We start from the raw sequence: 144,179 nt of genomic DNA, 5'->3' as shown, positions 1-144,179 counted from the left end.
TTCTTCATCATCGTATATTCATCATTCAGTGGCTATCACTGTGTTCTTGATCATACTCGATCTCATGCTTTCAGCACTCTCTACACGAGGACAATGAAGACCATGGATGCTTTTATGTCTTTTAATGGAAATGTAATGAAAATTTTCACAAGATATTGCATTAGACGAGGACAAAGAGGTAGGGAAATAACTAAGTTACACAGTTCAATATATGCAGTTCTCATTCATTATAGATGATTACATGGAGTTGTACAGCCAGTTTTAATTAACAGTCTACAATCAAGGCAAAACCGATCTGGGGATAATAATGTCTCCAATGTTGTTGTGCCATGGATCAGCCAAGTGGGTTGCCAGATTCTCCAATGGTCCCGTTCCTGGGTAAGCCGACTGTTGGACGCAGAAGCCCACAAAGGCCAATAAAGCAAGACGTCCTGAGATAAGCGAACAAATAGAATGGTTAATAAAAAGTAAGTGAAGATGTAGTACTCAATAAGGTAAGCTAAAGAGTCCAAGAACAGAACCATTTTTTATTTCCTTGATTTTGTATTCCTTGAATTTGACTGGGTCCTTGGAGTAGCCCAGTGGGTCAAAGGCACCACCAGGGTACTTCTTCTTCTCGGGGTCTTTCTCCATGCTGCGTTGGTGCTCCACAAAGGCGATCGCAAGGAACTCAATGACCAGGATGGTTGGGAGAGTGCCCCAAGGGACCGGGTTGCCCAGGTAAGTTGCTTGCCCACCAGGCACTGCAGCCCACTCCTGTGCCTTCACCCAGTTTCCTAATCCAAGTGCCTCTGGCACCAAGATCCCTGGCTGTAATCAGAACTCAGAAGGGCCAACAAATTAGTCTCTGGACTTCAATTTTTTTTTTTTTTTTCTAATGTTAAAAAAGAAAGAACAAACAGAGACATGCAGAGAGCAAATTAACATGCATTGATTGAGTTAACTAATCTGTTTTACGTATTTTCACTTACATTTGAAAATTTCATAATTTCTTTTATGCTGTGTTTGGTTTAAAGGAAAAAGTAGGAAAGGAAGGGAAATGTAGGGAAACCAAACATAACCTTGTGTTGTATGGGTTTCTTGTATAGGTTTCCTTACATTTCCCTTCCTTACATTTTCCTTCAAACCAAACATAACCTTGTGTTGTATTTTTTCCCTCTGACGAAGGAAGATCGGACCAGACCAGATCTTTCAGGAAGGGGGAAAAACGAAAGAAAGTCGGCAATTGAAGTAAATAAACATCCTTTCTTTCTTTCTCTTATCCCCCTTGTTAATTTCCTCGGTTGGCTAAATGTTTTGTCTGTTAACAACCAGAAAGTTGCTGGGGAAAAAGGAAAGGAGCACATCTAATCTAGTAGAGTTAAAATTGAGTTTCTAGTATAAATCAACTTACCACTGCAAGCATTGCCCATCTGCAGTGAATGAGTTCGGATTCCTTGAATCTCTCGAGGTTTTCAGGGACTGCACCAAGTCGAAGAGGATCGAACCCATAGTCACTGAAACATAAAACGTGCAAAACATATGGAGATACTCACGGTTAATGTTTTATTACAAACTGCTAGCTAATTGGTTCAAATCCATTATCTCAAGCCAAAAAGAAAAGATCAATAGGAACTTAATATAAAAGAATCACGCTTTACTGAGTTTGTCTATCCACATTACCCTGGTGCGGAGCCATCGAGGTAGGGCGGGCGAGGCTGACCGGGCATCCATTCGGCAGACATGGTGAACCGCGAGGAGGCACTGGAGCAGGCACCTGGGAGGGAAACTGCAGTAGCGAACTTCGATTTAGAAGAAGAGAGGACAGACGGGAAAATGGCTGCAACACCGCAGCTCCTCAACGCGGTTGACGCCATTGCCGGAATTGAAGCTGCTTGTGGAGGATGACTAGAGGAAGCGGATGAAAGAATAGACCGTGCGAGCCAAGGGCTAAGCCACCGGTGGTAGTGGTAGTAGAAGAAGAAGATATAGGCGAATCTGGATATTGATTCTCATTGGCCAATAGAATTTGGTTCCTCCTTTGTCATTGGGCCAACTATGAACTCTCAATCCGTTCGACGTTCCACGTGGAATATTTACTGGATTACGTTTCATTTATGCGGCCGAGGATGATTGCATGTCCTAAAAATCGGACAGGATTATATATCTGTCGGATAGATTGGTTGGTTCTTACCCAAGATGCCCCTGTATCGGATATTTTATTATTTCAGACGTTTTGGTAATTTAGTATTCTAAAACTCATCATGAGTTCTCATATTTTTCTTAAATTCACCATAATATTTCAAAATGTTTAAAACTTATTATGTCACTAATTTGAATTTAAAGAGATAATGGGTGTTAATTTATTACCATTTTAATCTTCATATAAAAATATAAAATATATACATATATTTTAATATTTAGATATGAGGAAAAAAGAAAAAAGTTAAAAAAAATATTTTCAAATATAAAATACATAAAAATACAGAAATTAAAAAAAATAAAAATATAGAAATTGCACACAAAATAAAAAATTATTTTCAAATTATAGAAACTATAGAAATTGAAAAATAAAATCAGAAAATAAAAATTATAGAAAAAACATCAAAAATTATAAAAAACACAGAAATTGCAAATAAATAACAAAAAATATAGAAAATTTTATAGATTGTAGAAAATAGAAAAATGTAAAAAAAAAACAAATTACAAAAAACATTGGATATTATAACAAAACACTAGAAATGAAAAAAAAATAAAAAAATTGAAAATTGAAAATTGAAAAATACCATTTTCCACTAACTCGTCATTCAATGGTTATTTGGTCATGAAAATTGTTATTTATGATGATGTGGACACATCTATTAAGAAGCATTAGGGTATACTAATGGAATGTAAGTTTTGGAAAATAAAAACTTACTGATATGGTGAATTTTTCATATTTTTCATATTTTGAAAATTTATGATGAGTTTAAGAGAAATGCTGAAAAATCACAATGAATTTTAGATAATTTTCCTTTGTTATTTATGTTTAGGATAAAATTTTTAACTACTTATATTGTTTTAAAGTATCCCACTGTTTATATATTATTTTAAATTATTATCCCACTGTTTTTTCCCTACCGGGTTCCGTCACAATATGACATAGTTCGCTCAAATGCCACATCATGTGACTGCTATATCTTATAAAATGACAATAATATCCTTCTCTTCACTCCTATGCCCAATGTTTGTCATCTGAAACGTGGGGGTGCCGGTGCCTACCGTCTGAACTTGCAGACTTCTCAATATCTTTGATTTAGGGAGAAAAATGGCGGTTTTCGTCCAAACTAAGCATGTAGCTGATCCCATCAACGACGAGGTGGGAGATTGTCAGAGATTGTACCGGCCGAAAATGCCACCGACGCCGAGACCTGATTTCTCTTGTACGGTCCTCAGACGCGGTCAAGGCTCGGTGGGTCAAGAGCTACTTCCATGAGCTCGCTTGGGAGTGAACGCCAGTCTTCCTCGCAAGCCATTAATCTAGGTCAAGTTCAGCCCAAGCGCCCACTCATCGCACGATCTACTGTAATGATCGAGAGAAGACAAGAAAGTCGTCGGAGGGTCGCCATGTCCTCTAACGCGGTCATCGCACGATCTCTTTCACTTTCGTCGTGTTGTGTCCATCTCTACCATGTCCTTAGACTCTCTCTCTCTCTCTCTCTCTCTCTCCAATCTGCAACTACTGAGTTCTCAACCAAAATGGTTAATTTCGCCCAACGATTTCCCTGTGCCGTGTCCTCAACATCGTCGTCATCATCCATTGACCGACAAATCAGAAGGCAAGGGTTTAAGGAGTTCTCGCACCTGCTGGTGTCAACCGTGGAAACCCGACTTGGGTTGCAACTCCTGCCGGATCCCCTACCCCCAAGACGCGTGCAGTATTACTAGAACGCCGCCGAAACTTCTCAAAGTGTGTTTCACATTAGAGTTTATCAACCAAATTCCGACATTACAACCCCAGCCATATCCTGGATTGAGGGAAAGAGAGGGAGAGGAAGAAGAAAAAACAAAAATCGGGAGAAGGAGCTACTGCTAAGTTTAAGGTGGTGATGAAACAGGGGAAGTAAAGGAACGAAGGAGAAGAAGGAGAGAGATCCTTCCAACCCACCAGCCATTGTTGTGGAAGGCGCAACTTCGTCAAAACAGAGAAATCAGACTTAACGTCAGGAGGGGCAGTGGTTTTATCTTGGAGAGAATGCCAAAAGGAAATCATCAAACTTTTGAACACGGCCACATTCTCACTATTCCTTAAATTTGCTGCTGTAGAGAGAGAGACTATTACTTAAATTTGCTGCTGTAGGTACCACCGTTGTTTTGGTTGGATAATTTTTATTGCGCAGATGAGTAGCGGAAGAGGATCCTGACGCGGTTGATTGAGAGAGAAACTCAAATGGGTTATAGGGGAGAGGTTGATTGAGAGGTTGGGGTCTAATACGGCTGAAGGTCAGTTTAAGATTCTTTCCAACCCATACCTATTTCAATGCAAAATCTTAACTGAAGCATTCTTCAAGATTCAATGGCTACCGATAACGACAGTGAAAGCGTAGTGATCGTCCTTTAGAGCCTCCTGCTTGACCTCCTCGGTAACTTGAGCAGCAGTTGAATCCTTTTTCTCTCGTTTCTTCCATTCCTTATCGGATACAGTGGACCCGAAAACAATCTATGGTCAAGTATTGGAGAACGGGTTGTAGGGGAATGTTAGTGATGAGGGCAGATTTTGCTCTCTGCTGAAATTGTGACACGTGACACCTCGTGCCAATTAAATATGGCCTCCGAGCAGCTCGTCATAGGCAGCTTGTCATAGGCAGCTCGCCACAGGCAGCCTGCCACAAGCAATTCGCCATAGGCAGCTTGCTGCAGCCAGCCTACCATAGGCAGCTTGCCACAAGCAGCAGCTCGCCACAGGCAGCCTGCCACAAGCAATTCGCCATAGGCAGCTTGCTGCAGCCAGCCTACCATAGGCAGCTCGCCACATGCAGCTTGCCACAAGCAGCAGCTCGCCATAGGCAGCTCGCCACAGGCAGCTCGCCATAGGCAACTTGCCATAGGCTTGCCACAGGCAGAAGCTCGCCATAGGCAGCTCGCCACAGGCAGCTGCTAGAGCTTGCCACAAGCAGTTCGCCATGGGTAGCTCACCATAAACAACTCGCCACAGGCAGCTTGTCACTTGTAGAGAAGCTCGGTACAGGAGGAGTTTGGCGTATCGCAGGAAAATCTCCTACTTGACGACTTGGCCCAAACACTGACCCGTCGACTGACACAGGCGCCGACCTGACAACTTGGCCCAAACACCGGCCCGCCGACTGACGCAGGCGCCGCCCTAACAACCTGGCCCAGGCACCGACTTAGTCGCCTGACACAAGCGCCAGCCTGACAACCTCGAGGAGTTCATCACAGTACCTCGGTTCTGATGGGATGTGATGAGTCTTACCGTTTGGAGGCTTTTCACCCACCTAACTCACGAGGACTCCGGTATATAAAGACCTCACACCCCAAAGGGGAAGGGGATGGAAAAAATGTGGAGGTAATCCCTGCTCTCTAGCTCTCTCGTTTCTCCAATATTATCTTCAAAGCTCTCTACAATCAGAGTGCTAACTTAAGCGTCGGAGAGCCCCACTAGGAAAATACCCCCGGGTCCTCTGATTAAGTTCTCGCTGGTCCCTCAGCTCCCGCCGCCTACAAAGAGGAGGGAAAGATGGATTTCCCGCAGGTCCCTCAACTCTCGCCGCCTACAAAGACGAGGAAAAGATGGAGTTCTCGCAGGTCCCTCAGCTTTCACTACCTACAAAGGAAAGAAGACCACCTCATGCAGAGGGCAGTCGGGTTGCGCTGCACCAGGGAGCTTCACCATTCTCTAAGTCACAGGCTGCCTAGTAGGGAGTTCGCCACCAGGTAGCTCTTCGCCAGGCAGTTCGCCACCAAGTAGCTCTTCGCCAGGCAGTTCGCCACCAGGGAGCTCGCCACCAGGGAGTTTGCCACCAGGGAGCTCACCACCAGGCAGTTCGCCACTAGGGAGCTCGCCACTAGGCAATTCGCCACCAGGCAGTTTGCCACCAAGTAGCTCATCACCAAGGCACAACACCATCAGGTCAAATAACGAGGTACTTAGCCAAAAAAAATTTACATCACAAAACATTGGTACGTGGCCAAAAAATGGCTACATCAATTTGCGTCGTCTATGGGAAAACGCTACAAAAAGCTAAGTTCTCATCCTACAAAATCTAAGTTCTCATCTTACCAAAGCTAAGTCCTCATTTTTTAGAAATCGAAGCTATCGCTTTATAGTTTACATTTTTTATGAACTCAAAGACTATGTAGGGAGCTAACGGACTAAGTAGCTCTACCAACCTTACTTTCAATTCAGATAATGCCTCATCAGTCCTCTTCGCAAGGTCCCCCCTACAAAGATTGGCTCTTCGTGGCTTCCGCGGGAGTTGGCGGCCAACAGACTACATAGGCGCCCTTACCTGTCGAGCCTTCCAAGGCTCCCGTGTGAGCTGGCAACCTAAAGTTAATAGTGCTTCCCCCGAAGGTCGAGCTCCTAGTAGCTTCTTGTTGGAGTGGGTGATCGGCATTATGAAGCTGATGCAGCACAATCATAGCTCGACACCTCACAGGCAAAGTCTACGGGCCACATTACTACTTAAGACCTGGTTGCCTCTCCAGCACGGGCAAAGTAAAAAAAGAGTAAATTACGAGTCACTCCCAAAGCCTATGGGCCACATTACTGCTTAAGACCCAGTCCCTCTCTGGCACGGGAGAGTCGACTGCGAGTCACTCCCAAAGCCTACGGGCCACATTACTGCTTAAGACCCGGTTGCCTCTCCGGCACGGGCAAAAGTCAAAGAAGAGTAGACTACGAGTCACTCCCAAAGCCTACGGGCTACACTAGGAATTGGATCAGCACTTACTAGCTCATCGACTTACGGGCCAAGAGAAATCTACTCCCTTCGCTAAGTTACTCTCAACTCGGTAGTGGGGGGCAATTGATGAGGGCAGATTTGGCCCTCCAGTGGAATTGTGACACGTGGCACCTCGTGCCAACTAAGTATGGTCTCCAGGCAGCTTGCCACAGGCAGCCTACCATAGGCAACTCGCCACAGGCAGCAGCTCGCCATAGGCAGCTCGCCACAGGCAGCTCGCCATGGGCAGCTCACCATAAGCAACTCGCCACAGGCAGCTTGTCACTTGTAGAGAAGCTCGGTACAGGAGGAGTTTGGCGTATCACATGAAGATCTCTTGCCTGACGACCTGGCCTAGACACTGACCCGCCGACTGACATGAGCACCGACTTGAGAACCTGGCCCAGACATTGGCCCGTTGACTGATGCAAGCGCCGCCCTGACAACCTGGCCCAGGTGCCGACCCAACCGCCTGACACAAGCGCTAGCCTGGCAACCTAGAGGAGTTCACCACCATACCCCGGTTCTGACGGGATGTGACGAGTCTTACCGTTTGGAGGCTTTTCACCCACCTAACCCGCGAGGGCTCCGATATATAAAGACCTCACCCCCCAAAGGGAAAAGGGATGGAAAAAATGTGGAGATAATTCCTGCTCTCTAGCTCTCTCGTTTCTCCAATATTATCTTCAAAGCTCTCTACAATCAGAGTGCTAACTTAAGTGTCGGAGAGCCCCCGCCGGGAAAATACCCCTGGGTCCTCTGATTCAGTTCTCGCAGGTCCCTCAGCTCCCACCGCCTACAAAGAGGAGGAAAAGATGGAGTTCTCACAGTTTTCGCAGGTCCCTCAGCTCTCTCTGCCTACAAAGGAAAGAAGACCACCTCATGCAGAGGGCAGTCGGGTTGCGCTGCACCAGGGAGCTCCACCATTCTCTAAGTCATTAGCCGCCTAGTAGGGAATTTGCCACCAAGTAGCTCTCCGCCAGGCAGTTCGCCACCAGGGAGCTCGCCACCAGGCAGTTCGCCACCAGGGAGCTCGCCATCAGGCAGTTCGCCACTAGGGAGCTCGCCACCAGGGAGCTGCCACTAGGCAGTTCGCCACCAGGCAGTTCACCACCAAGTAGCTCATCCATTTCGGCCATGTGTAACTCTTAGGACTGTCAATGGGTCGTATACCCATTAGTTTCGAACCAATTATGTCAGTTTTGGTTTAAAATTCTATCCCGTTGGATCGGTTTTGGTTCTTTATTGTGTATTCCGATTATTATTGGTTTGGGATTGATTTTGACTGTCCCAAATCGATTAAATATTCAATAATAAGACAAGTACTTGTTATTATCCTCATAGCTTTCATGGCATTCTTGAACTTGTATTATAGTAATGTCTATAATTGTAGCAGTTTTTATCAGTTTTTACAAAAAAAACTACAGATTTCAACAGTTTTTAAATATTCTTTATTTACAGGTCATTGAATAAATTGTTCTTTGTTTATAAAAAAAAAAAATTACAGATTTTAACAGTTTTTAAATTTAATCAGTAATAGGGTCTGGTTCGGTGCTGGGTCTATTGATTTAACAATCATTTCAGAACGGTTCTACCTTGTTCTAAACCAGACCCAAACTGTTGACAGCCCTAGTAACCCTTCAAACCCCTTCTAAGTAGATATCCGATATTAATCAAGTTATTAATGACCCTTGAAGTTTTTAGTTGTTGCTGAAACTTTAATGAAGTTTGGTAATTGTAATTATCTCCCCTGAACATAGTTGTATGTAAACGCCATCTGCTTCCTCTCAAAAGATGGATGAAAATATCTAAAATATTTCCAATTTTCTTCATATGAGTCCACGGCTCAAATCCTTTCAATATTTTTGTCTGAAATTGATTTTTTTTTTTAATTTGCCCTTCATATCAATTGCTCAACATAAAGCTGCAACTTTGAATTCTATACTTTTTTTGTTCTTTATCATGTTTGTTTTGCTTTTTATTAGAAGTCTGCCTCAATTGTAATTATCACATGGGTATTTTAGACATTTCCATTCCTCTTATTAGAGGATTTCTAACGAAGGGCTGAAGGGGTCTACTTGAAACCATGTCAGGAAGTTCAAGGGAGGTAATTGCAATTATCAAAATTCAAGGGAGGCTTTAGCAATAATTAGTAACTTCAGGGGGAGGTTTCAACAACAATCAAAAACTTTAGTGGAGGTTTTAGCAATTTACCCTTGGTTTTTAAATGTTAATACCGATTTATAACATACATGGAAATCACCTTGGAAATACCGAAATAAGGAGGGCAATTTTCCCCATCCCTAGCAAGTCCCAACTTCCCCGACCTGATGGATCAGGGATGGGGATAACTTTGGCGAGGGGGGGACGGGGACAAGGATTAATAGGGATCCCTGACTGGAGTGGGGGTTAGGGATGGGGAATGAGATCCCCACCTCGCCCCAACCCCAATTATATATTAAATATTATTCATAATAAGTATATTATTATTATTTATATTATTTATATATCAAAATATATTTAAAATATTATTTATATTTTAAAAAAATTATTTATTTTTAGTAAATTTAGAAATACTGTTAACTAAAAATTTGGGGATTTGGGAATTGGGGTCAGGAATGGGGAATATGATCCCCGCCCAGTTGCCATTCGTACTTGGAAATTGAAACCAACCTAAAGCAATGACATTGGACCCAATTTAGGGAAATAGGGCTGCAATTTGGGTGGGCTTAGATTGGCCATTTGGCAAATTTTGAATGTGTCTAGGTGTAAATTCATCCAATCAGATAGCCGATTTTCATCCCTAAAAACTACTTTTTTTTCCTCTGTTCTTGGGGATTGACAAGGAAGTTGAGACAAAAAGTTGTGATTGTAGCTTAGCTTTTCTACAATCCCAATTCCTATCCAAGGAGATTGTTTAGTTTAGCATTAGAGAGTAGCCTTAGTTCTTTTTAGGGTCATTTACTATAACACTCCTATGGTTTCTAACCAAATATTTACTTAAACCTTATTTATAGTTTTTATTTGGGCAAATTTCTTAAACTACCCTTATGGTTTAGCTAATTAACTAACTATTTACATATTTTCTTTAAAGTACCCTACTATTTTTGATAATTGTCTAAAATCTCCATTTTCGTTACCTTTCGGTCAGGCTTTGTTTACATGTGATATCACATGACTAATAATTTTTTTAAATTTCCCAAAATACCCTTCCTATCAACTGTTTATCATCCTCAACCTTGAGATGAAGAGCAGATGACAAGGTGTGGTGGACCCACTATTGCTCTCTGCTACGTACAATGGCCTAGATACTACTCCCCTGCAAACCCAAACCCGGTTCCTACAGTAGACATCGTCTTGACCGTCATTGGGCCTTTCATCATTGGTCCAATTCCATTTCCAGAAAAGGTGAGCATTTCTCCACCACCTCTTCCTCTTCTTCTTCTTACTCTTTTTGAGTCCTCATATGGGCTTTTATAGCTTGAAATGTAGAGCATCCACGAATCTGAAACTATCCCACTTGTTCTTCTGGCCTTCTTTCTTCTTCTTTTTTTAATGAAAATTTGGTCTTTACTATCAAAAATTTCAAGATGCAATTGCCTCCATCTCTACAAAATGTTCATATTTGATGAGGGCGGATTTGGCCCTCCAATGATATTGTGACACATGGCACCTCAAAACAACTAGGTGACACCTAAAACCACTTTGGCAACAACTTGCCTTAGCCAAGTTGATGGTGTCCCACCTGGCGGCCTGGCACAGGCGTGGCCTGGCCCTGGCACGAGCTGGCGCCCTGGCCATAGCACGAGTTGGCAGTCTGGCACTGGCGCGACTTGGCGGCCCAACCTTGGCGCGAGCTGTCAACTTGGCACAGGTGCGAGCTGGCGGCCTAGCCCTGGCACGAGCTGGCGGCCTAGCCCTGGCACGAGCTGGCGGCCTGGCCCTAGCACAAGCTGGCAGCCTGGCCCAGGTGTGACCTGGCGGCCTGGCCCAGACGCCGACCTGGCGACCTACAAGATGTGCTCATCGAAAAATTTGGTATGCATATCCTAACACTCCCACGATCCTTGGAAGTTGGCCCACATGCCGAACGATCTGGAGGGTGGTCAACATGCATGGCGGTTGCCTCCAAGAATCTCGAACCACTTAGACGACCTTGTAAAAATCTCGAATGTGATGCGTGAATGTTATGGACACACCACCCGGCAGCACACTACGTCGCAGTCATAGGCAACATCACGGATAGCAAGCCGCCCAGCAGCACGCACAACAGCATGCACCGCTCGACAACGTGCAGTGTGCACCGCCTGGCAGCACGCAGCACGCACCGCCCGGCAGCGCGCACCGTACCACACAGTAGCAGCAGAGGCAGCAGCGTGCACCGCACACACCGCGCACACGCCCGGCACCGCACGGTAGTGGCACCATGAGCCACGTGCTCGCACTGTGCGGCAGCGGCACCGCGCGCATGCACTGTGCGACGGAGGCACCCGACAACAGTAGCAAAGCAGGGCCCACATGACAGCTCATAGGGGTGGGTCCACCCTTATCTAGACACGTCAAGAGAACTCGCCGCCAGCCTACCTTATCCCTTATCCTCATCACTTATCTTATCTTATCCTTATCTTTATCTTCTTAAGTAAGAGTTGTGAGTTTTAGTCTGAGTAGGTAATTAGGAGTTTGAGTTCAAGTTGGAGTTTGAGTTTAATTAGGAATTTTCTTCTGTAATCTCCTATTTAAGGAGCCACGAATTGAAATCAAGCATTCAGTTTCCAATCAAGAAAAGAGTGAGGAGAGTTTGGGTGGTCTCTTGGACAAATCACCCCAAGGGAGAGTTCGGGTGGTCTCTTGGACAAATCACCCATTCAGTCTCCACAATAGGGTCTGCACGCAAGGCCAAGCGCAAGGGAAAGCAAGGCTTTCTCACCGTGGACCGACTGTAACGGGACCCTACGCACGAGACCATAACATTTGGTATCAGAGCCAAACGTCATGGGCGATATGGAGCAGCTATCAATCAAGGTCAATGAACTGGAACATAGGCTAGCAGAAACCAACATGGAGGTTCATGAAGTCAGGGAAGACGTCCGGGAGATGCGATGCCTGCTGAAAGCATTCCTCTCCAGCAAAGAAATGAGTTCTGAGGGAATTGCCAACACCAATAGACATCGTCCGGACTGGGCAGAGGCATCCAGTGAACAACAAATCGCTGCCCCTACAGCTGCAGTTATTTCCAAGGATCAGCGCACGGAGGATGAAACTGGAAAGTCTCCTCCTTTGGCCAGGGACAATGTCACGAACATTATAGTAGAACCTGCAGAATGCGCTCCTTTGACGAAGACAGGTGGGCTTGGCGATGTAACTATGCAGAAATCCAAGAAACAGGAGTGCGCAAGAGATGTAAGGTGGAGGGGCAGGATATAGATGTAACTTTCTTCCAAGCTTATATTGATGGCATGGATTTTGTGTTCATGGACAACCCTATGTTTCGCAATACTGAGGAAAATATATATGGGGAAGGCCGAGAGGATATTTCAAAATGCATGGTTCTCTTCAGTAAGGCCGCTCTTGAGGTTCTCTACTGTAAGCATACCTGATGCATTCTTGCGATCCACAACATAACACATTGGGGTAGTGGTCCAGTATGTGAATCTGTTATGTGGATCTTCCACAAAACTACTTCAAACTATATGACCTAGGAGGTGAGGAACACTTCAATGTCCTTGCGGCTGGCTTGAGTGCAGTAGAGTGTGTAGTCACTGTAAGCCATGTTTACGCCTGGGAGTTGGAAACTAAAGAAGGTGGCTGGGGTCTACATCAAATAATCCAGCTTTAAGCACTGAGCTACGGGGCAGTTCCAGTTGTTCATGTTGTTGGTGGACTGAGAGATAGTGTGCAACCGTTTGATCCATTGGCAGAGTTCCAAGCCATGTATCCGGAATTTGAGCTTGAGGACAAGCTCGTAGTCCGAGAGGGGTGTGATGTTATGGACACACCACCCGACAACACATTGCGGCGTAGTCATAGGCAGCAGTACGCACAGCAGGCCGCCCAGCAGCACACACAACGGGCCGCCTAGCAGCACGCACAACGGGCCACCCAGCAGCACGCACCGCCCGGCAATGCGCAGCGCGCACCGTGCACCGCCTGGCAGCATGCAACACGCACCGCCTGATAGCGCGCATCGCACCACACGGTAGCACGCACCGCGCACACACCCGGCACCGCACGGCAGCGGCACCATGAGCCGCGCGCACGCACCCGACAGCAGCAGCAAATCGGGGCCCACACGACAGCTCATAAGGTTGGGCCCACCCTTATCTTGACATCACAAGAGAACTCGCCGCCAGCCTACCTTATCCCTTATCCTCATCCCTTATCTTATCTTATCCTTATCTTTATCCTTTTAAGTAAGAGTTGTGAGTTTTAGTCTGAGTAGGTAATTAGGAGTATGAGTTCAAGTTGAAGTTTGAGTTTAATTAGGAATTTTCTTCTGTGATCTCTTATTTAAGGAGCCACGAATTGAAATCAAGCATTCAGTTTCCAATCAAGAAAAGAGTGATGAGAGTTTGGGTGGTCTCTTGGACAAATCACCCCAAGGGAGAGTTCGGGTGGTCTTTTGGACAAATCACCCATTCAGTCTCTGCAATAGGGTCTGCATGCAAGGCCAAGTGCAAGGGAAAGCAAGGCTTTCTCATCGTGGACCGACCGTGACGGGATCCTACGCGCGGGACCATAATAGTGAATCCCACGCCAAACAATGCCTATATAAAGGCACCAACCCCAATGGTAAGGGGCAAGCGAGCAAGTAAGCAAGTAGGTATACCCTAGCTTTCATACTTATGATTTTTTAGTTCAAAGTCTACTGTGAGAGTATTGACTTAAGCATCAGAGCGACCTCGCCGGGTTAGCCACCCGGGGTCCTCTGACATATGGTTTCTTGCAGGTCTCTAAAGAGCAAGGAAGCTCGTCACCAGGCAGCTCGGCACCTCCCAGGTAGCTCGGCACCTGGTCAGCCCGACACCTCATCAAGGTAGCTCGTCACTAGGCAGCTCGCCACTAGGTAGCTCGCCACCAGGCAGCTCGGCACTAGGTAGCTCGCCACCAGGCAGCTCGGCACTAGGCCGCTCGCCACCAGGCAGCTCACCACCAAGTATCTCATCAAGGTAGCTCACCACTAGGCAGTTCGCCACCAAATAGCTCACCACCAAGCAGCTCATCAATGTAGTTCACCACCATGGAGCTCACCACTAGGCAGTTCGCCACTAGGTAGCTCGCCACTAGACAACTTGCTACTAGGGAACTCCAATTCAGCCTCTGAGTCACAGGCCACTTGGAAGCATACATCACCAACGAGGTACTTAGCCAAAAACTTTGATACATCACGAAAAAATTGATACGTGACTAGAAACAGTTACATCATTATTGTTTGTCAATCCAACATATTAAACCCATGGATTCTAATCACAAGATTCACTTATTATGCGTTTTAAACCCACCATTCTTTGATCGTCTCCGTTTTTCTTTTTCGATGGATACAAAAACATATTCAATGGACACGGCACACATTCTCTTCTTATCCTAACCCAAATGATTTCTGCGCATTTGAGATGCCTTCAATATCAAAGAACTGGGTAAAAAGATGAGTGAAAAAGCTCAAGTTGCAGGAAACATTGTAAGCTAATGCAGGAGGAAGAGGTTTCACAATGGTGTAAATGCTGAACACCCTTTAAAGAAACTGAAAGTTCCTCTGGTAGCTGTATCTAAGCTGTGGATCAATTTCCGGAAGCAACTTGTCATCATCTTCGGTAGATTTCTTATGAGGGACGACATACATGGTAGGAGTCATCACCGGCTGGTTTGTGGCTCTAGATTAGCATCTTACAACTTTTCAGACTTTCTTTCCCTCCATGCCGCAGAGGTAGGGAGCTCTTTCTTCATCTTCAACAACAAGAGACCCATTTTTCAAGCATTTAAATTAGATAAGTTCTTTGGTCCCTGGTCTCTCTTAATTCATGGCTACTCCGCTGCTCAAATGTCAGCAGATTCTACTCCATTCACTTTTTAAAGAATAAACGAATAATTGGTGCTCAAATGTCAACAGACTCTCCTCCTTCACCTTTTAAAGAACAAAAGAATCATCGGCGCTCTCCATCTCTATTTTCAATACATCACTTGCTATCATCCTGCTGCATCTACGTCCGGCGATCCGGCGCGAGCAAGTAAACGAAGAGAGGGGTCTTCCGAGCTTTTTTCTAAGAAACCAGTACGGGATGAAATGGGCTGGTGACAGCTGCATTTTGCTCTCTCTCTCTCTCTCTCTCTCTCTTGTTCAGGAAAACTGGGAATTGCTTTTTGGTATTCCCAAACAAAAATGATTTAATAGAAGTCCATTTGATGGCAGGAGAAATCTCTTCAATTCCTGTCTCCTCACCTCTATTACTGCCCAAAATCGTCTCCTTCTGGTTATTCTTCCTGGACAAACTCGCCAAACTCTACATGTTTTTGCTTTCCTTAATCCCTTCCTCCACTCCACTTTTCCACTCAGCCACCGATTCCCATAACTCGAGCCAGTAACCGTCTGGGGTGAAAGGTGAAGGATGGATCAAACAGCAAGAAAGGAAGATGGAAGGGAAGAGGGGGGGGGGGGGGGGGGAATATTTTATCAATTGAGTTTTATTTTGAGAATTTAAAAAACAGTGGAAGATAAATTCGACATTTTGTTTCTTTCCGTTACTAATTGCTCATAATATTAATTGTCAGAAACAATAGGGGTGCTTTAAGATAACATGTAAGCAATAAGGGTAGAATTAGTCAATTTGCTAAACCACAAGGTAGTTTAAGAAATTTGCCCTTTTTATAATACTAAAACACTATAGTTTGCAACCTATTTACTTAATTGACCTTTCATTAATAACTATTTATTTTGCCATCTTAAAATAATAACATGATCACCTAAAATGAGTGGAAAATGTTCAAGGGCATGGGCCTATTGTATATTCCAAAAGTACCTCTAAAACATTTTCGTAAAGAAAATAAAATTTACCAAAACAAAGCAAAATAGAGTGATTGCCCATGTTTTTATTAGGGGCAAAATGATATTTTATTTTTATTTTTATTTTTATTGAATTTATTTGAATGTATGTTAGCACCAAAACTGTCATTTTCCGCTTTCATCTAATTGAAAGGAAATTGGCTGTAAACTATATGGGATGTTTTAGTAAAATGCAAAGTATAAGGCAGATTTTAATAAATCTATGAAACTATGAGAGGGTGTTTTAGTAAATGACCATTCTTTTTATATTACGGTATTCAGATTTCAACAGGATATTGTAATGTGTATTGTATGCATATTGACATTTTTTTTAAGAAAAAAAATAGAAGGTGCCAACTAGCATATTGGTGAAATCTTTGACTGGTTAGAATGAAGAGATGGGATCGGGTCCCACCTTCATCCTCGATAGGGGGTATAGGCCTATATGGGTTTGGGGAGGGCTGTCCAGGTTGTGATCTTTCAAAAATATATAACATACAAAAAATTTAGAGGAAACAATAACTCTGATTTCGAAAACACATCACTAAATAATTAGGAACTTGTAGGAGGCGTTCTACAATATGAACGTTTTTGTATTCATTTGTTTTTGGAATCGCTACATCAGCAAAAAAACAAAATATGTTCTTAAACTATGTTTTTGTTTTCAAAGAGAAAGACAAATTGATTTTGTTTCAAAAAACAATACATGTTTTTCAAATCAATCAAAAATTGGTTTTTAAAATAAAAACAAAATTTCTAATATATATATATATATATATATATATATATTTATGATTTATGGATCATGATGTTGAATAATCAAATGAAAACATGTTTTTGAAACCAGATTCAAAAACATGTTTTTGACTTCAGTTTTGAAAACAAAAAACATGTTTCTTGTGTTTTTGTTTTAAGTTTTCAAACAAGATGGTTTTGATTTGTCTTTGAAACTATTAACTAATGTTTTTGAACTACTGTTGATCCGGACAGTTTGACCATTCGGTTTACCCCAAACCCAATCCCTAGCCAAAAATTATTGAACTAATCAATGACTTGCTGATTCAGGCGATTGAACCATCAACCAATTCAATCCATTCAATGGCTTTTTGACTGTTTTTTATTTTTTTCATCAAAATGAATCATCTGTTTGAATCGAACGATCAAACCATCGATTTAGAAACTAATAATTAGAACGGAATCAGTTTTTAAAATTTAATTCTTTTTCAAACCGAAAGAAGGTTCATTCACCAATCCTCGATTGAAATGTACGTTAAAATAGAATTACAAAGGAAATCTATAATACAAGACCAAGTAAAAATAGAAGTCAGAGGTGGCCCATAAGAGCTATAATATGGGTAGTAGCGTTAGCTCATTTTAGCACATTTTTCATCGAGAATGACAAAGGCAAGCAAATAAACTTGTGCAGTCGGCTAAGTATGCCTGTGTGTGAAGCCTCCGCAATACATAGTTCCTCTATAACCATCAACGAAAAGTCAAAAAATTACAAAAGCATCAGCTTCAAGAATTACTTGGGAAAACTTCATGTAATGAGCAAAAGAAATCCCTCATAGAAAATTTTATTTGCATTATTGCTTATTCATAAATATATTATATACATATTTTATATAAAAAAGTATGTCAAAATTTTTACTTTAAGCCATTTAAAAATGGTTTTCAAAATCAGACCGGACCAGAAAAACCGGGAATCGGTTCCGTTTTATCCTAGAATCGTTATTTCCTCAAAAACCGTTGATTTGGTGAACAAACCACTGACTTGGGCATTCGAACCGTTCAATGGTTTGGCCATTTTTTTTAATTTTTTGTCAAAATGAGCCATCCATTTGATTCAAATGGTTGGACCGTTCAACCAGGGAGTTGGGAACCAGACCCCTGACCGGTTTATTGTCTGTTTCAGTTTTAAAAACCTTGATTTAAAAGAAATTGCATTAAACATAAATGTGTATTTGACGCCTATTTGGGAGGGTTTTTAGGATACGACTTCTAGCATTCTGAGTTGGGTCTCACATGAGGACACTACATTAGGGCTGTCAATGGATAAGGTCCAATCGGACGGATCCAATGAGCTCAAACCAATTGGGCCAGTTTTGGTTTCAGAAACCGAAACTGATGAATCGATTCTGGATCTTAATATAGTGTTCCGATTATTCGGAATCAGTTTCACCCAGTCCCAAACTAATTCAGATCCAACCTTAACCATATTAATATAATACATAATATATAATATGTATTATTTATAGTACATAATATAATACATAACTGGTGCATCAGCTTTCAGTTGCCATTAATGAATAAATGTAGGGGTGACAATTTTTCACCCAACCCGCCCAGTATCTAACCTGCTCATTTACTTGGCGGGTTGTGTGATCAACCCGTCACCCAACTTGCCCATTTAAATGGGTTGGGTTGTGAATAACCGTTGGGTTAACCATTAAAACATTAGTATTAATTCTTAGTTTTTTTCTTTTGAATTAAATAATTTATAATTAATGCATTAATTTTCTATTAATTATTGACTAAACTTAGTTTTGTCTTGAATCAACACACTTCACCCAACATAAATCCAAATCAATTTGACCCAAGCCCAGACTAGTTCAACGCGGTCTGACCCGATCCAACATATACCGATCTGGGTCGACCCAAATCCGAAATATATATTATTGCTTATTCATAAATATATTATATACATATTTTATGTAAAAAAGTACGTCAAAGTTTTTACTTTAAGCCATTTAAAAATGGTTTTCAAAATCAGACCAGATTGGAAAAATCGGGAACCGGTTCTATTTTACCCCAGAACCGTTATTTCCTCAAAAACCATTGATTTGGTCAACAAACCGCTGACTTAGGTGTTCAAACCATTCAATGGTTTGGCCATTTTTTTATTTTTTGTCAGAACAGGCCATCCTTTTGGTTCAAACGATTGGATTGTTCAACCTGGGAGGCAAGAACCGGACCCCTAACCGGTTCATTGTCTGGTTCGGTTTTAAAAACCTTGATTTAAAAGAAAATGCATTAAACATAAATGTGTATTTGACGCCTATATGGGAGGGTTTTTAGGATACAACTTCTGGCATTCTAAGTAGGGTCTCACACAGGGACACTACATTAGGGCTGTCAATGGATCAGGTCCAATCCGATAGATCCAATGAACTCAAACCAATTGGGCCAGTTCTGGTTTTAGAAACCAAAACCGATGAATCTATTCTAGATCTTGATATAGTGTTCGGATTATTATTAATTTGGAATCGGTTCCACCCAGTCCCGAACTAATTCAGATCCAACCTTAACTATCTTAATATAATACATAATATATAATATGTATTATATATAATACATAGTATAATATATATATATGGTGCATCAGCTTCCGGCTGCCATTAATGAATAAATGTAGGAGTGGCAAATTTTCACCCAATTCAGCCAGTATCTAACCCGCGTTGGGCTGGGTTGGGTTGTGAATAACGTTGAGTTATTTCAGACTTGGTGAAATTTGATTTATTTCAGACTTTGATTTGAAGATTTGTGATATGTACACGTGGAGATCAAAGGATGAGAAGAGGGTAACCTGGAGCATATCATAGCATGATATGGTAGTAGTCATTTGGAGAATAAGAGTTAGTAGTAAGTTATGTGGCTGCTAGTTAGTTTGTTATACGTGTTAGGAGTTTGTGGTAAATGCTTGTAATTAGTAGGAATTGTTATTTAAATTAAGTTGTTACGTGTCCAGTTTTAAAGGAAATAAAGGAAAATAACTCTTTTGTGCAGGGTTGCAGCATGCTAAAGTAGAAAGAGATTCAAATGGGCCGCCAGGACTACAGGGGTTCTTTTTCTTTCGTTTTTTTTTTTTTTTTGAGATTTGATGCCTGTGCTTTATACTGTTCTCTTTGAGTTTTAGGCATTTTAGAACTTGATAGATGTTTTTGATTTTGGGTTGTTTGATAGTAGGTCTGCTGTAGTTAGTTTTGATAGTGGGTCTGATGTTTGTGCTTTGTTGTTCTCTTTGAGTTTTATGCATTTTAGAGCTTAGGTAGATGTTTTTGAGTCTACTGGGTTGTTTGCGGTAGTTAGTTTTGACAGTGGTTTCTCTTTCTATTTCAGTCTTTTGATTTTCTCACAAGGCTTTGTGTACAGGATCCGTCATGGGAGTCAAAGGATGCAAGAAAAAAGAAGAAAAACAAATTAAGAAGGTTGGTGGAAGACCGAATTTATTCAACCCTTGAAGAGCAGTAGATGAAACATCCAACATCTCTTGAGTAAAGGAAAGGCAGCAGGACCTCTGTGATCAACAATAACAGTGAGAAGAAGGTGGAAAACAGCCACCAAAATGTGATGATAAGCAAAAAGGACAAGAAAAACTTTGGCTTTAAAAACAATATTGGGGAGGCGGAACCCCTTGAGGCAATTCTTGAAAAGGCGAGAGAATGGGAGGTTGAGAGCAAATCTTCCTAATTTCCTTCTCAACCACGATGCAGTTAAGTTATCCAGAACCCTATATCCAACGGTTTGCGTGAGGGTGAACCTGACAAGGCCTTATTCCTAACTTCAGGAAGAGTTTAAAATAACATCAGAGTTTTCTATGATAATTGTTAGGATTAAACTTTGAGTTATTGATTAATTAGTATGACAAACAAGAAAAATAATTGAGGAATATATGAATTATAAAACAAATAATAAAAGCAAAAAAAAGGTAAAGATGACACCAGATTTACGTGGTTCGGTCAAAGAGACCTACATCCACGGGAGAAGAAAAAAAACATGTTTATTCATGTCCTTGATGAGAGAACTATAAACTGACCACCTTACTAGTGCCGAAATGCCTTTAACAAAGCCTTGAAGTACTCAAAAAAATGGCATAGATGACTGCTTTGAGCTGATGTAAGAGAAACCCTTAATGGCAGCAGTGAAGAAGAAGAACGATCCAAACAGAGTAGGAGCAGATCTTGTCAGAAGATGGTGATGGAGTTCTCCCAATCTTTTTAGCCTTTTAATGCTCTCTCCGTACACATACTACCCCCAGGAGGGCACAACTTTTATAGAAGAAAAATAGGGAAGTGGAAGAATCACAATAAGTGCAGTAGTTTTGGTAGTGTAATTGTGACTGTTACAACATTCATACCAAAAGATAAATGTAACAATTTTTTGTGATGTAATTGTGACTGTTACAACATTCATACCAAAAGATAAATGTAACAGTTTTGGTGATGTAATTGGGGTTGTTGAATTACTTAGCCACCCAAACGTCAACAATAACATATTTGATTTATGTATAAATTATGGGTGGAGAAGGAACAAGGCTCAAGAGTGCAGATAAAGATCACGGTGGGGTTGGACCGTTGGAAGATTGTTACTAGACGTAAGAAGCACGACCCATATAAGAAGCAAAGTGGAAGTGTGTCGACGGAGAGACTAAATGATCGGTTCAGGCACAAACCGTGGTTCAACAAATATGATTCTCGATCCCAAAACAAAAGCTACCATTTTGAGTCTCGTCGAAACCAGGCTATTGAAGCTTCGAGAGCGAAATTTATCAATATTGGACATGCAACGATTGAACCTGCAAGAAGCAACATCTCTAAAGGAAAATGGATCCGAAGCGAGGAGGTAAAATCAATAATTAAGAGGAAAAACAATACCTTGCCAAATCTATCTGATACGAATTGTAATTTTCTTGTAATTCATTTGTAAATCATTGTGATCTCTTTTCCTCTTCTAACTTGCATGATTTGCAGAAAAACAATATGGAAACAAAGAAGGGCAATATATATGGTAATAATGAAAACGAGGATGACTTGGGTGAAGGGAACTATGAAGATGGTGAACAGGACGGGGATGGCATGGAAGAGGACTGGGCGGACCACCACCAAAAATGAGAGGAACGGAACAGAAGTGGAAGGAAGTCGTTCAAGCAAGGGACACAAAGAGGATAATGAAGTGATGACTAAGGACAACATGGGTGCAAACAACTCCAATGGTTACAATAAATTTCTTTAGTTGGGACATAGTTTCCCACAATGTCCCACAGTACATTGTTACCGTGTATTGAGAATATCTCCCAATGATGTCTCATCATTTTTCGTACTTATCATGGGAGGATATTCTCAATACACAACGGAAATGTACAATGGACGTTGTGGGAAACTATTTTGGGGGGGCTGATTTCAACTCGAGTAGGCATCACTTGCAACACTAAATGGTAGACCTTATTCGGCTTCATAGAATTGGTATTGTTCTTTTGGTGGAAATAAGGGTCAAAAAAGATAGTTATTTCTTTGCGTTTTGATGATCCAGTTGGCTTTGGGGGGGGGGGTATGGCTATTTTGGAACAAAAATATTTGTAATCTTCAGATTATCTTTTCAAATGATCGTTTAATTCATGCTAGGATTAATGAATTCTCTTCAAACATAGTTTGGCTCTTTACCTTTGTGTATAATTCATACAGATCTAGTGAAAATAAAATGGGTGGTAGGGAAGTTATGCCAAGCCAAACAAGGGATCTTAATAACCTCATTAATGAAGGTGGGGTGATGGATTTAAATATGATCGGCAACCAATTTACTTGGAAAAATATGACTACATGGAAAAGTCTTGATTGGGTTTTATCATTCTTGGTCTCTGTTACAAACTGATCTGCCTCATCCGAATGGCCCCAAGCCATTCAAATGTGAACAATGCGGTGTCTTGACCCCACGATAAACGATATTGTCGCACAAGCCTAGAATATTGAAGTTGATGATACCAAGGTGATGCAGTTCATTAAGAAAAGAAATAAAGTGGTTAACAACATGAGAAATGGGAATAAGAATCGTTTTAGCAAAATTTTTAAGAAATAACTTGACATCCTTAATTCCCTTGAGGATGTTCAAAACAAGCTAATGGAGGATAATAACAGCAGGTCTCTCTTTAATCTAGAAAGGGCCTATCAAAATGAACTTAACAAAATCTTAGAGAGGGAGGAAGCTTATTGGGCGCAAGAAGCCAAAATTGATTGGATTAACTTAGTAGATAGGAATAATAGTTTTTTCCACACTACAAAAAGGCAAGAAATCGAATTATCTTAGTTAAGAAGGATCGGGAAGTTAGGATTGAGGATCAAGAAGAGATTTCGGCTTTTATTAGAGAAAAATTATGTCATAGATTCCAAACATAAGGAGCTAAAGGAATTGAGAAATTTCTAGGAGATATTAGACCTTGCATCACTAAAGATCAAATAAAGAAATTGTGAGAGAGGTTACTAAAAACGAAATTTATGACTCTCCAAACCATTAAGGACTTAAAAGCTCTAGGCTTGGATGGTTTAAATGCTCTTTTCTTTAAAAAAAATTGGAGCACTATCAAAGATTCGGTCAACCAAGTAGTTAAAGATTTCTTTCACTGTGGGAAAATGAATCATATTCTTAATAAAACCATTCTGACTCTTATCCCAAAAAATGAAAATCCAGAAACAGTTAATAATTATAGATCAGTAAGTTTGTACAATGTCATTTATAAAATTATCTCAAAAATTCTGGTTAATAGAGTAAAATCCTACCTTGGTAAAATCATCTCTCCATATTAAAGTGCTTTTGTCCCTAATAGACAAATTAATGACAATATTCTTGTTACTCGTGAGATGATTCATACTATGAGAAGGAACAAAAGGAAAATCAGGTATATTGGCATGCAAAACTGATATGGAGAAGACTTATGATAGAATTGAATGGACTTTTATAGAAAAGATTCTAATAAAGTTTGGATTTCACGGGTAAATGGGTGGAATGGATCATGGAATGCATTAGATTAGTGTCTTACCAAGTCCTAATTAACCCAACAAGAGAATTTTCCCCTACTAGGGGGATTAGCCAAGGGGATCCACTATCCCCTTACATTTTTGTCCTTTGTGCTGAACCTCTTGCTAGGAAACTCGAGAAAGAATCAATAATTGGTAATAGCAACATTTGGTGTAAAGCAGCCAAAGGAAGCCCCAAAGTGTCAATCCTACTATTTGCAAATGATTGTCTTATCTTTCCTTAAACAACTATTCCGGCATGTCTGTATATTAAAGAAGTTCTTTCTAATTATGCTCTTGCTTTAGGTCAATGCCCAAATTATACTAAGTTAACAATTCAATTCTCAAAAAATACCCCAAAAAGGTTCCAAAAGATTCAGGCAAAAATTTTAAAGATTCCTATCTAAATGAGCTCTGATACTTATTTGAGTGCTCCGATGATAAATGGTCGTGTGACAAAGAAAACTTTTGCAAAATTAAAAGAAAAAGTTTGTAGCTAACTTGCAGGGTGGAAAAGAAATTCCTTTACTATGGCAAGCAAGATGACTCTTCTCAATGTTACCACCAGTATGATGCCATAGTTTCTCATGAGATCCTTTAAACTGCCTTAGAACACTATTGAGGATATTGAAAAACACCAAAGAAAATTCTTATGGGCAAACTTAAATGATAAGAGACCCCTCCACCTGATTGATTGGAAGAAGGCCTGCACCCCAAAATACTCGGGGGGTTTAGGGTTAAAAATCTCCATTGGGTTAATGAAGCAAATTTAGCAAAACTAGGATGGAAAATCCTCAAAGCGGAAGACAATCTTTGGGTTAGAGTTGTCAAAGGCAAATATCTACAAAAAGATAATTTTTGTGATGTGAAAGAAAAAAGAATATCTCATGGGCGCAGAGAGGTATCTTCAAATCTAGAGATCTCCTAAAAAAAGGCATAGGATGGGAACTTGGAAATAGAAGGTCAATAAAACTCTAGAAAGATAGGTGGGCTGAAGATAGTGTTTGAGGAGAATGTCCCTTAATAAACGATTAATGATAATGAGCTTTTAGTAAGTGAGGATATGGATGAAGAAAGGAATGTTTGGAGGGAGAGTAAAATTAGGAGTATGGTCCCCGCAAATTTGTGGGATAAAATTAGAACTATTTTCATTCTTGCGAATTCAAAAATGATAAATTAATCTATAGACTAAATATAGATGGAAAATTCACTATCAAATCGGCCTACAAGATAAAATGTAGTTCGATTAGTAATGGAAATAATAATCTGAATTTGAATGCTTTGATTTGGAATCTAAGCTGTCCCCCAAAGCTGAAAACATTCATGTACCTATTTCTCAATAGGAGACTTCCCACAAAATTGATGGAGCATGCAGCTCTTGCGGTGAAGATGAAGATATGGATCACATTTTTAAAAGATGTGAAATGACCACAAAAATATGGAGTATGATGCCCTCTACCTTTGCTAATCCAAATGATGTTGATTCATATCTTGTAGAGTGGTGGGTTAAAGTGAGGGATAATGATTTAAGTGGGGTTCTTAATTACAAAGAGAAATGTGTATTTATTTTATGGATCATTTGGAAGAATCGAAACCGAAAAAATTTCAATAACATGGGTATTCTCCCTTAGGTGACTATGGAAAAAGCATTAAATGTTCATAAGGAATATGATAGCTCTCGAAAAGGGTCGCATTCTGTGCATCATAAATCATGGAAGTTGATGAGAGCGGATTTGGCCCTCCAATGACATTATGACATTTGGCATCTCATGACAAAGAGGTGTAGCTCGGCACTTCACAGGCAGCTCGCCATCATGTAGCCTGGCACCTTATAGACAGATCGGCACTTCACAGGCAGCTTGCCATCATATAGCCTGGCACCTTACAGACAACTCAGCACTTCACAGGCAGCTCGCCATCATGTAGCCTGACACCTTACAGACAGCCCGACATTTCACAGGCAGCTCGCCACTAGACAGCTCGACATCATGTAGCCTGGCACCTTACAGACAGCTCGACACTTTACAAGCAGCTCGACACTAGGCAGCTCGCCATCATGTAGCCTAGCACTTTACAGACAGATCGACACTTCACAGGCAGCTCGCCACTAGACAGCTTGCCATCATGTGGCTTGGCACCTTACAGACAGCTCGGCACTTCACAGGCAGCTCGCCATCATGTAGCTTGGCACCTTACAGACAGCTCAGCACTTCATAGGCAGCTCCCTACCAAGCAGCCTGGCACTTACAAATAGCTCGCCACCATGCAGCCTAGCACCTTACGGGCAGCTCGCTTCCAAGTTAGACTGACCATTGCATGACAACGCCGAGGAGCTCACCACCGTACCCCGCATTTTATATGATTATGACTTGTAACGGCTATATTAGCTCACCCACTCCCCGATTCAGGCGGAAATGGGCAACCTTACTGGTTGGTGACTTTATCCCCACCTAACACGAAAACAGGTCCCATCACGGCGGGAATCTAGGAACTGCTACACCGAACCCACGAGAATTCCAGTATATAAAGGTCTCACCCCACCCCCCAGGGGTGAAGAGAGATGCGTAATCTTTGCTCTAGCTCTCTCACAATCTATTATCATCTTCAAGCTTTCTACTAAGTGTTAACTTAGCCATCGGAGTGACCTCGCAGGGTAAACACCCCCGAGTTCTCTATTTCATCTCTTGCAGGCTCCTCAGCTCCCGCCGTTGCTGGTAGACAGATCATCTCCAGTAGAGAGCAGCCGGATTGCGCTACATCAGAAGCTCATTGCTTGAAAGGCTCCAAAATTTGACTATATCAAAATGAATTTTGATGCCTCTTGCTCTAGTAATAGGAGATGATCCATTGCAGCTATTGCAAGGAATCACAAAGGAGAGATCACAGATTTCAAAGCATGCACTTTAGGGGATACTACCATCAATATGGTAGAGGCGTGGGCAGCTTGAGAGGCTCGTAACTTGTCGGCAAATTTCTCCAACAACTCCATCATCATTGAGGGTGACTCAAAGTTAATTATTCCTGCCTCAATTTTATCTACAATCCATCATGGTTCCAGAGGAACATTATTCGGGAATGCTCAAATTTGAGGAAGCCATTCAATGAGGACTTTCACTATAATCATGTTTATAGGGAGGCAAATCATTTTACGGATTGGTTAGCAAATGCGGCTTTATCATCGACTCATGGGTGGGTGGACTTTAGTCTTGGTAATATTCCCCATGATTCAATTTGTATTTGCTCTAGTGACATTAAGGGGAGTGCTACCCCTCGGCTTGTGTAGCACAACAAGGTTTTATAAAAAAAAAAAACGTTGTTACGTGTCCTTTAAATAGGGATGAATGAAAGAGTAGAGGATGTATGATTTTCACTTGAAACCCAGTTTACAAAACTATCCGGTATACTCTCTTGCCAAATTCTCTTATTTCTTATTGTTTTTTCTGTGAGATCACATTTTCACCCCATAGTACATCCCGTCGTGTATTGTGAACATCTCCCGATAATGGTACTAATCCCGATGATATCATCATCAAGAGATGTTTATAATACACGGCAGGATGTGCTGTGGGGTGGCTCCCTGTAAGGCAGAGATGTGAACTTTTTCTCTCTTGGTTTGATACAAAATTCTCAAGGCAATTATAAAAATTTATCCCTTGCTTCAAAAAGGATTTATAGATTCACGACATTGTACTTGGATTTTACATGAAATAGGGCAGTTTTGGGAGGGCTATGGAAAACGAAAAACATAAACACGCTACCTTAGTCTCACATCACATGGAAGATGAAAATGAGCCACACAATGGAAATCAACCTGATTAGGAGACTCCAGATGATAAATGGTTAATGTTAGCAAGAGATAATCATTCACTAGGCTAAATAATGTACACACTACAAAGTACAAATAGAGACGAAGAGCAAGGAGACAAATCAATACATATATGATGTGAAAGTGTCGTTGAAAAATAACAAAGCAGATTGTTAATCACCTCCTCATATAAGATGCAGATACTGTGGGGTAGCATCCATTAATGGTGATTGTTGGAAAAATGGAGTCACTATAACTTTGGAGGAGAAGCTCTAAGGCGCGTTTGAAGACACTATCTTTAGAACGTTATTTGCCCCCACTTAGTTTTACTGAGTTTGCTGTTGGGTTACAGGAAAATCCATTCCCAGGATACAATAGAGCCTTGGGCGAGAATCTGCAACCAACAAAGTTGAAGAATCTCCGGAGATACCTTCTGTGAGATTGTAGCAGACCAGACTGAGAGAAAGAAAACGTGGATTTCGAAAATATGTGTTTTTGAAGTCTGATTCATGCTCCTTAAATAGTTTATGAAGAGATATGAAGAAAAGGTAGGTGTTGATTCAAAGAAGGCACCTTGAACAATCACAATTTCAAATATTGTGACTGTTTAAAAAGTAGTTAATAGTTAATGACTGTTAACTTTGAATTGTGCCTCTTGATCACACCTGACCGAATCGTGACTGTTGATCTCATCAACGGTGATCAACAGTCAACATCGCACCAAAAGCAAAGTGCGAGCAAAGTGCGCCTCTAAAGCGCTTCATTGTGCCGCACACACGTGCGTGTGCGCACGTTACGTGGTATCAAACCCCCATACTCTCCTCTACTATTTCTAAGGAGTGTAAATCAGCTCCTATTAAAATACTAAAAACAAAGCTTATAATTTTCCAATGTGGGACAAGTTCAAAACTGGGTTTTTGTAAGAGAAGCTAATTTTTCAATCAAGTGTGCAAGTGCAATGTAATTGACCAATCAAACCCATTGGATTTAATCTCTTATGATATTAAAACCCAACAATGACGACAAAGTACAAAGGCCAAGAAGGAAGGAAGACAAAGAAACGAAATAGAGAAGAGAAGTTTACACAAAAGAAAATAGAGAGTCATTATAGTTAAGAGCTTGAGACCTGAGAACAGAGGATCAATGATCCTTCTACATTGCCGAATCTCGACATTGGAAGACTCTTAAACCTCTCCACTTCGACCTTCTTATCGCGACCTATCCAATTTGAAGGAACCCCTGATATAGAGTTGAGAGACAAGAGAGATAGAGAGAGAAGGAACTATGATGACCTACCATTACCAACCGCTATCACCTCAAGACATTAGCGTTGTCAATGAAACAAGTTTGAAGTTCATGAGACTAAAACATCTCATTTGTTTCGAAACCCTAACACCAGTAATTTTTCGTGACTTTTTTTCTCATTCTTTTCCCTTCTTCATTTCTTCTCGCCTTTTCATTATCGGTCCATTGTCAATGTTGCCGCTAAGATTCTCCTCTTGGAGGTGGAGATCCTCCCTATTGTCGCCGACATTGATGAAGGATAGTCCTGCTCATGGGGGATGATTGTTATCTTACTTACACAACAGGGATAGAGGGTAATACTGGCTTTTAAAAAAAATCTATATGCCATGCATTGTAATGGACGCTAATGGGAGGGGTAGACTTAGTCAATTGTTAGAAAACTTAAGGGTACTCTAAGACAATATATAAATAATAAGGATACAATTTGACAATTAACTACACAATAGGGATAGTTTAAGAAATTTGCCCTAATATTTAATATATTAAACATATTTATTTATTTATTTATTATAATCGAGTCCATTGGGTAAAACCCGATTATCCCAAGAACCAATCAATTTAGTTCTAGGTCTAAAAATTATAGACCTTATTGGGTCCGATTCGATTCTGGGTCCTCAATATTTCCTATTGGGTGAGTTTCAGTTCTAGCTGATCCCGACTGAGACATGATCCGTTGACAGCCCTAAGTTACATTTGGTGAAGAAAGTGTGCCACTGCATTTTGAATGCTAAAAATGCAACTATAATATGCAGCTACTCTAGGTAGCTTCTCCAAAAGGCAAGTACTCAACCGCCATGACTTTGGCATCACAACTCACCTTGAACGTAAGTCGTACCAAATGGGATCTTATCGTAAAACCCACACTGCAAAGCCAAAAGCTGCTACATAAAAAAAAGCTCTTCTTAACAAGCACTAAACCTCCATTTGGGAGTGCTGAGCCAATGGCTCCACTAAGCTAATCTAGTTGCTTTGGAGTGCTCTAGATAAATTATTCAAAAGATTGTGGTGGACAGCTCTTTAGTCTCATTTGGCACATCCATGTGGGTGATTGACTTTTTAGAAGCCCAACAGCCTGCTTTTTCGTCTTTTCCTGATTGGTTGGAAACAAAACTAATCACCAAAAGACATCATTTTGAAAAGACACATGAAATCTATTTTGAGCTATTTTCAATAAGCTCTTAATTGAATTTTTCATTTTTGCATGGCAAGACGTGTTCAAAGACACACCTTAATCAAACGATTTTCAAGCTGTCAAAACCTTAATGCAAAAAGCTCATTATATCTTTTGACTATAAGAGTTTCCAAAAGATCTTTCAAAAAAAGGCTTGCCACAGGACCCTTAATATTAGCTGATCTGGGCTCTCTAGATTTTTCACCAAAAATAGCTTATAGACTATCTTATGTGAGATTGACCTAAAAACAAGCGTCAAGTCCATTGGGAGAGTAGTCCTGACAGATGGATATGTTGGATGATATGTGGAAAGTGACAACTATGGTACTCTGATTTTAAGTAGATGAATCTGCAACTGCATTTTTTAAGGTGGGGTTTGGAAGCGTGGGTGTGTTTTGGGACCGATTTTCAAAAAAAAACATCTATGCTTCCAAGACCCGTTTTGTACAAAAAAATACTTTGGTTTTGTTTGGTAATGTTTTCTGCCCCATAGGCAGTGAGTAATACTATGTGGTGAGGTGATTTTTATCACCGTTTTTCATGTATATGCTGACAGATAAGCACCACATAAGATACACCTAATTGCCAATCAGTCAACCGTTTGGGGTCCCGAATCCGATTTACTAGGTATGCCCACGGTTCAAGCATTTTTCAAAAAACACGTGAACCAAACAATCATATATACGAGTACTTGTAGAAACGCCTATATGAATCCAACGTAGCACCGTTTTTCTGAAAAAAACGGCCATGGTTACAAACATCCCCTAAACGTTAAAGTTGAATCGCCATACTGATGTGGCAGCGTTTCAAACCTCAAACTATTACTTTTAAGAAACGGGTGGTAGACAACTCTTGACCGCAAGAAACGAGTCGTCTACTGCGAGTATAACATAGCATACGCTCCTGCAATGTCCGCCATTCGTCGCATTTTCAAATTGTCAGGCATTTTATATTGATAATTAACCATCCCCATCTCCCAACCACCCAGTATAAAACCGCAGCAAGAGCCATTTTCCATACACTGATCTCTCTCTCTCTCTCTCTCCGATGGCTGTCGCTGCAGCAGTAGCAGCGGGAGCGCCAAATCTGCGACTCTCTATTACCTGCTCGACTCGCACCACTTCAACGGTAAAGGAACATAAGCAACGGGGCTTCATCGGCAATTTCAGCCACTTGGCTCAGGTGGTACACAAGGACGTGGAGTTCTTGAAGAGAGGATTTAACCAGGGTGTCAGCTGGGCCAGTGATGCACTTCACCTCCCACAGCTCTCCAAGACCGTCGATGACTTTATATGGCTTCGTTATCTTGAAGTTCCCGACGCTTCCCCCGAACCTCCTCCGTCGTGGCCTCAACCTTCCTATCCAGGTTCCTCAGTCGTCTTGCTATACACTGAAATCTTATCCTCTTCGTTTTTGGTTTTGCTTTATTTGAGTAATTATGTGTTTAAGTTAGACGAAATTGGCAGTTTCGATTGAATTCTTATATGCTGCACTAAATTGGGAATGCTTGTTATAAAAAAAAATATTTCCTTGATATTTTGAATAAGGATAAGCAGAAAAACAATGATGCTCATCGAGTTCGTTTGGAGTGGAGAAAATAAAAAGTCATTTTGGTTAAATCTGTAATTGATATTTGATAATCGACATTTATGAAAATGAAAGGCTTGGAGAGATATTCGGTTCAACAAATAAATTATGGTAGGGAACATGGAAAAGTATGCAATGGTCAACATTAGAGGAACCACACAAGTAAGAGATGATATGTTCTGCCCAAGAAGGAAAAGGAGCAGAGAGGACAATTATTTCTTCCATTCCGTTCCAGCATGAGATCCCTGCATACGATTTAAGTATGACTTGGCAATTCAGTGATGTAAGGGAATCCTCCCACCATAAAAAAGGTCGTGTCATCACTACCGATGATAAGTGCTTCAACATGAATGGGACCGAACAGTTTATAATCTTATTCTTTTACCTAATGGCTGTTGTAGGCCACATACACATTTTAACCCTTATTTTTAGATATTCAAAAGGATCCAGCTATAACATATATGAAGATCTGTGCTCTATTCTAGTGTTTTTAACCCACAAGACATTATGTGGTGGACGTAAGGTAATCTAGTCTAATAATTTGCACATAAAGCATCAAATTCCAAGTTTTAAAATATCCACTATACCTTAATTTTCTGTCCAAAGTGAATGCAATTAATTCCATGTTCTAATTATTCCCAAAATTGTAGCTCCTGAAAATATAATCCAAGCAATAGGCTTTGAAAGATTGTTTGGAAATGACTAGTTTCCATGTATTTGAATGATATGTCCAAAACACTAACATGCAGTCATAAATTTGATACTTGGGTATAAAGGTTATATTAATATGTCAAAAGATAAAGGGGACATAGCCTTCAATACAAGGCTTATGGGAAGGAAGGATCAACGTTACCTGACTTATTTCCCTTTTCACCAGCCATATTTTGATTGAAACAAACCGGAAGATCTCGTCTGCTTAACTTCTAGATTTTCTATCAGAATCAACTATAGCTATATTACTGTAACGCAGTGGTGCAGGAAAAGAAGCTAATACTTAGTTTATGAATTATTTGGACCACAACCTGAATCCAAAGAGAGAACTATCCTAAGTTTTCCACACAGTTTGTGGCCTAAATTTGAAGAGTCAAAACCTGCCTGCTTTCTGCTGTTATTGGGCTTTATCTAAATCAAGCCTAAGATTGTACAATTTAGATATTAATTTAGCAAGTTATGACTGATTTACAGATAGTCAAGGAGTATTGGACATATCTCTTTATCTTGAGTTAGTTAAAAAATTAAAATGTTGAATTAGGGTTTTATTAGTTTAAAATTATTTGGTACGTTTTGATTTTAGAAGTTATTTCTTTTGATAAGTTCATGCCAAATTTGTAATGGGTCAAAAACCTATATTTAGAAGATGTACAGGAATTGATTTTTTGGGGGGTCAGTAAAGTCCCAAATTGAAGCTACAAATATAGGAGCACTTCATAATTAATTGTCATAATTCATTGTTGGGAATTGGATGAAGCCTTTTTTTTGTTTGGATATTATGATCAAGATTTTTCCTTTGGTCTGACTTTATTGAAGGCATTGTGTTGGGTTTAATGTGATTGCATATTTGATTCAGAAGGAGAGGTCTGACACTTATCTTTTATTTTTCCCCATTATTCTGTCCTTTTTGTTATTTGTCAGAGATCTGATCATCCTGAGATTATCTTACATCGTAGCTTATAAAATTTTCTTGCATACTGGTATTATTCTCAGATTTCTCTTGTCATTGATCAATGAAATCAAACTGTTTTGCTACAAGTTTATCCAAATACAATAATGACTTAAATTGGCATTTGTCTGTCACATGAACTCAGTTGTACAACTGCAATGTGCATATTTTAGAGGTGACGTGTAATCATCTCTCTTCCTTGTTCCTTTGGCCCCACCCTGATGTTTGACTTGTCCATCATTTGGTAATATGATCAGACCTTTTTCTCTGTCAAAGCTAATTCATTTTATTCTGACAGGACTGTCTGGCATGGATTTGGTCATGGCTGATCTCAAAGCTTTGGAGGCATATACTAATTACTTTTACCATTTTTCCAAGATTTGGTCCAGGCCGCTTCCTGAAATCTACGATCCACAGGAAGTTACAGATTATTTTAGTTGCAGGCCTCACTTGGTGGCCTTACGACTTGTTGAGGTATTTCAGATACTCCATTGCATTATTGTCTCTGTAGTGAACAATTGACTCTCTTTGGCGATTGGATTCTGAAAGGTTAATGGTGGAGGCAAAATTTTGAAGCACAGGGGTTATCCTTTATATTAGAAAAATAGATTGGAAACATTCCTCTTGTTAAATTTCCCAAAAAAAAAAGCTTTTTGGAGAGGGTGTGATTGGGTAGATCTCTTTTTAATAGAAGAGACACACCCATAATTATTAGTCAAAACATAAATGTTCTGAAATACAAGACTACCTTTATTTATGAATATTTATCACAATAAACAAGGATACCTTTTGATTTTGATTGGGGATGGTACCCCACTAAGATTTTAGATGTGTGCAATTCATTCCTATTATTTAAAAAAATAGCAACTTTTGTGTTCTCTTGGTTGAAAAGGATTGATTTCAACACTTCTTCATGCTTAGACCAGAGTCTTGATTATCACCCTCAAAGCTCTGGCTGGAAACAATTACAGTTTTGATGCATGTGGCAACACAGCCACTACTTTCCTTTATCTTTCTGTATATATATTTCTTTTTCTATCTTTTTGGCCCTTGGACTTAGCAAACTACCTTTAAGAGGATCTATTTTTCAATAGGAAATTGCTATTCTACCCTCTAGGTGGACTTTCCCTGTGAAAGAAATCTGGTGCAAGCCTATTCCCCCTAAGATCCAAGCTTTCTGTTGGGAAGTATTCCTTGGTAAGGTAAACACTTGTGATATGTTGCAGAAAAGAAGCCCATACATGTGCCCTTCTCCTCATGTGTGTTCACTGTGTAAGGAAAGTAGTGAGGTCCTTTTTCATTTAATGATATCTTGTTCTTTTGTACATCGAATTTGGGATTTCTTTTGTACTCTCTTTGGCTGTAGGTGGGCTCCCCCTCAAGATGTGGCAGGACTCTTCAACCATGATTTCTTGAGACAGAGAAAGAAAAGAGGGATGGTAATGTGGAAAGCAACAAAGTTAGCAATTTGTTGGGTAATATGGGAAGAGAGAAACAACAAAATTTTCTTGGAAAAAAGTAGAACAATAGAGGAAGTGATTGATAATATCAAGGTGAAAGTAACCCATTGGGTAAAACTCTTGGACTGCTTTCAAGTCTTCTCAGTCGCAGGTATTCTAAGAACATGGTCTGAAGTAGCACAATCTTCGAGAGTAAGAGATAAAGTAAGGTCGGAGTGGAGACTGAAAGCTGAAATGCTGTAGTCGAAGCAGTAGAAGAGAGGAGAAGACCAAGAGATGTTGAGAATGTCGAATTGAATGACCCAGTCGACAGTATTATTATTTATATTAGAGTACAGTACAATGTTACAGGAAATGACCGGAATGCCCCAGATTAGTGATGGGACACCCAGACAATTTAAAACACAAAACAAACTTAGGCCCATTAACGCAGGCCCAATACACAACAACTTAAGCTCAAATACAAGCTAATAAGAACTCTTATCAGCCAAACCATCAATACATGAAAACCTTTAACCTAACACTCCCCCTCAAGCTAAGCATGGATGTCAATCATGTTTAGCTTGCCAAGAAGGTCCATGAACTTTGCTGCAACCAACCCTTTAGTCAATACATCTGCAATTTGCATCTCAGATGGAGTATAAGGAATGTAGAGTTCTCTCGAGACTATTCTCTCTCTAACAAAATGTCGATCAATCTCAATATGTTTTGTCCTGTCATGTTGCACAGGGTTATTTGCAATGTTGATGGTAGCTTTGTTGTCACAATACAGTCTGAGAGGACCCTCAGCTTTAATGCCAAGCTCATTAAGAAGGGTCCTGAGCCATAGGAGTTCAACAACCCCGTGAGCCATAGCTCGATATTCTGCTTCCACACTTGATTTAGCAACTACATTTTGCTTCTTACTGCACCATGTGACCAGGTTCCCTCCCACAAATGTACAATATCTTGAAGTTGATTTTCTGTCTTCAACAGAACCAGCCCAATTTGCATCAGTATATGCTTCAATTTTAATTCTATTGTTTTTCTTGAATAGAATTCCCCTTCCTAGGCAAGTCTTCAAGTACCTGAGAATCCTTTCAACTACTTTCATATGAGGGATCTTTGGAGAGTGCATGAATTGACTGACAATATGCACAACATAAGCAATATCTGACCGAGTGAGAAATAAGTATATCAGCTTCCCTACCAATTTTTGGTATTTCTCTCTATCACAGTAGTCCTCCCCTACTGATTATTGTAGGCCATGATTCTGTTCTATTGGAGTATCTACTGGCCTACACCCTATCATGCCTATTTCCTCTAGGAGGTCAAGAACATACTTCCACTGACATATGTAGATTCCTTCTCTTGACCTAGCAACTTCAATCCCAAGAAAATATCTCAAATGGCCCACGTCTTTGATCTCAAATTCCAAAGCTAAAAACTCCTTCAGTCTTTTTATCTCTTCCAAGTCATTCCCAGTAATCACCATATCATCCACATAAACAATGAGTGCCGTAAGTTTGCTATCCTGTCTCCTTATGAACAAGGTATGATCTACACCGCTCTGAGTGTACCCCACTTTCTTCATGGCCCTACAAAGCCTCTCAAACCATGCACAAGGAGACTGCTTCAAACCATATAATGTTTTCCTCAGTTTACACACCTTTCTACCAAAATCATAGCCTGGTGGAGGTTCCATAAATACCTCTTCATGAAGGTCACAATTTAAGAAGGCATTTTTCACATCCAGCTGATGAAGTTCTCATGAAAAATTTGCTGCTAGTGACAATAGAACCCGAATTGTGTTGAGCTTTGCTATTGGGGCAAATGTTTCTTTGTAGTCAATTCCTTCATGAATAAGTTCAAGGATTTTTCAAAATATTCAGCAGCATTATCTGACTGGAATTGCTTAATCTTCTTATCAAACAGTGTTTCAATCATCTTGCAAAATGCCATAGTTATCTGTGGTACTTCATCCCGTCCTTTTAACGGGTAGATCCATGTGCATCGAGAATAGTGGTCAATAAAACTGATAAAGTAATGGAAGCCATCAATGGAAACAATGGGTGAAGGGCCCCAAATATTAGAATGAACCAAATCAAAAGGAACTTGAATTTCATTACTGAAAATTGGATAAACAGTTCTATATTGTTTTGACATTTGACATACTTCACAGATTAAACTCTGACTTGAAATGCCCTTAAACAATTCGGGAAACAACATTTCTAATGAAGAGAAAGACAAATGACCTAGCCTAGCATGCCACAGATGCAACCTAGCCATTGACTCCACACTCTCTAGACTACTAGCAGCAGATGCTTGTAAGGCTGAACCGATGTCTGCATCAAAATAGTACAGGCCTCCATACTCATGACCGCTCCCAATCATTTTCCTCGTCAATCTGTCCTGGAAGACACAATGAGTAGGAAAAAAGGTTATACTACAGTTCAAATTTTTGGTAAGTTTTGAAACAGACAAAAGATTTGAGGTAAGACTAGGAACATGTAGAACTGATTTAAGAGAGAGGTCCTTGCTTAGGTCAACCACCCCCTTTCTAGAGATGGTGGAGAAAGACCCGTCAGCAACTCTCATCTTATCCTGACCAGACAACAAATGATATGAAGAGAATGAGGAGGACATATGTGTCATGTGGTCAGTTGCATCGGAGTCAATAACCCAAGAAGTAGAGTCAATAGAGCTAGTTGCACTAAAGGCAGAGACTGTACCTGATCTGGCTAGAGAGGTGGAAGCAAAAGAATTATTTCTTAGACGGGCTAATGCCCGGCTAAGGACCTCTACCTCACTAGCAGTGAAGCCCAAAGCACCAGCTCCAGAGGAATCAACAACCTGCCCCATAGGAGAAGAAGACATTGTTGGTATATTCTGTAAGTTGTCACCATTGTTGCTGGTGACAAGATTCCCACTTGCCGCATGACCCTTCTGTTCCTTCATGTCCTTTCTCAATGCAACTGGCTTCAGGTGAGGATACAGGACCCAACACTTTTCTTTTACATGTCTCTCACCGCCACAATGAGTGCACTTAAGGTGCTTCTTGTTTGGATGTCTGTTTCCCTTAGTAGAGGCCAGGGCTGAATGTTCTCCAAATTGTTCAGTCGGTTGAGTCTGAGAGTCAACTTGCATCTCCTTTCTCCTGACTTCTTCATTCATCACTAGATAATAAACATGGTGTAACTCGAGCAATTCATCTCTCCCTAGAATTTGTGACCTTATACCCTCATACACTGGGTCCAGGCCAGTAAAGAACTTAAAGGTTCTGCTCTCTTCAATCTGCTTATCATGTCTCTCCTTGTCCCTGTCATTTTCCCAATCCAATATCAAGTGATGGTCAAGTTCTTCCCAAAGACCTTCCAGAGTTGCAAAGTATGTTGCAACTGTCGTATCCCCTTGCCTTAAGGCAGCAATGTCTTGATTCAATCTGTAGATTCTAGCATTGTTTTTCTTCCGTCCATAGGTCTTAGACACATTTTCCCAAATCTTGGCTGCTGTAGGAAAGTGATGAACAGTCCTGGCAACCCGAGGAGTCATAGAGGCAAGCAACCAAGACATAACTGTGGCATTCTCCTTGCGCCACATAGCATACTCTGCATTGCCAACCTTAGGTTCCTTCTTGTTCCCATCTAAGTAGCCTGTAAGATCACGGGAAGTAATAAAAAGCATTGCAGAAACGGACCACTCCTTGAAGTTGTATTCATCCAGCAACACACTTGTAATCTGTAAGCTGTGCAAATTAGGGTTTTCCAGATTTGAAGACCTTGCAGCAGGTCTGTTATCCCTAGAAGAAACCTCTCTAGATATTGAAGACATCTTGACTGCAGCTTCTGTGTAGACGACATTGTTTAAGACTAGCCGAAGAGATCACAATGCTGAAAAAGAGACTAGTTGCAGAATTGAAGAAGGTTTTGACAGCTCGCAACACTGTTTCAGACTTGCCGAGACTGTCACAGTTCTGAAGCAGTTCAGTTACAGTAGCAAATGAGGTGTTCTGGGCTGGTAACCGACCTGAAACTGAGGGTTCTCCACCACTGTGCTATGCAGACTTCACTTGAGCTTCGAGTACTGCAACTGTAAAGAGAGTTCTCCCCCTTACGGCCAATACTAGGACTGCTGAAATCAGTCCTCAACTAGGTCTGTCCTATACAGACCTCTCTTAGTAGCCGAATAGCTACTAACTACTAGAAACAGTCTAGTAGGACATCAGCTTCTAGGTCTTACTTCCCTTGCGCCCTACAACCAAGGGAAACCCTAGGTTCGAACCTTGTGTTGTTCTCCTACAACCCTAGGGTTTCACGGCAGCAAACCAGATAAAAAAAGAAAAGAAAGACAGCAAGAGAGAAGAGATGGCGTCGGCTGTAACCTGGAAGGTGCTTAATGCTCTGATACCATGAAAGCTGAAATGCTATAGCCGAAGCAGTAGAAGAGAGGAGAAGACCAAGAGATGCTGAGAATGTCGAACTGAATGACCCAGTCGACAGTACTATTATTTATATTAGAGTATAGTACAATGTTACAGGAAATGACTGGAATGCCACTGATTAGTGATGGGACACCCAGACAATTTAAAACACTAAACAAACTTAGGCCCATTAACACAGGCCCAGTACATAACAACTTAAGCTCAAATACAGGCTAATAAGAACTCTTATCAGTCGAACCATCAATACATGAAAACCTTCAACCTTACAGAGACCACCTGAAGGCAATTAAGTAAAGCTGAATTTTGACGGGTGCTCATATGGAAATCCAGGCATTTCAGGAATAGGAGTATTAAGAAACCCTGACAGGAGGATATTGGGTATGCTCTCAGGGCCGATTGGCAACGGTAACTCACTGAAGGCTGAACTATTGGCATTACTACAAGGGTTAAAGCTAGCCAAACAACTAGGATGCAGACATGCTGAAGTGGAAGGGGATTCAAAAGTAGTAATTTCATGGGCAACAAATAGCAACCACACCCCTTGGATGTTTAAACATGTGATTAGGGAAGTGGAGAAGATTGCCAAGGAGGTTGAGGCTGAATTTAAATGGGTGCGAAGAAGTGCAAATGGGCTAACTGATGGATTAGCAAAACAAGGGGCATTGAGACAGCAATTATTTTGGGCTACACTGTAATGAGGGATGAATAGAGTGAGGAAAAGGGATCAACAGTCCCATCATCAAATTATAAAATGTTTACAATCTGAATTTTAATAAAACACATATTTACTGATAAAAAAACAATAGGAAATTGCTATTCTGATAACATAATAAAGACGAGAAATTTTTTGCTTATTGGCATTTCCTGCATGATTTTCAGATAGGTAGGATTCACCTTAGATATTTCATCACCTATGATTGATTGGTTTGGCATGCTTCACATGGAAGGGGGTTTGTGCAACACCTTGAGAAGTTTTTACATAAATGAAAGAAATCAAAGAAGGAGAGATAGAGATAGAGATAGAGACAGATTAATTGTATTGCCATCATAAGTTTTAATGAAAATTTTCTATTTACTTATCAAAAATATTTGTATTGCCATCAGAAGAGAGAAATCGGATTCCTCTTCAAAGCATAAACTTCAAGAGTTACAGAAAAACAAACTTCATTTTTCACTGACTTTAGAAAAAGAAATGAAAGGAATCAAAGAAAGGAGAGAAAAGAATGAGAGATAGACAAGAGACAGATTAATTGTGTTTCCATCAAAAGAGAGAAACAGGATTCCTCTTCAATGCATAAACTTAAAGAGCTACAGAAAAATGAACTTCATTCTTCACTAATTTTGGAAAGAAAATACACACACAACTATCTTTGATCAGAGGCCTTAGAGACGTGAATCCCATGATGCCATTTTGTTATAGAAGTCTCTTGAGGAGTTTTCCCAAGCCCTACTTCATTGGATCAATGTATATGGACTGCTTTCCCTTCAGGTGTTTTCTCTTATGCCTATTTTTTCCGTGCTATGTCCTCTTCTCCGAGCCTGTCACAGTTGTTTTCAGTGAAAGAAATTTGGAGCTGACCAATACCTCCAAAGATTAGGGCTTTTTTTTGGGAGGCTTACCATTCAAAAAATAATACTTGTAAGAACCTCCACAAGAAGAGACCCAATTGGTGCCTCTTCTCTCATGTTTGTGTTTTATGCTTTTCTAGTGGAGAGTCAACTCACTATTTACTAATCTCCTGTGGTGTTATAGCTAGCATTTGGGAGTGGTTTTTTTCATCTTTTTGGTTGCAGATGGTCTCCCCAACTGACATTGCAAGATTGTTTGATGCTAATTTGATCACTTTGCCTACTAGAAGAGGAAGGGTGGTGTGGAGAACTACTAGGGCAACCATTCTATGGTTGTTGTAGATGGAAAGAAACGAAAGAATCTTCATTGAGATATCAAGGTCAAAGAGCTGACTGTAGAAAATATCAAAAGATAATTATAAAGGTAGCACATCAGGTAAAGACAATGGAATTGTTTGATGCTCTCTCCTTTGATGGCATCATAAGAGGGTGGACTGAGGTGGTTAATGCGTCTACAACCAAAAGAGGAATGATTGTGTGATGGAACCCATTGACTACAACTCAGCGAAAAAATGGATTTTGATGGATACGGTTTTGGGAATACTAGAAATACTAGATTATTAGGCATTGGTGGAGCTTTTTTAGAGATGCTAATGGAGGCATTGTAGTTATCTTCTCTAGACCAGTTGGTATTGGCAATTCTTTAAGGGCAGAACTATTATCTGTATTGCAAGGATTAAGATTGGGAAGAAACCTAGGGTTAAGGAAACAGTGGAAGGAGACTCTAAGGCGGTGGTATTGATGAGGAACAACAGTTAAGGGGTATAGCAGTGTAGGTTTGTACTGAGAAAAAGATTCTTGCTGCAAGAGCTTGTGGCTTCATTCATTGGGTTAGCAGGTTGGCGAACAGCTTGGAAGACTTTAGCCAAGCAAGGGGCAACAAGGAATAATTTATTTTGGGCCAAGTTGTAATATAAATTAGATGCAAGGTGTTAACATTGTACATATGTAAAACTAGAAAGGGGTGCTGGCACTATGCACATATCTTTTTCTGTTAATTAATAAAGTTTTAATGGTTTACCCATAAAAAAATACAACTATTTATAGAGAGAGGAAAACCCTAACCCTATTTCATAGTCAAACAACCAAATAAAATAAATAAAAAAATTAACATGAAATATCTTGGGGCACATTCTTGAATATTCTCTTCTAGCTTGTTTGTTTTGCTCAAACATGGGCCAGGTTGAGAGGCCCATAAGCCTTAAATGAGGGGATTGGCCCCAATAGTGAAGACCTAGGGCCTAAAAAGGATGGCTGGGTGATGTTAAGACTTGAAGGCCAAAGGATGAGGTTAGGAGGGGAGGGAGGGAGGGAGACCTATTAATGGGTCGGGCTCAAGCTTAGCTTTTATCAAAATTTGATTGGGCCTGGCCCAAAGCCCAAGCCTGAAGCAGTGTAAAGCCAAGCCCGAAGCTTGGTCCATGAATGGGTCTATTTGGGGGAATGAAAGGATGTAAGGACATATGGGTGGTGTAATGATTTCTGGAAAGATAAAGAAAGAAAAGAGAGAGAGAGAGAGAGAGAGAGAGAGAGAGAGAGAATCTGCTGGAATCACTCAACATGGCACCTATAATCACTCTAGGTCTAGGGCATGGAAATCACTCACCACAAATAGCATATTCTGTGAGATCTCAAATAAACTTCGTTCATTCTTGTTTAAAATGTCCATACATATTTGTAGACTGGTAGACCCATAAGAAATACTAGTAGGATTCAAAATAGAAATCTACTGAATTGCCATTTCAATTTGAAGATGACTTAACAACTCTTAAACTATTTATTCAATGATTCTGAAACTTTAAACATAAACCAACAATAACTAGACAAATCAGACCCTATCATTGGACCCCATAAAAAACTTGTAAAGTGACTTAAATACCCCTAGTGTCCAATTCGGCCCAATTCCCTAGTTCCATTAATGTGCCATATCAGGACCTGCTGTAGGGCCTTACTTCTAGAATAAGTCTTCGAGGGTGCTGAATAATCCCTACTACTGGGCCTGTCCAATTGGGCTAGGCTTGGGTTTTGGGATGGGCCTACATCAATAATGCTACCACCAAAACTTATTTAGTTTTTGGACTTTCAAATATTGCAACACAAAAGAAGCTAAAACACAGTAAACACTAGAATATTCAAAAATAAGGCTCAGCCAAAGTACTTTTGCTAGAAAGCATCATGATTAAAGTGGCTAATTGGTTAAATCCTTGAAAGCATTTCAATCCTCCATGGACAATATCATTCGGGACTAGAAGAAAGTTGCACTTTCAACTATAATTAGGGCATAATTTTGTTGTAGTTAGAATTTGTCAGCCCATTGTATCATCAAGCTAAGTTCTGGTGAATACTGTTTAGACAACCTCGATCGGTTGTGTGCAGGGGAGTACTTAGAAACATAAATGGGAGGATAATGGCCATATTCTCTGGGTCTATTGGCTGCCATGACAACTCAACAAGGGCTGAACTGTTGGCTGTTTTGCAAGGTCTGAAGCTGGTGAAAACACTTGACTACAAATACCTATTAGTAGAAGGGGACTCAAGTAGTTGTAAACTCGTTAAAAATAATGATAGTGGTTCTGGGCTTACCAGCATAAGTGAGAGAAATATGAGTGGACTCAAAGATCAACTAATAGTTAAGCTGATTATTAGCAAGGCAGGGGTTAATAGAAGAGTACTTTTTTGGGGAGTCCCCGGAGTCATATGTAAAACGGATGCTTGTAAAAGGGGGTGAGGTAGCAGTTTCTAGCCTAAATTCTTATAGCAGTGGTTGGCACATGTTTTCCTTACCATAAATTAATGAATTTTTCTGTTATCAATCATAAAAGAAAATTACTGCAACACAGAACATATCAATCTTTTGGATCTTCAACTGTTGCAACATGACATGCAAGTCCTTTAAGTTGCACAATGCTAAACATATAGATCCCGGTGCTTGGATCTTGTAGGTGAAACCTATGGTGGTGTGGCCCCAACAATATGATGTGCTTCAGTGGTTGTTAAGCTATCCTAGGTTCTAGTTGAAAATTTGAAATGTGCTAAGATTTACCCAACCTTTTTACTGTATTGGCCTGAAACTTCTTTTGAAATGTTTGCTTATCTGATCAACATGAATGAGCTATTAGGGACAACAATTTCTAGATTGACCTGAGCTTAAGTTTTCTTTCTCTCTTGCCTTGCATAGCCTTCAGGTCTTTTGCTTGTGATAAAATCTCTGCTTTAATTAGTAAAGTTGCCCGGATTGTGCTCTAATCGGATGTGATCATGTGGAATTGGAAGGTTTTTTCCTCCTTTGCTTCTGCTGCCATTAAATTGCGGATATCAGGAATTCTCAAGTTCAACAGGTGGGATGTGGATAAAGATGGTAATGATAATACTTCAGAATACTACTTTGGGAGGGTGCTGAAAGAAACACTGCTGAATCTTGGTCCAACTTTTATCAAAGGTTAGTGATGGTTTAATAGACAATTGAAACAAATATTTAAGTTTTATCTGATCATTTCACCTTTACCATTCACTTCTTTTTTCTTGCTTTCCATAATCTTCTACAATTAACTTTTTTGCCACCCACAAAAAGAAATAATAAACTTAAAATTTTGTGTTTGATATTATCATAGATGTCTAGGGGACTAGACTATTTTAAATCCGGTTTACTTCTCACTCTTGTGGCCCCTTCAACTGAAATAACCGTAGTACTTTTTTTATAAATTATAACATAGTAAAGGCGTGTTATGCAAAAAAAATTAACATAAAGAGATGGACATAAAAACTGGTACTGCATAATGCTCTTTATCCAAAGATCAGCCAATGAGCTAGCAGATATGGGGGGGGGGGTAGGAGTGAGATGTTTCAGGGCCTGGTTTGGGGCTCAGTCTTTCCAGTTTAGGGGCTGCTGGTCAGCCTGGATTTCTTTTCTTTTCCTTTCAGGGTTTCTTGCTATTTCTATACTGTTCCCTTTCTTGCTTCTGTTACTAAATTTTTCTTGATATGTTGTTACCAATGGAAAAGAAATCTAACAACACTTAATTGAATAGTTTGTGAAAACAATGCAAAAGTGAGAGAACCCCAAAACAATCATATTGTTTTTTTTTTTAATATAAAAGATTCATTGATTAGAGGGTTCCAAGGAATAATGTTGTCCTGGGAGCATGCACTTAAAAGTTATATAGTCAACACTTTATATGCTTTATAGTATATTGTGGTTTTGGTAGAAATCTGCTGAATTAAAAAATATGAAAGAAAATTCACCAAAAAAAAATATGAAAGAAAAATAGTTTCTTGAAGAGAGAAGGAAGAGAGAAGGAGAAGAGAAGGGAAGTTGAAAAGAAAAGAGCAATCATCTGGCTGCCTCCTTCACTTATTATTTATACTAAAAATAATGAAGCAGTACAAAGACAACTATGCCCTTATAGGGTGGCAAAACATAAAACAGCATATATAACACTCAAAAACATAATAAAATTTGGTCTCACATAACTACTGTGGTCCCCACCTCCTATCTAACAACTAACATAAAACATCTACTAAAAAAAACATCATAAAATTGATTAATCTTCAACACTCCCCCTCAAGTTGGGAGTAAATGTCACACATTCCCAACTTGTGTGGATCATGTTTAAGCTTGTTCTTTGCCACCCCTTTAGTGAGAACATCAGCCAGCTACAACTCTGAAGAGACATAAGGCAAACAAACTTCTCCAGTTGTTATCCTTTCTCTTATAAAGTGTCTATCAGCTTCAATGTGTTTCGTCCTATCATGCTGAATTGGATTGTGGGCAATATTGATTGCAACCTGATTGTCATAGTATAACATCATATGTTCCTCTGCTTTCACCCCAATCTCACTCAAAAGAGATCTAACCCAAAGAATCTTTGAGACACCATGAGCCATGGATCTATACTCAACCTCTGCACTTGACCTTGCCACAATTGCTTGCTTCTTACTCTTCCAGGAGATCAAGTTTCCACTTACAAAGGTACACACTCCTAATGTAGACCTCCTGTCATCTAAGCATTCTGCCCAGTCTGCATCTGTATAGGATTCTATCTTCAGATTCTCATGATTTGAGAAAAGAATGCCTATGCCAGGATGCTTCTTCAGATATGCAAGCATTCTCTCAATAGCTTCCCAGTGCTGAACCCGAGGTGCATGCATGTACTGGCTCACAATACTGACAACACAAGAAATATCTGGTCGTGTCATACACAAATATAGTAGTCGGCCCACCATTCTTTGATATCTCCCCACATCATTTACCAACTCACCATCCACACCATTAATTCTGTGATTTGGATCAATAGGAGTGTCTGTTGGTTTGGTCCCCAACTTCCCAGTCTCCCACAGTAGGTCAAGTACATACTTTGTCTATGAAATGAAAATCCCATGCTTGGATCTTGCAACTTCAATCCCCAAGAAGTATTTGAGCTCACCAAGATCTTTGATCTCAAATTCTTGTTGCAATGATTTTTTGTGATCATCAATCTCCTCCAGATCATTTCCTATCACCACTATATCATCCACATACACAATCAGAATTGACACCAGAGCATCTCTCCTCTTCACAAAGAGGGTGTGATCAGACTGTGTCTGTGTGTATCCAAAATAGATGAGTGCCCCTCTGGACCTGTCAAACCAAGCCCCAGGTGACTGTTTCAGTCCATACAGAGATTTTGAGTTTGCACACCTTTCCTTTACCAACATTTTCATAAAAGCTTGCTGGAATGTCCATATATACCTCCTCTTGTAAATCACTATTGAGGAAGGCATTTTTGACATCAAGTTAGAACAAGGGTCATGAATAGGTGGCTGCTAGAGATAAAAGGATACGAACTGAATTCATCTTAGCTACTGGTGCAAAGGTTTCCAGATAATCAACACCATAGGTATGAGTATACCCTTTTGCTACCAACCTTGCCTTGTACCTCTCTATTTTGCCATCGGCCTTATACTTCATTGTGAATACCCATCTACATTCGACTGTCTCCTTATTTGAGGGGAGGTCAACTATTTCCCAAGTTTGGTTTTTGACCAAAGCATCCATCTCATCTTGCATGGCTGTTTTCCACTCAGGTTTGGAGAGAGCCTCAGTAACATTCCTGGGTATAGATACATAATCCAGGGAAGAAAGAAAAGCACGGTAAGAGGGTGATAAGGCACTATAGGAAAGATGGTGTGAAATGTAGTGGGCTGTACACTTTCTCTTCCCCTTACGAAGTGCAATGGGAAGATCAAGGTTAGTGGGATCAACTGCAACAATGGTGATAGGGACATGAACATTATCATCAGAAAACATAGCATGCTCAGGCTCAAGAGGAATACCTGGAACTGTATTTGCCAAATCTGGAGTTTTAGAAGGATTGACAGAGAGTGGTGTGGGTTGAGGATGTGTGGAGTCAACCATCATCTGTCGGCGCTGATATTTCTGTGAGGCTACCCGTAGTGGCTCAAGTAATGAAACTAGAGGTGCAGGTGCTGGCTGAACTGATGGAGGTGCTAGCTGAATTGATGGAGGCACCAAAGAAACAGGAAGAGGAACAGATTGTGAGTTCTCTTCCCCAAAAGTCTCCCCCTGAGGAGAACCACTTGAGAAGAAGAAGGTGGATTCAAAGAAGGCAACATCCATAGTGACAAATCCGCTCATCGACACTGGGTCATAACAGCAATACCCCTTTTGGTTCTGAACATACCCAAGAAAAACACATTTCTTGGCCTTAGGATCTAATTTCATGCGATGAGGGCCAAGAATGTGAACAAAGGAAACACAACAAAAAACACTTAGAGGTATATGAAATATCTCCCCATCTGTAAAAAGAAGACTAAATGGCACCTTAAACCCTAAGGTCCCTGAAGGAACACGGTTAATCAAATGCACGGTTGTAAGAACTGCACAGGAACTGAAGCACACACCATAAGACTCCTTGCCACCTCCACAATGTGTCTGTTTTTTCTCTCAGCAACTCCATTCTGTTGCAGTGTATATGCATAATTGCTCTGATGAACTACAACATGTTCTAAGAGATATGTGGTTAGGTCCTTCTCAAATTACTCTCTGGCGTTATTTGATCTAAAAGCCTTAGTTCTCACTCCAAATTGTGTGAGAACCATCAGCATGTGATCTCATCAAATATATCCAAGAATATCATGTATAATCATCCACAAACAAGAGAAAGTAACGAAATCCTCTCATGGAATATGATATGGCTCCCATACATCAGTATGAACAATATTAAAAGCAGAAGTACTTTTATTGCTTGGTTTAAAAGACTGTCTACAATGCTTTCTTAACTGGTAACTCTTACACTCCAAAGTAGATAACTGAACAAACTCAAACAACTTTGGGAAAAGACATTTCAAAGAACTAAAAGAAAGATGTCCCAAGCGATTGTGACAAAACATAATCTGGTTCACTGACTCTGACCCACTACTACTGCTGCTACTAACATGATGGCCCTGATGTCTCGGAATCCCATCCAGAAGGTAGACTCCATTCACCTCACGACCACTCCCAATCATTTTCTTTGACTCCAAATCTTGCAAAACACAATTACCAGGAAGAAAGGTCATAGAACAATTCAAATTTTTTGTCAAAGAACTAACAGACAGTAGGATGGTATGAAGTCTAGGAGCATGTAAAATAGAAGACAAAGTTATACCATTGGTCACTTTAACTGTCCCTTTCCCAGCAGTGGGCATATGTGAACCATCTGTTGTAGAGACAGTCTCTACTAGAGCACAACTGATAGGAACTGAAAAGGGTAGGGGCATTAGTCATGTTTTCAGATGCTCCTGAGTCTATAATCTAGGGAGGTCCCTCCTTACCTGAAGTAGATGCAAGATTTGCAGTTGCATATGAACTACTTGTATGTGCAAAGGAAGCAGTGTAGTTGGCTCCTACATTCTACTGTCCATTTGGAAGGCTAGAGCTAGGTGAATCTTTCTTACTCATAAGCTATCCAAACCTCTCCAATTTTGTTCTCACTGCTGTTACTGCAACGGATTCCCAATCAGTTTGGGAAAGAGGGGCCAAAGAGTCTCCTATAGTGGTTACATTTGCATTTACCTTCTTGTTTCTTATCCAATTAGGCATAAGATTTGGATGAAGCTTCCAACAAGTGTCCCTAGTATGCTTAGGCTTCTTGCAATAATCACACACCAAGTCCTTCTTATCTTCCCTTCTAGTCTCACTACTCCCCTTGTCTCCATTTGGCTTAGGTTTTGTTGTACCAACCATAGCTGACTGGTCAATCCCAGGCTGTCTCAGCATTACATTCCTCCTACTCTCTTCTCTAGAGGCAAAGGCATAGGCCTAAGAGAGTGTCACACCCTCCCTAGAAAGAATATGCTGCCTAGCAATGTCAAATTCAGGGTTCAGCCCTGGCAAGAACTCAAAACCCTATTCCTCTCTACCAGTCTGTGATAAGTTGCTTCATCATTTACACTTTCCCATACCACAGTTTCTAAGTGATCTATTTCCTGCCATAGGGTTTTCAGTATAGAGAAATACACAACAAGAGGTTTTTCTCCCTATTTCATACTTATCACCTGATTTCTTAACCGATAGGTTCTAGTTTCATTTTGCTTTTGAGAGTAGGTTTCAGTCACTCCATCCCAAATCTCCTTAGCAGTATTAGCCCATAGGAAATTTTTTGCAATATGAGATAACATAGAATTATACAGCCATGACATTACCATGTAATTCTCCTGCACCCATCGGGAAGAGTCTGTATTAGGTTTCTTCTCCTCCCCAGTGAGATACCCTAATTTTCCACGGGCACCAATAGCCATCTTAGCTGATTGTGCCCACTCCAAATAATTTGTACCATCAAGTTTTACTGTAGTAATAATCCCAAATCCAAAGATATCACTACCCCCTCCAACACCCAGTCCCACAGTATCGGTAGATTCCATTTCGGTATTTCAACTCTCCCATCTTACTACAGTAAAACTACCTGGAGAGAAATCTCTCTCCTCTCCACGCCTCCCAACAGAGAGGAGTGAATTGATCACTCCGGGAGGCTCAGAAAATTCTAGAAACCAAACCTCCCTCTTCAAAAAATTAAAAGAAAACTAACAATACCTGGGCGCCCAAGATTAGATAAAAAACAAAGAGTCCAACTTTTTTGGGACTCTTCCCCGTACTCTAGTTCTTCCTGATTTTGATGCTGAACAGTAGATCACCTTTTTGATGACTAGATCCCACCAAAAAATCCAAGAACTGGGCAATCTATAGCAGATCGATCAGCCCTTTACTACTTCATGCAGTCGGCTGATCTAGGGCTGCATGAGAATGCTTCAAGAAACCCTAGCCGATGCTCTGATACCAAGTAGAAATCTGTTGAATTAAAAAATATGAAAGAACAGTAGTTTCTTGAACAGAGAAGGAAGAGAGAAGGAGAAGAAGAGAAGTTGAAAAGAAAAGAGAACAATCATCTGGCCGCCCCCTTCACTTATTATTTATACTAAAAATAATAGAGCAATACAAAGACAACTATGCCCTTATAGGGCAGCAAAACATAAGCAGCATATATAACACTCAAAAACATAATAAAATTTGGACTCACATAACTACTGTGGTCCCCACCTCCTATCTAACAACTAACATAAAACATCTATTCAGAAAAACATCATAAAACTGATTAATCTTCAACAGTTTTAAACCCAAGAAAAATTGTTCCCCGGTTACTTAGTTGTCTGATAAACTGCCCATAAAGCAAGGTGTTTTTCCATTCTCTAAGTAGCCTAGATGCTCCTTGCTTGGCCATACTTGTGCTGCTTACATGGTCCATTAGTTACTACAGGTCTTATATGCTACTTACATGTCTTTTCTTGCCAATGCAGTTGGTCAGTCCCTTTCTACAAGGCCAGATATCATCGGTCCAGAGATTACCAAGGTTAGATTCCAGATTTTCCTTGGAGCTTATTTTTAATTTCTTAGACACCTTGCATAACTGTGCAAGTATAACTTCTTTCTTTTGGTATGCATGAATTTGCTTCTTTCTTTAGTGAATCTACTTAGATGATTCATAAAGGGAAAATTAATTGCTAATAGGTTTGAATAAAATCATGATGTACTAATTCTTTTTTCTTCTGTATTATCTTTTTCTTCTCATTCTTCTATAGTTATATTATTCATATTATTTTTTTTCATTTCTTTCTATGTTTGTTAAATGAGCTACTTTCTTTCTCTATACTGTTTTAATATGTACTTTTTAGGTATTGATTAATATTGACCTTTTTATACCATTAAGGTTGTGTATCACTCTTAGAAACTAAACTCTGTATTTAATTATTCCTTAAGTTACAGTGTTCTTTCTTTGACTTCTATTCAAAGTTGTTTGTACACTATCCAGCAATAGGCATAAAATTACGGAGACATGATCTATTTTGGTATTTTTCTCTTTGAGCCATAATTGCAGGCACTGTCTGAACTCCATGATCAGATAGACCCTTTTCCCAGAAATGTTGCCATGCAGATCATTCAAGAAGAACTAGGATGTCCTGTAGACAAAATCTTTAGCTACATCTCTGAAGAACCTGTAGCTGCTGCTTCATTTGGTCAGGTAATTCTTCCCTCTGCTATTGTCCAATGATGACAATAAATACATATTTGGCAATTTATTTTGACATTTTTCTTTTTTAATTAAAATAGTCTCTTTATGTATTTTTGCAACACATGTAACAGGTGTATTGGGGGACTACTCTTGATGGGGATAGTGTTGCTGTAAAAGTTCAGCGTCCCAACCTGCGTCATGTTGTTGTGCGGGATATTTATATACTTCGGCTTGGGGTTTGTTTGAGCCATATCTCAGTTTTATAACTATGTCCTCTCTATCTATAAATATACTGTCTGATTAGTCTGAGATAAATCATAATTTACTCTTTCAGCTAGGGCTAGTGCAAAAGGTGGCAAAAAGGAAGAGCGACCTTCGCCTTTATGCTGATGAGCTCGGGAAAGGCTTGGTTGGAGAATTGGATTACACTTTAGAGGCTGCAAATGCTTCTTGTTTCAAGGTATATTATGTTTGGATTTTCTTTTGGCTCTACTTTGTATGGGGAGGGCAGGAAAGTTTTGAATGGTTAGCTTCAACTCTATTGCCATATGTGGGTCTTCTCATCCCTATCCCCGTCTCATTTTTATCATTTTAATGATATAATCTGTAGTGAGAATGGGTTGAATGGGCCTTAGTGGTTTTATTTCTGTTAAGTTTATGTTCTTTTAGTTATGGGCCTCTTTTTGTTTACTTTATTAGTTCTTTAGTGTTGGCTGCCTATTAAGGGCATCTAAGAAATTGTACTCAGTTTTAAATTAAGAAATAAAAGATATCTTGAGGGGACTAGAGAACAGATCGAACATCTTCTCTTCCCTCTTTCTTCCTCTTCTTCTTCCACAAGCTTTTGCTGAAACCTTCCATTCATCTTTCTTTCTTTTCTTTTTCTATATTTTGTGATTTACTGCAGGTGTGCTTCACAGCTTGGTGCCAGAGCGGGTTCTCACCTTCAACATCTTTTTTCTTTCTTAGCCCATATATAGTGTGTATGGAGAACTGATCGGCTGATGGAACCAATTATTTAGCTTGGTCTCAGTCATTTAAAATACATGTGTGTAGTAGAGAGAAGTGGGGGTACATTATCGAAAGCAAGAAGAAATCAGAGGATGACCCTACTTATGAAAGGTGGATGTAGGAAAAGTACAAAGTAGTGGGTTGGTGAAAACTCTATGCAACCTTTAGCTATCTACTTCTCCATGTTGAAATCTCTTTGGCAGGAGATTGATTTGATGGAGACTGTTGTTTGGGGTTATACAAAGGATGAAGAAACACATAGGAAGTTGGTGGAGAGAAATCAGGTCTTTGAGTTCCTCACCGAACTCAACCCAGAGTATGATATTGTGAGGCAGAATGTTTTGGAAAAGGATGAGGTGACTTTGTCTTAGGCTTATGCTATGGTGAGTAGTGAGGAGAGCAGAAGGCAGATTCAGTTTGTAGAGCCGCAAGTTGATCACTATGCTAATGCTGGGATGAAGCCAAAGGTCAACACTAGGAAGAAAGATGTTATCTGTGAGTACTGCAAGAAGCCTAATCACACTAAAAACACACTAAAGACACCTATCGGAAGTTGCACCTAGAGCTCATTCCTGCCAGACTCAAGAAAGAAAACAGTGGAAAGAGGTTTCAGAATGGAAAAGTTGGTGGAAATGCAAACGTAGCCACCTCCTCACAGAGTGAACAGGGACATAGCCAAAGTGGTGAGAAGTTGCTGGGAGGACAACTTGCAGCTGCCAGGGCTGAGTATGAGAAATATAGTCGAATAATCAGTCACTTGGAGTCTACTGCTACAACATCTACTTCATCGTATACCGTTCCTTTCTTTGCATATGCACACTCGGGTATTTGTTCCTTTGCAAATCATGCTTTTATCTCAGATACTCATAAAATCCCTTGGGTAATTTATTCTGGTACCTCTGACCACATGACTAGTGTTTCACACATGTCCACCTCTTACCAACTCTTTTCTGGCTGAGACAAAATATCCCTTGCTAAAGACTCTCTTGCCCCTATCACGGGAAAGGGAAACATCAAGACATCACATGCCCTGACCTTATCATTTGTTTTTCACGTGCCTAAACTTAATACCAATTTGTTTTCAGTTAGTAATTTAACTAAATCTTTAAATTGCAGTGTGACCTTTTATCTTTCGTATTGTGTTTTTCAAGACATGGATTCTCAGAAGGTGATTGGGAGTGGCCATGAGGCGAATGGGATATATCTGTTAGACATACCTGAGCAGAACCAAGTACAACCTCAAAGAACTGCTTTTGTTTCCAAGCCTACTAGTCGTGTCATGTTATGTCATTATTGTTGGGTCATTTATCTTTTTTCTTCATTAAGTTAATTGTTTCCAAAATTATTTAAAGGAATAAGTCTGTCGAGTCTACATTGTGAGTCTTGTGAGTTCTCAAAGCATTGTAAGAATGCTTATCCTACAAGCAATAAAAGATTGACTGTTCCTTTTAACATTGTTCACCCTGATGTGTGGGGCCTTACCATTTACTTGTATGGGTGTCTAGAAATATTTCATCCTCACTCAGTTTGATACTCGCATAAAAAATATTCCAATCAGACAATACTAAGAAATATTTTGAGGACCTTATCTCCTATCTTGAAAAATTTAGGGTTCATCAAAATTCTTGTGCCCATACTCCACAACAAAATGGAGCAACGAAGAGGAAAAATAGACATATTGTGGAAGTTGCAAAGAGTATTCTTTTTTCTACCCGTGTTCCTGTAAAATTTTGGAGTGATGTAATTTTAACAACCACTTGTCTTATTAATCGTATGCCTTCCCGTGTCTTGGGGTTAAAGTCTCCTTTTGGTGTCCTCTTTCCCAATGTTGAGGTCTTCTCCATTCTTCTGTGTGTCTTGGGTTGTACATGCGATGGCCACATTCCCAGTTCCAAGAGATATAAGTTTGAACCCAAGGCTCGGAAGTGTATTTTCCTTGGTTATGCCTCCACATAGAAAGTGTACTGTTGTTTTGATTCCATTAGTGGATCTCGATTTGTTTCCATGGATGTCACCTTTGTATAGTCAGTTTCCTTTTATAGTCATTCTTCTGAGGGGAAGAATCCTGAATTGTTTTCTTCATCCCTTTGCTAACTCTGGTTGAGTCTTGTGTTGAGCCTTCAACAATTACTCCCATTCCCATTGGAGGGTTCTTCTTTTTCTAGATCTCCTATTCCTGTTCCTCCCCCTCTTCCTGCTAGTTCTCCTATTTTTACCACTCATCCTATTCTCTAGAGGTGGTACCAGTGGCAAAGACTAAGGGAGACACAAGTTGTTCCCGCATCTCCAGTTGAGTCTCAGGCACTCTCGACCACTGAAGAGAGGACATGTCTGACATCTCTACCACCAACACCCATGTTTCCAGACCTTGACTTTCCCATTGTTGTGAAAAAAGGTAAGCAGAAATGTACAACTCATTTTATTTCCAAACATCTTTCTTATAGCATGTTGTCCTTGCCTACTATTCCTTTCTAGCCTCCATTTCCTCTCAACCCATCCCAAAGTCAGTAACCGAAGTCCTAGCCAAACCAGAATGAAGGGATGCTATGAGGGCTAAAATAGAAGCAATCTATAAAAATAATACCCAGGACATTGTTGATTTGCTAACTAGGAACTTGTTGGGTGTAAGTGGGTTTACACTATCAAGTATCATTTTGATGAGTCAATTGAGAAATATAAGGCACATCTTGTTGCCAAGGGATATACCCAGGTGTATGGGGTAGATTACACTAAGACCTTTTCTCCAGTTGCTAAAATGGCTTCTGTGAGGGTTCTTTTATCTTTGGAAGTGAGCTATGATTGGCCCCTTTATCAATTTGATGTTAAGAATGCATTCTTGAGTGGTGACCTCATTAAAGAAGAATATATCTCTCCCCCCTGGTTTGCATGGTAAGGAGATGCAAGGCAAGGTGTGGAAATTGAAGAAGTCACTTTATGGTTTGAAGCAATCTCCACGTGCTTAGTTTGACAGGTTTGGGGCTGCTTGTTTAGTTTGGATATGCCCAGACTCAATCAAATCATACCCTCTTTGTTAAGAGGAGAAATACTTTGGTCACATTTCTTATTGTTTATATGGATGATATTGTTGTTACTGGCAGTGATACACAAGAAGTTCCTTAACTCTGAATTTGAGATCAAAGATTAGAGAAGTTGCGATATTTTCTGGGCATTGAGGTTGCTAGATCTAAAGGTGTCTTCATTTCTCAATGAAAATATGTGTTGGATCTTCTTACTGAGATTGGGAAACTTGGTGTTAAACCTATTGGTAGGGAGTTAAGACATTTTACCTCCCCCTATTGTAATTAAAGTTTCACAAAGCTTTGCATCATTAATAAAGTTATTGTTATTGATAAAAAAATTGGTGTTACACTTGCCTCCACCACTATTGATGTGAATCATAAACTTTCAGCTGGTGAGGGAGAGATTTTAGTTGACAGGGGAGTGTTTCAGAGATTGTTGGAGTAACTTCTTTATCTTTGTATGACTCATCCAAACATTTCATATGTTGTTAGTGTAATAAGCCAGTTCATGCATGCTCCTAGAGACACACACATGGCTGCAATGGAAAGGGTATTGTGCTATCTTAAGGGAACTCATGGGAAGGGCATACTGTTTGCTAAACATGGTCATATGAAGGTAGAGGCATACATAGATGTTGATTGGCAGGCAATGTTGATGATAGGAGGTCTACATCAAGTTATTGTGCTATGGTAGGTAGGAATATTGTTTCATGGAGGAATAAAAAGCAGACAATGGCTGCTAGTTCTTCAGCTGAAGCAGAATATAGGGCTATGGTCCATGGGGTTTCTTAGTTGTTGTGGCTTAGATCTCTCTTTGATGAGATGGATGTCTCATGTGACAAGCCACTGGTGCTATATTGTGATAACCAGGTTGCTATTAACATTGCTCACAACCCGATTTAGCATGATAGAACTAAGCACATTGAGGTAAACAAACACTTTATACGGGAGAGGGTGGCCTTAGGAGAGGTGTGTCTTTCCTTCATTGCATCAAAAGAGCAGCTAGCAGATTTCTTAACTAAGGGAATTCCAAAGGCAAAGCTTTAACATTATGTAAGCAAGCTGAGCATGATTGACATCTATGCTCAGCTTGGGGGGGAGTGTAGTGAGAATGGGCCGAATGGGCCTTAGTGGTTTTATTTCTTTTTGTTTACTTTATTAGTTTTAGTGCTGGCCGCCCTATTAAGGGCATCTAAGGAATTGTGCTCAATTTTACATTATAAAAGATATCTTGAGGGGACTAGAGAAGAGATCAAACATCTTCTCTTCTCTCTTCCTTCCTCTTCTTCTACCACAAGCTTTTGCTGAAACCTTCCATTCTTCTTTCTTTATTTTTTTTCTATATTTTCTGATTTACTGCAGGTGTGTTTCACAACTTAATCATTAATTATCACATATTGTAGCATCTATGACATGACACCTTTTCGGGAATGAAGAATTGCGGATTACCTTCTTTTCCCCTTACTTTTGCTACTATAGGTTATGCTTTATTTTTCTTTTCCTCGTTTGAAAATTGAAACTTAGTATTAACCATATGACCTTTAATGGCTGTACAGAGAAAAAGTTGCCAGAAATATATAAAAGATAAATGATTTAACTTAAGTGATCAACAAATTTGCTACTGTTTTTTGATAGCAAAGGTACAATTTTCATTGAAAAAGAAAAAGATTACAATCCAATGGTGATGAAATTTCACCTAATAGCATAAAATATGTAAAAAACATGCATCACATCTCTTTTACAATTCAGTTATCCCATAACCCATCCTTAAAATCTTCTCTTCTAACATTTTCATATTCCTGATGAGAAAGAAACCATTCTGCAATCAGATAGAAATATCAGCAACCGGCTTCCTTCTTGAATGATGTTTGTCTTCAGAAATGAACTGTTCCTTTATTCATAAATGTTCCTAGAAACAACAAAAATAACCATACTTGAAACCATATGCCTTCTTTGAGAAACTATTTTCCTCATGTACCAAAAGGAAGAAATGTTGAACTGTGAGGTTTTTCATATCATGATTATCCCTCCCCCCTCTCAAAATGGCAGGAAAGATATATTGGTATGGATACATCATGCATGGGACCCTTGTTATGTATGTCCTTTCTTTGTGCCACTAATATCTGGTTAAGCAGGTTTGAATTGCTTTCTGGTATAGCCTGATGATGCAAAGGTAAATAACAACATAATACTATGATTACATGCCATTTTAATTCATGCCTCATTTGTTTCTGCTCTCTGCAGGAAGCTCATTCCTCCTTTCCTTTCATGTTTGTTCCAAAAGTATATAACCACTTGACCCGAAAGAGAGTTCTGACCATGCAGTGGGTGGTTGGTGAAAATCCAAACAGTTTACTTTCTTTATCTGCCAAGATATCAACTGATGATGGCCCTGGGTATTTGGATAGACAGAAAATTGAATCTCGAAAACGTCTTCTTGATCTGGTAAGTAATGGTTGATTGTTACAAGAATCTTGTTCTCTTTATTTCTGGAACTTTTGCACATGGCCTCTTTTTGGAAATGTGGGTGTAGGGGCTCTAGTTGAGCCAAGAAAGTCTAGGAATCTGATTAGAATTGCAAAAAGTTTTGTTTTATTTTTTTTTCTGTTTGTAGTTAAAATAAAAATTGTATTAAAGAACGTGAGGGAAAAAGGCCCCTTTACAAGAAGATAAAAGTGTGGCAGTATGGCTCATATATGATGAATGTACACCTTAACAAATGATGAGTTATCCAAATATTATACTAAAAATTGCAAATATGATTAAACCCTCCATGAAATCTGATAAGATGGAAGACCAACATGAAAGTGTCCTTTAAATTTTCCAGCGAATTGAATTTCTGAGCCCTTCTAACTCTCAAAAACTGTACTATTATGCATTTCAAATGCACTAACAAATTAATAAAGGGCATGATTCACAAAATTCTCCCTCTTTTGCTAAAATCATGCACTGGCTACACATGGATAAGAGAGGCAGATCATAGAATAATCCTTTGATGTTTGGAAAGTCTAATAAAATGGAGCCAAATGTGAAAGGAAACGGGGAGGAAGATGAGGGATGGAATCTTCCTCAGCTTCACACAGCACACATTTTGAATGTTGCTCAGCAAGGAGACCAAATGATCAATCCAAAGTATCTTACCAAGACAAACCATTGACACGAAGCAACAAACTTTTGCTAGGATTTGGAGTAACCAACTCTAATGCTGCAGGAATCTATTGTCATTTACACCAGAATATTCTTGAAAGCAAGGTTTAATTGAGAAGATTCCTGACCTAGGCAGCCTGCAAATTCTTTTAGCATTATGATCTTTCCTAATTTTGGAACATTGGATTGTGGTCAGCAGGTTAATAAAAAGTCAACTTCCCAATTGCTCACGTGGCATCTAAAACTGAGGGACTAGACCCACAAGGAAGCAATATTGGTCCCAAATCACCATAACCACTTGGTAAACAAGTTTTTGCTCATAACTTGTCAAGGCCCAAGAACAATCTGATCCCATTTTACCATGTGAAACTTCTTCTCTTTGTTAGGATAGTCCTTTAGGAAATCACTTTCTCAAGAGTGTCTATGACCTCAGCAGGCAAGGACGAAAGGAACATACAATAGACGAAGATATCTTCAGGTTTTCCCCCCTAAAGCTTTCTGGTTATTTAGGGGAAAATGTTGCATGAATTATGATTTTTTTTATTTGTTTCATATGTTATGAAAATTGGTTGCTTGGTTTGATTTGAATTTAACAATGGAGTTGGAACCATCAATTCCACAAATTTCATATTCTGTATTTGGGCCATTTTGCAGCATTATGGAATTCAGAAAAATTGGGCTTTCGCCACTAAATTCTGTATTTTAGAGGAATTGGAAATGGCATGAGAGGACTAATCATTTTAAATCTATGGAATCAAGGCAGAAATGGTATCCAAATCCAATTCTGCTAACACAATCCAAATGCAACCCTTGTAGGAATCTAGAGTTTCTGGATAAGAAAAGTATTCCAAATTGATTTATGTAGTCTTCTGTGTCTTGATATTAGAAAAGGTATTGCTCTTTGTTTCTTTTTATAATTGTAATTTTTAAGTTGAAAAACCCCTGCATTATGATTCAAGGTTGACAAAGGAGTGGAAGCAACACTTGTTCAACTCCTTGAAACAGGCTTATTACATGCTGATCCACATCCTGGGAACTTGCGTTACATGGCTACAGGACAAATTGGGTACATTTCTTTCCTGCCTTCTTATCCTAAAGATAATCAGCTGCAATTTCCACTGTTTCTCTTAAAGTTAGTTTTGCTTTTGATAACTCTATGTAAAAGTTAATATACAAAACCAGAACTTCTACTTACTAGCTATTGTTTACTTCTCTCTGTTATGTCCCTGACAGGTTTCTGGATTTTGGTTTGCTTTGTCGGATGGAAAAGAAACATCAATTTGCCATGCTTGCATCTATTGTACACATCGTAAATGGCGACTGGGCTGCACTTGTCAATTCTTTGACAGAAATGGATGTTACAAGGCCAGGGACTAATCTACAACGTGTGGCTATGGTACTTCTCTAATTTTCTTAAGTTTTATCCTCCACAACTATATCAGTAATTTTTTTTGTTGCATTATGTAAAATATTCAATAACTTGATAACAGGAAACTATGACCTGTTCAATATTGATGTAATTATTCAATAAATGGATAGTAGGAAAGCATGATCTGTTGAGTATTATCATCATCTGCTTCTTCTGGTTTAGATGTATTTATCTTCTCAGTGTTTGCTTTATGTGGATCTTTTAATGAGGTTGTCAGCTGTGTCTGAGTGTTGTGGTAAATTTTGTGATTCAGGATTTGGAAGATGCCTTGGGAGAGATAGAATTTAAAGATGGAATTCCTAATATCAAGTTTAGTAGAGTGAGTATTGCATCTTAGCAACACTTTTAGTGTGTAATTTATGTTACCAATATCTCCATATCCATAGCACTTTTCTTTCTCATATTGGTAAAGCTGTATTCTTTTACTATTTACTAGGGATCCATTTCTATTTAATGTTACTTTGGACAAACTGTTGTGTTCCTTTTTCCTTAATGATATTAGCAGCGTTATTGATTAAAACAGAGAAGTGTTGGATGTCCAATTTTTCTTACCTTTATTTTATGCATTTACACCCATTATGGAAATTCAGGTCCTTTAATCGAATAATTAGGATCATCTATGCCTATGCATTATTTTGGGTGGTGCAAAAGAATTTGGATAATGGTGTATAGATAAACCTTTCAGAGATTATCATCCAATTGGTGAGGCTTTGACCTAGGGGATCTTGTATTGAGTCACACTGAATAGTGGCTTCCAATTGTGTTTTGAAGACAACCTGAAGTACCGTATTTTATATTTTAGTACTATTGATATTGATTGAAAAGTATAATACTATGTTATGACCCAGAAATTTGACACGCAGTTCACAGACTTACAGCACCATTCACACACTCGAACATCAACAAAAGAGACTAGTATTCATTTAGCAGAAAACATTAACAGTTGGCCGGTTCTTGGAGAGACCGCCGACTCTCCCAAACACTCACAATATACTTTACTCAAAGAAAAAACATACCACCCCCATCCCCCAAAGCCCCTTCTTATACTCTACTGATAGCATAACTGACTCCCTCTATAAATGCCCAGCTGGCCTAGTTATAAATGCCCAAAAACTCTTCTTATTCATAACTGACATAGCTATAAATGCCCCAAGACTCACCTTATTCCCTCCAGCTATAATTGTCCTCATGTGATTAATTGTTCAATTATTTCCCCCCCTTAGCTGATTGTTGACCTTTTCTCTTCCTGGCATTAATTGGGGCCTATCATTACCCGCCGCCCAAAGTCTAACCTTGTCTTCAAGGTTAAAATGAGGAAACTGGTCTCGAAGTAAGTCAAAAGGCTCCCAAGAATCTTCAAAATCAGGCAGGCCCAGCCAATGAATAAGAACTCCCAAACCAGTAGCTCCAGGCATAGTGGATGGACGCACACCACGTACTGATATGTCCCTGCACAGGCCAAGCAGCAGCATCGCCCAATGCACAGATGGTGTGTCCGCTTTGTCATCTCTTGAAGCATGTCTATTTCCTCCAGCTTCGTGTTTCCAACCTTCAGCCTCTCCATGATCATCCACAGCCATCCTGTCCCCTCCCTGCATAGTGTGCACTGCCCACAAGTTTCATGCTTATAGAAATTAGAGAGCCTAGCAATTGCATCCACAATATCAGTTGACTTGTCCATCACAATTACAGCAGCTGTCCCTAAACTCGTTTGGACAGCCTTGAGTGCATCATAATCCATCAACACATCATCACATATGTGCTTTGGAATCAGGGGAACAGAAGAACCCCCTGGTATCACTGTAAGCAAACTATCCCATCCACCTCTAACTCCTCCACAGTGCCTCTCTATCAGCTCCTTCAATGGATTAGATGCTTTGCGAGACCTTCTGCGCCTCTTGCTCTTCCTGTATGCAAGCAACCAAATTACAACGGCCAGAGTTGTGCAAAGGACCATCCCACTAACAGTTGCAAGGATGATAAGATACTCCTTGTGGCGGCACAGGTGGTAGCATGTGTTCTCTATATCAAGCATACAGATGAACTCATGAGAGTTGTTGCATCTCTCACCCACAAGGGTTGGCTGGCCATTAGTCACCAAAGTACAGGTATTGATCAGGTTAATGCCTTTGCATGATGAATTGGAGCAATTGGAGTGAAATGGTGCCCCAGGGAAGATGGACTCATTCCAATGTGTTGCATTGTCAGACCACTTCCAACTAAAACCACCTGTAGAATTGAAGCCTCTTCCTCCAACCCAGTAGCCTCTTGCTGTATTAGTGCAGAGTTTTCTAGCAAAACTTAGTTCCTTGGCTGATGTCAGTGCTGCCAAGTGCCCATTATAATCCCTACATCGGGACTTGGATTCATCCCAATAACTGGAGTTTTCTATCAGCCCAAAACACTTGCTCTTATTTGGACTGATTACCCAATCATCAGGGCAAAGTGACTTATTTGAGCTGATCTCCCAACTAGTATGGAAAAGTGCTGCTGATTGATATGCCCAAAGGGCCTGATTCTTATCCTCAATCTTCTGGGCCGCAACCATTTTCCTGATCAACCCAACGGGTTCCATCTGTTGGAGTTTGGCCTGGATATCTGGGTGCAACCCATTCACAAAGGCTGCTTCAGGGACTGATTCTGGCAGGTCACGTAAGGGGGCAGAAAGCACCTCGAAATGGCGACGATATTCCTTGACAGTAGTGGATTGACGTAATGATAGAAGCTGCTCCTGCAAGTTTCCCTCCTGAGTTGATCGAAAACGTTCAAGGAGGAGTTCCTTGAATTCTGCCCAACCTCGAAAAGGTCGCCAACCATCCTCCCAATAATACCATGCCAATGCATCACCCTCTAAACAGACCACTGCTGCCCGCAGACGTTCCGCCGGAAGCAAGCCATTAATCTCAAAATAGCGCTCTGCACGAAACAGCCAGCCATCTGGATTCTCCCCATCAAAAATAGGCAACTCCAACTTCTGAGGAAGTGAATCAGAAATACGTTCCGAGACTGTCATTGAAGGGGACGTCGAAACAGCTGCACTCTTCCCTTTGTCAGCCGCACGACTTGATGCGGATGCAGGAGGAGCATTGTCAGTTGTAGTCAAAGGAGCTGACAAGGTCTGTTGCTGAAGCAACAGATCAAATCATCTTACCAAGTCTTAAATGGCTCCTTCCAGAGATGTGATCTTCGAAAGTCCAGCTGCTATCTCATCACGTAAGCCATCCATCTCCCCACGAAATTCAGAATGCAGAGAAGTCAAGCGTTCTTCGAAACCCTCCACCTGCGATGCCACTCCCTTGCTGTCACTATGGCCGAGGAAAGACGCGCTCTGATACCACTGTTATGACCCAGAAATTTGACACGCAGTTCACGGACTTAGCAGCGTTCACACACTCGAACATCAACAAAAGAGACTAGTATTCATTCAGTAGAAAACATTAACAGTTGGTCGGTTCTTCGAGAGACCGCCGGCTCTCCCAAACACTCACAATATTCTTTACTCAAAGAAAAAACATACCACCCCCATCTTCCAAAGCCCCTTCTTATACTCTACCAATAGCATAACTGACTCCCTCTATAAATGCTCAGCTGGCCTAGTTATAAATGCCCAAAATCTCTTCTTATTCATAACTGACATAGCTATAAATGCCCCAAGACTCACCTTATTCCCTCCAGCTATAATTGCCCTCATGTGATTAATTGTTTAATTATTTCCCCCCCCTTAGCTGATTGTTGACCTTTCCTCTTCCCGGCATTAATTGGGGCCTATCATCCTTTATTTTATCTTTTATTTTATGTTGATGGGCCTCACTTAATGGGCATGTTATTTGTTCTTATTTTATTTTCTTTATGTAACTGTCAAGCTGGCCGCCCACTTAAGGGTATACTTGCCATCATCAATTTTTTAGAGATTAATAAAATAGGGTTAGAAGAGAAGGGCGATTAATTCGACTTCTTCTCTTACCTCTTCTCTTCACCATCTTCCTCTCTTATACAGTTATTCAGATCTGTTCTATTCTGCTAATCACTAAGTTTAGTCTTGATATTAGAGGACTGATTTACATCTTGGTACTAGAGCAGGTTCAGTTCCTCTTCCTTCTTTTTTCTTTGTTCCTGTACACTCTAAAATCAAGAGAGTGTATGGAGAGATAGGTTCTCTATAGTATAGAGAATCACTTGCCTAGTTGGTAGAAGGGTTTGGAGAGTTTATTTCTGGCCAGATTTTGCCAAGAAGTGATGCTATTTTACTGCTACCCAAAACCCTAGCCGACTAGAGATTTTCAAGGTTACCAAGAAAGGTGAAGCTTGGGTGTGGCGCTTTATGCTTGGAAGGTGTCTTGTGACTGCTAAAGGAGGGCGGTTCAGGTTTGGAAGAGTTTGGGTTAGTCTAGTGGATGCGACAGTGTCTTCTCTCTTCCTTCCATTTGTTGGACGGAGCGAAACCCTAGTTTTTCAAGCACCCAAGTTCTGGTTTGACTTCAAGTAAGTTTACATAGTCAAAAATTTTTTTCTTTGATTTCCGTTTGATTAATGGAGGCATACGGAAGTGAGTTCAAGCAGGTGCCAGTTTCTGGACCTGCTTCAGTAGATTTCGTTTTGACTGGTGTTACCACAATTAAGCTAGATGGGACGAACTATCTTTCTTGGGCACAGTCTATAAAAATCTATGTTTGTAGTAGAGGAAATCTTGGGTATCTCACAGGCAACAAGGTGAAACCCGAAGAGACAGACCCTGAATTTGAAAGATGGATGCAAGAGAACTATAGTGTTATAGGATGGTTAGTCAACTCTATGCAACCCCATATAAGCCAACACTATCTCTAAATGTCTTCAGCTAAGGAGATATGGGACAGTGTAACTGAGACCTATTCACAGAAATTGAATGTAACCAAAGCATACAAATTGAAAAGTGATGTGAAGAACCTAAGACAGGGGGAGAAGAGTGTGGCAATCTACTACTCTATACTAAAATCCCTATGGCAGGAAATTAATGTTATGGAGACAGTGGTATGGGAGAGTAAAAAGGATGCTGAAATGTATAGAAAACTAGTGGAGAGAAATAGGGTGTTTGAGTTTCTCACTGGACTCAATCCTGAGTTTGATATTATCAGACAGAACATTTTGGCTAGGGATGAGGTTACTCTTTCACAGGCATATGCTATAAGTAGTGAGGAGAGTAGGCAGCAGGTGCAGTTGCAGAGTCCATCTACCGAACATTTTACACATGCGGGAATGAAACCGAAGGGCCCTATTGAGAAAAGAGAGCAAATGTGTGAATATTGCAAGAAACCACGACATACAAAGGACACCCGCTGGAAGCTTCTTCCTGATAGGTTTAAGAACAATAATAGCCCTAAGAAGGGCAGTCAAGTGGGAAAATCCAAGACTGCTAATGCTGCTACAGTGCTTGAAGGGGGAAGTAAGGAAAGCGAAGAAAAATCAACTATTGAGCAGTTGGCTGCAATGAAGCTGGATTCTGAGAAGTATGGGAGGCTCCTAAATCACTTGGAAGCTACGGTTTCTTCAACTTACCCTTCCAACAATACATCATCTTCATCAGCTTTTGCTCACTTAGGTACTCGTGCTTCTACGAATCATGCTTCAACTTCAGGTAATCATAAAATCCCTTGGATTATTGATTCTAATGCATCAGACCATATGACCAGCCTATCAACCTGTTTTGCTCATATCACTGGAAAAGAGAAAATATCCCTTGCCGATGGGTCCCTTGCCCCCATCTCTGGTAAAGGTGATATAAAGACCTCTGACACCCTGTTCTTATCTTCTGTTCTTCATGCCCCTAAGCTTAACACAAACCTCTTATTTGTTAGTAGCTTAACAAAGTCAATGAATTGCAGCATAACTTTCTTTCCCACTCATTGTGTTTTTTAGGACCTGTAGTCTCGGAGGATGATTGGGAGTGGCCATGAGGCGAACGGAGTATACTTGCTAGACACACCAGATCAAGCTTTGGGACCACCTCATGGAGTTGCCTTAGAGTCGGTCGTGTCAGTCTGTTAACAAAATTTTATTATGTCATTTTCGGTTTGGTCACTTGTCCTTTTTTGCTTTGAGTCATCTGTTCCCAAATATGTTTAAAGGAGTGTCTTTATCGAGTCTTCATTGTGAAACATGTGAGCTGGCAAAGCATTGTAGACATTCCTATTCAATTAGCAATAAAAGATCATTTTCTCCTTTCCATATTGTTCACTCTGATGTGTGGGGACCATATCACATGCCAACCATGGGGGGTTACAGGTACTTTATCCTTTTTATTGATGATTATTCACGTTACACTTGGATTTATCTCATGAAATCCAGGGATGAAATACCAGCTATTGTGAAAAATTTTCATGAACTCATCCTCACCCAGTTTAATACCCGTATCAAAATATTCCGCTCTGACAATGCTAAGGAGTATTTTGAGAGAACCCTCTCCACCTATCTTGAAACTTTTGGGGTTATTCATCAAAGTTCTTGTTCCTACACTCCACACTAAAATGGGGTGGCGGAAAGAAAGAACAGGCATGTGGTTGAGGTTGCCAGATCCCTCTTATTTGCATCCCATGTTCCTATAAAGTTTTGGGGAGATGTTGTTCTTACTGCTACCTTTCTGATCAACCGTATGCCCTCCCGGGTCCTTGGCTTTAAAACCCCTTTTAGTCTTCTCTTCCCGGATGAGGATCTCTTTTCTCTTCCTCTCTGTGTTTGGGTGTACTTGCTATGTGCATATTCATAGTCACCAAAGGCACAAGTTTGAACCTAAGGTTCATAAGTGCGTGTTTCTGGGATATGCTTCCACACAAAAGGGTTATTGCTGTTTTGATCCAGTTCGTAGCACCCGCTTTGTATCTCGGGATGTCACCTTTGCAGAGTTGACTCCCTTCTTTAGTATTCCTCCTGAGGGGGAGAAATCTGATTAGTATTTTGCTATGTCTTCAGTTGTTCCTCTTCCCATCTCTTGTGAGTCCCGATCATGGGGTGTCCACCTCTTCCACTAGACCGACCCCTAATGTCCTTGCTCTCCCCCTTTCTTCTACTCCTGCTCTCCAAAGGTGGTACCAAAGGCAGAGATTTAGACATGTGCAGGTTGTTTCCACTCCTTCAGAAGAACATCTTGCCACTCCCATCATTCCTGAGGAAACAGGTCAGCCCTCTACTGACCCATCTCAAACTGTTCCAGACCTTGACCTTCCTATTGCTCTTCGCAAGGGCAAGCGGAAGTGTACAGCCCATTGTATCTCCAAACACTTTACAGCCTTCTCTCTCCTTCCTACTACTCTTTTCTTGCCTCTATTTCTTCCCATGTGATACCCAGGTCTGTACCGGAAGCTTTATCTCAAGTTGAATGGAGGGAAGCTATGATGACTGAACTTGATGCATTGCATAAGAATCATACTTGGGATATTGTGGACTTGCCGGAAGGGAAGGAACCAGTGGGTTGTAAATGGGTGTTTACTATTAAATATCACTCTGATGGCTCTGTTGAGAGGTTTAAGGCTCGGTTGGTTGCTAAGGGTTACACCCAAATGTATGGCATTGACTATCTTGAGACATTTGCTCCTGTAGCTAAGATGACTTCAGTCAGGGTTTACTTTTTCTAGCAGTTACTTTTAACTGGCCCCTACACCAGTTCGATGTTAAAAATTCCTTCTTGAATGGAGAACTGCATGAAGAGGTCTATATGTCTCTACCTCCAGGAGTGTAAGAGAAAGAAATGAAAGGCAAGGTGTGTAAACTACACAAATCTATTTATGGTCTCAAACAATCTCCTCGAGCTTGGTTTGAGAGATTTCGAGCTGCTCTTGTCTCTTTTGGCTACATTCAAATACAATATGATCATACACTGTTCTTCAAGAGAAATGACTCTCTAGTGACCTTTTTGATTGTTTATGTTGATGATATTGTGGTCACGGGTAATGACATTGAAGAGGCCAGTAAACTAAAAGCATTTCTCAACTTTGAATTTGAAATCAAAGATTTGGGAGATCTTCGGTATTTCCTGGGCATTGAAGTTGCTCGATCTAAGGATGGTATATTCATATCTCAGCGCAAATATGTCATTGATCTTCTTGTTGAAACTGGTAAACTTGGAGCTAAACCCATCTCCACTCCCATTGATCCTAATCATAAGCTTTCTGCCACAGATGGCGAACTTTTGTCTGATAAGGGAGTGTTTCAGAGATTGCTTGGGAAGCTATTATACCTTTGCATGACTCGGCCAGATATTTCCTATGCAGTCAGTGTTATCAGTCAGTTTATGCATTCTCCTAGAGATACTCATCTAGCTACTGCAAAAAGGGTTATGTGCTACTTGAAAGGTATTCCAGGGAAAGGTATTCTATTTGCTAAGCATAGTCACATGAACCTAGAAGCCATTACTGATGTAGATTGGGCAGGATGTATTGATGACAGAAGGTCCACCTCTGGTTATTGTGCTCTGGTTGCTAGGAATATTGTGTCTTGGAGGAGTAAGAAACAATCAGTAATTGCTAGATCTTCAGCTGAAGCAAAATACAGGGTAATGGCTCATGGTGTGTCATAATTACTATGGCTACGATCCCTTCTAGAGGAATTGGGGGTGGACTACGAGAAACCAATGATGCTCTATTGTGACAACCAAGCTGCTATCAACATTGCACATAATCCTGTTCAACATGACAGAACTAAGCACATTGAGGTTGATAGGAATTTCATAAGGGAAAGAGTCTCTCCAGGAGAAGTTTGTTTGCCGTTTATCACATCAGAAGAGAAACTGGCTGATATCTTGACCAAGGGAGTTCCTAGGGGGAAATTGACACACTATATAAGCAAGCTGGGCATGATTGACATCTATGCTCAGCTTGAGGGGGAGTGTAAAGAGACTGGGCCGAATGGGCCCTAACAGCCTTTCGTGTGATATCCTTTATTTTATCTTTTATTTTATGTTGATGGGCCTCACTTAATGGGCCTGTTATTTGTTCTTATTTTATTTTCTTTATGTAACTGCCAAGCTGGCTGCCCACTTAAGGGCATACTTGTCATCATCAATTTTTTAGAGATTAATAAAATAGGGTTAGAGGATAAGGGTGATTAATTCGACTTCTTCTTCTCTTACCTCTTCTCTTCGCCATCTTCCTCTCTTATACAGTTATTCAGATCTGTTCTATTCTGCTAATCACTAAGTTTAATCTTGATATTAGAGGATTGATTTACATCTTGCATCATTCCTTTTCTTCAGTTTCTTTGTCGTAATCTTATGCACATGCTTCTTTTTATTGCCTGAATTTGACTCACGACTATAATTATTTTTGAACTTTTTTGAAGGTTCTAAGTAAAATCTGGTCCATAGCACTCAAGTATCATTTCCGTATGCCACCATACTATACACTAGTCCTGCGATCTCTAGCATCCTTAGAAGGTAAGATGATACTGAATATTGTATTCCTTAGAGTTCTCATATTTCTTTCATGGTTTGTGCACTTTATTGGAATTTCATTTTTTACGAAGCCATCTGTATTTTTTCTAGCTTCAATAAATCCATCTGATTTAATCTGGTCAAATTGGAAATATAGAAAAGGCCATTACTCAATGTTGGCTGCAGCTATTTGGGGTCTTGGGAAGGGTAGGCTGGCCCCTTATAAAATTAGAAATTTGTGTACTATATATATGTATTTATCAATTATACCTGGAGAAATGTATGTGGGTGCCATAGATGAATAAATGTTTTGCAATATGTACTGGTGTGATCTTTTGACCATAGATTATCAGTAAGTTCTGTATAGAATACTAAGCAAATAAAATGTCTATAACAATAAGCAAAATTAAATACCAAATCTGCATTCCCTGTAAATTTGAAGTTCTATTGTAGACACCACAGGTTGTTATAGGTGGTTACATACTTGCATCCAGATCTACAGGGCAATCATAAAATACCCTGGTTGGACAATCACTGCCTGAAGCTCAACCAACACAACTTTTTCCTGTGGAAATTTGTCCTTCTATAGAGTTCAATGTTATGAGTCTCTATGAAGCTAGAAGTATCTCCTTATTATTATATGAGATATTTAGTGTTGAGCAAGAGCAAGAGCAAGTGAAGAGACGAGAGGAGAGAAGAGAGGGAGAGAGGAGAGGAGAGCCGAGAGGACTGAAAGCCCCTTCTAAACTTAGGGGGCGAAAGAATGATATGTTATTATTTATACCAGTACAGCCGAACAATGTAAACAAAGGAGAAATTACAACAGTACCCTTATGGTACTAAACCTGAATACATAAACAACTGACAACACTCCCCCTCAAGTTGGAGCATAGATATCAATCATGCCCAACTTATCACAAAGATCATGATGTCTGGAAAGGCTTTAACCCTTTGTAAAGATGTCTGCAAGCTGGTTCTCAGAAGTGACATAGGGGGTACACACTTCGCCTGTGATAACTTTCTCTCTGAAAAAATGCTTGTCAACTTCGATGTGTTTTGTTCTATCATGTAGCACTGGATTGGCAGCAATGCTTATAGCTGCTTTGTTATCACAAAATAGAGTTATAGGTTTGGTCACTGGGAAACCCAACTCCCCCAACAAATTCTTTATCCACATGCCTTCAGCAACCCCGTGGGCCATAGCACGATATTCAGCTTCAGCACTGGATTTAGCTACCACATTTTGCTTTTTACTCCTCCATGTGTATAAACTTCAACTTTCAAATGTCCGTACTTTTGAAACAACAAACCAGTACCCGGATACTTCTTCAAATATCGGAGGATTCTCTCTACTGCTTCAAGATGAGAAGACCTAGAAGCATGCATGAATTGACTGAGGACACCAACAACATATGCAATGTCTGGGCGAGTTATAGAAAGATATAACAATCTCCCTACAAGCCTCTGAAACTGTTTCACATCCTTGAGTGATTCACCACAGTTGTCACCTAATTTATGGTTGGGGTCAATGGGAGAGTCAACTGGCTTCACCCCCATCTTTCCAGTGTCCTGAAGTAAATCTAGGACGTATTTCCTTTGAGAAATGAAGATACCCTTATTTGATCGGGCAACTTCAATTCCATTGAAGTATCTGGTAGGTCCTAGATCCTTCACTTCAAACTGTGTTGCAAGAAAAATTTTCAATTTCTGAATTTCATCCTCCCAATCACCAGTAACAATTATGTCATCCACATAAACAATTAGAGAAGCAATTTTACCTTCTCCTTTTTTCACGAACAGTGTGTGATCTGAATGACATTGCCTGTATCCTTTCTGCTGAATTGCCACATGGAATCTACTGAACCAAGCTCTTGGTGATTGTTTCAGCCCGTATAAGGACTTCTTCAACTTGCACACTTTCTGTTCATTGCCTTGGGCTGGGAAACCCAACTCCCCCAACAAATTCTTTATCCACATGCCTTCAGCAACCCCGTGGGCCATAGCACGATATTCAGCTTCAGCACTGGATTTAGCTACCACATTTTGCTTTTTACTCCTCCATGTGTATAAACTTCAACTTTCAAATGTCCGTACTTTTGAAACAACAAACCAGTACCCGGATACTTCTTCAAATATCGGAGGATTCTCTCTACTGCTTCAAGATGAGAAGACCTAGAAGCATGCATGAATTGACTGAGGACACCAACAACATATGCAATGTCTGGGCGAGTTATAGAAAGATATAACAATCTCCCTACAAGCCTCTGAAACTGTTTCACATCCTTGAGTGATTCACCACAGTTGTCACCTAATTTATGGTTGGGGTCAATGGGAGAGTCAACTGGCTTCACCCCCATCTTTCCAGTGTCCTGAAGTAAATCTAGGACGTATTTCCTTTGAGAAATGAAGATACCCTTATTTGATCGGGCAACTTCAATTCCATTGAAGTATCTGGTAGGTCCTAGATCCTTCACTTCAAACTGTGTTGCAAGAAAAATTTTCAATTTCTGAATTTCATCCTCCCAATCACCAGTAACAATTATGTCATCCACATAAACAATTAGAGAAGCAATTTTACCTTCTCCTTTTTTCACGAACAGTGTGTGATCTGAATGACATTGCCTGTATCCTTTCTGCTGAATTGCCACATGGAATCTACTGAACCAAGCTCTTGGTGATTGTTTCAGCCCGTATAAGGACTTCTTCAACTTGCACACTTTCTGTTCATTGCCTTGGGCTAGAAACCCAGGAGGTTGAATCATGTACACTTCCTCTTCAAGGTCACCATTCAAGAATGCATTCTTGATGTCCAGCTGGTGTAAAACCCAATCCAGATTGGCCGCAAGAGAGAAAAAGACTCTAATGGAATTCATCTTGGCAACGGGGGCAAAAGTTTATGCATAATCAACTCTATACACTTGAGTAAATCCCTTTTCCACTAAGCGAGCTTTATACCTTTCCACTGTTCCATCAGCCTTATGCTTGACTGTGAACACCCATTTACATCCAACTGGAACTTTTCCCTTAGAAAGATCAACAAGTTCCCATGTGCCATTTTTGTGAAGAGCATTAACTTCTTCCCTCATGGCATTTGTCCACTCAGGAACTGAAAGTGCTTCTGCCACATTCTTAGGGATAGGGACACTGTCAATAGAGGTAAGGAAGGCACAGAATGAGGATGAAATGTTCTCATAGGAGACAAAGTTGGAAATGGGATGTTTTTTGGTGCACAATCTAACACCCTTCCTGTGAGCAATGGGATGGTCAAGATCATTAGCAGTAGAGGAATTATTTTCAATAGATTCAAGGACATCATTGGGACCTAAAATACCTGAGTGAGTATGATCCTCCCTCGAGGAGTCTGGTGGCACTGGAGGTACAGCTTCCGGATTCTCTACATCTCTTGGATTTGGCTGGCCTTTGCAACGACGAGAAAAAACACGGAAAGGTGGAGGGTCAGGGAGAGAGGGAAGCTGAACCAGTTTCTCCTCACGTCTACACTCCCCCTGAGGAGAAACAGGATAGAAAGGCTCATCTTCAAAGAAAGAAACATCCATGGAGACATAGAATTTACGAGAAACAGGATCAAAAACACGGTATCCCTTTTGAGTGAAGGAGTAACCAAGAAATATGCAAGGTATAGCCCAAGAGTCCAATTTCCCACGGGTGGGAGACAGATTTTGGACAAAACACCGACAACCAAAGACACGAGGAGGAATAGAAAGAAGGGGAGCCTTAGGAAAGAGAAGTTGATGTGGGGCTTTGTACTCTAACTGACGAGAGGGCATACGGTTTATAAGGTAAGTGGAACAAAGAACAGCTTCAAGCCAAAACCGTTTGGGAACATTCATATGAAGTAGTAAACCTCGAGCCACTTCAAGGAGATGTCAGTTCTTCCGTTCGGCCACATTTTGTTGTGGCATGCGGGCACAAGAGCTACGGTGAAGGGAACCATGCGAAGCAAAAAATTCCGTGAGGTCACTATGAAAAAATTCTTTTGCATTATCTGATTGGAAGATTTGGATTTCAGTTTGAATAATCATCAATGAGGGTAATGAAATACTTGTAGCCACTCTCAGATGGTAAAGTAACAGGGCCCCACACATCAGAATGAACAATGTGAAATGGAGATTCAGATTTACTGTCTTTGAAGAAAATGAGTTCTACAATGTTTACTCAACTGACACGTTTGACAAGAAAAATCAGAGACAGACATTGACTTAAACAGTTCTGGGAATACAACTTTCAAAGACTCAAAAGACAAATGACCAAGACGACAATGCCATAAATAGATTTTTTTCTTACAGGACTGACTCATAGACTCTGTAACATGAAGACCAGCCTTATTCTCCAACATGTAAAGTTCATCAGCCATACAACCCCTACCAATCGTCCTCCCTGAGGCCAGATCCTGAATCATACAATGAGAAGGGAAAAAAGTCACTGAGCAATTCAAGGAATTAGTAACACTACTAACAGAGAACAAATTAATGGGAAAGTTTGGAACATGAAGAACATCAGAGAGGGTAAGGCCAAGAGGAAGAGAGAGAGAGTTCCTTGACCAGCTATGGAAGAGTATGATCCATTGGCTAGTCTCACCTTGTCTCTTCCAGAAAGAGGGTGATAGGTTTGAAAGTAAGAGGACGTACCAATCATATGTTTTGATGCTCCAGAATCAATGATCCATGGAGAGTCATGGGTGTGAGAAGCAACATGGAAAGCAGTGGCAGGGTTACCTGACGTAGATGCAAATGAGGTTGAGGGAGGAGTATCCATCTGACGAATTGCTCTACCATAGAGCTCTAAATGGTCATGGAAGGAATTCATAATGTCCTCCCTCGGGTCAGGTCCAGTGAGATGTGTCTGAGTCACAGTAGAAATGGGGGGCTGATGCTCCCGAGTAGCCATGTTGGCCATGTGATGTTTCTTTGTATTTTGCTGCTCGTACTTCTTATTCACCTCTGAACCTTGCTTCTTAGTCAGATCTTGAGCCCATTTTGGTTTCCCATGAAGATCCCAACAGGTATCTTTGGTGTGTGAGGGTTTTTGGCAATGAGTGCACCACAAATTTTCTTTATCTTCTGTTTTTTTTTCTAGGTATCTCCTTTCCGGGAAGAAGATCCCTCACCAGTAGATACACCCCCTTTTGCAACTAACACAACAGCATCCCCACCAGGGTTGTTCATCAAATTTCTCCTGTTTTCTTCAGATTGTACAAGAGCATAGACTTCCTGAACAGAAGGGAGATCCTTAGAGCTGAGAATCTGAACTCTGATAGATTCATACATAGGATTCAGACCATGTAAGAATGCAAACACCCTTTGCTGGGAGACAAGCTGTTTGTACTTCTTAGCATCCTCATCACACTTCCAATCCACACTCTGGTAGTGATCCAACTCCTTCCAGGCAGATGTTAAGTCAGAGTAATAGACCGATAAACACCTCTCCCACTGTCTACAAGTAGAAGATGCTGCCTGCAGTTGATAAATTTTGGCATAATGTCGCAATTTTGAATATGTAGACTTTGCTTGTTCCCAGATTTCATTCGCAGTTTCAGCCCACATGAAATTCTTCCTGATTTGAGGTTGCATGGAAACCAAGAGCCAGGACATAACAATATTGTTCTCCTGATTCCATCTATCATATTCAGGACTCCCGGAGGATGGTTCTTTTATCCTCCCATTAATATAGCCTATCTTCCCCCTTGCAGTGATGTATAACTTGATCCCTCTTGACCACTCTAGGTAATTTAAACCATCAAGAGGGACAACAGCCATAGGAAAGGATAGGTCACCCCCACCCATTCCATTCAGCATTGAGGAAACTCCATATATGGTTGAATCTTCACTACTAATGATTTCTGGTTTAAGAAAAAACAGCAACCAAAGGATTACTTCCGAACAAGGCTATTAGAGAAACAGGTCCTTCTGACCTACGGTTTCACTGGGAGCAAAGACTGAACACTGCTGTTGCAGTACTGGAACAGGTCTGTATAACCTACGGTCTTGTAGGAATCCAAGAAAAAAACACTGCAGTTGCAGTACATAATCAGGTCTGTATGACCTACGATTGTACAAAGGTCATATGACCCTCCAACAGAAAAGAAAAAACAAGGTGAAGTTCACCACACCCCTAATCGGCAGGTCTGGTAGCCGAACAGTCAATGACTGAGATCAGTACAATATCTGCTTTAGGACATCAACAGTCCATCGAAGGGGTAAAGAAATACAAAAAAAAAATGTCGAATACAGCTTCTTTGTTAAAGAAATACAGTCCATCAATAGTCCATCAGTCGGCTGAACAGTCAATCAATAAACAGTCAATCCGTAGGGCAGCCGAACAGTAAATGAACAGTACCTCTTTTAACTTCAGATGATAGCCTCTCTGTAAACCAGAACTCCCTCTACGAACCTCAGATGATAGCCTCTCCACAGTCGAATAGACAATGAATACAACTTCTGGGCTGGAAGATGAAAAGTCTCTATAACTTCTGGGTTGAACTGAATACAACTGATTAGCAGTTCGATGGATACAGCCCTGGGAGATGAAAAGACTATCTGCTCGACATTGAACAACATGTTTGCTTGACACCACCCTTCAGGCCTGGTCGACTTGCTCTGATACCATGTTGAGCAAGAGCAAGAGCAAGTGAAGAGACGAGAGGAGAGAAGAGAGGGAGAGAGGAGAGGAGAGCCGAGAGGACTGAAAGCCCCTTCTAAACTTAGGGGGCGAAAGAATGATATGTTATTATTTATACTAGTACAGCCGAACAATGTAAACAAAGGAGAAATTACAACAGATGGTACTAAACCTGAATACATAAACAACTGACAACATTTAGTATGGTCTTTATGTGGGTCCCAGAACATCACAATCTTGAAGTAAAAGTGAAGATGGCCTCAAGTCTATAACTTTGCCTACAGCCATGGATTTTCATGTTAGAACATGCCAAACACCTTAATTTTGGTATCTCAGAATTCGGAAAGCTTAATAGATTGCTTACTTGAGGAGTGCATACTATGTGATTGGACATGATTTGAGAGCATTGTGATCAACTTGTGGACAACACGTGACTTTGTATTATTTTTGGGTTGTTTATCTTTTATTGTTGCATCTAATAGGGGCTGGTTTTGGTAGTCATTTTATTGTAGAATTTGGTAATAAAGTTGTGATGATAAAAAATTTAGTAAAATGTTCTACGTAGTCTTTGTGTGCTTTGAAATTTCCATACAAGGCCGATAAAATTGCGAGAAAAAAAATATTAACAAAGAATTTGTTTTCCTTTTCTTTCCCTTTTTGGTATGATTCTGACTCCAGCCATGATAAGTTGTAACTCTCAAGAACTTCCTTGATAATGAAACTCCACCAAGGCCTTTATTCGAGAAGAGGTGTGACTCAGATTCTTATGCAAGAAGACAGGATAATTACAACTTATATTAATGCTTTTATTTTAAAGACAATAGAAATCTTTGTGAAAATAAAATTGGTAGTGTTGGAGGTATATTAAGTAGCATTGTAAAGGTAGTGCCCGGAATGAAGAGGGGAGGGATCAGAATAGTTAAAGCAGGATAGGGTTTAAATGCCAAATTCCCTTTAGTTGAAGCTTCCTTAAAAGTTGAGCTGGGAGAATTGTGACTATCTTCTTTAATTTATGCACATAAAGGTAGTGCCCGGAGTGAAGAGGGGAGAAATCAGAATAATTAAAGCAGGATGGAGTTTAAATGCCAACTTCCCTAGAGTTGAAGTTTCTTGAAAGGCTGTTTCCAAGATGCAACCTGGGTGACTGGGGTTCAAATCTTGGAAACAACCTCTTTGTATGTGCACGGGGTGAGGCTGCATACATCTCTCCCTCCCCAGACCGCATTGGCAAGAGCCTCCATGCACTGGGCTGCCCTTTTCTTTAATTAATGCACTTATAGGTTTTTTTAACAAAGAAGAGGATATTAAAGCAAGGAGAGAAGAGGCTCCCTAATTGTGTACTGTGATAACCATCAGACTTGGCTACCCTAGATGATGATATTTAGAACCCAAAATATTAATTATTTTTTTACATAGCATGATGTGCATAGTTTAGAACATATCTTGTTCTCAACACTTGATATTAGGTATATTCTGCTATGAAGCTTTGGGATAAATAGTAGTATGGTGCCTATATTTAAGAACAAAGGTGATATAAAAAGTTGTAATAACTATCAAGGGATTAAACTCATGAGCCACACTTTGAAACCTTGGGAGAGAATAATTGAACAAAGATTATAACTTGAAATAAGTGCATCGGAGAACTAATTTGGTTTTATGCCAGGGAGATCAACCATGGAAGATATATTTTTTCGAGATGATTGATAAAAAAGTTCAGAGAGAAGAAGAAGATCTTCATATGGTGTTCATTGATCTCGAAAAGGCTTACGAGTAATGATAGAGTTCCTAGAGAGATAGAATGGTGGGTCTTGGAAAAGAAAGGGGTATATAGACCTAATTAAGGATATGTATGAGGGGGCAACAATCAATGTTAGAACACTAGTGGGAGAGACTTCAGATTATACAATTACAATGGGTCTTCACCAAGGTTCAGCACTTGGCCCTTATCTGTTTGCACTGATCATAGATGAATTGATTAAACATATTTAGGAAGAAGTTCCATGGTGCATGTTGTTTGGTGATGACATTTTTTAATTGATGAAACTAATGAAGGATTAAATCAAAATTAAGCTTATGGACAAATGCCCTAGAAACAAGAGATTTTAAAATACATAGGACTAAAATAGAGTATATGACATGTGAATTTAGTAATAATAGGAGTGTAAATCATGATACACTTAAGGTTGGAAACCAAGAGATAACTATAACTCAATGTGATCATTTCCAGACCTTGGTTCAATAAGTCATAACAAGGGAGAGATTGAGGAGGATGTCACTCAGAAAATTAGAGCAGGTTGGGCAAAATTGAGGGGTGCATCTGGACTTTTGTGTATAGGAGAATATCACTTAGATTAAAAGGAAAATTCTATAAAACAGTTGTAAGGTCAGCTATGTTGTATGGAGCATAAGTGTTCTGGCAGTCAAGAAACATGTTCAGAAAATGAGTGTAACAGAAATGCGAATGATAAGATGGATGATTGGAAAACCTAGAAAGGAAGGATAGGATCAAGAATGAAGCCATCTGTAGAAACCTAGGAGTAGCTCCAGTAAGTGATAAAATGAGAGAGTAGGCTAAGATGGTTTGGTCATGTGCATAGAAGACCACCAACAGCTCCAGTTAGAAGAAGTGATTTGTTACAAGTGGAAGGGACTAGAAGAGATAGGGGTAGACCAAAAAGGAAATGGGTAGTAGTAAGAAATGATTTAAGCACGAATAATTTAACAGTGGATATGGTTTTAAATAAAATGGATTGGCGAAACAGGGTTCATGTTGCCAACCCCATATAGTTGAGATAAAGCATGGTGCATGGATGATGATGATGGTGATGATGATATATCCTGCTGGAAGCTCTTTCAATAGTTTTTTTCCCAACTCCCTTGCATTGTTTTCTTGATATATCTTTAGTTTTGCTTTATTTCATTTGATTTCCCTCTCCCTCTCATATTTGGTTTTGCAATCATTAAACCCATCAGTTTATATTCATTTTCTTTATGGGACCTCTTCAGGATTGGCTGTAGCTGCAGATAAAGATTTTAAGACATTTGAAGCTGCATATCCTTATGTTGTCCAAAAGCTTCTCACTGATAATTCAGCTGAAATGAGGAGAATCTTACATTCGGTATTACAGGCCATATACTGATTACTCTGTCTTTCTATTAAGTATCAGATGACATTTGTTACTGAACCTTTGTTCAGGGATGATTCCTACTTCTGGTAATATTGATAAGGGTTACTCTATGATCTTAATATTTTAAAGGGGAGGAATTCGGGCGCATCCCATTTCTGATCCACTATAACCAAGCTCGTCATGAACCTGATATACATGCAAGCAAATTACGTTCATATCAAATAATTGCTTATATCTTACCTCACCATGGTTATCTGGATTATTCGAAGTCTCCTTAATACCACTCTAAATGAACTTGGGATCCATATTTTGCTTAGAATCAGTACTAGAGGTTGCCATATTCTCCTTTTAAATAAATTAATTAATAAAACTCACTAATGGAATTATCACCACCAAAAAGCAATTAAGAGATCAAATCCAGATCACAACCCAATGAGGGGGTGATACTAGAGAGGTTAACTAAAATAGAAAAAGAGAAGAGTTAAGTGCTTGCTCTCTCCATAAAATGAGACGCCACTTGATTCCATAGATTCAGAAAATCATAGGGAATCAAAAAATACCTGAGCAGTAACTTGATTGAATCCTAGACAACATCAACAAATTGAAAACTGCAATATCTGATTTTTCTTTCCTAATTTTTGGGGAGCAAACTCTAGGATTCCTCATAAGCTCCAAAAAATTATTTGAGTATCTCCAAGAATCTCTAAAGAATTTTATCATTCAAAAAGAAGTGGTTAACCTTCTCAAACCTCTGCACAGTCAACTAATCCTAGACCAGAATGGACTTCAAATTGAGAAAAGAAAAAAATCACAGGAAGTTACATGCTCCGATACCAACTTTGTGTTTTTAGATTGATTTGATTAGGTTAGAATAGAAGAAAATAAGAGAAAAGAGAATAGAACACCTGGTTTGGTAGAAGAGAAATAGACTGATGTGCAGCCCTCTTTCACCATCTATACGCAATACATATTTCAATGCATTCTTTGGACAAAAGAAATGAAATTTGTGGATTATCTATAAAATACCTTGGTCAGATGTCATTTTTTTAAATTAGTTTCTGATTAATTTCTTAATAATGAGACTTGACCCTGAATGCATACCATATTTTCATGTTTTCATTTTCATCCATCTACAGGAGTGATATTATAATTGCTTCATTTGTTAATATTGAATTTGTTGTAAATGCTATCAAGTCAATTGATTCCATTATTTTTCTCTCTGTTTAATTTCTTTGCACTTGTTCAGGTAGTTTTCAACAAAAGGAAGGAATTCCAATGGAAAAAGCTAGTTCTTTTCTTAAGAGTAGGCACAAATAGGTAAATTATTTTCTATAGTCAGGTAGTTTTCAACATGTCTTTCCATCTTTTTAATTCTACTTGTTGCACTTGAATGTCTCAAGTAACAAGGACTAAAAAGTTACTATGTTATACGAAAAGCTAACCTGCTAAGGCTAGTTTATTTTTATGGTCAGTTTTATTTGAAAATAAACCTAAAGAAAAACCACTATACTTTCTTGAATATAATACAACTATAAATAAAGATACTCCCCTTGGTTTTCCTATAAACATCACTTCTGTACTTTTACTGGCTAAAGAAAAGGAAAACCAGTGTAGCTTTTCTTTTTTTTATTGTACTACTCTGGCTTAAACAAGAACTCTATCTCTGTAGCTTCAAGTTACCAGTGTGGTCTCATGATTGTGTATTTTCCCGATTATTGCTCCTGCTACATTTATAGTATATTATGACTTTTATTTGTTCAGAATCACAAGTTTCTTTTGTGGAGGCAAACGAGTGGTATGTTGAGTGGGCATATAAGGAACTCCTCTAGTTCACTTGCCCAAAACAAAAGAATATGGAAGCCAAGATATCAGGCATAATTTTCTTTTAGAAATAAGTGCTAATCGGTTGCTTCATATGGACTTTTGAATGTGGTATCTGGTTTGAGTTTTTCTTACAGGTAGACTTTCACAATATTCTTTTCTAAAGTTCTATTTTACTATGGGCAATTCAGGAGAGGTTTGCACAGGATGACAACATCAAACCCTACTAATTCGCTTGCATGCACCTCAAATGGACACAGTGGTGTATTTGATGTTGCAAACTTGGTTTTCAGGCTTTTACCATCTAAAGATGGTGTTGTGCTGAGAAGACTTCTGATGACTGCGGTGTGTCTCTTCATCTGTTTCCCTCCTAAGAAATTTAGCACTTATTATATTTGTAGGGGAATGTTACCAAAGCTTGAGCAGCATGGTCCATTTATCAGGGTATACATGTGGAGAAAAGGACAAAACACCAGTCCCTTTTATTGACAAAAGTGTCCCTGGTGTATTGCCATTTTCACATACGCATAGACAAAACAACCCTTGGACTGCTGTTACTAAGTTTCCTTAGTGTTCTCCATGTTTTGTTTTAGTACTCATTTTTTTAGGATCTAGAAAGTTGTATAGTATAAGATGGATCATGAAATTTCGGAGTACAGATCTGGCCTCAACACAGGGTCCCAACAACCGGTCTCAAGTCCCAATAGCTATTGCAGCCATGCATTGGGAACATCTAAGGACAAGAGAGGTGCTCCCAATGCATGGCTGCACTGGCTGTTGGAACCTCGTCTTGGGACCAAATCCAGGCTTGAAATTTCATGTCCACCATCCAAGAAAAAGGGAAAAGAAATGAAAAGAAAAATAAACACTTGTCGAACAGTCCAATATATTTCTGTTAGACAGGACCATTAGATTTGGTGTCTTGAGTCTGGATTTCTTGAAACATGCGAACTATTTGCATTATCTGGACCATTCCCTGTGTGCCATGTAGCAAGGGTGTGAAATCATAAAATTTGTTTTTGTTGCTTCCCATCCTGAAAAGCAACATTATTGGGTGCGTAAAACTGTGTGCCTGTTTTTTCAATTAACAGGATGGTGCTTCATTAGTCCGAGCTATGGTTTCCAAGGAGGCAGTTTTCTTCCGCCAACAAGTCAGTAGGGCTCTTGCAGATGTGCTTTATCAATGGATGGTAAAAGCTCTCGGACAGGATGACACCAGAAGCCAATATGCTTCATATATTAGATCCACATGTGTGCCCCAGAGAGAAGTGCTAACATCTTCTGGACCATCCACTTTCGTCTACGACTATCAGTCTTTCCTCAAGGATCGTCGGTTTAAAGTGATCTTTTACAATATACTAGCTTCTGCAAGAAAAGATACTTTGTTAATGGTCAGGCTCTGCTGGGCTTCTTTTGTGATTCTCGTTTCAGCTTCAGCCTCAGCTTGTCGTCGGGTTTTACTTTCCTGGTCGGAGACTTGCAGGAAATCTGTGTTATTGGCTCCCAGGCGGTTGGCCATCAGCAGGTAGTGTGTGGGTGGGTGGTTGGCGACTTGGCGCCTCTCAAAATGCTGACTCCATGTGTAAATTGTAAAATGTTTCATAGAATCTTCAGCAACTCTGACTCACCTTTTTGTATAGTAAGTTTTGTAGTGAAGCCTAAAGCGGCTATCGATGAAGGTCGAGTTTGGTAGATGTTCCCATGTTCCACAGTAAAATGCTAGACAACGTGTGTAAGTTGTAAAATGTTCCAGAGTCTCCTACTTCTACTAGTAGAGCTTGGACGAAAGGATGACGAGTGGATATCCTTGAATTGGTAGATGTTCCATTTATCTGTACATGCATTGAATAGTGAAAAATGATATGGGATTCAGTCCGTCTGGAAAAATAGACTTTGTCGTTTATCTGAGAACACTAGCCGTTGCCATAATATGCCAAACGTATGAAAAGTGGCATCCGATTATTGAAACGGATTCCCAGGTGATGGTGGGGTGGGATTGGCTGAAGTATCCGGAATTATGACAACAGAGTTCAATGGAATGGGTTGGCAGATCATTAAACTTAGCTGATTCACTTGCAAAATAGGGGGTTTTCTGGGATTTTCATTTTGGGCTTCCGTGTAATTTCCTTTTGTAACTATAATTCTTTAATTAGTTTTAAAGGAAAGGTTGCATCTTGTGACTTTTCATGGTCGCATATAATAAAATCTTACTCATTTATCAAAAAGAAAAAAGTATGAAAAGTGACTTTTAACTATTATTGCAAAAGGTTTGGTTGGGATACAATCCACTCCTCTCAGGATCTGGATGTTAGGGCTGCAAATGATCGACATACGAGTAGATCCAAATTTCATTCACTAATATTAGGATTTGAATTGAACCTTGCCCATCGGATTTGTATCAGATTCCAATCACATTTCATTGCAATTTTTTTGTATAGTCTCCAAAGGCTAATCCATTTGACTTGGTTATATAAGGAATCAGAAACAAATTTCATTCACTAATATTAAGATTTGAATCGAACCTTGCCCATCGGATTTGTATCAGATCTCAATCACATTTCATTGCAATTTTTTTTGTAAGTCTCCAAAGGCTAATCCATTTTACTCAGTCATACAAGGAATCAGAAAATCAGATGCTAAAGTACAGATCAAGATATATAAAAATGACTTTGATATTATATATTTTGAACAAAATGAATTTGAAAATAATTGTGGCAGTAGTATATATAATATACTGTGGAGCAAGGCTTAAATATCGATACAAGGCATATTGGTATTTTTTTAAGTTTTATTTATTTATTTTTTACAACTGGTTTAGAGGGGTCGGTTTAAGGCCCGGCTACCTTCTGAACCAATGTCTGACCCGATACAACCCTTGGAGGGATGTATTGGTAAGCCACCGGCACGATTCGTATCGGCCGATACGGGCTGATATGTATCGATACTTTGAACCTTGCTGTGGAGTGGGCCCATCAATTTCATCACCCACTGCGTGTGCGTGTGAAGACCACATTTGTATGTGCCACCTATTCATGAGTTGATTTTTTTCAAGAGTTTTTCATGTATTTTTTGAGCTTGACTTGGGAAAAGTTTAATTTAGCTTGTGGTCAAGATTGAGTTTCGAGCTTAGTTCAAGCTAGTAAAGTTAAGTTTATGAGGCTCGCAAGTTTAATTGAGCTTTTATTTCTTAATTTTTATATGTAAAATAAAAATATTTTTTTATTCTTATAGAATGTTTGGCTCACGTTTGAGCTTGAGTTGAGCTGAATTCGAATTTACGAGCTTTTAGGTTAAGTTGAATTCAAACTTAAACCTCTAATTCGAATGAATTGGGATCTGCTCCTTATAGAGAATCCTCAAACTGATCTCATAGTCCCATCCCACCATATATTAGCATCTCTCGTGAATAATGACATGCAAGTACAGGAGATGCTTTCCATGTAGATTTGGAACATATTGTGAGATTGGTGTCAAGAGCGATTTGTGAGGAGCATATTCGGACTCAATTGAAATCGAGCTCGAGCATTTTTTTGGCAAGCCAAACCTGAATAGATAGATATTGTGGCTCAGCTCAAATCCACACCTAAATTTTGCTTCTCAAGTGTGAGCCCAATGGGATATGGGGCCGATGTTAAATCCATCCCATTAGACCGTTAGAGCTAGTGAACCCAAACCAAAAACTATTCTCAATTTCTCACCCATTTCCCTTATGCAGGAGAGTATTGCCATTTGCTAGACGTCAAAGCTCAGGGTCTACAATTCATAATAAAACCAAGGCTAGTTTCGAAGACAAATTCACTATCTCTGTCTTTATGAGTGAACTGGACTTAGGCCCTGTTTGATTTCACTTAGAAGCACTTGTTTTAACAAGTGCTTATTTTAAGTGTTGGGACCACACATTAAGTGGTAAAGAAGTACTTATTTGTGTTTGGTGAAAAAGTCGCCAAGAAGTAATTTTTTAAAAAAGTACTCATGAAAAAAAGTAACCTTAGGGTTTTTTTCAACACTTCTTGGAGAAGTGCTTTTTCAAATCAAATGGGACGATTTAATCCCTAAATATTTTTTAATACCAATTTTACCCCCACACGAGGGTTTTCTTCCCTTTCCTCCTATTTGAACACAATAGACATTGGGGTTAGCAAACTCAGTTGCAGGTCCACTAGCGACGATCCACGATGAAAAAAAAAATGGTGGCAAACCTATTGTTTTGTCATTTTGACTCTTTTTGTGCATTTTTTTATTTGAAACACTTAGAAGGTTTTTTTTAACACATGAAACCTCTCTATTCTCCCTGTTCGCAGATTTGTGATTAGGTAAGTTTAATGGTGACACCCCATAGTCCAGCTACCAGTGAACGAATATTAGTTCACCCAAACTCCCCTCCATGTTTGATGTTATTTTTTCTTTTTTTGGGTGAATATTTGTCTAATTCAATTTTTTCAGATTTTTTAAGTGAGAATTCCGAAATATTTATGCTTTTTTTTTTTTTGCATTGTCTATGTGATGATTCCTATGCATAAGTAGGATTTTTTTGCATTGTCTATGTGATGGTTCCTATGCATAAGTAGATTTTGTTTTGCATTTTTTTTGTTGAAAATCATGCAAAAAATATGCTGAAATATGTGGGTTACATTTTTTCTTAGTTTTTTTGTATGAATAATTAGTTAAATGTTTATATTTTCTTGATTTGTGATTTCATTTTTCTTTATTTTTTATATGAATAGTTGTGGTGTTTTTTATATATTGTTATTATTATATAATAATATTATTATTATTATTGGTATTATTATTATTATCATCATCATCATCATCATCATCATCATCCACATGACACTCCATATGTGGGCCCATGTGGGCTCTCATGTGCATATTTTTCTAACTCTTTTTGTGCATTTTTTTTATTTGAAACACTTTGAAGGTTATTTTTTTAACCTAAAACCTCCCTATTCTCCCTGTTCACAAATTTGTGATTAGGCAAGTTTAGCGGTGACACCCCACCATCCAGCTGCTAGCGAACGAATGTTAGTTCGCCCAAACTCCTCCCCTCCATGTTTGATGTTATTTTTTGGTTTTTTGGGTGAATATTTGTCTAATTCAATTTTTTTTCAGATTTTTCAAGTGAGAAATCCAAAATATTTATGCCTTTTTTTTTTTTGCATTGTCTATGCGATGATTCCTATGCATAAGTAGGATTTTTTTGCATTGTCTATGTGATGGTTCCTATGCATAAGTAGATTTTGTTTTGCATTTTTTTTTTGTTGAAAATCATGCAAAAAATATGCTGAAATATGTGGGTTACAGTTTTTCTTAATTTTTTTTGTATGAATAATTAGTTAAATGTTTATATTTTCTTGATTTGTAATTTCATTTTTCTTTATTTTTGATATGACTAGTTGTGATGTTTTTTATATATTGTTATTATTATATAATAATAATATTATTATTGGTATTATTATTATTATTATTATTATTATTATTATTATTATTATTATTATTATTATCATCATCATCATCATCATCATCATCATCATCCACATGACACTCCATATGTGGGCCCATGTGGGCTCTCATGTGCATATTTTTCTAACTCTTTTTGTGCATTTTTTTTATTTGAAACACTTTGAAGGTTATTTTTTTAACCTAAAACCTCCCTATTCTCCCTGTTCGCAAATTTGTGATTAGGCGAGTTTAACGGTGACACCCCACCATCCAACTGCTGGCGAACGAATGTTAGTTCACCCAAACTCTTCCCCTCCATGTTTGATGTTATTTTTTGGTTTTTTGGGTGAATATTTGTCTAATTCGATTTTTTTTTCAGAATTTTCAAGTGAGAAATCTAAAATATTTATGCTTTTTTTTGCATTGTCTATGTGATGATTCCTATGCATAAGTAGGACTTTTTTTTTGCATTGTCTATGTGATGGTTTCTATGCATAAGTATTTTTTTTTTGTTGAAAATCATGCAAAAAGTATGCTGAAATATGTGGGTTACAGTTTTTCTTAACTTTTTTGTATGAATAATTAGTTAAATGTTTATATTTTTCTTGATTTGTGATTGCATTTTTCTTTATTTTATCTATGAATAGTTGTGATTTTTTTATATATTATTATTATTATTATTATTATTATTATTATTATTATTATTATTATTATCCATGTAACACTCTACATGTAGACCCACGTATATAATTATGTAAAAGTATTATTTATATGTGAAATGAGGGCTAAAAATGTTACTTTATGCCGATATAAACACTGTGTTGAAAAATAATTGTGATTTGGCAATTACATCACCAAACAGATTATTAATCACTTAATAGACTCTTCTCAATGTTATGTGTTAAGATAGTTTCATTCTCTGCCATTGTGTTCTTCCCTCGTTTCATTTCATTTTCAATAAATTCTTTTTGGCAGACGATGGAGTTGGAAAAGATGAGCAATACATTTCGACAGGAGAAACAGTAGTTCGTCATGTTTCTTTTGGTGAACAATCGTTTTGATCACCGTACTGAAACAACTATGCTCTCCTTTAGATCTTCTGTCCATCTGAAACTTTACGGGCTCAATCTCTGCTTCGGAAGCACCTATGACGAGACAAATTCCCTTTATCTTTTCCGGTTGCAGACAGAAAACAAGGGTGTAAGAAACCCAAAACGAAGTTAATACTTTTATCACTCTAAACATATCCTCGTCGCCGGGATACTGGGTAGCCCATCTCCCGTCCCTTTACGTCCTTAACCTCCAAACCCTGGTGGGATTTGATGCCAGGTCTCTGTTTCAACAAGTCGGAGATCTTACCAGTTAAACCACCGTCAGACGTCAGTTGGGATGGATAGGTGGCGCATGTGAGGAGGATTGTGGGGCACGAACGTGTGGGTAGAACTGTAGAAGCATATTCGAAACCGTACGATAGACAAAGTACAAAGAAAACTGTACTATGATAGCCATCGATGTTCAATAGTCGCCCAGGAGCCCAAGATTCCAAATAACATCATATTAATCGGCCTGAATCTCTCAGAATCTGATCCAACGGCTGACAGCTCGAGAACGCGTATCTCCCGATTTGTGAATTGTGACTCACCGCCATCGAGGGAGTATGGGAGTCATACAAAACGTAAGGTGTATCGTAATTTCCTTCTCGTTTTGCAGTCGCAGCCTTGCAGGGCAAGGAGTGAGCTACTGTTCCGCTAACATGGCCGTCGGTGTCCTTGCTTTGCAGGGATCTTTTAACGAACACATAGCAGGTCCCCCCCTCTCTCGCTTTCTTGTAGAGTGTACACGTCGACGACTTGATGCAAGGTCATGTATTTAACTCCGTCAGCGATGGTTTTGTTGTGCAGTTCTCAGAAGGATCGGAGTGAAAGGGATAGAGATAAGAAAGCCCGAGCAGCTCCAGAATGTACATGCTCTTATAATTCCAGGAGGGGAGAGCACTACCATGGCCAAGCTCGCTGAATACCATAACCTGGTTGGTTTTCGTTCCTACTACTTATTACTTTTACTTTCAAAGCATTTGTTTTTGGTTCTCGATATGCATCGATTTCTATTGGAAATATACTGGTGAGCCACATGCATAGATGTAGAACTCAGGAGGAATATTTTGGCTTATTTGTTCTTCTCTTTCTCGACGTATAATTTCGGTGCTCCCATAATCGATCCAAATCTGTAATTCAGTGAGGAGAATAATATATTGTACTAAATAAGCAACCCTATGGGAAACATTATCGCTGTTTGGTAGAACTCTGCAAGAAACAATAAACATTCGACCGTTTCCTCTGTTAATTGCAGTTTCCTGCTTTGAGAGAATTCGTCAAAATGGGGAAACCTGTGTGGGGGACCTGTGCGGGTCTCATCTTCTTGGCAAACAAGGCCGTCGGTGCGTGCTTTTTTTGTTCTTTTTTTTTTTTTAACAAAAGGAAAGAGAGGAAGGGAAATTTTACCCAAGTTGTTTGAAGTTGTGACCTGAACTTCGCTTTCCAGGACAGAAAGAAGGAGGACAGGAACTCATCGGAGGGTTAGATTGTACTGTCCATCGGAATTTTTTTGGCAGCCAGGTAAGTTTACAAAAGCTCTGCATTTCTATATCTTTCTTTATATAAAAACTCAGGATTGGATTGATGTAGGAAGAGAGGGAAACAACTTGTGTAAAAAAAGAGTTTTTACATGTATTTCTTGCGACAGGAAGCAAGAATATCATTTCCTTATTGCCATTTATTCTCATCTTTTGTAAGTAAAAACCAGAGGAACCAATCTTAATGGAAATCCAACCCATTGTGCCCCCAGTCTTTACTTTCTGCTGATTAACTGTGGACCATTTCAACTCTGGTCTAATATAAAGAGGATGTTTTCTGCAGATTCAGAGCTTTGAGGCAGAGCTGTCAGTACCGGAGCTTGCAGCCAAAGAAGGTGGTCCTCAAAGTTCTCGTGGAGTTTTTATTCGTGCTCCAGCAATCCTTGAAGCAGGCCCAGAAGTTGAAGTCTTAGCTGATTATCCCATTCCCTCAAAAAAATTGACAGATTCAAAATCTGTAACTGGAAACCAGGAGGTTTGCCCTTTATGTTACTTAACTTTTACTTCAGTACATTGACGTTTGGAAGCTGTAATTATACAAGAAAGAAGATGGTTCTACCATTAATATATAAGTTTTACTGCAATTGTACAAAAATAAGGTACCATCTGAAACCACATTTGTTGGGATGGGCTTAAACCTTTTCTTATATTGTCCAATTATTGATGATATGCATCAGCCATTAGACTCCCTGTTTCTACTCGTTGTTCTTGATATATGGTGACATTTATACATCCATTGACACTAACATCAACGCACAAAAACACGTGGATATAGTCACTCTTTTGTTTGTGTGCATTTTTTTTTTTATCTTTGAACTTACATGTTTTAGTTAATTTTCCATGTTATGCAAACTAGGAATGCAGTTCATTTCACCCCCAGATTCTAGGGTACTAGGACTGAACTAAATTGGTTTCAGCAATTGAGTATTAGTGGATGGGCACCAGTAAGTTGCAAAACAAATAAACAAATTTTAAGCAATCAAGCAAATTATATCTATCACAATAAATTGCATCCACTGTTCTCAACCAATAAAGAAGGCACTCAACCACAAAGTATATGGTTTGAGAAGATCTATAATGATATCTTATAGAGAGACAACCACACTTTCTTCTCTCTATTCTTTGGTAACTAATGACGGTCCATCTAATACAATTAAATGAATGCAGACTGGTCATCCCCTCATGTAAACACTTTCTGTGCATATGATGCACTTAAGTTACCTTTTCAGTGGATAGAAGGGAGATATACTTTGTAAGCCTTGCATATAGCCAAAGCTTTAGCTTATAATTGCACTATATTATATCAATACCAGTTTGCAGTTTTAATTATTAATATTTCATTCATGGTTGTTCTTGTCTGCACCTTCTGGCTTTGGTTTTGTGGCCTGAGTCAGACCTATGAAGGAAATTAAAGAACCTGGCACCATAAATTGCTCAGAAAGGAAAACTTTCCATTTTTGAAGGTCTAAACATTCTACATCTGTGTATATATCAATTGGATTCGTTATGCATACAATAACTTATATTTACTGGTGGAGGGGGTAAATAATGGGTTGTCGCCTCTTGTTTAGATGAATGGTAATTTTGAAACCTTTGTTAATTTATACTGTAAAAGTGTGAAACTATATACCATTATAGAATTCTTACTAAACACATTATATTTATAAAAAAAATGCCATTATAGAATAATGCACTTTCAAAGAATGATTAAAACAGTGCATATAAATTTGTGGATATATATTGGAATAATGTAATAGTATGTAAATATTACTAAAAGATTCTATGGACAAGCAAAGAGCCAAGCTCCAATCAATATAGTGAATATACTAATAGTAATCTTATTCTAGACCTTATGTGTAGAATTTGAAAAGATTATTGAATTAATGATAGGATCAAATACATACAGAGTTATGGACATGATTGTCAAGATACTAAGTTTTTTTTCCTGCTCAACAAAGATTACTGAATTAATGATATAAGATCAAATGCATACAGAGTTATGGGCATGATTATCAAGATAATGGGTTTTTTTTTCTGCTCAAAAGACGGTAATGGTTGATGAATAAGCCCATGTGTGGGAGCGCTTATTGTTAAAATAAGTGCTAATTCAAGCTGATAAAAAAGTGCTTATTCAAATAAGCACTTACTAGTGTTTGGTGAAAAAGTGCTTCTTCCAAATGGGGGTAATATATGTATTTTAAAAATTTGTGGCAGGCTAAGATGAATCAGAAAGCAAAAAGTGCTTAAAAATAAGCACCTTCTTGGGTGCTTATTTCCATGAATAAGCACTTGGGGCTTATTTATCAAACACCAATAAGGTGTGGTCCTGGCCTAAAAAAAAAGTGCTTAAAAAAGCATTCATACATGTGCTAAGAAACTGATCCATATTCTCCCTACCACGGAGCAAGCTGTTTTATAGGTGAACTTTGAAAAGTAAAATGGGACTTTTTTTTTTCCTGGGGACGTAAATGGGATATCTATGAGTTTGTTTCTGTATGAGTCAATTTAGCTTTCATATATTTCTAGGAATCAAGTTTAATGGAAGTCATAACTGATGGTAATCCCAGACCAAGGAGAAGAGCAAAATTTCATATTGGTGGCCCTAACCATAGCAGAATTATATTCATTGGCATTAACTTGAAACATTATGGATTTTAACTATGTTGTCATCTATTAGAAGCTATGTCTAATTTGTACATGTACAGCTTCTGCTTGCACCTTTGTGGTCTTTGACTAACACTTGTGATATGGGACCTATTTGTATTACTTATGGGGCATGCGGCTCATTTGGAGATTTCCATGTTTAGGTGAAAATTGGGTCCAAAGATAAAGTAATTGTGGCTGTAAGGCAAGGGAACTTGCTCGCAACTGCTTTCCACCCTGAATTGACTGCGGACACACGATGGTATATATTGCATCGTTAAGTAATTAGCTTTAAGTGCATCTCTTACATATCTCACTTGTGCTCCTAAAATTTTGGTTTTCCAGGCATAGTTATTTCTTGAAGATGATAGCAGAATGTGGTGATCAGGGTAACTTTTCTACCGGAGGAGATGATATCAATGACAACCAACAGCAGCTGAGGAATGATCTGCCAATATTTCAGTAGTAGCAAAGTGGCACTGATGGTTGTTTTCCCTGCATTTTACTTTGATATCTCTTCAAAATGCATGTTATCTGTTAAGGCATTATTGCATATAGAACAGAAATGTTTTTCTTATGGTTGGTAGATTTGTTCCAGAACAGTAGGGTTAACCTAATTCTACAGGTTGTTGTTGTATATATTAATGAAGCAAAATCTCATGATATTTTGCTTCCACCAGGAAATGTATTTGGCTGTCTACATTTGACAGCCTATGCTGTCCACAGAGCTCTCCCTGTTGTATGGCCCGTTGGTCCATAGTAACTCCACACTAACTCCATGCAGGCATCATGCAATGATAGCATTCATCCTTGGAGGCATGGTTATATGGACCGATGATGTATCATGTGGAGAGATCCTGTCCACTTCACAGGCTGTCGAACGTGTGGAGATTGAATGAGGGAGAAGTATGAGAAATGAAAGTGAAAAATACCCTTAAGAATGTGACTGGCTGCCAAGAAAACCCACTGAAAAATGAACCCAGAGAGGGCTGTCAAGAAGTCAGATTGAATCTGATTAATCATATTCTGATGTTCATATCATGGTTAACAAAATCCACTGAAAAATGACTTTCATGAGGCTTGATCTAACAACACTTAACTACTTGAGAGAGAATAAGAAAAAGAATACATTTTATATAATTAAAATATTATCTATGTATAAACGGGGTTATATATTTTATATATTTAAAATTTAATTGGACTTATTTCTTAAATAGATGCAAGTTCAAAAAGTAATTATGTAAACAGATCATTCAAATCCGAAATAATCAAATCGTGTGTTAGATACTTGGATTGAGTTTTGAACTTTCGGGTCCATTGACAGCCTTAAATGAGAGTCCACTACCTGCTACCTTTATTAGTTGTCTTTGTTTTTTATTTATCGATCAATCACCATAACTCTGGTTCCCAAATAGAAAAACACTGTGCATATCAAAGAAAGAGGCCAACGCTCTTTTTTCTTTTTCTTTTCACTTTCTTTAGATTTCAAGAGAAAGAGCTATTTATTGGAAAGAAAATCTAAAAGAGAAAAAAATATTTTTCCGGGTTTACCTACTTTTTTCTGTTGTTTTTTATTTTGTTAGAACTTATTATCACTCTTTCATGCCAACCAAACGTCTTTCAGTCCTCGTTAGAGAAAAATCATTAATCAACCATTTTCTTCGAGGATGTTTGCCACTCAAAAGAGCCTTAGCGACTAAGCTTTCCAAATTCAATAAGCGTATTATGCGCTTGGTTGAGAGGACGTTGCCATATTTTCGTTTTGCGAGATAAAAGGCTCACCTAGAAAGCCTACTACAATCATTTTTTGGTGAAAATTGAAAAACCCAAAGCACCCAAAGATTATTAGGAAAAGTTCCGATAGGCCCAATGCAGATCCATAAACATTTCAAATGTTAAAAACCCCCCACTTTATACATCAGAGCCCGCCTGTGATCGGCATCAATTCTGACCCTGAGCTAAATCATTACTCTTTCAAGATTATTTTCATTTTTCAGCCACTTAAATGTCCTTGGTCTCTATAACTTTGAGCGTCCATCTGAGAGGGTTTTCTAGGGCTTCTGGCTTTACAAGGTGGGCTTCACACAGAAAGCTGAGAATCTAGGTGAAAATCTGAAAAGCTTAAATATACTTCAATTCAATTAACAAATCAACTCTATGCTGAAACTAGTTCTATTAGCTTTTTTAAAATGATTCAGCGAATGCTCCTCAATCAAAACTGAAGCCCTTCCAAACAGGTTCTGAATAGCCATAGAAACCGTTGCACTGCATTTCAGACCGAGGGATGGCAGAACTGCAGGGCTTGAGGCCTAACCCAACCCTAGTCCAGGTCTCCACTCTCCAGGCCAGGGATAGGCTTCAAAATTTAGTACAGCATCACAGCCGGGTCCCTTCCTAGGTTATACGTTGTGTGCCTACTAAGCCTGGTCAATACCAAGTAGGGCTCTCAATGGGTTATGTTTTCCTAATTTATTCCAATTAATAATTGGATCAGGCTGGTTTTTGCATTTTCCCAACTAATTAAGACCCAAGCTGCTTATATCTATCTATTACTATATAATGTGAATATGTGTCATGGTTATGATTTGGTGCAGGTCAGCAAAGTTAAATTGAAGTACGTATAAGGTTTATCATACTCGGGCACGCATATAATGTCTTTACAACAGTAGTTAATAATAATATAAGGCCCAGTTTGGAAAGAGTAAATACGTATACATACTAACATACAAAATAATACAAAATATAAGATTTTGTACTTTATATATTTGTATTTTTTATTGTTCCATTTAATAAGAGTATAAATGCAAATATATAAAGTGCAAAACTTTGTATTTTATACTAATTTGTATTTATATTATACATATTTGCATTTGTACTCTTTCCAAACTGAGCCTATACTCCTTTGGAACTAAGCTTAAAGAATTTCTGTTTTTTTTCTTTGTAATTCTTATATATGGCAGATGTTTAAAATAGTAAATTTCATAGACAATACATAACATAATTGTGGTTAAAAACACTTCGTTTATAAACATATAAATATTTTACTATTTTGTTATTATTTTTATTGGGAAAAAGAACTATAATGTTGGAAAAATATGATACCAAAAGAGCTTTGATCAATTAACCCACCCTTCAGTGAATTATGATGAATACCCACCTAATTGGTTACCACTTTTTGTAATGCTGATTGATTGGTTATAAGTTTTTTATCCAATATCATGTTTTTTCGACATCATAATAAAACCATTTTTTATTAAATTGTATTATCAAAAAATGAATATTTAAGTTATTATTAGTATATATAACTATAGATGTTAAGTATAATTGGGTCTAATTAGATCAAACCCAATTAGTAGTTAGAGCAGACCCAATTATCCCGAGTAACAATTAGGATGGTAGGGCTGCAAATAAGTCGGATCAAATCTGATTCGAATCCAGTTTTTTTTTATTCAATAAGAGTCGGATTTGGATATCTCCCTTGATCCTAACAAAAACGGTTTGGATTGGGGAAGTCGACCTGTTTAGTTAATTGATCGAACTCGGATATATACCCAACCTGATCCGTTAGTTATGAAATATTATATATTATATAATTTACATATTTTATGTATATTTTATATATCATTTATATAATTATATATTATAATATATTATTTATATTATATTGTAAGTTTTTTATTACATTTCTAATAGAATTGGATATCTGATAAGATGTTTGAATTCGAATTCAAATCATACGCTTGAAAATCCAGCAAATTTTTATGGGATTCAGGATACTTGGATATATCCTTTGCCAAATCTGATCTAATCCATTTGCAGACCCATGGGATGGTTTTGGGTCCATCTAACATCTTGGGGATGCGAGCGTGTGCATTGGAACATCTCCCGTGCTTTTTGGGAGATGCCCATGCTCCCAATTCATAAGAGGGATGATGCGCTTTGGAGTTCACTTTGGCACCACATAGAGTATGCATGCCGAGGTATGCATGTGGGCCACTAATGTAGTCTCCAGCAAGGTTTAAAAAATCAACTGGATATGGAACCATTTTGACCATTGGTTATTAGGTCAAATGGTCAAACGAACGATTCATTCTCTTTAAAAAATAAAAATGGAACCGATTGGCTGACTGGTTTTTAGGTTAACCAGTCCGACCGTCTGGTTTGATCCGGTTTTCAAAATCATGATCTCCGCAATGTGGAGAGCCCATCTTGTGTTGGAGACTAGACCTGTTCATGGGCGGGGTGGCCTGATAGGCCGGCCTGGCCCTCGGACGAGATTGGACATGTTTATAGGCCTGCGGGCTTAAACTCGGGCCAAAAAGCCCAGCCCGCAGTAAATTCGAGCTAGGCTCAAGTTTTGTCAAAATAGCCCGGCCCGGCCTGACCTAAAATTAGACTTAAAAAGGGTTATGTGATTATGTCCATTTGAACAAATTTTTTTATTTAAGAATGTGAAATTGTGTTTTAATATGTAAAAGAAAGGGAAAAAATCCATCTTGTAGGCCCATTGTTCATTCAAATGGGAAAAAAAACCATATAAATTTTTAATTATAATTTGAATAGAAAAAATTATAATTTTTTTTATTAGATCGGGCTTCGGACTCGAGCTCGGACTTCAAGCTTTTTATCAGAGTTGGGCTCGGGCCCAAATTATAGGCCCATTGGTCAGACTGGACTCGGGCTCAGGCTCAGGCTCAGGCTTAGCATATTTCCCTTAATGATGAGTAAAAGCCCGGCCTGACCCGGCCCATGAACAGGTCTATCGAAAACTGATACACCTGTACTGGACCAGACCCGACCCATTGAAAACTTCCCAACGAACCCGTTTCTGATCCATCAAAGGCGATTTCTCAATTCTCATTTCTAAAGTCTGACTCACGAGTCACACGACTTGCGACTAAAAACGTGGTCCAGTCTCGAATTATTGAGCGAAACAATGGGCAGTAAGTGGCCACGGCTCAAAAATCTCATGACCAATCTCTTGGTTCCTGCCTTCCTGGTGGGTCCAATTCGATGCTTAGTCTAGATCTTCGGGGGTGGCGGATCCATATTCTTAGATTTGTGACGCCTGATTCATTTAATCATCTATAATACAATGTGCTCCGTGTCTAAGACCCGAGGCCTTTCCTAATATGATAGCTGGCGCCAGACTCGATTACGCATGTGGCTCTTAAAACCGTACGGCCTCCGGTTTTGATATCATCTAGGGAAATTTACGATGAAATCCACCTTCTCGACTTAGCGGTTAAGACTTCAGCCATAGGACTCAGCACAGCTTTGGTACTTCGTCTGACTATTGCACAGCCACAAAGAAGATCTGAGCAAGGCGGCGAAGTCTGGTAAGCAACAAGGGAAGTCAGATCACCGGCTGCAACGATTGGGAATCTCCGGCCATGAGTTCTCAGGCGGTAGGAGTAAGTGCGACGCTTTCTGTTGAAGTCAGATCACCCTCTCCATGCATGTCTTATACGCTTCAATTACTTACATTTTTGAAATCCGACCAGATTAACTAATATGTTTCTAGCTAGGGTTTAATGGAGACCAGAACCTTTGAATTCACCCTCCATTTTCTCTTGAATTTATTTCCTCCGTCGTGCCGCTGTTATTACTTTGATTCTTTCTGAGGCATCAATACGAGATGATTGGTATTATCACCATTGGATCTCTCTCCTCTCTCGCCCACTGGTCTCCATTTTCTATTCTAGGCCGAATATGTATCTCTCTTTTCTTTCTATGTGTGCATTTACCTTTCATGTAGATTTCCTTCAGAAATCAACATTCACGAAGAAATGCAGATGCACCGATCTCATAGTTAAAAATCTTTTTTCTTGCTATTCTTGTATTTATATTTTGTCCCTTCAAACTCAATCCAGCAGTCCACACACTTGAAGGATATATGACGCCAATAGTCCTGCTAAAGAATTTAAGTTCTGGATCTAAGGAACCTATTATGTTAAAATCTTGTACTAGCGTTACCCTACTTTGAGATAGCTGGGTTTAAGAGGTTGCGTCAAAGGAAACAAATGGAAGAATACTTCACCCCTTAAGCCCTTATCAAGTAGGCCCAATATTCGATGATCCATTTGGTTATGGATCCCATATAATCATATTACATAAAAATAAAACATCTGTTTATATAATATTAGTGAAAGAAGCTTTTAATCTTTTCGAGGAGTTTGGCTTCCTTGATCAACTTTGAGGGCGATCAACCTTTGAAGTCGAAGCTCAAGGAAAAGTGAAAACACAAAACTTTTGGCTTCTTTTGGCATAAAATGTCCAGTGATTCTACTTGAATGTATGATAGAGTAAACAACTCCAATCCAAAAATGAAGAATATGGAATACTAGAAAAACTAGGTTTAAATAATTCTCCCACCTTGGGTTGGAAGTACTCTGGAAACTTAGAAATTTCTCCTTGGATCTCACCTTCTTGCAAGTCTGTATAGGAACTAATCCAAAATGACGTTTTTTTTTTCTTTGTTTTTTCCTTGAACCTTTGAGAGTGCCCTGTTTGAGCATCAGACTCAAGGATCTCAAATTGAGTTAATAACCTTCAGTAATTTTTATTTCTTTTATTTATTTATTTATTTGCTTTTTTTTTATTGGTACCAATGAATGCAGTTCCCATAGATGGATACCAATTGTTATTTTTCCCCAAGCGCCAACTCATAGGATAATCCCATTCAAATTAGGAAAAAAAGACCTACCTGGGCTGCTTTTATGTTGGTGGAATCCTTCCTTCAGTACCTTGTACTTCTCTTTGACCCATTTGAAATTATGTCAAAGATATTCCCCCGAAAAAGGTGCTACCCTTGTATGCTACTATGTGTATTTCCTTGGTGTGGTGCACTTACACTGCAACTTGCTTTTTCATCTTTATTTCTGCAAGAGTCCTTGCATTTATAAGAATAACTCAGATTGTTATATAGTTTTTGCTGTCAGGGCTCCAGCTTTTTCTCCGGATTTACTCGGCTATCCAAGGGCCTTGCTGCAGTACTTGTGGGTGGATATGCCCTAATCCAGATTTTCCCTCCTGCTGTTACTTATCTCGCACTTATTCCTGCAAGGTACACTTTAATCATGACTATAAGAGACTTCCTCTGATAAATAATATTTTATGGTACTTGAAGATACTTCTCCCAATAAAAAAATATTATTGTACATGTTCATCTAGTACTTTTGTATCGTAGGTTACATGTACATGATTGCTTATCTCGCACTTATTCCTGCAAGAGTCCTTTAATTATATGCTTATGTTCACTGCCTGCCTTTCTCTCTCACAATGCAACAGCTAGTAATAGGATGTATATATAAGTTCTACCAAAATGCCCAAACTGGTGGTTGTTGTAGAATACCAACTACAAGCATGAAGTACATGCTCAAGCTGTAGTGCTATGTCAAAGTAGTTCCATTTGATATTTGGAGTTTATTTTCTTAAAAGATGCTTTGAAGTACACTACTTAGATGGTATTGTTGTTCTAATCTTCTAGATAGTATCTGCTATTGGTTCTATAGCAACTCCCTTATAAACTTCAAGTTCAATAGAGGGAAAGTGTAGTTTCATATCTATCTGATGAAATGCTTGAATATAGTCAATATTACCTATTATTTCCAAAACAAATTGGCATGGACTAATTTAACTTCTGGTTTTTATAATGGCCATACATAGTAAGTGAAGCATATAAGCAGGATTTAGAGCAGCTTCTTAGTTCTTACATAATAGAATGTAACTTTACTGATCAGAGAAAAGGTAACTCTCCATCAAGAATGTGAACTTCAACTTTTTCCTTTGTTTTTCTTTACAAAGAAACTAATTAAACTAACCAAGAAATTGCATAAGTAATAAAGTTTCTCCCCAGACTTTACATAGCTAAAATATCTGCTACTGCATTCTATTCTTGAGGGATCTAGGACGAAGTTGATGGCATAAAGTTGAAAATGCTTCTGATCTCAGTCAACTACTGTGTCATTCTCCAAGGTCCCAAACTCATCCATATTGGCCCACATTTTTTTCCTTGGATATCCCAGCCCCTTGTGTGGGATGCCACCTCAACTCTAGTAGTATCTACTTCACTTACATAGTTACTCTCTAATCCGTCCAGAGAATCATCTTCTAACCCAATATTGTCAAGCTGAGTGAGAACACTTCAGAACATTCAAGCGTGTAGTGTGCAGCTCAAGTAACTAAAATGGTCAAAAAAATCACAAGATTAGGATAATATTATTAAATTGTAAATAAAGAACTGACAAAGGGAAGGATGAACCCTGATTGCTAGCAATGAACCCTTATTCTGCTTAGTCAATGTCAACCTTGGACCAATTCAAGCAGTAATGTACCGTTAAGGGAGATAGTAAGCATGGAAAGGGAACTTAATGCCTCGTCCACGTGAGAATTTTCTTAATATAAAGATTGTTATTAAAAATAAAGAAAAAATGAGATTTTTCTTCCTCTTCTTCCTCCTCATCCCCCCTCCTGTTCGGGAGGCTTATGCCTCTTACGTTCTGAACTACACCTCACGCCTCTATGTACTGGAATGTCTCGTGTCACGCCTCCGCGTTTTAAAACATTGGCTGTAACTCTGTATTTAATTCTCTTAATGGAATAAAATTCTCATTTTGCTGATAAAAAAAATGTCAACCTTCACAGCACTTGTAAAGATGTATGGTAAAGAGAATCTACTGGTCCCAGACCATTAGAACTCCTTAAAAGATCACTGAGGAGCTGTTGACTAAGTGGAGGACATTTTGAATGGGATAAATGCCAAAACCCAACATAATAATCTTAGTTGTCAAGGCGATGCCTAGGCGACAAGGTGCTCTTGAAGGCTCGCCTCGCCTAATTGCCAAGTGTGTTATAAAATATTCATTTTGTGTGTTTATATACTCATCCCTTTTTATTATTTTTTATTTTTTAGAGTTTATTCAACACAAACATTGCTAAATGCTGTATTGAGCCCTCAAAGACTTCAAAACCTGAACCGATAAGCAAAGAACTTAAAATGTTGTTTAATCAACACATTTTCTTCTTTCACATCTTCTTCTTCTTCTTCTTCTTCTACCTTTTCTTTTCTTATTTTCCTATAACAAAAATAGGGTTTCAGCCCCTATATTTTTTGAATTTCTTTCTTTTTCTTTCTCATGAATATGTTGGAATATGTTGATTTTCTATACTTCAACATGAAGTTTATACTTTTTTTTATGAAAATTATGGATAATTATTAAGGAAATATGGTTATGGAACCTAGTATACTACCCTATGATATATGTTTTTTACTTAAAAAATCCATTGCCTAGGCGACTAGGCAACAAGGCTCCCTCCGGTTGCCTAGCCTCGCCTTGGCGCCTTGATAACTATGATAATAATCATTGTATGAAGTGTGAACCACTTCATCCTTGAGGAGGCGATTAAGTTTGCCATTTAAGTTCCTTATGAGGCTTTTCTTGTAATAGAAGTTCACTTGTCACTTTTTATATGCAATTTTGGCTATAATAATTGGAGTACAGTTTAATGAATTTCCATTTGTTAAGGAACTGCACCAAAGAGAATTTAGCCACTTGAATTTCCATTTGTTTCAGTTCACTTGTCACTTTTTATATGCAAGTGGTTGATTTCCATAATCCCCAAAGTGCTGGTTGTGGGATTTGATTTCGCGTAACAAACCAGCTAACACACCAACGAGCCAGCCCTCAGTTGCTATCACTATTGAGTTGAGTAGAACTGTGGAAATTTATGTCTTTGTGAATTATGCGCTTTGCCTCTTTTTGTGGTTTGTATACTTACATTTTTGGTATCCTTTGATTAGATGGAACCATGTTGCAACTCCACTTACAGTTAATGGCTTCCAGTAGATACCTATATAACAGGGATTGTCCTAAAACTAGGAGTTTGATTTTATTACCTATAAGTGTATTTGCTTCTGATGAAAGTATAGGCATAAAGGCCTTTGTCTTGGAAAAAAGAGGTCAGCTATACAAGAAATCAACCACTTGACAGCAGCTTTGACTCTTTTTTTTTTTTTTTATCAGCAAAAGAGAATTTAGCTTTTTTTTTAAATTGAAAAACAGATTACAGTTTCTTTATCTATTTTGCACTCCAGTGTATTGCAATATACAAATAAACCCAGATTATGTAGATCAACATCCCACTGTTGTGATACAGCCAGCTACAATTTAGCCCAAAATAGAGTAGGTCTATGAACTCCCTGTTTTTCTAGAGTATCCTCCAGTCCATTCCCTGTCCTTTTAACCCATCTAAACGTGGAGTTAAATCTTTTAGCAAGAGAATCGATCTCCCCGAATGCAAATCTGTACTTCCATGGTGCTGAGTTTACTTGCTTAGCCCAAGCAATAACCAGAAGTGAGCCCCCCTCTACCTCCAATTCTCCAGCTTTTGGTTCTGCTAATATCAGGCCTTGTAGGAGTGTCATTGTCTCTGCCTGAACCGAGCCTCCATACCCAATTGGTCCTGAGTACAAGGCTACAATTTCCTCATTTTGTTTCTGAAATACTCCTCCTATTCCTGCTCTCCCAGGGTTTCCAAGGGAGCTGCCATCAAAGTTCAGCTTCAATTTATTTGGTTCTGGAGGTTTCCAATCCATCTTAGTAATCTCAGTATGTGTTCCCATCTGAGTCACTTCAATTTTCTCATTATATCATTTATTGAGATATCTTTGAATATGTCAATAGTTTTTACCCAGTGTGCAGATCTGATTTTGATTGTTTTAATTACTTCTTCTCTTGACCTGCTCTTCTCATTGAAAATCCTCTGATTCCTTTTATTTGGTTCTGGAGGTTTCCAATCCATCTTAGTAATCTCTGTATGTGTTCCCATCTGAGTCACTTCCTTCAATTTTCTCATTATTATCATTTATTGAGATATCTTTGAATATGTCAATAGTTTTTACCCAGTGTGCAGATCTGATTTTGATTGTTTTAATTACTTCCTCTCTTTGCTCTTCTCATTGAAAATCCTCTGATTTCTTTCTTCCCAGATGGTCCAAACTACAGCTGCTCTTGTTACCTTCTATAAGCATTTCACCCTTTTTTTCTGTAGCCGCATAGAATTAGAGTTGAATAAGCTAACCGCATCTTGTGGGGGTTTCCATCTGCAGCCAAAGAGTGAGGAAAAGTAGTCCCAAATGCAAGATACAGAAGAGCAAGAGATTTAGTAGATGAGGTAGGGTCTCACCACTAGCCAAACAGAGGATACAAACATGAGGAGACAGGCACTTAACTGGCCTTCTTTTCTGAAGCAAGTCACAGGTATTAACCTTTCCAAGGAACACTTCCCAACACAGGGTTTGCACTTTAGGAGGGATTGGCTTACACCAAATTTCTCTTACTGGAAAAGTCTCTTCCAAGGGATCTAAATGGGTAAGGGTGTTGAAAAAGGAGGCACAAGAGAAGTGACCATCCGGGGATGGAGACCAAACTCTCCTGTCCATAGAGTTTTGGTCCAAGAAGACTTGTTCCAAATTTGAAATCTGAAGAACTAGGGATTCACATTTGTTGTCCCTCAAACCCCTTCTAAAGCCAAAGTCCCAGTTTAAACCAAACTCTAAGAGTAATCCAAACCTGGCAACAGGCTTAGTCTTATGGTCTGACAAAGTATGGAGAGAAGGGAATTGCTGTTTAAGGGGTGAGTCCCCAGCCAAAGGTCTTCCCAAAAAAGGATTTGTTTCCACACCCCACATCATGCCGAATGTAATTAAGGAAAGAAGGAAGTATCTCAAAAATTGCTTTCCAAGGGGAAAAAGAAGCTGCCTGAGGTGCTAGTCTTGCATCCCAGCCATTGTCTGCTACACCATGGATGCTTTCAATGAGCTTGTGCCACAACCTTTCACTTCCTCTTAACCAGATTTCCTACACCAAGTCCTCCTTGATCCTTGCCTTTACATTCCTCCAAGACAGCAGCTTTGACTCTTAGTAGTAGGAAGCTATCATCTCTTGCCATGAGTGCCAATATGAGGCTCTTATGAGCCATAATCTCTGCTCCAGTAGAATCAATTACTGTGTCATTTCTAGCAAAAAGAAATGAATCCCCAAAATCTGTGATAGCTCCTTTTTTACTTTGCCTTATTAATGAATACAAATTAATCTCTTATGCTTTTTATGTAAATCCCAGTGTATATACATGGGTTCTGGTGTATATTTTGATCCATTCATAAGTACAAGAAAAAGCTACACTTTGCCTATTCACATAAAAAAGCTTTTATTTTGATAGGTCAAAACAAGAAAAAAAAACTTCCAATCCCTGATAGTCCATGAACCCTAAGAAGCTTTCATCTGAATTGAATTTGACCACTACTTCAGGAGGGAGGGTGGTGTCCTGGATCAACTGCACTCTCCTGGAAGATAAGCTGGCAAAAATAGATCATTTCCTAAGAAGGGAGTTCAATCAAGTTATCTCTGATTGCATCTCTTCAGAACCCAATAGGTCATTCTGATAGAGAGCTAGAAACTGTGTGAATAAGGTGGAGAAGGATTCTCAGGCCGTGATTGGTTGGATGAGGGATGGGTCAGATGATGTGTGATCTTTGAGATTCCTCATCATAGAGAGAAGGGCCTTATCTTCCAAAACAAAGACCTTATTCGGATGGATCCCAAGGTCTGCCATCTCTGACTGATAATTTATCTAGGAGAGGACTTGATAAGTTTCTTTTGTTGTGGTTCTAATTTGTCTTGAAAGAGTCATTCTTCTTTCTTTTCTTTTATAGCTCCCCTCTGCCTTTTGTCTGAGTTGTGGTAGAGAGGATGTTTGAGTTTTCTTCCCTTCATTTTAGCCACTAATGAGATCTATCAATAGAAAAGAAATCATGAACTTTGGGCAGTACAAATACTACAAGCATGAAATATGGTTATTATGAGACTAACAACCATACATACAATGAAATAAAGGAAGTATAAATGAATTCTGGTGTGGTGGAATTAGTTCCCTTGTCGCACCACAAGATCTTGTACTAGTGATCAACTGACCATTTATCAATGCTGTTGTTAATCTTGCCCTGAAACTAAGAAACTTCTTTAGCACCTGAGCTTGCTAAATTAACCATTTCCCAAGTGATTGAATCATTAGGTTCAGAACACATAAATATCTTCCACTACATGCTCAGTGAAACTATGAAAAGGGAAAAGCATTAGTTCATTATAACAAAACTAAAATCAGACTGATGCTCAAACTCTAAAAGCAACTATTGCACTTGGCAATATAGTGGTTGGGTGTTCATTATTTGGAAAGTAAAACTTTGCTTGTGTTACTTGACTGAACTAAATGAAGCATTTTCTAAGAAATTGTTTGAATATTCAACTGTAGCCTCCTATGGTGAACTTTTCAGAGCTCCTATGAAAGTGCATGTTATGCACAAAGTATTGTATCTTTAAATATTTAGAAATTAAAAGTTCATGAAGAAAGATTCTCTTCCAGTTACAATCTGCAGACCTATTTGCATTCAAGTGCATCCACAGGCACAGGTTCATATACAATGAAATTAGATCTTGTAAATATGGTAAAGAACTTGGATATAGTCTCAGATGCAATGGTCCCTGATCCTGTATTCATCTTTACTCTGTAATCGTAACTTTTTCACTGAGGATATTCACCAATTTGGAACCGAATTTGCAGGACAATACCTTTTGCTTGGAACCTTATAACAGCTGGTTATGTTGAGCAATCAGTTTTTGGGGTATGCCTTTTTTTTTTGTTGTAAATGATGCAATTGTACTTTCACAATCATCCACTTCCTTAAAACAACAGGTCTTGAAGCTACACTTGTTTTCCAGGTGGTCGTAGGCACCGTTGGTCTTCTTTTTATTGGGAAGCTGCTTGAACCCATATGGGGTTCTAGGGAATTCTTTAAGTTCATCATTGTAGTTAACTTCCTAACTTCTGTTTGCATCTTCATCACAGCTATTGCTTTGTACTATATAACAAGGCAGGGGAATTATCTGTAAGTATCTCTTATTATCCAAATACAACTGTTTTGTCATGTTTTACTTACAGTGTTTCTTGATTAATTTTCTTTCTTAAGCATGCTATTTGTCTTCGGTAAAAAATTCATTTTCTTTTTGCAGTAATAACTAAGAAAATTATCACCCAAACCTTGTCCCAATTATATGGGGTTGGCTACCACTACATGAATCTTGTTTTGCCGTTCTGTCCTGTTAAGTGCCATATCATTGTTAAATTATGAATCCTTGAATCATTCCTTGCTACCTCAACCTATGTCCTTTTTTTGTCCCTATCTCTTCTAGCTCCTTGCACTTATAACAGATAAACAGGTGAATTTTCTTTTACAAGATATGGAGTCCTAGATAATAGTTGAACATGGTTTAGTAGTTGACCAAAAAGTTGGATAAAGCTTGTCTAAGAACAGTGCAAAGTTTTTTTCCTTGACTCACATGAGACAATTGATATAAGTACGGAAAAATAGAGTACTTTCTCATAAATAGGAACAATTTTGACAATTTTGAATGTCAATTATTTGCTATTAGTCTTGTAAATGCTTATTTAACTGCATTCAAAGAGCAAACATTGTCATGCAATGGCTCGAATTTGATAGATCCTTATCCCTGTGCATCTGCATCAATTGAAGACACAGGTAAAGCAGGGAGTGCTTTGCCATCCTTTTATTTATTCTGGCTTACACATTACTGTGTTATTAACTTTGTTTCACTCTTTTTTTAATCAGTAGCTGCTTTTTTTTTTCATTTTCTATCAGTTTTTTTCCTGTCATCAACATCAAGGAGGATCAACCTTCGTTTTGACGGAATTTCTTTTCTTCTTCCTTTTTTCTTTTTGTAGCTATACACCTCTTTCTGGCTTCCACGGGGTCCTTTCAGGTTTCCTGGTTGGTATCAAGCAAATTGTACCTGATCAGGAACTAGCTTTATTTTCTGTGTTAAAAATAAAAGCAAAGGTATGATTGTCAGTTTGTCACATGTGCTCTAATTTTCTGTCCATAGTGGTGGCCATTATTTGATATGAAGTTCCCACAACTGAATAACTTACTTCTGCCTGCCATTGCTTACACTATCCAGTGGGTGCCTTCTCTTCTGTTGTTTCTGGCCATAGCTACTAGTTTCTTCACAGAAAATGCAGCATCATACCTTCCAACCTTGATATTTGGTACATACACTAGTTGGATATACCTGCGGTATCTTCAGAGAAAGCCCGAAACAAGCCTCAAGGGGGACCCTAGTGAGGAGTTTGCCTTCTGGACATTTTTCCCTGAATTTTTACGGTAACATGAAATTTTTAGTTTCTACTCTTAAAAGTTTAAACCTCTGCTTTTTTTCTTATTCAACAGTCTCCTTGTCATTGGCATTGCAGGCCAGTCATTGATCCTATTGCATCAGTATTTGATCGAATGTTCTGTGGAAAAACTGAAACTTCTAGTCAAACCAAAGGCTATACCTTGGCTGCAGAACCATTGCCTGGTTCTGACCCTATTGAGGCATCACGGAGGAGGTAATTTCTTCATTTTCTCACTTGCATATTGCATAGAGAACATTGGGCATGCAACTGGTTAGATGTCTGTTCTAACAATGTGAATGTATTTCAAATCCCAATTGGTCAATTGAATATCCCATTTATTGGACTGGTCAAAGGTCCAAAAGCCATAACTGCTGGCGGTAATAATTAGAAATTGAACAAATGCTTGGATGGTTGGGGGAAAAATCTCGGTTTATTGTTTAACAAAGGGGTGTGGAGAAGAATATTGGTTTCTGACAATGATACAAAGTGTCTTGCATATTCCTACAAGGCCTAAAACAAGGGTATTAATTGAATCTATGTAAAATGATCCGACACACATGTTGGTATTTGGGAAAAAACAAAAAATTCTATAAATGGTATGCGAGTAATAGTTGAGAGGAAGAGGTACATGTTAAATTAAATTCTCAGTAGAAGTCTCAGCATGACTAACATAGCCAAATTTCAGAAAATGGAGAATCCTTTTTTGATTATTTGTTACGTGTGTGGGAACTTGTGCCTTTACATAAATGGAACTTGAAAAAATTGATGATTCAGTAGTTTTCTGATGGTTGGGAAATAAATCATACACTTCGTGAACCTGTTGTAAGTCTTTTTTTTTTTGTTATGGTCCATTAAGTGTTAATCTTGCCATCTGGAATCATCATAATCAAATCAGCACGAATTTAAATCTGTGACATAACAGACACTGGACTTTATTTTATGGCTTTCCTCTACATGCTTTTTTGTCTCTTTCTTCATGACAATTATGTTTGGGACCAAGGTTTAAAGTATTGAATATATTGATATGTATCTGCTGCCAATGCAGTCTAATATTGTTTTTTTTTTTTTGCTGTGTCAGCACATGGCATGGGTGGATCCATGCTGGCCTGTATTTGGTGTGCATCAGCTGATATGGACTGATACATGGCTGATACGGGTTGATACAGACCCATTAAATTTTCTTTTATACTTGTATTAATTGCCTTGTTCAATCCCCATTAATTTGTTTTTTTATTTTTTAGTACACTCATGGGGCAACTTTTTAGTCCATTAAATTAGGAAAACTAATATGAGCGCAATTTTCAAATTTCAAGTCAAATCAATTTTTTAATGTTTAAACTCATTTAAAGAAATCACAGAACATGTAACAATGTTCTCTCAAAAAGACTTTGAACGAAAAAAAGGATTTGAACCCAAATCTCCCATATGACTACCTAGAATGCTTATTATTTATGTGAGTTTTCCTAGCATAATCATCTGTTTCCAAAGCAAATCTGGTTGTCTAAATTGCCTTTATAACTATCACGTTTCTGATACTTGAAACTAGGTTTGGACAATTAAAATTACATGAAAGATTTCTTCAAATAATTTTTTTATGATTTTAAAATTTTTTTTTATTTGCCATATTGCAGAGAAAGGGGAGCTCGAGCACTTGAAGAAAGATTAGCAGCAGAGAGGGCTGCAGGGGGGAGTACAGAAGACCTTAAACGTAGAGATGCTGTAGAAAATGTTTGAAACTTTGAGTGTCATTTCCATCTAAATACAAGTTGGGCAGTTCTAAAAAATGTGTCTTTGCATTCTGGAGGAAGAGTTTTGTTTCAGGTTGTAAATGATCTTAATCCTCATGTTATGAATATTACAGTGTTGCAGTTCACCTGGGAAGATTCATCAATATAATTGGTATACATGCATGGAAATTCATCAATATAGTTGTAATTTGTTTTTCATCCAGGACAATCCCTGTTCGCATATCGGAAACTGAATTGGAAATTGAACTTGAACTGCTAGGATCATGGTTCAGCAGTTTAACCGGTGTGCTTTGGATGATATAATGAAAACAGTACTCAGTGAAAAAGTAAAGGTAGTTGAAATGGGATTTTAGGAGGCAAGTAGAAAATCTCAAAGCACCATTGCCCATTAAAAAAGAACATACTTTTTAACCATTTCAGCAAAAACTATGTAGTTAGACTGGGATTTTTTTTAAACGGTTCAAATAGATTCTTGATTCCTCTCGGCCGAGTCTATGGCTTTTAAAGTGTCACCCTTCGTTGGTAAGAAAGAGTTCTATGAGAGTGGAGGGAGGGAGAATCCTGTAGCGCACGCAGGTATAATAATTTGTTTTTTTTTTTTTTTTCAGATTCATTTTTATTTTTTCTTGGGGAATACAATTTTCTAGTATTGACGTGGTTAAACCAGATGACAGTTTCTATTGCTAGAAAATGTCCCACGATACAATAAAGATGAGATCGGGCATGGACGAAAAATATAGAAATGTTTGGATCTGCTAGGAAAATGCACGAAATTTTATAAATATATTAAAAATATTGATTTTAATGTCAAAATAATTATAAATACATATGAGCTTTATATTTTAATGGTATATATGAAGAAATATATTGCAACCGACATAGTGCATCAATCAAGAATCTAAGACATTATATAAATTCTTAGAAATTAATACATGCACAAAGCCATTATTACTTTATTTTTTATTAAATTCCAAGGCACAAAGCATAAGCAACTATTCTAATTGAATTACTATACCAATATTTCTATTTTACTATTTTTATTTTTTAAAATTAACAAAAAAATCAATTCACAAATAAATATATTATTATAAAAAACTAATATGTTATTTTCATTTAAAAAAATATGTTATAAAATGTAAAGTATTAATTAGTAATTTATAAAAATATATAATCTTAACTTAAAATATATCAAATCTATTAAAATTTTGAAGATATATATCGTATAAAATTCATAAATTTTAATTACTAAAATAACTATTCCATTATTAATATTTTTATTTTATAAAATTTCTAAAATATAAAATTATTTTATTTTTATATAAATGTGGATTAGTGGAATTGACCAATTCAAATTATGTTATATTCTCAAATATTTTGTAAATAATATTTTTAATTTTTAAATAGTAAAGACATTATTATTTAATGAAAATTAAAAATCAATTTTTGGTATATATGTAGATTTGATAAATTATTCATTCAATTGTTCATAAAATACTAATTTTGTTTTTTTTTTTTAATTTATAGTTGGAGTTGTTGAATATTAGTATATATTGTTTATTTGGGTTGTATGTAAAATACTAGACGTTAATGTAGATATAAATTAATATATATTTTTTTATTAACAAAAAAAAAATGAGGAGAGAGGCGGGCGTTCTTTGTAATTTGGTGAAACATGGTTGGAATCACGCCATTCTCAATTTTTTAAACTGAGACAGTAGGCATGGACGCGCGGTATGCTGTTGTACCGGTGCGTATTGGATCGTATCGCTACCGATACGCGCGACTGCAGGTGCCTACATGGGTACAACTGGGGCAGGCCAAGGGCGGTCGCGTACCATCGCCTCAACCGTGTGGTTGACTGTTGAACCCAACCTTTGATTTTATTTTTCTTTGATGTAAAAAACGATCCTTTGATGTTTGACGAAGGATTCATGTATTCTGTTATAAGTCTTTTCAAATCCGATCAATATAAGATGCGTCATAATCGATGTCTTAAAACATATATGAATAATGACAGGGAGCTTCAATATAACTACATCACATTCACATGAGTGCTGCTTTATCGAAACGAAAGCATGCACCTTTCGAAAAATAAAATCGAAACGAAAGCGAGTAGTGCAGCACTGCAGCTAGCTAGCTAAAACCTAAAACCCTGGCTTTTCAGTTTTCACTACCTGGAAAGATGCATGTGTACCGTGTAGGCCTCGCAAGCTCTAAACTATTTTAAGAGGTACTCCGTACTGCAACTTAAAATCCAAATCGCCTCATGTGCCTTCCCTCTATTTTATTTATTTTGGATTCATTCAAATCGCCTCATGCGCCTTCCCTCTATTTTATTTGTTTTGGATTCATTAAGTTGGTTTCTTTACTTCAAATGCAGGTCTTCTTTTGAGTCATTGCTACATAAATGCTACTGCTTATACGCATATATATATCGTACTACTTAGGCAGTTGTCCATATGAAGTTAGTAAAATCTTCCGGTTTAAGATAGTGCTACAACTTGGCGGGTTTAACCAGCGACTGACCCGACCCATCCCAGGTTAGGACTTAATTTTTGGGCTACGGGCTGTGCCTAGGCCACAAAACTCATGCTTGACCTAAATTTGGATTGGTCTTGGGTTGAGACCTCAAGTAGCTCGAGCCCACCCCAACTCAATCTAGGCCTAAGCCTGTCCAAACAAATACATGCACAAATGCATTTTGTTTGCATAAATTATCTTTATACATGAAATGAAATTTGTACATATTTTTAACCAGTTGTACTCCTAAATTGAACCACAAAGCCGAATATAAGATAACTTTGTAAAAATATATTGATAAATTCTCTCAAACCTGGTCAACTCACCAAAGCCCGAACTCAACCTTAGGTGTTGGTTAGCTTCAGATTAAGCCTGGGTTGATAAATTTGGACGTGATCTCGGGTTGGGGCAGGCCCAAGCCTGAGATTTACACTTTTAGGTTGGGCCTGGATTGATCTTCAACCCGACCCAACATCACCGTCCAAAATTTCCATGTAAGTTTTAGCTTATTTCGTTATCAATTCTTCAACATCCCTTGGGCCTTGGCTTTCAGAGAGAGAGAGAGAGAGCAACATCCATGCATCAACCGACGCGCGCGAAAAACTCATCTTGGCAACTGGCAAGCAAGTCCTACATTTTCCATATCATAAGCAACTGGTCGGCTGCCTACTTATTGGTCAACCTCATAACTCAAATAGAACCAAGTATTACTCGCTGGAAGAGAAAAGCAAGCTCACCCAGCTGTTTGTTTGTGGCGGAGAAGGAAATTGCATGTGAAATAAACCCAAATCCAAGGCTTTCTTCTCTCTGCTACTGACTTATATATAAAGAACCACCCCCATCCCATTTCATCTCCACTCTTAAGGACATTTGGCATCAACAAGAGGGGAGGGTAGCAGATAGAAAGAAGAGAGGTGTAGTGACTAGTGAGAAAACTAGCTAGAGATGGATAGAAGGAAGACATGCCTTTTAGTGACCACCTTTCTTATTGTGTTTTTCTTCATGGAAGCCGACTTTGTTCAGGCTCAAGGCAAGGGTAAAGGAAACGGAAATGGCAACGGGAACGGGAACGGCAACGGTAACGGGAACGGGAACGGGAACGCAAAGAAGAACCTCGATGCTGCATCGACAAATTACATGGTACTGACGCCAAAGAAAGGGACAGGGCAGGAACGAGCACTATGTATGGCAAGAGGGCGTTGCTATCTCAAGATCCTTCAGTGCCCTGCCCAGTGCACTCTGCGGAAGCCTAAGAAGAACAAGAAGGTCAAGGGATGCTTCATCGACTGCAGTAGCGCTTGCGAGACCACTTGCAAATGTACCAACCCTTACTTATTGTATTTAATCTTGCTACTTCTCTTCTGCTATTCATAACTACTTCTATTTCTCTATCTAATTAATTTATACTTAGCTATACCTGCTTGCCGTTATCCTCACTAATTCTTATGAATGGGGAAAGGCAAATGCAAGATCACTCACTCACTCACTCTTTAATGTATGTTGCTCATCTGTCTGTTTTTGGCAGTCAGGAAACCCAACTGTAATGGATATGGCTCGGTCTGTTACGACCCCAGGTTTGTTGGTGGTGACGGTGTGATGTTCTACTTTCATGGAGCTAAGGGAAGGAATTTTGCCCTCGTATCAGACGATGAGTTTCAGATCAATGCACACTTCATTGGTACCCGACCCGCAGGGAGGACCCGCGACTTCACCTGGGTGCAAGCCCTCTCCGTCATGTTCGGCTCTCACACTCTAGACCTTGCTGCAAAGAGAGTTTCTCATTGGGATGATAACGTCGATGCTCTCATTGTCCGATGGGACGGTGACACCGTTCAAATACCCACTGACGGAGAAGCTGAGTGGAGGACTCACGATGATGATGGGAAGAGAGAGGTTGTGGTAGAGAGGACCGATGACACCAACAGTGTAAGGGCGACGATAACCGGATTGCTAGAGATCGACGTGAAGGTGACGCCAATCGGAGCAGAAGAGAACCGGGTACACAACTACCAGTTGCCAGACGACGATGCCTTTGCTCACTTGGAGACTCAGTTCAGGTTCGCAAATCTGACGGACTCAGTTGAGGGTGTTTTGGGTAAAACCTACAGGCCAGACTACGTCAGCCCCGTCAAGGTCAGCGTCCCCATGCCAATGATGGGAGGGGAAGACAAGTATCAGACCCCATCCTTCCATTCAACCGTCTGTGCGGCTTGCAGGTTCCAAAGGGTGCCGTCTGTGACAACCACCATCGACGAGGTGGCTCAATACTAATGAAAGGGGATAACAAAGACTATTCTACTTCTTACCCTGATCAAACTTTATGAATTTATGATCCCACATTGTTCTGTTTAAAGCTATATATGTTCTCTGATTTAAACATGAAATAAGGGCCCAAAGTAACATTTTGCCCAATACATGTACTATTAATAAATTCCATCTGAAATTTTAAGCACAAAATTCTCTCTTCCATCAAAAAATTAAATAATGCAAAGCGTGAAGGTTACGGGTATAATGTGAAATGGAATAAAATGTTTTTTTAGATTTTTTTTTCTCTAAACCAAAAAGGTTGTTCTGTTATGTTCAAGCGGGTTTTATTGGTTCGACTATAATGCCGAAAAGACGGGATGAAAAAATTGGGCCCATAAAGCCAAAATTAATTAGATCAAACTAGGAGATAGACGTAACAATTTTTTTTATACTATAGCCACTATAAGGAAGAGCAGGACTACAAAGATAAAAAATAAGGATGGTGAATGGATTTGTGACTAAAAGAACAAAATTTTGTGATAAAAAATAAGGATGTGAAAATTTTGAAAATAGATTTGAAGCTGAAATTTCAGTTGATACTGAAGATTTTATTGAGGTAATTAATCCGTGCATGTCCAGTGAGCAATATATGTCCATTATTAAAGAGGTAACAGATGAATAAATAAAAAGACACAATCTTTTCTATGAAGGACCTCAAGGCCCTGGGTCCTTGATGGTCTTAATGCTTTATTTTTTAAAACGTATTGGCACATAATTGGAAATTCCATATATATGTAGTGTGGTGAAAACTTTCTTCCATTCTGGCAAGATGAATAAAATTATTAACAAAATTTTTATCACACTTATTCCTAAAATTTTCAATCCAGAATCGACAAATAACTATAGACCCATTAGCTTGTATAATGTCATATAAAATTATCTAAAAAATTCTGGTTAATAGAATTAAGCCCTTTCTTAATGATATTGCCTCCCCTTTTCAGAGTGCTTTCATTCCAATAAGACAAATAATAGACAATGTGCTCATTGTCCGTGAAATTATGCATTCCATGAAGAAGAAGAAGAAGAAGAAGGGCAAGATAGGGATTATGGCTTGTAAGATTGACATGGAGAAAGCATATGATAGGCTTGATTGGGACTTCATAGAAAAGGTCCTAAGAAGATTTGGGTTCCATAATACTTGGGTTAATTGGGTCATGGAGTGTACTAAGACAATGACTTACTAGATTTTGATAAATGGTGTTCCTGCTAGGGATATCACTCCTAGAGGGATCGGGTAGAGAGACCCTTTATCTCAACATATTTTTGTCCTTTGTGTGGAGGCCCTCTCTCTAAACCTTATGAGTGAAGTTTTTGCTCCCAAGAGTCCTATTGGTTGTCGAGTTTCTAAACAAGGGCCATCCATTCCAATTCTTCAATTTGCAGATGCATCATTTTTGCTAAAGCTAACATCCAAGCTTGCAGTACAATAAAAGATGTTTTATCCAAATTTACCAAAGCCTCGGGCCAAGCTCCTAATTTTTCCAAATCAACAATACTTTTCTCAAAAAATATTCACCCAAAATTCAAGAAAATCATGGCTAAAATCCTTAAGATTCCTTTACAAATAAAAAAAAAAAAAGAGAATTAATTGGGTGCTCCTGTATTTAGCAACAAATATAACAATGACACCTTCAAAATTTTGGGTGAGAAGATGGAGAGTAAACTAGCAGGTTGGAAAAGAAACTATCTCTTCCTTGTTGGTAAAACTACTCTCATAAAGGCTTTTAACAACATGATTCTTCAATATATTATAAAATCATTTAAAGTTCCGAAAGGTGTTCTTCTCGATAAAAAAGCAAAGGGATATTTTATGGACCAACAATAAGGAGAGGAAACCCCTCCACTTCATCCATTGGGACCAAGTCTGCACTTCTAAGCTTTGGGATGGGCTGGGCCTAAGGAATTTAGGATGGATGAGTAAAGCATGCCTAGCAAAATTAGGTTGGAAATTACTAAATGGAAAAGATAACCTATGGGTTCAAGTTGTGAATAATAAATATTTGCAGAGAAAAAATTTTGGGGTTGCTAAGCCAAAAAAGAATCATTCATGGGCTTGGAAAGGCATCCTAGAATCCTGAGACTTGATTAAGAGTGGTATAGGATGGATTATTGGCAAAGGCAATGGCACAAAATTTTGGGTTAATAGGTGGTCAGATGAGGATCCTCTTATCAACTTGGTTAATAAAATAGAGATTAATAATTTGGACCTCCGTGTTAGTGAAGTCATTAACCAAGAAAACAGTACTTGGAAGGAGGATTTGATAAAAAATTTAGTGCCTTTGAGTGCATGGGAAAAAAATTAATACTATTTTTATTCTATCTAGAGATCATGAGGATAAACTCGTATGGAGGCCTAACCTGATTGGAAACTTCTCAATCAAATCAGCCTATAATGAGACTGACCGGATGCATGGAAACCATACTAGGGCGATAAAGAAAATCAATAATGTTTGGAGACTAAAAATTGCTCCTAAGATTAAAGTCTTTTTGTATCTCTTATTCAACAACAAACTTCTTTCCAAGGTAGCCCTTAGAAACAAAGGATTCGATGCTGACAGGTGATTATTGTGGTGATGAGGAGGATTCTGTTCATATCTTTTTAAAGTGTCATTTTACTAGACAAATATGGCTCATCCCGAGAGATTCCATCCCATCTCCTCCTAAGAACAACTGGATGCTTGAGTGGTGGACTTCTTTGGATGGTGATACTAAAAATACTAAGGTTCCACTTGTGAAAGAAAAGATTGTTGTTTTATTGTGACATATTTGGAAGAATCGAAATAACAAGTCAATTCCTCCCAATAGAGCTAGAAACTCATTTATGGAATTTGCTTCAAGTTTTGCCAGTAATTCAATGAATGATCCTAGTAAACAGTTTATCCTATTAAAGTGGATAAATCCAAAATTGGATGAAATCAAAATTAACATGCTTCTTGCATTAACTACCGAGGCGCCATTATTTGTGTGGCCAAAAAACACCTTGGCCAAATTTTAGACTTCAAAGCATATAAAATAGGAATTATGACTATCAATCTTGCTAAAGTTTGAGCTGCTTAGAAAGCCCATAATATTGCCCTCAATTTCAACGAAAAATCCATCATTGAGGGAGATTTAAAGTCAATTATTGACAGTTTGAAGAGCCAATTAGATCCACTACGAAAACTTAAAAATATCATATGTTGCAGGTAGACCTATTCATAGGCCGGGCCAGGCTTTTACTCATCATTAATGAAAATACGCTAAGCCCAAGCCCGAGCCCGAGCCTAGCCTGACCAACGGGCCTATAACTTGGGCCTGAGCACGGCCTTAATAAAAAGCCCGAAGCCCAAACTATTAAAAAATAATTACAATTTTCCCTATTCAAATTAGAATTAAAAATTAAGATAGTTTTTTTTCCTATTTAAATTAACAATTTTAGGTCGGGCCGGGCCGGGCTTGGACCAAACTATTGACAAAATCCAAGCCCAGCTCAAATTTATTGCAGACCAGACTTTTTGGCCTGAGTTTAAGCCCACAGGCCTATAAACATGTTCAAGACCATCCAGGGGCCGGGCTGGCCCATGAACAGGTCTAGTTGTAAGTCTTTGGTCGAGAAGATGGATGGCATAATCAACCTATCAGGAACGTAATTGAGTTGCTGATTGGCTTGCTAACCGGGCTCATTCCAATCATATGTCTTATCCTTCGTTGCCCCATTCCTTAAAGGTTGTCTTGTGCTGACATTTTGGGAAGAGCTACCCCGCTGTATATAGCTACTCTTTTCTTGCTTTATTTAAAAAAAAAAAAAGAAAAAAAATACATGATGATACCGATAAACTATACCGACATAAGTGATCAGGTGTCCTTTCATCAAAATTCACGGGGTTTTACGAACGATAACGAATAACCGATACCCGAATTATTTTTAGCCATTGGATGAATTGACGTTTTATGGACGAACATCTGACCATTTCGGAAAAACTTACTGTTTAATGGTTTTCTATTTTACCTTATCTTTTCCCCGGATTGGACTTGTACCTGACCGACCATTCGGAAAAAAGCTTCGACGTTTTATGGACGAATGCCTGGCCATTCCTGAATCCTGAACGCACAGAGAGGTGACAGAGAGGTGAGAACTCTCAGTTCCGACTCTGGACCATTTTCTTTCTTTAGGACTAGAACACCCCTCCCCCCCCCCCCCCCCCCCCCCCTTTTCTCCCTGACATTTATTTAGTTACAATGTTGTATTATGAGCTTCGCATCGCTAAGCCCCCAATTGGCAGCAACATCTCTTCATGCACAGGTAGCTTCTACTGCAAGACTCTTTGTTACTCCTACGCACGGATCACCGAAGCTATCAATTGAAACTGCAATGCTGCAACTTTTTGAACCAACGCAAGCCTGTTGCATTTACATTCATGAGAACAAACCAGTAAAGGAGAGCAAAGATCAAATAGGAACTCATCGAGCAATGAAAATAAAGATAGCGATTCGGTAAAGACTAGACAGCTAATAATACCTGCTGCACAATGGCAAGAGCACTGGTGCTGCTACACTTCCCCTGTTTGAAACTCCCACAAGCCCCACGAGGAGTTCCAAAGCTTGCAAAATTGATTGAAGAGATGACCTGATTAGGAAATGGACACTCAAGCTGAAGCACCGGCCCTGATTTCTTTCCCGTCTTTGTATTTGAATCCCATGTATCCACAGGAGGTGGGTGCGACTCCGACACGTGGGAACACAAGCTTCCTGTCTGTCTCGTAGCAAAAGATATCTGCGTAGGATCACCTCCCACCTCCTCAAACAAAACTAGAGTGTTCCCACTTGGTTGGATCCATGAACGAGGCACATGATACCTGTGAAATCAAAAGATGTTAACCAAAATTCTTTCAAAACGGAACAATTCCCCCACGGCAAAAGCTCTACACTTACAGATTCTGTGATGCCTTGCCGCAGTTCTTGTGGCATTTGTTTGAATTGTAGGGTCCTCTGTAATCGCAAGAATCTGTGCAACCACTCTGAGGAGAGAAATAAGTTGGCCAATAACGCCCAATGCTCTGGCCATTCACCCAGGCCTCACCCTTCCCCATTCCCGTGAAGTCGAGTGCAGTTGGGTCATTGCCACTAGGAGCATCAAAGCTTGTCTGCATTTCCAGTTATGCATAATAGGGTTACAGTTTTGGGTATTTAGTTTAATAGCATGTAGGGATGTCAATTGACCGGTTTTGGGTTGGACATGTTCAAATCAAAATCAATTTGGACGGATTGGATGGACCAATAAGACATTGAATTGAATTAGTCTAGACTTAGTGGTCCAAAGCATTTATTGGATTGGATTAGATTTGATCCATCCGTAATAGATTTATATTGGATTGGATTGGACTTTATCCAATATTCGATCCATTGATAGAAGATATGAATACAGGTGTCAATGGATCAGGTTTGGGTTGGAATCCATCTAAATTGAAACCAAATTGAACTGATTGGACCAGTCCATAATATTCATTGGATTGAATTGGACCTCGTCCATCTGTAATGGATTTATATTGGATCAGATTGGACCAAACCCAATACAATTGACACCCCTAAATTTAGCATGCAGAATATAAGATAATCTAATAACCGAGTCAAATCTTTTGATAATGCAATTTACAAGTATTGTAGAAATTAGGTCTCTCATTTCATATTTTTAATGTCCCACATCTAAGGCACTGCAATTCGCATGAAGTTTTTCATTAAAAAAGAAAGAAAACAATAATTGCAAGGAATTAAGAATCCTTGATATCTACATCCACTTTTTATAGAAAACAAAGAGACTCCGGATCTACTCCTCAGAGTGCTCCTCACACCGGCCTCACAGCATGTCTTGGCCGCACATTGAAAACATTTCCCGTATTTGTATTTATTATTCATGGGGAGATGTTCCAAATACACGGTGGGATGTGGCTGTGAGGTCGGTGTGAGGAGTTCTCAGTGAGGAGCAGATCCTAATTCCTACAAACATCTGGCATAAATTTCCTTTTGACAAGTAGACTTTGGTAGGACAAACATTCACAACATGACTTTTTTTTCTCCTAAAAAAGGGCTTCTGGAGCAATTAAGTGTAAACAATAACTCTTTTTCTTAGTCGTTTCAAACTTGTCAACCCTCCCCTATGATTGCTATATAATCGGTTCGGTTGATACAGGAGGTTAGTAAACAGATGGGTTAAGAAGCAGAAACGGAGAATTACAAATGTAGTGCAAAATAAATGAGGTATAGCAGAAGTTATTGGATAAGGTTTCCTACACATACAAAGGGTTTCTAATTGGACTTAGAACAAACTCCTCTGAAAGTAATTTAATTTGATTATAGTTTTTTAACCAATAAGAGGATTTACAGGATCTGAATAGGCTCCACCCCCAATCCAAAACCCAACAGGCTCAACCAAGATCTGAGATCATCAACCCCTACTGATTTCTAATACGAGTCTAGTCCTGGTAAATATTTTGTTGTTTAGACATTTTTTTCGGTTAAATTTTTTGTTGTTTAGACTTGGATATATGGTTGACTAATGACCATAGATGTACATGGAGTTCAAACAAAGAGTTGTAGGATCAGGCCAAGTGCTTCATTTGCTTAACGAGATTGTTAAAATTCCAAGGATTTTATGAAGTGGTTCACAAGTCATCATGACAATGATTAAATTGTTTAACCTGGTTAAATTGTTTAACCTGGTTTCTCCAACTTCAAAAGCTCACATGTTATTTGGAACTCCAGGCCCTTGGCGTCTGTACTGTCATATTTGGAAGCAAGGTTTTTTGCTAATAGTATGAATACCCTATTTGGGTAGGTACAAAATCAGAAAATGCTCTCCTGGATTTACTTACTAGAGAGAGAGAGAGCCCATAGACAGGAGTTGTATTGGATGGTGAGACCTCTCAGGGCTAGGGATTGATTCAGTGATTCTTGTATTGGAGGACCTGTATGCTAATTGGCAGGGAGTAGCTAATAGGATGATTCTTTCATTTTTGCTATATTGGGAAGAATTGTACTCTTATGGTGTCTTTGTACTCGTTTCTTTTATTTCTAATAAAATTCTGCAATCAGTTACTGATCAGATGGGAATGTCATCTAGATTCAAAGGAAAAGCAGTAACACTTTCTGATGAAAAGATTTGGTCCGACCTCATAAATCACTCAACACGTGGCAAAGGCAAACAGCTCGGCACAACAGCACGCCCAAGGTGCGAGCTCTAAAAGGAGGAACCAGCGGTCCGAACTCCCTACAAGGAGCCCGAACTCCCTGCAAGGAGCCCGAGCTCTCCCTTAGGCCCTGAGCCTTACGAACACAAGGGGCAACAACCCGAACTGGCCTGCCCCATGGCAGTTCGGGACAAACCTCTATCCGAACTCAAGACCACCTCGCTCACCACTCCAGTACTTCGCCTCCAGGACGCAGAACTGAACAACCGTACCATGCCTGACACCAAAGGAGTCCGTATCCAGGGCCGGCACACCTGACTAACTAGGGATCTGACGCTTGACAGCCGCACTTCAACGGCCACCTACCACCGCCATCTCCAATTACAGAGACAGCTCCAACAAAGAGAGCAGTGGCAGTTCTGCCCCAACAGAGGCGATGACACCCGAACTGGCAGGGGCGCAGAGATAATCATACCCGACCTGACAGAAGCTTAGGAGTGAGTGCGCGAAGTGGTTATAAAAGGCTCCCTACCCCGCAAGAACAAGGTATGTGAACTTTGCACCATCTGGTTTTACCTTGCCTTTGAAAGAAGACTAACTTGAGCTTCAGAGCAATCTCATCGGGTTCCTCCCCGGAGATTCCTCATCTTCTCCGTTTCAGGCTCCCTGCTGCTCCAGTCAGAGGCAAGGTCGTTGACGGCTAGGACCGGCCGGATTGCGCACCATCAATTGGCGTCGTCTGTGGGAAACGCTTCTAAAAGCCTCCCTCTAAAACTCTCATAACCACCTTTTTTCAAAAAAAACCCAACACTCATGGCCTCTTCTAGCAATGCCGGACGTGGCACGGAGATGAACACCACTGGGGAACAACTTCAAGTCCCCGTGGTATGCATCAAACAGTTCACCATCCCCCTTCCGGTGGATGGGATCCCCAGCCTGAATGCGCCACGAACAGTGGCGCCCGTAAACCTTTCCGCCATGAATGTCCCCTTTCCACTCCCTATCGAAACAACCTTTACTGAACCAACTGTTGTCCCCCTGGCGACTAGCCAGAGCCAGTTTGACGACTTGATGCAGTGCATGCAGGCAATGCAAGCCCAAATGCAGCAGTTCCAGCAGCACCAAGTACTGCACCACCTCTCTCAATATCACTATCAGCAACAGTTCCCCCAACTGCCTATGAACCAACCGCAGCTTCCACCTCGACACCCTGCTCTAAAGCCGGTTAAGGCTTCCCCTCAGGGTGGACGCCATCACCAAGGAGAAGCCTCCCAACTTCAGGACCCCCCTAACAACCAGGCCTCATCCCCGGGCCGAAGGGAAAGAAAAATCACCCCCGCCTCGCAGCACAAAGGTGGGTCGGGAACCTCGCCTGCAAAGTCAGCACCTCGGCGCTCCAAGCCTAAGTTCCCGCTCACAGAGAACCGATTCAGTGCCCTAACAGCAAACTACCAACATTCTGGGCCCATCGAGCTCGACAACACAAAGGCCAACAGCGCTAGTACCAGGCCCACTCAGCAACAGAGGCACCAGCAAAGTCGCCGAACTGCCACCCGTGTCCTGCCCGAGCTCAGAGGTAAAGAAGAGACAAGCTCGGACGAGGTAAAAGCTGCCCCTATTCTCTCAGTTCCTTCCCCCCTCTCATCATAACTCCTTGTAGTCCCCATGCCCAGAGACTTCAAACTCTCCCCTTTAGACAAGTATGATGGGTCCTTCGACCCCAGCGACCACGTCGATGCCTTCCAATCCCAAATGCACCTGGCAAGGGCCAGTGAGTCGTGCATGTGCGTAGCCTTCACCACCACTTTCAGGGGGGTGGCCCGCACTTGGTACAGGAGCCTGACCCCCGGGTCAATAAGAAGTTGGACCCAGTTCGTGCAGGTCTTCACTGCACACTTCGTTACTAGCAAGCGGTGCCCCAGAACCGAGGAAAGCATCTTCAGAGTGGTTTAGAGGGAAGGAGAGTCCATCCGGGGCTACATCAAGCGGTTCAATGACGCGTGTTTGCAGATACCATGACTGGACCCTGCGGTACAACTCGCGGCGGCCAAGAGAGGAATAACACACAAGGAGTTCAAATGGCACATGATAGCCAGCCAGCCTGCGACCGTGGCCGAATTCCTCAAGCTTGCGGATAAGTTCATAAGAACGGAGGAAGAGATCAACCAAAGGACCGAAGGCGGAGTCGAGAAAAGGAAAAGAGAAGGCGAGCCCTCCAACCCAAGTGACAGAAAAAACCCGGCCCGAGAGGCGAAGCCAAACCAATCGTCCCGAGAAACCTTAGTAGCTCGGACGGACTACACACCCTTAAACACGAGGCGGACTGAGATCTTAATGACGATCAAAGACGCCCCATACGTAAAATGGCCACCTCGCCTAAAGGGGAACCCAAACGAGAGAAATAAAAATTTGTACTATAGTTTCCATAGAAATCACGGTCATAGTACCGAACAGTGTAATAATCTCTGGGACGAGATAGAGGGACTCATCCGTCGTGGGTACTTGAAAAATTTTGTACAACACAATAATAATAATAATAATAATAATAATAAGATAGGCCGGCAAGGGGGGAGCACAGTAAGGATGCTCCCGAATCCAGCAGCAGGCCAGCTGAACCATCGCAAAGACAGCCTCCGGAAGAGAGGCCAGTTCAGGGAACCATCCACGTAATAGTGGGAGGTTCAGTGGTAGCAGGTTGTACTTCAGCAACGGCCCAAACACCAGTTCGCAAAGCAGCCCGAGAAGAACAGAACCCTCCAAAGAGGCCGAAGATGGAAGAACCAATTTTCTTCACGGAAGATGGCGCGCGAGGTGTCCACTACCCCCACGATGATGCGCTTGTCATAAAACTAAGGATCAACGACTTCGAAGTCAGGCGCGTACTTGTGGATTCAGGTAGCTCAGCAGACATCCTCTTCAAGTCGGCATTTGACCAGCTTCGGTTGTAGAGAAGCGAGTTGAAGCCCGCGAACACTCCTCTGGTGGGCTTCAGCAGATAGGAAGTCAGACCCCTTGGGAAAGTAATAGTACCTATGGAAATCGGCACATGGCCTTGTGCGATGAAACTCAACCACGATTTCCTAGTGGTCGTGACCCCCTCCCATACAATGCCATAATAGGGCGGCCAATTACGCATGTCCTACAGGCAGTGGTCTCCACCTACTATTTGGCAATGAAGTTCCTTACAGACTTCAGTGTGGGGGTAGCGCGGGGCGATCAGCTTGAGTCCCGCAAGTGTTATGTTGCCGCCCTGAAAGGCGACGGACGACCTCGAGCTGGAGCGGCCTACGGAGCAGGGCGAGGAATGAGCTTCGCCCACAGAGGAAACGGTCACAATCCCGACTTCGGCTACAGATCGGTGCTTCCATCAAGGAGCCTCTACGAACCGAACCGATGAGTTTTTTACTTCAAAATTTATATATTTTTGCATGGTCCGCGGCCGATATGCCCGGAATTGACCCTAGCCTTATAACTCACAAACTTAATACTGACCTTATAGTCAGACCCATTAGACAAAAGAAACGCAACTTAGCCTCGAAGCGCTAGAGGGCGATCGATGAGGAGGTCAATAAGCTCCTCGCAGCGTACTTCATAAGGGAAGTTCATTACCCAAGCTGGGTAACCAATCTAGTGCTGGTGAAAAAGGAAAACAGCAAGTGGCGCATGTGCGTCGACTACACCGACCTGAACGAGCTTGCCCAAAAGACGGATTCCCCCTCCCTAGAATTAACCCCCTAGTGGACGCGACCTCGGGACATGAGCTGCTAAGCTTCTTGGACGCCTACTCAAGTTACAACCAAATCAGGATGGACCAGTCCGATGAGGAAAAAACCAGAGAGCAACCTGCTCTTATACCATGCTAGTTTGTGAGAGAGAGAGAGGCAGAGAGACAATCAAGAGACTTCAAATCTGTTAGGGTTGATCAATATGATCAAACCAACCCAAAAAATAGAATTTATATTATAAGTGAATGGATAGGATTGTCCTTACAAAAGAAATAAAGGTATAAAGCAGTACAAGACAGAACACCATTACACACGCCTACTAGTTTACAATAAAGAGAGTAAAATTATAGAACTACCCTCCATCTTGTAGAGAAGATAAAAGGTAGTTTTGTAATTCTATTGTATTTATGTTCTTCTTTCTTGTACTGTAATAGGTGTGTACATTAGTGTACAACTATTTTATTTCTTTGTAAGGACAATCTTGTCCATTCAGTTAAGTTTAATATAAATACATCTTTTTGGGTTGGTTCGATCATATTGATCAATCCTAACAGATATGAACTTGTGTCTCTTCTTGCTCTTTCAACTTCTCACGAACTGACACAGTATTAGAGCGGGCTGCTCTCTAATCCATTTATCTTCTTTCTTGATCAGTTTGAGAGCTATCATTATTGCCAATTGGTTTTGGACTGTTTTGATCTTTCCAGGGACCATTTCTCTGTGTTTTGCGCATCTAGTAAGAGAGATTTCATTAGATCTCTTTCATATGGCATCAGTTTGCAATAAAATTTGAAAGAAAGTGTCGTCTAGCCCTCCTCATCACATTCTGAAATTTTTATTGAGATCCGAGAATATTTGAGAGAGATCTATACATCTCTTCTGGGCGATAGCAACCAGACTTTCCTTTTTTTATGAATGAATGGTATTTTATTGAATAGAAATAGAAATAGTACAAGCATGAAGCACCCTAAGAGGAGGCACGAAGTGTTTCCTCCCCTTAAAGGTGGTTCCAAACCCAACTCTTTTCAGATTGCAGTTACAAATTAACCAAAAACAGAGAATCCTTTGAATCCCCTTGTTTAGATAAAGAATCTGCCAAAGCATTTGCCAATCTACTAACCCACTAAAAGCTAACTGGCATGGTTCTCATAAGCCATTTGACTTTTTTGATAATGCCCCTATATCCCCAAATAACAATTTCTGGGTCCGACATCCATCCCACTATCACCTTAGAGTAGTCTCCTTCAACTATCAAATTAGTCACTCCAAGTTGGTTGGAAATCTGTAGTCCTTGTACCACAGCTAATATTTCAGCCCTTGTAGAGTCTCCATAACCCACTAGACCAAAGAATAAGGACAGAATGTTGCCATCCTTATTCCTCAAGATCCCTCCTATACCCGAAGGTCCTAGATTGCCTTGACTGCTCCCATCAAAATTCAACTTTACAACTCCTTCCAAAGGGGGTAACCAACTTGCTTGTATTCTATTTTTCTTGGATGATGTAGAGGCCACTGCTGCCCAACTCCATCGAAGGTCATCACTAGAGTAATCCGCAAAGAGATCAGTAGTTTTTAGCCAAAGGATTGCCCTTGTCAGTATACAATCCTTTATTTCAGCAATGCTTCTCTCCTCTTAGAAAATTCTGGCATTTCTTTCCCTCCCAAATGGTCCATAAGAGGGCTGCCCTGATACATTTCCACATTACTTTCCCTCTCTTTGTTGGCCAACTAAAAAAAGACGGATCAAAAAGCAAATTTACTTCAAGAGGTAGATTCCACCTATACCCAAACAGCATAAAAACCCAATTCCAAATATTTACTGTAGAAGAGCAAGAAATTAGTAGGTGATAATAGTCCTCATTTTGCACTTTACATAAAATGCACCATATGAGGGACAAGCTTGAATAAGGTCTCTTTTTTTGTAGATTGTCCACAGTATTAATTTTACCATAATACACCTCCCAACAAAAACCAGTAATTTTAGGTGGAATTAGCCTTGACCAGACTTCTTTAACTATGAACAACAAAGGGGAAGGAGTAGAGCATTGGGACTTAAAGAAGGAAGAACAAGAGAAGGAGCCACTCGAGGTCAAAGAACCAAACTTACCTTTTCTAGACTGTGTTCTCAGTTTTCTCCTATTGCCGTATTTTGGATAATCTCTTGTGACTGTAAGAGGTTTCTTCTCTCAGTTTCAGACTCTCTTGGGTTTGTTCACTACTTATTTTGCTCGCTTCAATCAGTTTTTGCTTTGTATTCTTTTTTTTATAATTAAAATAAATGCTTTGTATTCTTTTCGACATGGCTTTGGAAAAGAATGAAATTATTTCTGTCAAGTTCAATAGAAGCAACTTTGCCCTCTGGAAGTTCCATTTTCACTATTTTGTTGAAGGGAAAGGTATGTGGGGTTATATTGATGGTTCCACTCTCATGCCCTTCGGACTGAAGAATGCTAAGGTGACCTTCCAAAGACTTGTGAATAAGTTGTTTCAGCCCTTAACTGGAACGAAAATAAAATGTTATGTAGATGACATGGTCGTCAAGACGCGGTTTTCACAAGAATTAATACAAGACTTAGATTCTGTCTTCCAAATTCTGCGTCAATTTAGCATGAAACTGAACCCAAACAAATGTGTCTTCGGTGTCACCTCGGGTAAGTTCCTAGGGTACATTGTCAACCGGCGCGGTATTGAGGCCAACCCAGACAAGATAAAGGCCATCCTAGATATGAGACCACCCGAAAAGTAAAAGAGGTTCAGAGGCTAAACGGCCGCATAGCCGCTCTGAGCCGCTTCATGTCCAAATCGGCAGACCGATGTCTGTCTTTCTTTAAGGCAATCAAAGGCAAAGGGTTCAAATGGACCCGAGACTGCCAGCTCGTGCTCAACGAGCTAAAAATCTATCTCACTAGTGTGCCAGTCTTAGCAAGGCCCGAGGAGGGCGAGGTCTTAGAACTGTACCTCACGGCAAGCGACGAGGTGGTCAGTTCGGTACTAGTAAAAGAAGTAGATAAGGTCCAACGGCCCATCTATTATGTTAGTAAAATTCTGCAGGGAGTAGAGACGAGATACCCGCAGATAGAAAAGCTAGCATACGCACTGGTAATTGCAGCTCAGAAACTCCGCCCATATTTCTAGGCCCACACTGTCATCGTCTTAACTAACAAACCTCTGAGACAAGTCTTACTCAAGCCCGAGGTTTCCGGTCGGCTGACGAAATGGGCCATCGAGCTCAGCGAGTACGACCTCCAGTACAAGCCGCGAACTGCCATTAAGGCCCAAGCCTTAGCAGATTTTATCGCCGAGTGCACATTCAGCCTCGAAGCCCCTGGGCCAGTTAAGCCTGAGATCCCCAGTTCGGGTGAACCCGGAGCTCCCAAACCAATAGAGTCTGAACCCCGTGAAGTAGCAGCCAGTGTGGCATCTCTCCTGGTTAGGCCAAGCGCGAATTGGGATGAGGAGCCCTGGATCCTTCACGTAGATAGCTCCTCGAACCAGTAGGGCAGCGGGGTTGGAATAGTCCTATACGGCCTGGGTGGCATGAAATTGGAATACACACTACACTTTGAGTTCGCGGGATCCAACAACGAGGCAGAGTACGAGGCACTGATAGCCGGGCTGAACCTAGCGCAAAAGGTAAAAGCAAAACACAGTTATCTGCAGCGATTCCCAGCTCGTGGTCAACCAGGTTACGGGCGAATACGAAGCACGTGAGCTCACTATGATCGCATACTTGGCAAAAGTAAATGAGGCTCTGCTCAACTTCCAGTCACACTTCATCAGGCAAATCCCGAGGTCAGAGAACACTGAGGCCGATGCCCAGTCCCGGTTAGCCAGCACGAGTCACAACACTATGAGAACCGTGTACATAGAGGACTTACCTCGGCCTAGCATTCTCGGTGGGGCAGAGGAGGTCGCTCCCGTCCTTGAAGGAGGGTCGAGCTGGATCAACCCACTCGTGAGCTTCTTGCTAGATGGAACCCTCCCTGCGGACCGCATTGCAGCCAGGAGGGTGCAGTGCCAAGCAGCCAAATACGTCATAATAGACGAACGGCTGTACCGACGGTCCTACACGCTCCCCTACCTGCGTTGCTTGCGACCTGCCGAAGCCGAGCTTGTACTCCGCGACACTCATGAAGGTCTGTGCGACGAACACTTGGCGGGCAGAGCCCTCACCCAAAAGGCACTTCGACAAGGGTACTACTGGCCAACGATGAAAGCAGAGGCCGTCAAGCTTGTCAGAAAATGTGACAAATGTCAAAAGCATGCCAATATCCACCATCAGCCCGCCGCCGACCTCAAGTACCTCACCAGTCCATGGCCCTTTGCGCAATGGGGCATCGACCTCCTGGGGCCATTCCCGCCAGCAACAGGTGGGAGGAAGTTCCTAGTGGTAGCGGTAGATTATTTAACAAAGTGGATAGAAGCTGAACCTCTGGCAATAGTCACATCCCGAAACATGCAGAACTTCTTTTGGAAGAACATAGTATGCTGCTTCGGGTTACCTCGGGTACTAATCTCCAACAATGGCAAGCATTTCGAGGATATCAAGTTTCAGGAATGGTGCCAAGATATGGGAATCCGGCAGAACTTCACATCGGTTGCACACCCGCAGGCAAACGGTCAGACAGAAGTAATGAACAGAGCTATCCTCCGTAGACTGAAAGCACGACTAGACCGAGCTAAAGGGTTGTGGGCGGACAAGCTACCAAGTGTTCTATGGGCTCACCGAACCACGGAAAAAACCGCCACAGGAGAAACCCCCTTTAACCTCACCTACGGCACTGAAGCGGTAATCCCGGCGGAGATCGAAATACCTACACTGCGACTAGAAGCATACGATGATCAAACAAACGGAGATGAGTTACGCACCAACCTCGACCTACTGGACAAGGTAAGAGACCTCGCGTACATCCGGACCGCAACTTACCAACAAAGGTAGTTCAATAGTACAACGCCAGAGTAAAAAAGCGGAACTTTCGCATCGGCGACCTGATTCTCCATAAGATCATGGCACCCAAGCCCGGCGTGGGCAAACTTGGACCGAATTGGGAAGGGACCTACTGAGTAAAGAGAGTGCTCAGGGGGGCATACGAGCTCGAAACTTTAGAGGGCAAACAAGTACCCCGAGCTTGGAACGCCGTTAACTTGAGACGATACTACCTATAGATCACCAAGCGAAGTGGATTAAGTCACTACCAGAGCCAAGGGGCTAGGACGCCGAACTAACAAGGACCTCTGCATGGACAAACAAAGGCAAAAGATGCAAACTAAAAGCTTAGGCAAAGCGCCAACAACGAACTAATAGGGGCATTGACATATGGTCGGTTCGACATACGACTAGTTCGGAGGAAAGAGCGACCAACACTTAATCAAAAGAAAATCATTTCATTGCAAAATACTTTGTGTACATTTCAAAAAAAAAACATTTCACAGGCCCGGAGCTACTTCATCATCAGAAGGCACTTCAACGATACCCAAAGGTCCTGCCTCGCCCTCAGAATCCGACTCACCATCAACAGCGTTGGCCATCTCCTGAGTAATGCGCGAAGTAGATATGGCACTAATATCGAGCTCGGGGTACATATTCTGAATCATCCACCGGCTTAGTTTAAAGCCCCTTCTGTACGAGTCCACTATCAGGTCATCAAAGCGTGACGAGGCGATGTATTCATTGACGACCTTCTTCTTGGCATCTTCAATGCCTTGAGAAAAGATTTGTGTCCTCTCCCTAATATCCTTCTGAAGGTATTCAACCTGATGCTGCAAATCTAGCCTCAGGTCTGCCATGTGCTTCACTACAACTCCCATGGCCTCGGCATCTCTCTAAGACCTCGCCTACCTGGCCTGTGCAGCGCGAGAAGCCACCTCAACAGCTCGAGAAGCCGCCTCGGCAGCATGGAAAGCCTCTTCGGCAGCTCGCGCCTACTTCGAGCTCCTTTCCACTTGGGCCGCCAAGGCATGAATAAAAGAATTCACCTACCAAAAGGAAAAAACAAATGATCAAAAGAACGACAGCAAGAAAGATAAAAGCAAAGAGCCCAACAAGAAATCTGACTTACCACCATGGCATGAGTGGCAGCACGACAAGCTACCTGGTTCAAAGGAAGCTCGGTCCATGCCGCGACCTCCTCAGGATATATGGCCTCCCTACTCTTCTGAAGAGCGTGGTTCAGAGACAACACGCTCCTAAATTCGCCTTCGACTCCCGAGCCTGAGGGCCCAGCTCGCATATAAGCAAGCTCAGAGTAAGCGAGAGCCCCCGTGTCGGCATAAGGGGCCCCTGCCTCTTCATGTACTGGAGGGGCCATCTTGGGCTCCCTGGGCAGATCCGATGACGGGTAGTTTGGTACCTTGGGCTCCGCTTCTCGGGGCAACTCGACACGAGTTAGTTTGGCGACTCGCTTCCTCCTCTTCATGCCGTGAAACAGGTGCCCACCACGAGTTTTCTCTGAGCCCATCACACCTGCAAAAGGAGCTCGGCATAAAAAAAAAACGAAAAGAACGGAGCGAAACAAAAAACCTCTGAGTAAGGAACCTACCCGAACTTAGACCGGCCGCAATGAGCTTGGCCTCTGTCAAATAATGATGGCATTTTAGCCCAAGCCGTGCCCATTGCTGGAGGCCCTTCGCCGTCTCCTTATCAAGCATAACACCGGAGTCAGGGGCAGCCATCCCCCACCCGGTTTGGAACAGCCACCCCAATGCACTTCGCACCCCGAAGTAGTCTCGTTTCCATGCCGGGACCTTGTTGGGGAGTTCGTGTAGAAGCTTAAAACCCAGGCGAGGAGACAGGTAATACGCCCGCCTACGCCCGGGAAGGGGACCCACTTGCTTCTTAAGCATTAAAATGGAGAAGATCTCTAGGGAGATTGTCCCCACCAAGTTACGAATAGAGTTCGGGTGAAGTTGGCCGACTGTAACATCGAAGTGGTTCATTACCTCGACAATGAGAAGGTGGAAAGGGAGGCGCAACCCAGCAACGAGCTGCTCTCGGAATATCACGATCTCATCAAGACCGTGTTCCCAAGGGAAACTGCCCGAGGGTATGAAATAGGTGTACTCCCTAGGCAAGTTGAACTGGGTAATAAGGGAGTGAAGCCCCTCAAGCATCATGGTCGAAGGCCCAAACTTGTCCAATGTCCGACCTCGACGAGAGGAGGACACCAATCTACCCGAGGCGACTCGGCCTACGGGTTCGAACTCTTCCTTGAGTTCTACCTCAGGTTCACTAGGATTGTTGGGGGATGCAACTAGGTTCGTAGAACCTGAATCCGACTCCCTTGAAGAACTGTCTGAGCTATCCGAGCTAGACATTGGAAGGAGAATAAGGATTATAGGAAAGTACTCACCCGGAAAAAAGTAAACGGACAACGGGAACATGAACGCGAGCTAGAAGCTTGGACATGAGCTCAAGAAGCAAAGTGTAGGATAGTGACAGCGACTGGGGTCCCCCACTATTTATATCCACAGTAACCGAGAATCGACGGCTCAGATCAAAGACAATCCAACGGCCCGCAGTCACGCTGACCACACGTCTCCTGAGACCGAGACGTGATTGGTTGCACATCTTTCTGAAACTGAAAAAGCGTCGGCGCACGTCTCCTCACATTAAAGGCAGCAGCGGCACATTTTTTCAAATTTTGAAAAGACGCCCGCTGTCACGTCTCCTAACGGTGCGCTTTTTGAATTTTGCAATAAACGCGCGTCATCACGTCTGTCAGCATTCATAGACAGATTGGCACGTTTCCCGTCTTTTTGGCGCTCAAGAAACCCGGAAAAATCCTAACGAACGCGCACTTCGCGCTATCAGTCAAACAGTTCGAAGTACGGGATAAATCCACCGCCACCTTGCGAACTCCCCACACCAGGGCAAGTCCCTTAGCGCGAGGAGTGGGGGGCAATTGATGAAGGAAGATTTGGCCCGACCTCGTAAATCACTCAACACGTGGCAAATGCAACAGCTCGGCACAACAGCACGCCCAAGGTGAGCTCCGAAAGGAGGAACTAGTGGTCCAAACTCCCTACAAGGAGCCCGAACTCCCCGCAAGGAGCCCGAGCTCTCTCTTAGGCCCCAAGCCTTACGAACACAAGGGGCAACAACCCAAATTGGCCTGCCCCATGGCAGTTCAGGACACACCTCTATCCGAACTCAAGACCACCTCGCTCACCACTCAGGACTTCGTCTCCAGGACACAGAATTGAACAACCGTACCATGCCTAACACCGAAGGAGTCCATATCCAGGGGTGGCACACCTGACTGACTGAGGATCTGATGCTTGACAGCCGCACTTCAACGGCCACCTGCCACCGCCATCTCCAGTTACAGAGATGGCTTCGACAAAGAGAGCAGTGGCAGTTCTGCCTCAGCAAAGGCGATGACACCCGAACTGGCAGGGGCGCAGAGATAATCATACCCGACCTGACAGAAGCTTAGGAGTGAGTGCGCAAAGTGGTTATAAAAGGCTCCCTACCCCCTAAGAACAAGGTATGTGAACTTTGCGCCATCTGGTTTTACCTTGCCTTTGAAAGAATACTACTTTTCCTCATCTTCTCCGTTTCAGGTTCCCTGCTGCTCCAGTCAGAGGCAAGGTCGTTGACAGCCAGGATCAGCCAGATTGCACACCATCACTTTCCTTTAGTAGTGTATGGTCATGGCCCTTGTTTCTGCATTTGAATAATCTAAAAATATGAATGGTAAGGTTCTATAGGAGAATAAGTAGCTCATTTCTAACATAGGTCCCATGAAGGGAACATGTGCGGATGGAATTGTTGCATGCAAAAGTGAAATAATTTACCAACATATTACCTAAAAAGAAAAATTACCAACACATTGTCTATGAGAAAAAGGGGGCATTGCTTAGTGAAGTGATAAAATCTCAGGATTATGATTGAAGAGAATAAGAAAGTGGGTTCAAGTCTAAGAATGACCACTTAATGTAGGGAGGAAAAAAAAACAACCTGCACCCAGCCTACCCCTCCGAACACCCCAAATGACTGGGAAAAACATTGGATAATACCTTTTTATCTCCTCTTAGAAAACTAGGAAGATCAACACCCTCAAAGTGAAATTTCTCTCACTTGTTTTACTTAAAGCCAATATCTCCACTGAGACAGGAACATAAACCAAGTACAGAAAATTGAATAGCATTTTACCTTATACCATATCAAGGGTTGATTCTTAGGCAAGGCAGAGAGTGAAACCCATTGTGAAGAACTTGCAGTAGAAAGACCTAATTCTTCACCTTTCAGTCCAATCTGCACTAAAAAAACTGAAGATAAGACCCTTCTCTGACCAGAATCTTAAAAAAAGAAAATCAATGTAAAGGCTGCAAGGCTACAGATACAAGCACAGTCCACATATTTTTATTTGCTGACATAGAACTCAAGAACAAATATGTACTTCTCCACAATCTCAAGTTAAAAGCTAACTGCTAGCTGCTGTCAGACAAAATGTTTCCTTCAGATATTTGTGTGTGTGTGTGTGTGAATGTGTGTGTGAGAGAGAGAGAGACCTGATATGTCCACTGGCTTGATGATAGATCAACCGTAGTGCCATTTTTTGAACCTTTTAGCTTTACTGGACCAGTAATTCCAGCACCCCATTTGTCAAAGAATGCACCATAGTTCTTAAAAAAAATATGAGTTTAAATTAGGCAATAGTTTTTCTAGAGTATTTATGCATGCCAATTTGTTCATCTAATAGCTGAAAAATCACTCAAAAAGGAACTAATAAAAGAGTGTACACAACCATGGCCGTAAGGAAATTGAAATCCAATGCAGATATTATCCCTTCCCAAAATGAGAAGCCCATAGAATATCTCAATTAGGGAATGGTTCAAACCTGCAAACCCACTGTCAAGCTAAGGAGATCAATGGTATTCTTTCCTGGAATGAGTGTAATAGGTCTCTCCAAGATAACCTTTGCATTGCCACTATTCCCTGATCCACTTCCTATAGATGGCACAATTAAAAAAAATTAATTATAAAGGTCACAGTTTTATAATCTCAAAATTTCAAGACCAAGGGCTAAATAACCTAAGCACAACAATGCTCTCATATACATATTGATTTAGGGAAACTTGATTGAAGCTGTCAATATCTTTTAATGTTACATGGTACAAAATAAAATGCTATTTTGAACTTTAATTTAATAATATCAAATCAGATTTTAAATTTTGAACTGTAATTCCTTTCCTGTTGGTTCTTAAACATGCTGGAAGTTTTTGTAGCTCTGCTTCTTCCTCTTTTCACAGTCATACCTTACATAATGAATCCTATTTCTTCGATAGGTAATAATAACAGTACCATTAGGAATTGCTATGTCACTTGATTAAAAAAGACATCAAGAAAAATTTTTTCCTATTCTATAATGTCTCAATTAGGATACACAATGTTATCTCTGGGTGGAAGCTTTATAAAGTTGCTTTATTTCATTTGATCAATCATGCCTATTTGAAAGCCTTATTGTTTTCCTTCCATTGTCAAACCTTCTCTGTTTTTCCTCTATTGGCTAACGTTGTCTAGCCAAGAAATGTCATAAGGAATGTGAGCTTTCTGCCTTGAGGTCCATGCCACAACAGATCAAACTTAAGGTTTATTGCAATTCTATTTTCTGAGCATTAGCACAAGAAATGTCAGGTCAGTGATTGCATTAAATGTTCCAAACAAATATTTGTTCTTCATCTGAAAAGATGAGTTTGTAATCCTCCTTGGAAATTTTAAATAAAACAATAAAGTTCACCAAGCGCATGACAAATACAATATAGCATGACATGATCATTAGGCTCCTATAAGTAATTGTTATCTCACATTACCTGCAAACTTCCCATTTATAAAAACATGGACAGCATGGCCCAGTGATTCCACATGAATACGACTTTGATATCCATCTTGAAGGAACGGTTCATCTCCTTGAATTTCAGTACTTCAAGAAAAACGGGGAAAAGAAATTGCAATGTTGAACAAATCAAGTCCACTGATCTCAAGTGAAGAAAGAGCTTAAGGGGTTGAATGAAATCAAGATTCAAGAGATTGCTATACCTCAATGAATACCACAGGTAATCACTAACATCAGCTGTTGTATTTATTTGCTCGAGTAGCCCAAGTTTCGTAAATGCATTGCTCCTTGAGATACCAACAGGCTCATTAAACCAACTCCAGCCGGACTGGAATGCTTCAGAAGAGTCAACAGTATCCTTTGAGGTCTGAGGTTCAAATCTTAAATTCATGGCTTGGGAGTTAATCTGTCACAGTACATTCATTTGTTTTCATTATTGTGTTCAAAATGATAAAAAAGATATTTACTATCACATATTTTCAATTTATTCTACATGATAATGCTTTTCCAACCACACACTTCTTAATGCATGAGAATGCTATTGAAATCATTTGGTGAGGAAAGGCAAAATACCATTTGGTGCCCTGACCATGTGTTGATATGAAGGAGAGAAGCATAGAAATGAAATACCGGACATGTGAGTGTGTGCACATATTAACAAACCTTTGCAGTATTGAACACCACATTCTTGCAGTCTGGAAGGATGCTCACAGACCATGCAGGTAAAGTATATGAATTGCCATTGAAATTCACAGTTGCAGCAGATTGGGTACCCATGTTGGCAAGAAAAGCAGCACATACCCCTGATGCTTTATAAACATGAGCCTGAAACGAGAATAAATCCATTTCAAGCAGCCAAATAAAACGAGCATTAGAAGATACTCCTCTATGATGAAAATAAGTAAGAGCATGTGGTTTAACTTTCAAATTTTAAATTATTCATTGTTCGTATTGGTATCTTATCTTATGCTTAAAATTCTAGTACTTTATCAACACCAGCATGTGAGAATCGAGGGACATAAGTAGATTTTTTATGACTCTGCATCCTCTGCTAGATATATGATGCAAACAGTGGATAACATATGCTGTGCAGAAATGTCATGAACTATAATGATCATAACACCAAAGTCTTTCCTTTTCATAATTAACTCTTTAATACATTCCTAATTGGACCTAAATTCCCACAAAAAAAAGTTTCCTTTTCTTGTGTGCTGGGAAGGGGTGGAGGGTGGGGGAGATAATCAGGCTTAAAGCAGATCCAGTCCAGAATATTACATTATAACCTCTCACAGATGTAATCAACAGTAATAATGACATCTTTGAGCTTAAGGGGAAAAGAAAGGACAAAAAAAAACTCTTTTACAGAACTGGCATAGAAGCAAGCCACTAAGTTGGTTCCATTCCAAATAGAGACAAAATTGCAAGTCTCAAAAAGTAGGACAGACTACTGAGGTGTCAATAAATTCCACATGCTTTTAGGTGAATGCTAGCAAAAGTGGATGGCCTTTCATCCCTTATGGATCCAATAGTAGAAGCAAAGGCCTTGTCTTCAAGTATGAACAGAATGTTCAGATGGACATTCAAATCAGCAAGAGATTACTTGATTTTTAGTTAGGGAAGGATTAGGGAAAGTTGACTTTGTTTGGAGGAGCACTGGACCCAAAGGCTCATATTTAATGTTTCAATGTACTAGTTATCTCTTGACTTATGGATCCAATCGTAGAAGCAAAGGCCTTGTCTTCAAGTATGAACAGAATGTTCAGATGGACATTCAAATCAGCAAGAGATTACTTGATTTTTAGTTAGGGAAGGATTAGGGAAAGTTGACTTTGTTTGGAGGAGCACTGGACCCAAAGGCTCATATTTAATGTTTCAATGTACTAGTTATCTCTTGACTTGATTTGTTGGCTATGCAAGATGTATATCCTAGTCAATGTAATACCTCCAATGACAATATATAAGGAGAGAGATAAAACATAAAAAACCATCTACCATCTGATTCATATCTCAGAATACCAACAAAGTAATCAAATAAACTGAAAAAAAAAAAAGACGAAGAAAATTCACCAGGCACCAAATATTCAAGGTTTATAAAGGGTCATTACCCAATGTTAGTGCTGGCTATCTAGGGTCTTGGGAGGAGTAGGCTGGTATGAACCTACCCTCTGGCACATTTTTGCATAAAGTGGCTGCTCTCATAGCCAAATCTGCTTTCTTATGCTTGCCATTTTCCATCCCAATATTTTACCATTACTCTAAGCAATGGCCCCTAGGCACCATATATTCAAGGTTTGACCTTAATAAACCTAGTTGTATTTTCCAGGTGAAAATTATACAGAAATGCAACTTAAATCTAATCAATTTAGGTGAGCAGAATATTAGATCTTGTGATTAATGTTAACCTGTTATAGTCTTACTCAAAATATAGATAAAGAGAAATTCTACCTGGATCGACTGGATGACCTATTGATGGAATTATGGAGAAAACTGCATGCTTGTATGCCAAGTATTTAAAACACAAAACATCTCATCCAGAGGGTATCTTATTTATTTTTTGTTTCTAATTTCTTCCATACAAGAAAAAAGAGATATCTTCTAAGAGGACTCGAGATTAATTTTATTTGCCAACCAAATAATAGAAATCTATGCATAACCAGCTTGGCCATCTATACCTTGAAATTACTCAAGATAGTTGTACTTTTTAGTAATAATTAAGAAGTTAATAAGGGCTATACCTCAAAATTTGGACCAAGAGAAGTGAATGTTGGATCAGTGGCTATTAGTGCTTCTTCACAAAGTTTAATGGCCTTGTGCAAGTCTTTTAGGTGGCCCCACTTTGGCTGTCTAACCAATCCTGCGGTACAGACAAGAAAAAAGAGAGAGAAAGTCTTTTAGAAAATATGTCATCTTATAGATATTATATCAGTAGACACTTACATATTGCTATATCACTGTTTTCACAGAGAATAACCTAAAGTGTACCATCTCAGAGCCACAACATGTAGGAATTCCAATTCATGAACATATAACAAGCTTACCATATTCATCAATTGGAGCATCATAATCATAACTAGTTGCAATGAAGGGTCCACCAGTAGTTCGACCAAAATTGGTCCCACCATGGTACTATGCAAGAAAAAGAAACAAATATTGGTACAAAAAGTATCAGTCCATAAATTCTTCTCGGTTCAAAATTCTAAGTTCATAATAAGTCAAGAAGTTCTCAAGGAAACTTTTGTGAAGGTATAAATTTTCAATGTGTACCATATAGTAATTCTGAAATGTTCCACCTCGTTGGAAGAATCGTGCAACAGCAAATGCAAGGTCCTCTACTGGTCTGTATGGCACAGAACCACCAAAGGAAAGAAACCTAACATTGCAAATAATTCAAATAATTTCATGTGATGAAAAGGAAAATGATCATAGCAGAACCAACTGTTATTTAAATTAAATAACTGGCTCAACTAAGGAAAATATTGTTAGAATCTAGAAGCGAACACCTTACCACCCACTCCAGTTTTCAGTCCACATCTTAGGTTTCTTTGCAGAATTTGGAGTGAACTGATCACAATAAAATCCATTGCAAGTATTTATCTGTAAAATTTTAATTGAATTGTTAATATTGGCCGGGAAAAACAATTGTAACATAAAGGAAGCAAAAGGAACTCCACTTCATTGCTAAAAAGTATTCAGGAAATTAAAGCAATATAAAAAAGTTGCAGAAAATGGATTCATCTTAGCACCTAGGAAACGAGTCTGACATATAATTTAATTTTACATTGATATACTACAGTTTTGTATTGAAAGAATAAAAATTCAACTTACAATTGGATCAGGAGCATCTGCTTGCTGGCACATTACCCAGGGCACTCCTGTATCTAATGATGTAGCCATCCCCGCTGCCCAGTTGATATAAGATTTAGCAGCTGAACCATAGGCAGAATCAATGTTTCCGTACTCATTTTCAATCTACAATTGAACAGAACCATTAAGGTTGAAGACTAAACTTTGTCAACCAGAAAGTATGGGCGGAAGGTCCACAAAATACCAGGACGCCAATGTAGAAGTAACTCCCATAATATAAGCTTTGTCCAAATACAAAATAATATCAATCAGATACAAGGGGGAAAAATGAATAGAAGGCAACCTGTGACAATATGATGGGTCCGCCTTGGGAAGAATAGAGTTGTTCTTGTTTCATCATATCTACAATTTTAGTTGTGAAACGCTGCATTTCCATCTGTAATAGAGCAACCAAAAGTGAATAAATTGGCAATAAATCACACAAATGCAAACTGAGCAGGGGAAGGCGGAAATTAAACCTTGAATGGCTCGTTGTCAGTCCTGAACTCAATTCCCGGGATGAAATGCAACCACAGTGGGAAACCTCTGTACCGGCATCAAAGCATAACAAACCCCCTTTTCTTTAGAGCATAAAGAAATTAAAAGAAATTTTAAAAAATAATCATCATTATGTGATATTATAGCGGAAAATGTGAAGAAAAGCAAATACTATAAATTCTAACCCGTAGTTCCATTCTGCACAGACGTAAGGGCCAATTCTTAGATGAACATAGAGACCAGCTTCTGCAACTGTCTTCACAAACTTGACCAAATCTTTTCTACCTTCGAAATCGTACTGAAGTCGAGAAACTAAGGTCATTACTACTACTGCTACTACTATTTGGTTTAATAATTTTCATATCAAGAAACGAATTAGGAACTTAAGAGAATTAAAAGAAACCGAAACCAGGAAATGCACAAAAAAAAAAAAAAATCGGATATGAAGAGGAGAAGCGGTTACCTGGTTCCGAACGGGTTCGTGTAAGTTCCAGAAAACATAGGTCTCGATGACATCCAAACCTCCCTCTTTGGACTTCTGAATAAGGTCTGGCCACATCTGCACAGAGTTGCTTCGTTATAGACAGAGCAATAAGAGAAGATGAATTCACTTGAGGCCAGGTGAGGACATTCTGGAACTTAAATTCTGTCTACCATGCCATGTTATAAGCATAGCAGAGAAGAGAAGTAACAGACATTCTCTGCCAACGTTAGCTTACCTCGGGAGTGCTGCGCGGGTAATGTATGGAGCCGGAAATCAAGACTCGACGCTTGCCATCGATGAGCAACGCCCGGTGATCGTACGAGACGTCATAGCCGAGCACCAACGCCGACAGACCGGCGAGCACAGTAAAAAGAAAAACAAGAAACGCCAGCCACCTCATAGCGCACCTTCTGTTTAGGTTTTAGTCTTCTTTAATGGAGCTTTCTTATGTTTTTCGCAGCTCTGTAACGTCATTAAGAAGAAGAAAAATGAGAATTAGTGGTAGTAGAAGGCAATATATATATGTAAAAGAGTTTAGTTGGCTTGGTTGATGTTCCAGAATGGATACCTTTGTCTTGCTTGGTCGCTTTGTAGAAGGTAGGAAGGATCAGAAGAAAGAGAGCTCTCTCTCTCTCTCTCTCTCTCGCTAAATGTGGGTGGTAGCTATCCTACGCCCGGAGAGTAGTAGTACACGCTACCTCTTACCTTTGCCTCCCGCTTGGGTTTGGGCGCTTGGGTGAAGAAGAGAGAAGAACGTATCACGTGTCGTCTACTACTTCATTTTGTCTTCTTCCTTCCCATTTCCATTTGTGCAGTTGATATTTGTTATTGCTATCTATGCTTCTGCATTTATCCATTCCTATCCTGTTCCTGGCTCCCTCCCTCCTCTACTCAATACTCCCACCCAAGCAAAACTTCGTGGTTTATCGACCTCAGCACTCAGCAGTCAGCCGAGGGTTCGATGGACAACAGGAGAACCGGTAACGTGGACACAGACAGGATCACGCACGTCGGACGATTCTCGGGTTTCGGTTGCCTTTATATCAACTTTAGTTGAGAGTTCTTGATTCGCGTATCCTAGAAGACTCCCATCAGCACCATCGGCATCGAGTGATTTTCTCCGAGTTTCTCAGAAATCAGAATCCACCCTGCATTCAACAGTCCAGATTAACTGATTAACTGCGCTTGATATGTTTTAACCAATTCCAATAGTAATAATAATAACGCCACACTTCAGCCATATTCAATTGTAGATGCCCCGGCCCCACAACCACAGCCATTTGGTTTGCCCCTTGCGGGAAGCGACTCTTAATTAGAGCCGGAAATGTGGGGGCATTACCAAAAAAGAAAAAAAAAAAGCCGCTTGATCAGGATCTTATCCCTGTGCTGTTTTAAAGAGACTGCATCACTACACGACGACGGTCAACACAGAGTAGAAATTGCGACAGCCGTCGCCGACAGGGAAATTTTTGGCTTGGCCGAGTTTTATTATTATCATCAACGGACGACGGACTACGGTGGGAGGGAGCAATTCCATATTCCAAGGAGAGGACAAGTGGCAAGTCATGATCATGATGGGTATTTTTATATTTTATTTTGATAAACAATCATGATGGGTGGTATTAGATGGTTTCTCAAATATAATTATAGATAAGATAAAACCATAAATACGAGGGTCGAGGGATTGAGGGGAATCAGGAGCATGACTGCATGAGCAAGGTTACATGGTCCACAACTCCACATACTCCATTCCAGAATGAGTGAAGGAATGACCTCACCTCAGTCTCCATTCTCCTCCAATGTCCAACCTGAAATAGGGTTAGGGAGGGAAGGGTGATGCTATGCACTGATGCACGCACCGGAATTAGCATTTTAGGTAGATGGAATATTATTAACCTATAATGTCCTTATCAATAGCTGTCCTGTCCACAGTCCACGTGACTTGAAGGGCCAAAGCCAAAGTGGTGGAATGACCGGATGAGGATGGAAGACAGGATGACTCCCCTTTATTGACCTAATGTTTTGCCTGTTTGGGGTAGGTTTGTATCCATCGACTATTTAAAACACTAAAAGAGGAGTTGGAGGACTCACCAAAACCAAATCCTGGTGAATCTTGGTGAAAGTGGAACGGTTGATCCACACTCACTCACTCCTAATACCACTAACTGGTGCTAGATCCTTTGATTTTTATCGCCTCCTCCAGTCCAGTCCTCCATCACATGTTCACACTCACACCTTTTCCCTCCTCGGTACAATCATTAATTTATAAGGCTTAATTTCCGGGCAACTCCTTTCCCTAGCTTCTACAATTAAAGCGGTTGCGGTTGATCCATAATTGCAAAGTCTCCTACAAGTCCAAAAATAAGCTATCAAATAAGTCATTCCTCTTCCTCAACAACCAACCTAATGTAATGTGTAATCATTTTCGGTCACGTATCAATTTTTGTGGTGTATTAATTTTTTTGGCTAAATATATCATCATTTGACCTGGTGGTGAGGTGCCTTGGTGATGAACTATTTGGTGGCGAACTCCCTGATAGAAAACTGCCTAGTGGCGAGCTCCCTAGTGGAGAGTTGTTTGGTAGCAAACTCTCTGGTGGAGAACTGCCTGATGGCAAACACCTTTGTGGAGAGTTGCTTGGTGGCGAACTCCCTAGTGGAAAACTGCCTGGTGGCGAATTCCCTGGTGGAGAACTGCTTGGTGACGAACTCCTTGGTGGAGAACTACCTTGGTGGACTCGTCATTTGACCTGCTCCTAGGCGGCCTGCAACTCAGATGATGGTGGATCTCCCTGGTGCAGCGCAACCCGACTGCCCTCTACATGAGGTGATCTCTCCTTTGTAGGCGGCGGGAGCTGAGGGACCTGCGAGAATTGAATCAGAGGACCCATGGGTGTTTCCCGGCGGGGACTCTCTGATGCCTAAATTAGCATTCTGATTACAGAGAGCTTAGAGAGAAATGAGAGAGCTAGAGAGCAGGGGTTACCATCCTTTTTCATCCTCTCTCCCCTTTGGGGGGTGAGGTCTTTATATACTGGAGTCCTCGCGGGTCAGGTGGGTGAAAAGCCTTCAAACGGTAAGACTCGTCACATCCCGTCAAAACCGAGGCATAGTGGTGAATTCCTCGAGGTTGTCAGGCTGGCGCTTGTGTCAGGTGGCCAGGTCGGCGCCTGGGCCAGATTGTCAGGCAGGAGATCTGCCTGCGATACGCCAAACTACTTTTCTGTACCAAGCTACCCTACAAGTGGTGAGCTACCCGGGGGAGTTAAGAAATTTTCCCATATCCCCATGAATCGGACAATACTATGCTAGTGCCTCTGCTTGTATTGGTTTTTTTTACTTTGTTCGTTGGATTCATAGGAATTCCTTTCAATCAAGGAGGAATAGATTTTGATATATTATCGAAATGGCTAACTCCGTCAATAAACCATTTACATCCAAATTTGAACAATTCCGTGGATTAGTATGCATTTGTGACAAAGCCAAGCTGCTTGTGGCGATCTCTGCTGAGCTACCTAGCTCCTTGGCGAGCTCTTTGGTGAGCTTCCGAGCTCCTTGGTGAGCTCCTTAGTGAGCTACCAAGCTCGTGGGGTATGCATGCCGAGTTTATCGGTGGGCATCTTATGAGTGGTTAGGTCGGCCAAGTCGGATCATGTGCCAGGCTGATCCAGGTCACGCTAGGCAGTGCGCAGGCCATGTGCAGGCCGCACACTAGGCGCGTGTAGATCGCACCAGGCTGCGTTCAAGTCACACCAGGTCGGTACCCAGGTGGGACACCAACTTGGTAAGTTGTTACCTGGGTATTGCCTAATCGTCACGAGGTACCACATGTCACAATTTCACTGAAGGGCCAAATCTGCCCTCATCACAACCCAACCTCAACTAAAACTAAGCTAATGTTTAACCCCTTTGAATATCATTTGAGCATTACAATATTTCTCTTTGTATTGTGGATATTTAGAATGCTGATTTGTTCATGCTTTGTTTGTGTGTGTTATGATGATACTTAAAACAGTTCTTGGGCCTACCATGTATGGCATTTTGCATCATCAATAACGGATGAGGAACCTACCGACCCACCGAGAACCGACACCTAACACCAATCACAAAAATGATGACAAGGAAAGGTCAACGACTGTGATTATCTGACAAATCAAACATTTAAGAACAAAT

General features: G+C 39.9%; 8 protein-coding genes across 10 annotated transcripts in view; 5 read left to right on the top strand and 3 right to left on the bottom strand.

Moving 5' to 3' along the window:
* Positions 1-240, top strand: part of LOC148868387 (uncharacterized) — a 3,824-nt gene extending 3,584 nt beyond the window's left edge. The window contains exon 7 of the mRNA XM_088973498.1: positions 1-240. This exon is cut by the window's left edge and continues 7 nt beyond it. Coding sequence (XP_088829624.1) covers positions 1-97 — 97 coding nt within the window. The 3' untranslated portion in view covers positions 98-240.
* On the bottom strand, positions 196-2,114 carry LHCA1 (chlorophyll a-b binding protein 6). Its single transcript, XM_088973499.1, has 4 exons — positions 1,663-2,114; positions 1,394-1,496; positions 522-810; positions 196-431 (listed from the first exon to the last, which is right to left on the bottom strand). Exons 1-4 carry the CDS (start codon positions 1,854-1,856, stop codon positions 280-282), a joined length of 738 nt encoding a protein of 245 aa, XP_088829625.1. The 5' UTR covers positions 1,857-2,114; the 3' UTR covers positions 196-279.
* Positions 2,115-30,880: 28,766 nt separating this feature from the next.
* ATATH8 (Protein kinase superfamily protein) lies at positions 30,881-82,801 on the top strand. 2 transcript variants are annotated; one of them, XM_088973496.1, is made up of 16 exons: positions 30,881-31,388; positions 33,568-33,743; positions 44,052-44,217; positions 50,610-50,662; positions 51,188-51,331; positions 51,454-51,558; positions 51,657-51,782; positions 57,598-57,798; positions 59,460-59,566; positions 59,734-59,896; positions 60,183-60,248; positions 69,236-69,329; positions 78,972-79,084; positions 80,340-80,410; positions 81,106-81,259; positions 82,006-82,801. In XM_088973496.1, the coding sequence occupies exons 1-16, from the start codon at positions 31,070-31,072 to the stop codon at positions 82,441-82,443; spliced, it is 2,496 nt and encodes an 831-aa protein (XP_088829622.1). In that variant the 5' UTR covers positions 30,881-31,069; the 3' UTR covers positions 82,444-82,801. The 2 variants fall into 2 exon arrangements, 1 of the variants encoding a protein (XP_088829622.1); XR_016108082.1 differs by lacking the exon at positions 80,340-80,410 and having other exon boundaries at positions 30,945-31,388.
* A 4,391-nt stretch (positions 82,802-87,192) lies between these two features.
* PDX2 (pyridoxine biosynthesis 2) lies at positions 87,193-92,351 on the top strand. Its single transcript, XM_088970658.1, has 7 exons — positions 87,193-88,158; positions 88,255-88,382; positions 88,703-88,790; positions 88,895-88,968; positions 89,269-89,460; positions 91,793-91,890; positions 91,974-92,351. Exons 1-7 carry the CDS (start codon positions 88,011-88,013, stop codon positions 92,092-92,094), a joined length of 849 nt encoding a protein of 282 aa, XP_088826784.1. The 5' UTR covers positions 87,193-88,010; the 3' UTR covers positions 92,095-92,351.
* Positions 92,352-96,523: 4,172 nt separating this feature from the next.
* On the top strand, positions 96,524-108,804 carry LOC148868383 (rhomboid-like protein 19). 2 transcript variants are annotated; one of them, XM_088970065.1, is made up of 8 exons: positions 96,524-97,042; positions 98,570-98,694; positions 105,249-105,309; positions 105,407-105,573; positions 106,428-106,542; positions 106,664-106,866; positions 106,956-107,093; positions 108,512-108,804. In XM_088970065.1, exons 1-8 carry the CDS (start codon positions 97,022-97,024, stop codon positions 108,612-108,614), a joined length of 933 nt encoding a protein of 310 aa, XP_088826191.1. In that variant the 5' UTR covers positions 96,524-97,021; the 3' UTR covers positions 108,615-108,804. The 2 variants fall into 2 exon arrangements, with proteins under 2 accessions (XP_088826191.1, XP_088826192.1); XM_088970066.1 differs by lacking the exons at positions 96,524-97,042; positions 98,570-98,694 and adding an exon at positions 98,808-98,860.
* A 3,199-nt stretch (positions 108,805-112,003) lies between these two features.
* On the top strand, positions 112,004-113,605 carry LOC148868382 (uncharacterized). The gene is made up of 2 exons (XM_088972955.1): positions 112,004-112,466; positions 112,674-113,605. Exons 1-2 carry the CDS (start codon positions 112,094-112,096, stop codon positions 113,417-113,419), a joined length of 1,119 nt encoding a protein of 372 aa, XP_088829081.1. The 5' UTR covers positions 112,004-112,093; the 3' UTR covers positions 113,420-113,605.
* A 3,726-nt stretch (positions 113,606-117,331) lies between these two features.
* Positions 117,332-141,193, bottom strand: BGAL8 (beta-galactosidase 8). The gene is made up of 20 exons (XM_088971490.1): positions 140,575-141,193; positions 140,242-140,468; positions 139,986-140,081; positions 139,708-139,820; positions 139,504-139,570; positions 139,329-139,421; positions 139,007-139,150; positions 138,687-138,775; positions 138,446-138,551; positions 138,220-138,307; positions 137,917-138,035; positions 135,845-136,006; positions 135,385-135,587; positions 135,159-135,268; positions 134,186-134,295; positions 133,857-133,970; positions 133,498-133,599; positions 118,367-118,578; positions 117,954-118,290; positions 117,332-117,835 (listed from the first exon to the last, which is right to left on the bottom strand). The coding sequence occupies exons 2-20, from the start codon at positions 140,404-140,406 to the stop codon at positions 117,728-117,730; spliced, it is 2,538 nt and encodes an 845-aa protein (XP_088827616.1). The 5' UTR covers positions 140,407-140,468; positions 140,575-141,193; the 3' UTR covers positions 117,332-117,727.
* Positions 129,524-131,846, bottom strand: LOC148868381 (uncharacterized). Its single transcript, XM_088971491.1, has 3 exons — positions 130,883-131,846; positions 130,403-130,806; positions 129,524-130,319 (listed from the first exon to the last, which is right to left on the bottom strand). Exons 1-3 carry the CDS (start codon positions 131,721-131,723, stop codon positions 130,266-130,268), a joined length of 1,299 nt encoding a protein of 432 aa, XP_088827617.1. The 5' UTR covers positions 131,724-131,846; the 3' UTR covers positions 129,524-130,265.
* Positions 141,194-144,179: the final 2,986 nt, after the last annotated feature.

This window comes from Nelumbo lutea, chromosome 2 (assembly GCF_056320005.1).
Source record: "Nelumbo lutea isolate HS-2025 chromosome 2, American lotus-T2T, whole genome shotgun sequence".
Classification (NCBI taxonomy): Eukaryota; Viridiplantae; Streptophyta; class Magnoliopsida; order Proteales; family Nelumbonaceae; genus Nelumbo; species Nelumbo lutea.
The sequence above is the reverse complement of the archived record's forward strand: the minus strand, read 5'-3'. Positions and strand labels throughout refer to the sequence as shown.

Coding starts and splice junctions, on each gene's coding strand:
- LHCA1 (XM_088973499.1), bottom strand. CDS start 1,856: ATGGCGTCAACCGCGTTGAGGAGCTGCGGTGTTGCAGCCATTTTCCCG. Junction 811..1,393: donor GATGGGCAATGCTTGCAGTG/GTAAGTTGATTT, acceptor TTCTGATTACAG/CCAGGGATCTTGGTGCCAGA. Junction 432..521: donor AATCAAGGAAATAAAAAATG/GTTCTGTTCTTG, acceptor CGCTTATCTCAG/GACGTCTTGCTTTATTGGCC.
- ATATH8 (XM_088973496.1), top strand. CDS start 31,070: ATGGCTGTCGCTGCAGCAGTAGCAGCGGGAGCGCCAAATCTGCGACTC. Junction 33,744..44,051: donor TGGCCTTACGACTTGTTGAG/GTATTTCAGATA, acceptor TGGAATTGGAAG/GTTTTTTCCTCCTTTGCTTC. Junction 69,330..78,971: donor ATCTCTAGCATCCTTAGAAG/GTAAGATGATAC, acceptor GGACCTCTTCAG/GATTGGCTGTAGCTGCAGAT.
- PDX2 (XM_088970658.1), top strand. CDS start 88,011: ATGGGAGTCATACAAAACGTAAGGTGTATCGTAATTTCCTTCTCGTTT. Junction 88,383..88,702: donor TCGCTGAATACCATAACCTG/GTTGGTTTTCGT, acceptor TGTTAATTGCAG/TTTCCTGCTTTGAGAGAATT. Junction 89,461..91,792: donor CTGTAACTGGAAACCAGGAG/GTTTGCCCTTTA, acceptor TTCCATGTTTAG/GTGAAAATTGGGTCCAAAGA.
- LOC148868383 (XM_088970065.1), top strand. CDS start 97,022: ATGAGTTCTCAGGCGGTAGGA. Junction 105,310..105,406: donor TTGAGCAATCAGTTTTTGGG/GTATGCCTTTTT, acceptor CTTGTTTTCCAG/GTGGTCGTAGGCACCGTTGG. Junction 106,543..106,663: donor TGTTAAAAATAAAAGCAAAG/GTATGATTGTCA, acceptor TACACTATCCAG/TGGGTGCCTTCTCTTCTGTT.
- LOC148868382 (XM_088972955.1), top strand. CDS start 112,094: ATGGATAGAAGGAAGACATGCCTTTTAGTGACCACCTTTCTTATTGTG. Junction 112,467..112,673: donor TTGCGAGACCACTTGCAAAT/GTACCAACCCTT, acceptor TGTTTTTGGCAG/TCAGGAAACCCAACTGTAAT.
- LOC148868381 (XM_088971491.1), bottom strand. CDS start 131,723: ATGTTCCCGTTGTCCGTTTACTTTTTTCCGGGTGAGTACTTTCCTATA. Junction 130,807..130,882: donor TGCGGCCGGTCTAAGTTCGG/GTAGGTTCCTTA, acceptor CTCCTTTTGCAG/GTGTGATGGGCTCAGAGAAA. Junction 130,320..130,402: donor CTGCCACTCATGCCATGGTG/GTAAGTCAGATT, acceptor TCCTTTTGGTAG/GTGAATTCTTTTATTCATGC.
- BGAL8 (XM_088971490.1), bottom strand. CDS start 140,406: ATGAGGTGGCTGGCGTTTCTTGTTTTTCTTTTTACTGTGCTCGCCGGT. Junction 138,036..138,219: donor TGCTCCAATTGATGAATATG/GTAAGCTTGTTA, acceptor TCTGTACCGCAG/GATTGGTTAGACAGCCAAAG. Junction 133,600..133,856: donor CAAGCCAGTGGACATATCAG/GTCTCTCTCTCT, acceptor TTTTTAGTGCAG/ATTGGACTGAAAGGTGAAGA.